Source organism: Giraffa tippelskirchi, chromosome 9, assembly GCF_054371585.1.
Source record: "Giraffa tippelskirchi isolate mGirTip1 chromosome 9, T2T-mGirTip1v1.2.pri, whole genome shotgun sequence".
NCBI lineage: Eukaryota > Metazoa > Chordata > Mammalia > Artiodactyla > Giraffidae > Giraffa > Giraffa tippelskirchi.
In genome coordinates this window covers 6343538-6484959 of record NC_137283.1, presented here as the reverse complement: position 1 = coordinate 6484959, position 141422 = coordinate 6343538, and the positions used below count along the sequence as shown (strand labels likewise).

Below are 141422 nucleotides of genomic sequence, written 5' to 3'. Positions count from 1 at the left end.
ACAACACAAGTACTATATGTGACTTCCAAGGCTAGGTTCCATCCTGATCTCCAGGCATCTTCTCTCAGGGAGCCCCGAGCCACCAAGTAAGAAATCTAACTGCCCTAAGACCACCATCTGAACAGGTCCTGTGTAGGCTCTCCAGCCGACAGTCCTAGCTGAGCCCAGCATTCCAGGCATCCTCACACTAAGGCACCATACTGGATACTCCAGGCAAGCCCAGCCACCAGCTAGCAGTACTGGGCAATCTCAGTCAACATCATGAGAATTGCTCAGTTTGAGCCCTGCCCATGTTCCTGACCCACAGCATCTACGTGATGCAATAAAAAGGCTGTTCTTAAGCCACAAAATCTGGGGTAGTTTGTTACACAACAGAATTGAAACAGGAGTCCAAGAAAATCTGTAATCCTTTCCATGAGAACATGATTGCCACACCAACCCCCTCCCAGGGTCTGTCATTGTTCCTAATTCACCTTTGGTTTAGTTTTCATCAGGCCTCCAACCACCAAACTCCTACCACCAACAGGAGAAGCTTGCATTGTGGATAGGAACTGCTGATATTTTTCACAATCAGAGTGGTTCCTAAAAAAACACAACACAATTGTAAAGTATTAAAAGAAAATCATTGTGTTGTTGCTGTTCAGCTGCTAAGTTCAGCTCTTTGTGACCCCATGGACTCCAGGACTCCAGGCTTCCCTGTCCTCCACTATCTCCCGGAGTTTGCTGAAGTTCTTGTCCATTGCGTCACTGAGGCTATCTAACCATCTCATCCTCTGCTACCCTCTTCTCTGTTTGCCTTTAATCTTTCCCAACATCAGGGTCTTTTCCAATGAGTCGGCAGTCGGCAAACGAAAATATAAGCAACATATTTTTTTAAAGTTGTAAAATATATATGAAATGAAAGTCATGTCTGACTTGTTGCAACCCCATGGACTATACAGTCCATGAAATTCTCCAGGCCAGAATACTGGAGTGGGTAGCCTTTCCCTTCTCCAGGGCATCTTCCCAACCCAGGGATCAAACCCAGGTCTCCCGCATTGCAGGCAGATTCTTTACCAGCTGAGCTACCAGGGAACCCTCAAAATACACATAAAACCGTTTAAACCATTTCTAAGTGGCATTAAGTATATTCACACTGTTGTGCAATCACTACCACCATATATCTCCAGAACTTTTTAATCTTGCAAACCTGAACCCCACATCCACTAAACAACAACTTCCCATTGCCTTCTCCCCTCGGCCCTGGAAACCACCATTCTACTTTGTCTATGAACTGGATTGCTTGAGGGACCTCATATAAGTGGAATTATGCAGTATTTGTCCTTTCATGTCTGGATTCTTTTACTTAGCATAATATCTTCAAGTTTCATCCATGTTATTGCAAATGGCAGAATTTCCTTCCTTTCTAAGTTCAGTAATATTCCATTGCATGTATACACAGAACTAGTCATTCAACCACTGATAGCCACTTGGGTTGCTTAGCCTTTTGGCTACTATAAATAATGTTGCTATGAATCCGGGTGTATGCATATCTGCTTTCAACTCCCTGACGTGGAATTGCAGGATTATATGGTAATTCTTGTTTAGTTTTCAGAGGAACCCCTGTTATTATTTTCCATAGCGATTACACCATGTTTTCATTCCCATCAGCAGAGCACAAGGGTTCCAATTTCTGCACATTCTCACCAGTTCTTCTTATTTTTCAGATATCCATGGGCTAATGAATGGGAAGTTGTAGCTCATTGGAATTTTGATTTGTATTTTTCTAACGACTAGTGACATTAAGCATCTATTTATGTGTTTTTCATATGCTTATCTTCTTTGGAGAAATGTCTGCTCAAGTCCTTTACCCACTTTTTAACTGTGTTGCTTGGTTTTTCATCATCAAGATGTAGGAGTTTTTAAAAAATTCTGTATGTTTACCCCTTATCATTATTATTATTATTTTAATCTTATTTATTGATTTTTGGCCACACTGCTAGCTTTCATTTTCACTAGCTTGTAGGATCTTAATTCACCCACCAGGGATTGAACCCTGGCCTTGGTAATGAAAGCGCGGAGTCCTTACCATCGGACTGCTGGGCAACTCCCTTGACCCCTTGTTATATAAATGATTTGTAAATATGTTCTCCCATTTCACAGACTGCCTGTAAGTAATATTAAAAGAGCTGGGATGAACATAACATTGTAAATCAACTATACTTCAATTAAAGGGAAAAAAAGAGGAACTTCCCTTTGTGGTCCAGCAGTTAGGACTCTGTGCTTTCGCTGCAGTGGACATGGGATCGATCTTTGGTTGGGGAACCACTATCCCAAAAGCCACATGACCCGGCCAAAAAACAGACCAAAAAAAGGGAAAGAGCATGAGCGAGCTGGGAAACAGCTGGGTACTTTCTAAGCATGATACCAATGCAGAAATAATAAAGGAAAAAGTCAGTGGACTTGTCAACATAAAAATATGTGTTAGCCATGATTTAAAAACACCACAAACAAACATATCAAAAGTCAAGTGACGCAGAAAACTATTTTTTGCAATATGCAGCAATGTTTTTTAAATACACAGCAAGTAAAATCTAAGAAGTCTAGTCAACAATAGCTAAACCCCAATAATATTAAACAGGGCAAAAGACACAATATACACTTACAAAAGAGAAATACACTATCCTTTCTACACATGAAAAGCCTTGTGGAAGCAAAGCTGACATTGTGCTTCCATGCAGTCACAGGCTTAAGGGAAAACACACCTTCAGGCCTGTCAGATTCAGCCCCTCAGATCAATGGACTCCTGAGCATTGCCTATAAGGTGCTGACTGCTTAATGTGAAGAACTCTACCCCTGACTTCTGCAGTGCTGCTGTCTGAAGTCTGGCCACAACCTCCTAGAAATGATAACCCTGTAAATTGCTGGGTTTTGGTCCTGAACATACCAACTATAAATTCAGTCACCTTGGTAATTTTGCAGTGCTTGGCTTTAATGACCTGTTGTTGTCTCGTACTTCTTGCAGGTAAACTTCTTTTCTTACTGCTGTTATCTGAGTCTTCAATTCACCAAGAATCAATGAGATGCACAGTAAAATATCAAGCTACCATTTTCAGCTATTAAATGGGCAAGATATTGTTCAATGCCAGTTGGGTGGGCAGTAAGCTGGGCCCACCTACGTGACTGCTAACTTCTAAAATATACACTTTAAATCCTGTAATTCTAGTACCTGCAATTCAACAATGGCTATCATTAGGTTGTACATCCTAAAATTAGAAAGAAACAAACGCTAAAGGATCATCAACTCACAAACAGTCAAATACATTTTCTAAGAATATATAATACTCCGGGGAAATGCTCTTGATTTAATGTCAAATGAAAAAAGTGGGATGAGGTGGGATGAATTGGGTGATTGAGACTAACATGTTAATATATACACTATTGATGCTATGTATCAAACAGAGAACTTACTGCACAGCACAGGGACGTCTACCCAGTGCGCCGTGGTGACCTACATGGGAAGGAAATACAGAAAGGAGGGGACATATGCACACGTGAGGCTGATTCACTTTGCTGTACAGCAGAAACTAACACGACGCTGTAAAGCTATAACTATACCGCAATAAAAATTAATTTAAAACAAAAGTGGAATCATACTGGATGATGGAAATCTGACACTAAAATATGATAAGAAAGCATTTAAATTACCACCCTTTTCTTTAAGGAAAAAAAGAATTCATTTGAATCTGCTGCCGTTTAACAACAGAGCACACTAGAACTTCAATTAAGTTCTTAAGTTCAATTAAGGTGGAACTGTATATAATGTTGTGTTTTAAGGTCAGTTAAGGTGGGTGGATGAGGGAAAGAATCAAGAGGGAGAGAAAAAGAGACCTGGCATGGGGTGTGTGTGGGGGTGGGTGGTGGGAGAGACAGACAGATCTAGAAACTTAGGCAGAACGATTAAATGAAATCAATTCATGGACACTGCTTCATATCCTCTCTCTCTGTCTCTCTGTCTCTCTCTCTCTCTCTCACACACACACACACACACACACACACACACACACACTCCAGGCTGTTGTTTCAGAAGGTTTTCTAGCAGAAGCCAACGAAGAAAACATCTGTCTGAACCACCAAGAACACAGGCTCTCCTGCAGGTAGGAGCAAGTGAAAGGATGTTCACATCAAATCCCTGTCAGAACCGCAGGGCCAGGACTTTGCAAAGGACCTCAGAGGTGGCTCAGAAGTTGTGGGGGGCTGTGCACATGCTCCCTCCTCTGGGAGGCAGGGACTCGGGCTCAGGTTACTGAATTATTTATCAGAGCCCTAATTTGCAACAAACCAGTTTAAACACATTAAAAGGGCTGGGTAGGGGAGTAAGCAAGCATCAGCTGAAAGAAAAGAACAAGCTGTTATTTACTAAGGAGCATACCTGTCATGTGATCAGAGAAGCAGTGTACCAGCAAATTAAGCAAACGTCTCTTGCAAAGATCAAAAACAGGAGTAATTGCCCACAGCCGGCCCCAGTGTGAGCCGCTGAGCAAGGGATCCTGGCTTCTGTTCATATAGAACTGGCTCCGCTGAAAGAGCTTTGAAATGCTGGGTCAGGGACTTCCCTGGTGGTCCAGTGGTTAAGACTCCAAGCTTCCACTGGAGGCGACATGAGTTCGATCCCTGGGCGGGGAACTAGATCCCACATGCCATATGATGCAGCCAAAAGGAAAAAAAAAAGAAAAGAAATCTGGGTCAGGCAAGGTCTGTCCTCTCTCAAAAGCAGACTCATAGTTTGAATTGCCCAGGTTTGGGAACTCCTGATTGCATGAAAACCCTCCAATGAGTCTGTTTTAAATAATAGGGAGCATCTCAGAGCTGTAATTAGCAAAGTGTCACCAACACAAGAGATTTAGCACTGGCTGCCTGGAAAACAAAGCAGGGCTCCTTGGCGCAGTATGAGAGAAGCAGGTCAAGTTAGCAGCTTAGCAACTCAGTCACCCCTGGAGAGAACCCAAGAAGCCATCCGACACCTATGAGTGCCCTGCTGGGTGTATATTTCAGGGACCTTGGGGCCTTTGATTCTTGCGTGGTCACTCCTTCCAATAAGTCAAAGCAGCCCAAGCTCTCAGGTGGCTGCAAATAATGTAACAGAAGTTTCAAAAGGACCTCCCTCAGGACTTGCCTGAAGGAACAGTGGTTAAGACTCTGAGCTCCCAACACAGGGGACCTGGGTTTGATCCCTGGTCAGGGAACTAAGATCCCATATGTCACAGTGAGGATTCCTCATGCCACAACTGAGAGCTGGCTCAGCCAAACAAATAAATAATTTCAAGGGGGAGGACCTTGCACAAGTGGTGGTACATATATAAGATGAAATGTATTTTATATTGAACTCAACCAAAAAAGGAACAAAATAATACCATTTGCAGCAACATGCATAAACGCAGAGATAATACCACTAAGTGAAGCAAGTCAGGAAGAGAAAGACAAGTTTCACGTGATATCACTTATGTTGTTGTTCAGTCACTAAGTCATGTCTGACTCTTTTGGGACCCCATGAACTGTAGCCTGCCAGGCTCCTCTGTCCATGGGATTTCCCAGACAAGACTGCTGGAGTGGATTGCCATTTCCTTCTCCAAGGAATCTTCCCCACCCAGGGATCGAACCCGCATCTTCTGCATTGACAGACGGATTCTTTACCACTGAGCCACTAGGGAAGCCCTCTTGATACACGGACATGTAGAATCTAAAATAGGACACAAATGAGCTCATCTGTGAAACAGACACAGACTCATGGACGTAGAGAACAGACTGGTGGTTGCCAAGGGGGAGGGGGTTGAGGGAGGGATGGAGAGGGGAGGTTGGTGTTAGCAGATGGAAGCTTTTCTGTATAGAAAAGATACACAGCAAGGCCCTACTGTATAGCACAGGGAACTATATTCAGTATCCTGTGATAAACCATAATGGGAAAGAAGATGTGTTGCTTTTTGTTTTCTGGCTGCCCCTTGAGGCATGCAGGATCTTAGTTCACCATCCTGGGATCAAGCCCATGCCCCCTGCACTGGAAGTGCAAAGGCTTAGCCACTGGTCCACCAGGGAATTCTCAGAAAAGGACATTTTCAAAAAGAACATATATATATGACTTCCCTGGTGGTCCAGTGCTTAAGACTCCTCACTTCCAATGCAGGGGACTCGGTCAGGGAACTTAGACCCCGTATGTCATGTGGTATAGCCAAAAAAAAAAAAAAAAGCAAGCACAGGAAAAAAAAAAAGAATGTGTATATGTGTGTGTGGGTGTGGGTGTGTGGTGGTGGTGGGGGCTTCCCTGATGGCTCAGACAGTAAAGAATCCTGCAATGCAGGAGACCTAGGTCTGATCCCTGGGTTGGGAAGATCCCCTGGAGGAGGGCATGGCAACCCACTCCAGTATTCTTGCCGGGAGAATCCCCATGGACAGAGGAGCCTGGGGGGCTACAGTCCATGGGGGTTGCAAAGAGTTGGACACGACTGAGCGATTGAGCACAGCACACACACACACACACACACACACACACACACACACACACACACACACACACACACACACACACACACACACACACACACACACACACACACACACACACATATATATTAATATAAAACTGAGTGACTTTTCCACGCAGAATTAACGCATTATAAATCAACTACTTCAATTAAAAAAAGTAAGAGGACCTCGCGCACGTGTCTGTGAGTTGGATAATGGCAGGATGCACAGGGCAGACTTATCTTCTTTCCCGCTTCCCTCCTGTTTCCTCTAACTCAGAAAAGTGGCCTCAGCACCAACACTGGGGTGCGGCTGTGACACTGTCTGAGACAGATGTAGGGCAGGATTGCAAGTGACAAGGAGATGTAGACTACACCCAGGAAAGGGGTGAAACCTTTTACCGACATGTAAAGTAGAGCTGTACCGCCTGCCTGGACCCGTGAGGCAGTTGGTCACTGTAGCCATGAGATCATAACAGTATGACAGGGCACATAAGCAGGGCACACAGGAAGCCTGGGCATGGAAGGAAATCAGAGAGAGAAGAAGGCAGGGAAATAGATGTGACAGCTTGCTGCTGCCAGAGCTTCCTTAGCAAAGATCAAGGTCGGGTTTATTTTTAAAAGAGACAAATCCTTGTTTCTACCCAAGATGTTTGTTCCTATTGTCTTTAATCTGTTGGCAGGAGCAGGAAAGAAATCAGTTTGGGGTAAATACTGCTTCAAGCGGTAGCCGTTCCTTGTAGAGCGAGTTTGGACACTGGATGCTGAAAACGGACCAAGGAAAACCAGCACATCCTTGGCAGCGCACCCAGCACAGGGGCTTCAGCTGTGTTTTCTCTTTTTTTGGCTGCACCGTGCTGCAGGCAGGATCTTCGCTGTTCAAAAGGGGATGGAAACTGCACCCCCTGCAGTGGAAGCGCAGATTCTTAACCCCTGGACTGTCAGCACAGTCCCGTCCGCTCTTTCCTTAGAAACACAGACCATCTTTGTCAGCAGAGCTTTGAAACCCACCAAGATGAGACCTCAGAGAGCAGAAGGTGAAACTGGCCATCTCACTCCAATTCCTTAGAAAATGGACAACACGCAAGTCCCTCCCTGAGAGCTGTCCAGGTGGTCTCGCTAAACAGAACTGCAAACCCTTACGATGTGTAGAACAGAGACTTCCCTGGTGGGTTAGTGGTTAAGAATCCGCCTGCCAATGCAGGAAACACGGGTTCCATCCCTGATCCCAGAAGATCCCACAAGCCGAGGAGCAACTAAGCCCGTGTGCCACAACTCCTGCAGCACGTGTGCTCCCAGAGCCCACGCTCTGCAACGAGAGAAGCCACTGCAATAAGAAGCTGCCCGCTGCCGCCAGCGTAGCCCCTGCTCACCGCAGCTAGAGAAAGCCGGCTTAGCCATAAACCTTAAAAAGAAAAAAGATAAGTAGAACAAGTGTTCCTCAGTGAAAGTGGTTTATAGAAAAAAGTTGAGATTGCTTTTAAAAGACATCGGGATCAGGGCTTCGCAGGCTGGCAGTCACCAGTCACCCCGAGAGTCTGGGACATGCTCGAGACCAGTGACTCTGAATCTCTCAAAATCAACGTTTGGAAAGCCTTCCAGGTGGTTTCAGTGTGGATGCAGGGTGAGAAACAGTGGTGTAGAGGGACTCTCCTCGTGGTCCAGCAGCTAAGACTGCACGCTTCTAATGCAGGGGACCTGGGCTCGATCCCTGGCCTGGGAACTAGATCCCACATGCTGCAAGGAAGATAGAAGATTCCAGGCAACAAGAGTAAGATCTGGCACAGCCAAATAAATAGATATTAGAAAGAAAGAGAGAAATAGCAGAGAACCATGATTTTCTAACTTCAGTGGGCATACACCTCACTGGGGATCTCCTGAGACTGGAGTTTCATTCTGGCAGGAATGAGAGCCTGCATGTCTAATGAGCTTCAGAGATGGGGACGCTGTGAATCCCGGGCTACACATAGGATGCCAAGGGTCTCTAGAGCTACCTCGTCAATTATGGGCATTGAACTAAGAATTCTCATCAATAAAGTACAATTCAAAGCCAGGGATAAACCTTTGCATCTTTTTGGGCAAAACCACTTTTCTTATCATGTGTGGGAGAAGACAGAGGTAAGCAATCAGATCAGATTGGGCAGAAATCAGAACAATTTTCCGTATCAGTTGCATTTTTCGGTAAACATGACTTCAACTGATGAATCAGTAAACAAAATGTGGTATATCCTTATACTGGAATGTTATTTGGCCATGAAAAGGAACGAAATCTTGATACATACTACATGGGTAAGCCTTGACAATATTATGCTGGGAATTCCCTGGCAGTCCAGTGGTTAGGACTCCACGTGTTCACTGCCCAGGGCACGCGTTCCATCCCTGGTCAGGAACTAGGATCCCACAAGCCACACAGTGGAGCAAAAAAAAAAAAATTGCTAGCAAAAGAAGTCAATCACAAAAGACCACATATTAAATATTCTATTTACATGAAATGCTCAGAATTGGCATATTTATAGGGACAGAAAACAGAATGACTGGTGGCTTAGGGCTGGAGGGATGGGGGGAAGGGAGAGCCAGCTGACAGGCATGGAGTTTCCCTATGAGGTCATGAAAATATTCTAAATATTTGCGAAATATTCTACAATGGACTCTACTAAAAAACCATGGATTTATACACTTTAAATGGGTGAGTTCTATGATATGTGAACTCTCTCTCAATAAAGCTGTCAAGAAATTACTGAAAGAAGATCTCTGCAGTGCATATAAGCAACCAAACATACAAAAAGTATATTATTATAGATGACATATATTATTTTCTTCACATACAATCTTCATGATATAGATATTCTATGTAGAATATAAATACAAAGATGATATGAAGACTTACAGGAGCAAGTCGATTTAAAAAAAAAAGCAAACAATAACAGGAAAACAGAGGAAGCGCACAACTTACAAAACAGGGAACCAGAAGGCTAATATACACATGGAAAGAGGTTCAACTTCTTTGGAAGTCAAGGAACTAAACACTAATATATCAAATAGATATCAATTCAGACCCATTAAGTTGGAAAAAGAACTGCAAAAATTAGTATGAAGACACTGTATGTGCATGCTAAGTCGCTTTAGTTATGTCTGACTCTCTGTGACCCTATGGACTATAGCCCATCAGGCTATATTCTTCCATTATTTTCCATATTAGTAAAAAACTTCAACAACTTATACGCCACCAATAAAGAAACAGATAACTTTACTGGGGTTTATTCATATAATGGAAAATTAGCACTTAAAAATAAATGAATTTGAGCTACCATATGTAATATAATATTTAAAATACGATTCACCACCGCAGTGAGAAGCCCATGCATCGCACTAGAGAGTAGCCCCCACTCACCGCAACTACAGAAAAGCCTGTGCAGCAACGAAGACCCAGCCCAGCCAAAAATAAATGAATAAATTAAATTATTTAAAAAATAAATATGTTGATGTATGGCAGAAACCAACACAATATTGTAATTATCCTTCAATTAAAAATAAATTAAGAAAAAAATTCAAAAGTTCCTTCAAAAAAAAAATATGATTCATGTTATCTCCTAGAAATAGCTGAAAGAGAGCAAAGGTACAGGGGAAAGTTAAGTTGGCAATTCGTACGTGGCTTGGACCTGGCACTCCATCACTACTGCTCTGTTACCTTGGCCAAGCCAGGCACAGGCCGAGCCCTGTCTGCAGGGGCTGGAAAATTAGCTCACGGCCAAGGAATCAGGGTCACAATGGAAAGAAAACGAAATGAAACATGGCGGACTACCCCGGCGTCCAGTGGTTAAGAAGGTGCACTTCCCATTTCGGGCAGGTGGACTCAATCCCTGCTCAGGGAACTAAGATCCCACATGCCGCAGAGCCCAAAAATCCAAAAAGAAAGAAACATGGATTCTGTCCAGGTCTTATCCCGGGCACCTCAGTTTTACTTTGGGGTTATCTGTCCCTGAATCCCTTTTCTCCGCACCTCACAGCCCACCCTCCCGGTACTGCAACCTCATAAGGGCTTCACCCAACACCATTCTCGTTTTCTTGTCTCCTGGACAACTTCCGGCAGGAGGCCCCAAGCAATTCAAACCAAGGATGGATTTGTCTTTTTCTCCAGGTTCTTTCCTTCTTGAAGTTCCCTAATGTGTTCAGGGAACTGTGAGAAGCAATTTATACATGTGATTTGATTTCTCAAGAAACTTGACACTATCTGCAGACAAAGAAAGGGACGCCTGGAGAGATTAAGTAACTTGGCCAGAGACCCGTAGAGCCAGAACTTAAATCTCTACCCAAACTCGTAAGTCTTGAAACGAGGTGTTGACTCCACTTAAGGGCCCAGAAGCTAATCTTTTTTAAGATTTTTTTTTTTTTGATGTGGTCCATTTTAAAAGTCTTTATTGAATCTGTTACAATATTACTTCTGTTTCGCTTTGGTTTTTTCGGCCAGCAGGCATGTGAGATCCTAGCTACCTGACCAGGGATGGAACTTGGCCCCCTGCATTGGAAGGAGATGTTTTGACCACTGGACCACAAGGGAAGCCCCAGGGGCTACCGTTTAGAACTTGGTGATTCCTCTTTAAGAAAAAGAATACAGGGGACTTCCCAGGTGGCGTAGTGGATAAGAATCTGCCTGCAATTCAGGGGACACGGGTTTGATCCCTGGTCCAGGACGATTCCACGTGCCACGGAGCATCTAAGCCCATGCGCCACAACTTGTGAGCCCTCAAGCCACAAGTACTGACGGCTGTGTGCCTAGAGCCTGTGCTCTGCAACAAGAGACGCCATCACAGTGAGAAGCCCTTGAACCACAACGAAGAGTAGTCCCGGCTCACCACAACTAGAGGGAGCCCCTGAGTAGCAATGAAGACCCAGTACAACCAAAAATAAATAAGTAAATAAATTAAAAAGAAAAAGAATACAGCGAATTCCCTGGTGGTCCAGTGGTTAGGGCTCTACACTTTTGCTGCCAAGGACCCAGGTTCAATCCCTGGTCGGGAAACTAAAATCCCACGAACCTTGCAGTGCGGCCAAAAAAAAAAAAAAGGAAAACAAATTTAAGAAAACCAACTTAGGTAGAAGGAACTTGTACAAGTAAGGGTCTTGAAGCTTAAATTTTATTCACTTCTTGATAAAACAGCTTCTAAGTGGAAATCACACAATCTCCAAAGATAATGAACCAGCAAACCAGGGGGAAGATTAGAATGCAAAGACTTTTTTTTTTTTTTCCCTTTGCTATGTACCACCCTCCTTGTTGAAACTTCTGTAAAGCACGGAAAGTCCATCCTCCAGAAGTATTTCCGCAAATATATTCCTAGAGTCTTTCCTGAGAACAAAAAGCAGGTATTTTTGCTTTTGCTGGAATGTCAATGTCAGAACGAGATGGAGAAGAAATCAGACATTTAATGAAGACAGGCTAAGTGGGAGCCCAATGTCAGGGAAGGGAAAGAAATCCAGAAGCAACAAAATCCAGTCAGGTGTTTAAGCAGATACAGGGCAGAGTCAAAAGTAAAACATAGCAACTTACGGTCTGTTTTGAGTTACAACATCGGAATGAAACCTAGATACGGGGCAATTGTGCAGCACAAACTCAGCTCAGCTCATAAGAAAAGCGTGACCGTCTCAACACTTGACCAAAGAGCCATTGGAACAAGAATGCTTTTTTTTTTTTTTTACAGGCTGCCAACTGCCTGGGGCAAACTCATTTCCAAAGAGTGACCTCTGGTGGACAGGAGGCTCATCGTTCACTGGAATCTGGAATTTCCTGACAGGCGCGGTAAACCTGCATTTTACACGAGTCAACTTGCATTTTACACGAGTCTTCTGGGGTTTTGCTTCAACAGTGAATTTGTGATGTTTTAAATTTTTTTTATTAATGTTTCTTGTTTCAATAATCCTCATAAACAGGTCACTCACAAGACATATTTTGTATGCTTATATAAACTTTCAGCACCACTGACTATTACAACTGCTAGTAAACAGTTCTTTTAACAAAATTGTAGTTTTCAATAACAAAACCGATAGGAGACACTTCTAAATTCTTTTTTTTTCCTTTTTTTGGCCACACCACGTGGCTTGTGGGATCTTAGTTCCCCCACCAGGGATTGAACCGGGATCCCAGCAGTGGAAGCGCCGAGTCCTAACCACTGGACGGCCAGGAATTCCCTAAATGGTTGATAAATACAACACTGTGCATTTCTCAGATTTATTGGCTCTATTTAATTCTCTATTATAAAAGAATCACAAACAGTGGTTATAAAAGTAATCAGAAAGGAAACTGAGGTCAGAACCGTAAATTGCCGCCTTTTGAAGGCTAACTTGGCAGGGTCTGTTAAAATACAAAACACAAATCTTCATGCCACTCATCCACTTCTAGGACATCATTCTCTAGATGTACTTACATAAGTGAACAGAGCTACACATGTGAGGATACTGACTGTGGCAATTATCATAATTAAAGAAAACAATCTAAGTATTCATCTACAGTAAATGATGGAATAGTCATATAATTAAACATATGCAGATATTTAAAGGCTATGGGAAATCCATATTTTTTTAATATTAAGACTTTAAAAGGAAACTTTAGAACAGTATTATGTTTTAAAATCCAATACATGCATGAACAAGGGCTTCCCAGGTGGCGCTAGTGGTAAAGAACCTGGCTGCCAAAGCAGGAGATGCAGGAGGCTCGGCTTTAATTCCTGAGTTGGAAAGCTTCCCAGGAGTAGGAAGTAGCAACCCAGTCTAGGTTTCTTGCCTGGAAGATTCCATGGACAGAGGAGCCTGGTGGGCTACAGTTCACGGGGTCACAAAGAGTCGGACATGACCAAGTGACTGAACATAGCAGACACATGCATGAACATAGTACATTTAAGCAAATTTGCAGAAATAATGGTTGAGTGATTCCACCTTTGATCTTTCCAATCACTGATTTTGCTTCACTATGAACAGCCGTTATTGAAAGAAGATGACATAACCTTAAAGTTAAGAACACAAACTCTGGGGACTTCTCTGCTGGTCCAGTGGGTTAAGACTCCACATTCTCAATGGAGGAGGCACAGGTTTGATCCCTGGTCCGGGAACTAAGATCACTTGCCCCTTGATGCAACAACAACAAAACACACACACAAACTCTGAAGGCAACCTGCTTGAGTTCAAATCCTGGTTTTATCAATTACAGTCTATTAGGTAAGTTCTTTAGCCTCTTTGTGCCTTAGCTTTCCCATCTGTATATGGGCTGATAAATGTTGAGGATTAAATTAATTCATATATACAAAGCTCAGGCTTCCCAGGCGGCGCTAGTGGTAAAAAAATAAATAAAATAAAATCCTTCTGCCAAAGCAGGAAACACAAGAGACCTGGGTTCAATCCCTGGGTTGGGAAGATCCCCTGGAGTGGGAAATGGCAACCGACTCCAGTATTCTTGCCTGGAACATTCCATGGACAGAAGAGCCTAGTGGCTATGATCCATGGGGTTGCAAAGAGTCAGACACGGCTGAGTGCGCGCACACACAGTGCTAATACAAAGTACCAGAGTAGTAGTAAAGCTAAAAGTACTTTACCACTAGTATTTTAACATACAGTTTTTAAAATTAGGTGTTCATATATTCAGGGAAATTGGGTGGTCCTGAGAATCTTCTGTACCGTCTTTGCAACTTCCTGTGAGTCTATGGTTAAAATTATTCCAAAATAAAAGTTTTTAAAAAGTTGCTTAAAAAAAGCAAATGATGTAAAAGATGGTTAAGACATAATGTTAGCTAGAAAAAAACCAAGATGCATAGTAATACCTATTTTGCGTAGAAAAACGGGAAGGGGAATAAGTATATATTTGCTTATGTAAAATGAAATTCTAGAAGAGCACATTAGGAATAAATAACAGTGGCTACTAGGGAAGTGGGCAAATGGACTTTAATTTGAAACGAAGTGAATGGACTTTAATTTGAAACGAAGTGATGGTTTCCCAAGGATTATTTTAAAATAAGAGCAGTAACAATAAAGAATCATAAATAACACTTCCATCAAAGCATAAAAGCATTTCCATTTGCAACAAGTTGAATACCACCAACTTGACAAATTATAAGTACAATGATGAAGTAGTCTTCCAATGGGCTCATTTGCACTCAACATGTTAAAATTCAAAGATTTTTTTTTTCCTTAGTTTTTTTCCTTGGTTTCAGGAGGTTTTATTATTATTAATTTTTACCGGAGTGTAGTTGCTTTACAATGTTGTGTTAGTTTCTGCTGTACAGCAAAGTGATCAGCTGAATGTTTGATCCCCTTTTTTAGATTTCCTTCCCATTTAGGTCATGAATAGAGCTCCCTGAACTTACAGTAGGTCCTCATTAGTTCTCTATTTCATACACAGCATCAATCACTCCTTACTTTTGAAGGGAGTTGAAGTCACTCTTTCAGCTTCAGCTACACAAGGCTTTTGGAGTTGACAGCTGGCATGTAGACTTAGCAAAAACCTAATGACACTTCTAATTGGAAGCTTCTGAATCAAGGAAAATAACTTAAGGAGACTCTAGCATAAGAAGCACATGTTAAAGATCTCCCTGGGTGGTCCAGTGGTTAGGACTTAGGCTTTCACTGCGGGGGGCCCAGGTTCAGTCCCTGGTCAGGGGAACTAAGATCTTGCAAGCCGCATGGCACGGCCAAAAGAGAAAAAAAAAAAAATTAGAAGTAACAGCACACGTTATCAATCCTGAGCCCTGACGGGATTATTTCTGGAGAAGGGACAATTACATACACAAAGCCTGGACTTAGCTAGCTAGTGGATTCCCGGATAGCTCAGCTGGTAAAGAATCCATCTGCAATGCAGGAGACCCTGGTTCGATTCTGGGTTGAAAGATCTGCTGGAGAAGGAATAGACTACCCACTCCAGTATTCTTGGGTTTCTCTTGTGGCTCAGCTGGTAATGAATCCGCCTGCAATGCGGGAGACCTGGGTTTGATCCCTGGGTTGGGAAGATCCCCTGGAGAAGGGAAAGGCTACCCACTCCAGTATTCTGGCCTGGAGAATTCCATGGACTATACAGTCCATGGGGTTGCAAAGAGTCGGACACGACTGAGCAACTTTCAACTTTGGACTTTCACTCTCCGGAGGAGAGGAACGTACAGACATATCTTCAGGTGTACCCACCCACATTCCAGCACAGCCTCTATATCCCAACAAGGGATGCCAAACTAGATAGTAGCATGCTGTAGGGACCAGTGAATAAATTCTCCAAAATCTCTTGATATTTCTGTAAGTTCCATCTCATCTTAACTCCGTAAATGTCTTTTTAGCAACTTAAGGAAAATTATGCTAGATGCTATGATAAATAACACTTACATCTCAGTGGCATAAAGAAGATTTTTTTAACTATCACAGTTCAACTTGACTGAAGGTTGGGGGAAACTTCTCCACCAAGTCATGTAGGAATCCAGGCTCTTATTTTAAAACTTTTATTTCTTTGGTCACACAGGATCTTAATTGTGGCAAGCAGGATCTTCCATCTTTGTTGTGCCTTGCAGGATCTAGCTCCCCACCAGGAATTGATGGTGGGGATCAATCTTTAGCCACTGGACCACCAGGGAAGTCCCAGAATCCAGGCTTTAAGAGTCAACGTATGACTTTCAGGTCATTCTGGAAACTGATATCCAATCAGCACACGGGAAACAAGTGGAGACTCAAACCGAATGTAACCCCAGCAAGAGGTTTTTATTTTTTTTTAGAAGTTGGGGTTATGTTTTATTTGGTGGGAATTTTAAGGACTTTAAGCCAGAGACACAGCATCTCAAGTGACTCTGAGAGAACTGCTCCAAAGAGGCGAGGGGAGGAGCCAGGTTATACAGAAGTTTTTCGACAAAGGGCAGGTAGTCTGAACATCAAAAGGTAGATAGGTTTAGTCACTCAGTCGTGTCTGACTCTTTGTGACTCCAAGGACTGTACCCACCAGGCTCCTCCGTCCATGGGATTTCCCAGGCAAGAATACTGGGAGTGGGTTGCCATTTCTTCCTCCAAAGAGGTATTTTTTTCTTCCCTATGTCACTGGCCAGAATTCAATCACCTCGCTGCAGGGGAGGCTGGGAAATACAGTTTAACTGTACATCTCAGAAAAAAATTTTTTAAATACTGAATATATATCATTGTCTCTGCACAAGCAGCTCCTAGTATCATATTCTCCTCCTTTAAAATTATCATTTCCTGTTTCTCACTGACCTTCACAGTACTCCTCGAGCTACATGGATATTATTCCCAATCAATGAGGAAAATGCACTTCAAAGAAGACTTGGCTGACCTGGCCAAATGGATACTAAGGCAATGAAGCAGAATCCAAAACCCAAGTCTTCCCACAGTGCTACACCTCATCCAAACCAAAGGAGACGCAACTTGTTCCAGTACTCAAATCCATCAGACCTTCAGTGAATTAGTAGCTTATGCTGATAGCTTTCTTATATAGTTTATTTCCAAAAAAAAGTTCATCATCGACTTATTTTAGAAGCAGTCGTAAAGTTATAAGGTCTATGTGATAAAATTTTAATGGAAAAAATTGTAATGGAAATATATTTGGGAGAATAACAAAACTGATTGTATACAATTAACTCTGGACAAATTTCAGACATTATTTTTTTTCAAAAATCGCCTCTCCCTCTTCTTTCTTCTGGAATTCCAATCAGATGTATATTGAATTTTATCCTATCCTCTACTTACCTCTTAAATTCTGGTATTTTCTTTGCTACTTTCTGTTAATATCTTCATATCTATTTCCTACTTTGTTAATTTCATCTGCTGCTCTTGTCCGGAGAAGGAAATGGCACCCCACTCCAGTACTCTTGCCTGGAAAATCCCATGGATGGAGGAGCCTGGTGGGCTGCAGTCCATGGGGTCGCGAAGAGTCAGACACGACTGAGTGACTTCACTTTCACTTTTCACTTTCATGCACTGGAGAAGGAAATGGCAACCCACTCCAGTGTTCTTGCCTGGAGACTCCCAGGGACGGAGGAGCCTGGTGGGCTGCCGTCTATGGGGTCACACAGAGTTGGACACGACTGAAGCGACTTAGCAGCAGCAGCAGCAGCAGCAGCAGCTCTTGTCAAATCTACTCGTTAATCTGTCCAATGACATAATTTATATTCATGTCTAGATGTTCAAATAGGTTTACAAGTCTCCTTCTTGATGGTTTAATCTTCCTTGTATGACCGTTTTTTTTTCTGACATTTGAGTCACTTCCTGCTCATTGTGTGAAGAGGCCCCGGGCTGGTGAATGTGAGGTCTCTGCTCATTTGTCTTCACACCTGTCACCGAGTGCTCCTCCAGGAGAGTGGTGGAGCCCTTGGAAATTTGGGGACTTAATCCAGGAACCATTGCCCAAGCCAGTGGATCTACACGTACACTTCTTCCTAAAAGTACCTTTCAGAGCCATCTCTCGTTTTGCTCAATTAAATATCTGGAACCTTGGGCATGTAATTCTTCTGTTTAAGAAAAATCTACCATCAGCAGTGATTCTGGAGCCCAAAAAAGTAAAGTCTGACACTGTTTCCACTGTTTCCCCATCTATTTCCCATGGAGTGATGGGACCAGATGCCATGATCTTAGTTTTCTGAACGTTGAGCTTTAAGCCAACTTTTTCACTCTCCTCCTTCACCTTCATCAAGAAGCTCTTTAGTTCTTCTTCACTCTCCGCCATAAGGGTGGTGTCATCCGCATATCTGAGGTTATTGATATTTCTCCCGGCAATCTTGATTCCAGCTTGTGTTTCTTCCAGCCCAGCGTTTCTCATGATGTACTCTGCATAGAAGTTAAATAAGCAGGGTGACAATATACAGCCTTGACGTACTCCTTTTCCTATTTGGAACCAGTCTGTTGTTCCATGTCCAGTTCTAACTGTTGCCTCCTGACCTGCATACAGGTTTCTCAAGAGACAGGTCAGATGGTCTGGTATTCCCATCTCTTTCAGAATTTTCCACAGTTTATTGTGATCCACACAGTCAAAGGCTTTGGCATAGTCAATAAAGCAGAAATAGATGTGAGATGGGAATACCAGACCATCTGACCTGTCTCTTGAGACACCTGTATGCAGGTCAGGAAGCAACAGTTAGAACTGGACATGGAACAACAGACTGGTTCCAAATAGGAAAAGGAGTCCGTCAAGGCTGTATATTGTCACCCTGCTTATTTAACTTATATGCAGAGTACATCATGAGAAACGCAGGGCTGGAAGAAACACAAGCTGGAATCAAGATTGCCGGGAGAAATATCAATAACCTCAGATATGCGGATGACACCACCCTTATGGCAGAGAGTGAAGAAGAACTAAAGAGCCTCTTGATGAAGGTGAAGGAGGAGAGTGAAAAAGTTGGCTTAAAGCTCAACGTTCAGAAAACTAAGATCATGGCATCTGGTCCCATCACTCCACGGGAAATAGATGGGGAAACAGTGGAAACAGTGTCAGACTTTACTTTTTTGGGCTCCAGAATCACTGCTGATGGTGACTGCAGCCATGAAATTAAAAGACACTTACTTCTTGGAAGGAAGGTTATGGCCAACCTAGATAGCATATTTAAAAGCAGAGACATTACTTTGCCAACAAAAGTCCGTCTAGTTACGGCTGTGGTTTTTCCAGTGGTCATGTATGGATGTGAGAGTTGGACGGTGAAGAAAGCTGAGCGCCGCAGAATTGATGCTTTTGAACTGTGGTGTTGGAGAAGACTCTTGAGAGTCCCTTGGACTGCGAGGAGATCCAATCAATCCATCCTAAAAGAGATCAATCCTGGGTGTTCATTGGAAGGTCTGATGTTGAAGCTGAAACTCCAATACTTTGGCCACCTCATGTGAAGTGTTGACTCATTGGAAAAGACCCTAATGCTGGGTAGGACTGGGGGCGGGAGGAGAAGGGGACGACAGAGGATGAGATGGTTGGATGGCATCACCGACTCGATGAACATGGGTTTGGGTAGACTCCGGGAGTTGGTGATGGACAGGGAGGCCTGGCGTGCTGCAATTCATGGGGTCGCAGAGAGTCAGACACGACTGAGGGACTGAACTGAACTGAACTGAACTGACCTGCACCCATAATGAACTATTTTGTGATTATAATTTTAAAAGTACATACTCAATGAAGAATGCTTATGACAAGCGCGTATTTATGGGAAGCCTTGCAGCCTGGATCCAGAGAGATTTCTGCAGATGTTGCTGATTTTGCTTCTGTCAGTTACTGGCATTACTGGCCCAAGTTCCGATTTTTACGTGAATATTTTGCTTGTGACTCCTGAAGTAAAAATTCAAACCCGAAGCCTGTTTGTGGTGCTGGCATGATTACAAGTTTTCAGCAGAGACCTTTTTCTCTACCTGGTGCCCAACTTTCTTGCTTGTGCCCATACATGTGCTTTCTTAGCCCATTTCTTTTCCTGAACCGTGTGGCCCTTGGAGGGCTGGAGCATCAGCTTTGTAGCCCCGACCCCTGGGGACACGGTGAGCACCCCCACGCCCCCTCTCGCAGTCACAGAGCCACCTCAGAGCCCGACTGCCCTGGCCATCAGTACCCCCTTTGTTTCAGGATTCTGGGCATTTCCCTTGAGAGAGTCAATTCCTAGGCAGGTTGATAAGAAGTCCGGGGGTCTCCAAGGAGAGAGGGGTCTGGAATTCCCAAGGAGGAGGAAAGGACAAACTTCTTTTCCCCTCTACATTCCTTAGGATTATATAACAATAATGTATCCTGCTTGAGGACAGTTTCTGGAAAAAACCTTCTGGCTAATGCTATTATCTTAAAATGTAAATTATGGGAGTGGGTCTAGTAAGGTCTTTACAACTTCCAGACATTCTTTTGATTCACTGTAACAAGTAATTAAAAAGTATATAACTCCATTGCTAACACTAGCTACGGGGCACTCTTTCTGCCCCTTCTGATGTCTATGTCAGAAGCTTTCTCTGTCTCTTTTATACTTTAATAAAACTCTATTACACAAAAGCTCTGAGCGATCAACCTCACTTCTGGCCCCGGAATGAATTCTCCTCCGGAGGCCAAGAATCCTGGCGTCTTCTGTGGTTCAGCAACAACCTTTCACCTTCACATTTAATCCACCAAATGGGTGGAAGGAGAAGGCCTCCATCCTATGCTTGTAATTCCGTAAAAATATCAGCATGCAATGGAAAGGAACACCCACCGACAAATGGAAGCAGATGTGTTTTTGAGGAACACATTGGAGATGAAGCCCTTCTTTTAAAATCTGCCTTTTTATTGTTGTCAGTGTAACACAATTCGGGGAGAGAAATAAAAGAGACTACCTAAACAAATAAAACTATTACATAAGCTGATTTAAAAAAATAGGATCAGTAGCACAGGTTTGGGGGGATTCAATTTTTATTAAATCAAGCTTTTAAATCATATCCACCTACAGTCTGTAAACAAACACAGTCCATGTGTAGGTAAAAGGCTCTTAGATCAGAGCTAGTGGAGGAAACCGACGATTCCTTGGTACAGTGAGACCTCACCACTCCCTGGGCTGATGCCATGGGGCCACATGATAGCTAAGACTTAAATAAAAAACCAGAAGTTTAGCTCAATTCCACCTGCTAGGATGGGTTTCAAGATGGATATTGTTCCACATTATAGTAGGCTGGATTAGCGCAAGGCAACAGTGTAGTTTTTACATTCACAGATTTGGCTGAAACAGTATAAATTAAGCTTCTTTTTTAGATGTCTCCCTCCCCAACTGCCGTAATTAGTATTAAGAAAGGTGAATTAAAATAAACAATGGACCACAGGTGGTTATAAAAATAGATAACTCGTAGAGTAATAAATATCTACAGTTAGCAAAGCATAAACTTATATAAAATTTATCTTTTTCTATATGTGCAGAATATCATAAGTATGTTCAAAAGGGACAGTCAGAAGACTTCAGAAGGGTGAGAAGGCATTTATAAAGAAAAAACACTCAAGTACAAAACCCAGAGTCAGAAGCTGAATGCAGATGAAGAATATACACAAGACAAAAATCCGAATCCTCACATCTGATGATGCTACTTGACAGACACCACAATTAGCTTACAGCCCTTTATGTATCTTAAAAAGTAACTTTGTTACTTACATATAAACTTTTAAAAAGATTAATTATGAGACAAGCAAAAATTGATTAACACTAAATTGATTATCCTTAAATTTGAGTGGCACTAAAATCAATGAAACGTTGTGTGCTTTCATATTCTTCTATGTATAGGAGTTTTTAAAATTCCCACAAATACAATCATTCCAGGTATAGAAGGGGAAAAAAAATCCCAAGCTGGAAAATTAAAAAGGTCAAAATCTCAAAGTGACTGAAAATCCATGAATATGTAAGAGACATTCATACGTTTCCCTAACACTCATCCACTACTATGTAAGGTAACCGCAGTGCTATCTTGAAACCAATCACATTTACAAAGATACAGTAATTTCCGTTCTAATTCTAGAATTAAAAGCACTTAGTCCACACAGTGTGCGTTTCAGCGAAGTTGACATCCACTTGGCTGTACCTGATAGTGTTGCCTTAAAGCTTCAGCAAAGATTGTGGCAGACCTGAACTTTATACAACGGTGCGGAATGAACAATACCACAGGTGGTCATTCATTCTCATTTCTTGCAGAGAGTGAAGTATACTCGCGCTGTCCTATGGTCGCCTCAGCCTGGAAATAGTGTTCCTTGGAAACTCTGGTAAGTTTCCTTGCCAAAAAAAATATCTTCACAATCTGTCTGGGACTTGCTGGGTTAAATAAACGTGATCCATCAACACACAGTCTATCCCTTCAGGAGGGGTGTACAGACATGGCTTTTCCCAAACTCACTGGATCTTGCCAGGGAACACCAGGACCACTGCTGGATCCTGGGACACTGGCTTCTTATGGAACATGGTTTGAGAAATGCTGATCTAAATAATAAATCTTCTATAGTAGTGGTTCTCAGCCAGTAGTGAGCATTGAAACACATGGAAGGCATGTCAAAGCAGAGATACAAGACCTCACTTCAGAGGCTGTGGTGGGGGAGGGACCTGGGAACCTATGTTTCTAAGAGACTCCAAGTGGAGTGAATGGAGTGAGGTCCACACCGAGTGACATCCTTCTAGACAAGGACCCATGCAAGCCTCAACTGCAGAGAGCTGCCCATGCCCTCAAGAAAGCCTGGGTACAGCATTTGCTACGACCAATCAGCTGGAGTTCAAACCAGGCCAGTGATGACTGAGCCTCTGGATCTGGCCCTTCTCATCAGATGACCAGGCATGGAGACTGTACTTTAAAAGAGGAGTAACAGCTGCCCCCTTTCAGGGGATCTGTGAGGCTTACAGGAAATGTGTGAACGCAAGTACAAACTGACAAAAGGCATCATACAATGGTCGCTAATCAGAAGAACACAGCAGGAGCATCCCTGGTGGGTTTTCTGCCTTCTGCCACTGCCGTGCCTTTACCAAAGTACATTCTGGTAGCTAACGAAGAGAAAAGAGGCTAAAAGTGCAGAAAACTGCAATGAGTGGGATATATAGATGAGTAGACTACCTAATTAAAATATGTAATTACTTAAAAAAAAAGAGATCAACCCACAATTGAAGTAGTTAATTATGCTGGCTCTGAGATAATATTTAAGGTACAGTATGTCGATCTTTGAACCCCCTCACTCATCTACTCTGTCATGTTAATGCTTGTTACATTTTAACCTTGAGAATGAGAAAAAAAAAAATCCTTTGGTGAAACTCAAAACTTTTAGCTGCTATAGTTCCAATCTCGTATGCTACCACTGTGGGAAAATTTCAAAAGTGATTTTTAAAAAGGGCCTTTAATTTTGGTTCATAAAAACATCCCCAGAATGAGAAAGGAACACACACTTCCATGGTCACATATGTGCGTCTAGATGTTGCCCAGTAACATCTTAGCCCATGACCTTCACCTCGCAATTCAAAAGTGAACCTGGTAAAAATTCATACACATCCATGATGGGATGACAGTCAAGCATCCATCTTTGTTGCCAAGTCCTGGTTTCCACCAATCTAAATGTCTGATACGAAAGGCAGGCCATTTCCTGATAGGTTGCATGATTCACTCTATATATGCTCTGGATGGCTCTGGAGACAAGACAACATCTCTCGAACGGGCCGGCCTTCATAGCAGATCTGGTACACTGCAGTGAACAACGGAAACCTGGTTGGGGAGGGAGATGGGAAAAGACAAGTTAAGCCATCTGGTCTACCTCATAGACCCAACCGGTCTTCCTGTCCTGCCTGACAGATTGCAGACCAGCATGCTACTATTGGAGAACAAAGCGCCCTCCTTCACATCCCTTCCTTATGTGGTCTGCAGGGAGCCTCTACACCGTGGCTATAAGAACCTGGTACAACCTAAACCACCCTCTGGTCACTCACAGACCGTCCCGGGGTACTCTTTACAGGGTGATCTGTGGTCACTGACATCAAGAGTTGCGGCTCAGGCTCTTGGCCAAATCTGGAATGGATTCAGGTTTATGTCACTATTTTAAAAGGTTGGAGAATAAATTTTAAATTGTAGGGAGGTACTGCTTTTGCTTCTCTGAAACAAATCATCCAAGGATGAAGATGGAGGCAGCCCACACAGCATCATAAATAATGGAGGCCTGGAACACTCCCACAGGAATCAACAAGGGGACTCACGATTAGCAAAAGGCTGATCTCATGTGGGAAGTGGAATTTATTCTGCTGTTTCTTCTAAGATGCGAACACAGGTATAAATGACAGTTTGAAATGGAAGAGGGAACAAAGGAGTGGGCTAATAATCCACTGTAAGAAAAGGTAACATTATCCCAAGGCACTGCTAGATCACTCAGTATTTATTTTTTTAATGAAGAAATCACTAAGGAAATAACTAAGAAATGTCAACAGGCTTTCAAACCCATACACACAGCCTAAAGTGAGCTTGAAAGAATCACAAGAATCTTAAAAACCATTTTGAAAGCTATCTAGTTAAGCATTCTACAGTGATAACATGATTTAAGAACAGGAAACAGTGCTGACTGGTTACATGTCCTTATGACAGTCTGTCATTGTGGGTTTTTTTTTTTTTTTTTTACTTTACAATATTGTAATAGTTTTTGCCATACATTAACATGAATCAGCCATGGGTTTACATGTGTTCCCCTTCCTGGACCCCCCACCCACCTCCCTCCCCATCCCATCCCTCTGGGTCATCCCATTGCCCCGGCCCTGAGCATTTGTCTCATGCATCGAACCTGGAATGGTGTTCTGTTTCACATATGATAATATACATGTTTCAATGCTATTCTCCCAGAACGTCCCACCCTCACCTTCTCCCTCAGAGTCCATAAGACTGTTCTATGCATCTGTGTCTCTTATTCTGTCTCGCATATAGGGTTATCGTTACCATCTTTCAAATTCCATATATATGCATTAGTATACTGTATTGGTATTTTTCTTTCTGGCTTACTTCACTCTGTATAATGGGCTCCAGTTTCATACATCTCAATAGAACCGATTCAAATGTATTTTTTTAATGGCTGAGTAATATTCCATTGTGTATATGTACCACAGCTTCCTTATCCATTCGTCTGCTGATGGACATCTAGGTTGCTTCCATGTCCTGGCTATTGTAAACAGTGCTGTGATGAACATTGGGGTACACGCATCTCTTTCAATTCTGGTTTCCTCGGTGTGTATGCCCAGCAGTGGGATTGCTGGGTCATATGGCAGTTCTATTCCCAGTTTTTTAAGGAATCTCCACACTGTTCTCCATAGTGGCTGTACTAGTTTGCATTCCCACCAACAGTGTAAGAGGGTTCCCTTTTCTCCACACCCTCTCCAGCATTTATTGCTTGTAGACTTTTGGATAGCAGCCATTCTGACTGGTGTGAAATGGTACCTCATTGTGGTTTTGATTTGCATTTCTCTAATAATGAGTGATGTTGAGCATCTTTTCATGTGTTTGTTAGCCATCTGTATGTCTTCTTTGGAGAAATGTCTGTTTAGTTCTTTGGCCCATTTTTTGATTGGGTCGTTTATTTTTCTGGAATTCAGCTGCAGGAGTTGCTTGTATATTTTTGAGATTAATTGTTTGTCTGTTGCTTCGTTTGCTATTATTTTCTCCCATTCTGAAGGCTGTCTTTTCACCTTGCTTATAGTTTCCTTTGTTGTGAAAAAGCTTTTAATTTTAATTAGGTCCCATTTGTTTATTTTTGCTTTTATTTCCAATATTCTGGGAGGTGGGTCATGGAGGATCCTGCTGTGATTTATGTCAGAGAGTGTTTTGCCTATGTTTTCCTCTAGGAGTTTTATAGTTTCTGGTCTTACGTTTAGATCTTTAATCCATTTTGAGTTTATTTTTGTGTATGGTGTTAGGAAGTGTTCTAGTTTCATTCTTTTACAAGTGGTTGACCAGTTTTCCCAGCACCACTTGTTAAAGAGATTGTCTTTTCCCCATTATATATTCTTGCCTCCTTTGTCGAAGATAAGGTGTCCATAGGTGCGTGGGTTTATCTCTGGGCTTTCTATTTTGTTCCATTGATCTATATTTCTATCTTTGTGCCAGTACCATACTGTCTTGATGACTGCGGCTTTGTAGCAGAGCCTGAAGTCAGGCAGGTTGATTCCTCCAGTTCCATTCTTCTTCCTCAAGATTGCTTTGGCTATTCGAGGTTTCTTATATTTCCATACAAATTGTGAGATGATTTGTTCTAGTTCTGTGAAAAATACCATTGGTAGCTTGATAGGGATTGCATTGAATCTATAGATTGCTTTGGGTAGTATACTCATTTTCACTATATTAATTCTTCCAATCCATGAACACGGTATATTTCTCCATCTGTTTGTGTCCTCTTTGATTTCTTTCATCAGTGTTTTATAGTTTTCTATATATAAGTCTTTTGTTTCTTTAGGTAGATATATTCCTAAGTATTTTATTCTTTTTGTTGCAAAAGTGAATGGTATTGTTTCCTTAATTTCTCTTTCTCTTTTCTCATTATTGGAGTATCATTGTGGGTTTTTTAAGGTGCAGAATGTTCTGGCATTTTTCAGAGTCAGCTAGACTTAATAAAATCTGATTTCACAGCCTATTAACTTTGGGCAAGTTTCACAACCCCTCTGTCCCTTTGCTCATCTGCAGAATGGGACTGGACACTCAGGATTGTTGTATTAAGTGACTTAACGTGTGAGGTGGAAAATATGACACTTGATATACGATGTGTGTAATAAACAGCAGCTTGTAAATGCAGCCACATCGCAGCCAAGGGTTCTAGACTATCCGAGAGGACAGGGCCCAAGCCTAGTTTTGCTCACCTCTGCATCAAAACGGCCTGGCCCAGTGCAGGCAAGAGGCAGGTGTTTAGTGAGTATTTGTCAAATGAATTCTTGTGAATGGGAGTTAATGCCAGATTTTTAACTCCTCCCTTTGTCCTTCCATGACTTAATTTTCCTGTTCCTATGATGAGAACAACTTGTATGTTCCTCAAGGAGAGTGGCAGGTGATGAGTGCCACCTAAAGCCATTCCCAACCCCCTTCTCTCCTTACTGAGGTTGGAAATACCCTATCTCAGCCTTTCTTTCACACCAGAATTGGCCGAGTAAGCAAGTTCTAGCCAGCAAGACAGCATACATCTGGGAGGGTTTCTGGGGAAGATCTTTCTCTCCTTGAGAGGCACTGGACAAAAATATCTGCTAGACTGCCCTGGCTCCATGCTGCTGAGTACAGTTGTGAGTATGTGATGCCTGGAGCTGCTGCAGCCACCTTGAGGCTTTAAGGAAAGGCCAACAGGATCACTAAGATTCTAACCCAGAGACACTGAGACAACACCAATAACATCCACCTCTGGACTCTGTTATGTGAGAAAAATAACCGTATTGTTTAAGGTGTTTTAATTGGATGTTGCTTGTGAAGCCAAAAATACTCCCAATTTTCACAACTAGCATTTTCAAAATGTGTTCTGCAGATGAGATGATGACAAGTGATGACAGGGGCGGGGGGGGGGTACATTTCTATTGACAAGTAACTTGTTTAACCCTCACAACCACACTGTAAGGTAGATAATATTATCCCTATTCTATATATGGGGAAACTGAGGCACAGTTTCTGACTTTTGTAGCTAACACTAAACCACTAGGCTATAATGCCCATTTAGATGCTATTTTCTATCATTTAAAATGTTACGGGTTTTCCTGGTGGTCCAGTGGTTAAGAATCTACCTTGCAATGTAAGGGACACCAGTTCAATCCCTGGTCTGGAAGGATCCCACATGCTGTGGAACAACTAAGCCTGTGCACCACAACTATGCAGCCAGCACTCTAGAGCCCTTGAGTGACAACTACTGAGCCAAGTGCTACAACTACTGATGCCCATGCAGCTAAAGCCTGTGCTCTGCAACAAGAGACACCACCACTATGACAAGCCTGAGTACTCCAACGGAGAGTAGCCCCTGTTTGCAACAACCAGAGAAAGCCTGCATGTAGCAGTGAAGCCCCACCGCAGCTCAAAAATAAAAATCAAATCTTTTTTTTTCTAAAAGGACTTATTTCAGGACCGCATGACATCCAAAAATAAAATAAAAGACTATAAAGCCAATTAGATCAGTTTGAGGAACTCTCTAAAAGAAGGTTAAAAGTGAAAGGAGGACATGGAAACCATTAACAGAATGAAGACAGCCTACCGGATGGGAGAACGTATTTGCAAATGATATGACTAGCTCATACAACTCAACATCAAGAAACAAACAACACGATTGAAATATGGGCATAAGAACAGAATGGATATTCTTCCAAAGAGGAAATTCAGATGGCCAACAGGCACAGGAAAAGATGTTCAACATCACTAATCATCAGAGAAATGCAAGTCAAAAGGGACATAACCTCACAGTTGTCAGAATGGCGATCATGAAAAAGAACACAGATAACAAATGTTGGCAAGAACGTGGAGAAAGGGGACCCTTAGTACACCGTTAGTGGGAATGTAAATTGGTGCAGCCACTGTGGAAAACAGTATGGAGGTTTCTCAAAACACTAAAAATAGAACTGCCTTATGACCCAGCAATCCCACTCCTGGGCATATATCTGAAAAAAAAAACACAAAAGCACTAATTTGAAAAGGTATGTGCACCCCAATATTCACAGCAGCATTATTTACAATTGCTAAAATATGGAAGCAACCTAAACGGTCATCAACAGATGAATAGATAAAGAAGATTTGGTACACATGAACAATGGAATACTACTCAGCCATAAAAAAAAGAACATTAATGTATATAACGAAAAAGATGCAGACTCACATATAGAGAAGAAATCAGTGGCTACCAGTGGGGAGAGCGAAGTAGGGAGGGGCAAAATAGAGGTAGAAGAATTGGGTATACAAACTGTTATGAATTCAATAAGCTACATGCATATATTTTACCACATGGGAAATATAGCCAATATTTTATAATAACTGTAAATGGAGTATAAACTTTAAAAGTTGTTAATCACTATATTGTATACTTGTAATAGACAATGTTGCACAGCAGCTATACTTTCAAAAAATAAACTAGTTTAAAAAATAAAAAGTGAAAGTCTTCCCTAGTGGTCCGGTGGTTAAGACTCCACACTCTCAATGCAGGGGGCCTGGGTTCAAACCCTGGTCAGGAAACTAGATCCCGCATGCTGCAACTAAAGGTCCCTAAAGCTCCCACATGCTGCAACTAAGATCTGGCATAGCTAAACAAAAAAATAAATTTTAAAATACAAAAAAGTTAAAGGAGGACAAAAGACAATGTTTCCCTAAAAAATGGACATAAACCTATCAATCAACTATCCCACTAATGGAGGCTGAGGGCTTAGATGTGTCAGGCCTCGACAAGGCAGAGATGTATGTGTGTTAGTGTTAGTCGCTCAGTTGTGTCTGACTCTTTGCGACCCCATGGACCGTCAGGCTCCTCTGTCCACGGAATTCTCCAGGCAAAAATACTGGGTTGGATTGCCATTTACTTCTCTAGGGGATCTTCCAGACCCAGGGGTCGAACCTGGGTCTTCCGCATTGCAGGCAGATTCTTTACCATCTGAAACATCCTTAAGGCACAGAGATGTACAGTATTATATATGAGGCTCCAGCCCTTTATAGCACTGTAGCCCCCTCAATTCACCCAATGCCCCAGCACCTCAGAATGACTATATTTAGAGATAGTGCACTTAAAGAGGAAGTTCAGGGAAAAGGGTTCATTAAGATGGGCCCTAAACCAATATGGCTGGTGTCCTGATAAGCAGACTAGGACAGACACCAGGAGACAGGGGGGTAAGACCGCCACCTTCAGGTCAAGGAGAGACGCTTGGGAGAGGTCAGTCCTGCAGACAGATATCTTTGACTTCGGCCTCCAGAACTGTGAGAAGACATTTCTGTGATGGGAGCCACTCTGTCTGTGGCATTTTGCCTCGGCAGCCCGAGCAGACAAACACCCGATACTCGCATGTGGTCATAAAGACAGGCGCAAGGACGCTGAAGAAAGCAAGTTTCGTCACAGCATTAAAGCCCAGACAGCTTTACCATTTACCAAGGGGAGACTGGCTAGTAAGCTGAGGTTCTCCCACTCTGTGGGATGTTCTGCAGACATTAAATGAGACCTCTAGGTGCAGATGTCGAACAATCTCCCAAATACACCCTGAAGTGAAGCAAAGGGACAGAGCAGCCTGTGGAGTTTCTGCCACACAAGTGAAGGCACCACGTGGAAAGTTCAATGAACCCCGAGAGAGCTGCTTCTGTCTGTGGTGGGGATCAGGGCCCACTTTTTCTTGTGCGCCTTTTTGTATGATTTCAACGTTTTTTTTTCTCCCAGAGGCATGCCCCCCCTCCCAGACTTGAAAAACCAAAGTAAACTTTTAAGTTTAGCAGCAACACGTTAGCAACAATAGTGTCTAAACCAGGGATGTGGCAAACTACGGCCAGAAACACAAGTCTTGCCTGTGACCTCTTTTTGCCCCACCTGCAAGCTAAGAATGATTTTTACATAATTTTTAAAGGGCAATGAAAGGAAACAAAGACTATATAGGCAGAGGCCTGTGTGTGGTCTACGAAGGTGAAATTTTTGTTATGTGATTCTCTGCACAAAAAGTTGGCTGACCGCGGCTCTAAACAGTCATTTCAAAGCACGGGAAGTGATTTAAGTTTACAGGATATGGAAAAGGTTCTCTGAGGACACACCCAGGCTGCCTCATGGGCCGTGATGGTTGAGATGCTCATGAAGGGGGTTGTCCAGGCAGGTCAAACTGCCAGGCAAAGGCACACAGGAGTCTGAGAAAGAGGTGCTTGGGGCCAGGGAGGTCCACTTCCACTAAACAGGGCTCACAGGACATGCTGTTGGAAGCCAAGCTGGACTGAGATGCCAACCTAAGGCCTGTGGACCTCATTCTCAAAGAATAGTAGGTCTCTGAGTTAGAGGTAACCACGGCAGTCATCTGGTCTACCAGTTTGAGTTTGCAGATAAAAGAGCACAGAACAGCTAAAAACATGACCTCCCCAAGACCACACAGCTGGCGAGCCACAAGGCCACTGGCCTCCCCCTCGGCGCTCTATCTACAGCAGGAAAGGGAGTAGGAAATGAAGGAAGACCAGGGTGATGATGGCTGGAACGGCAGAGAAAGAAATCCGGGTAAGAGGTGGTGCCAAGTGAGAATGGAAGGACTTCAGCTCCGCCTGAACCACTGAGCGACTCAACATTCAGCCTGGGAGAAGGGCAGGGACCCCAACCCAGCTGCGACCTCATTCGACCCAGGCACGACACAGTCCACTTCTAATCAGAAGGAAACGGGACATGACTAGGGAGAGGCAGGTTTCTCCTGCTTGGTTACATCTGCTTTTAAACAGGCGGGTACTGATCCCAGAACACCTGTTCCAGCCTGCATCCTCCTGCAGTTAGAGGGTGCACACGGACTCACACCGGCCAACATATCAATTCGGAATCCTATCAAAGGGCTGGACCCTAGCCTATCCGTGTGCTATCCTGGGATCCTAGGGTTTGATCTTGGTTTGCACCCAGATGGTACTTTTTTTTTCAAGCAGAGTGTGGATGGGTACACCTGAAAGGCAAGGAGATTCCAAGGTTCCTCATCATACCTTAACACAGGGCACCTCTGGTGCCAGAGTCCTAGGGGGACTCGTCCTTCTTTTTTTTCTGAATTGCTTGACATTTCATTAACAAGATTTATATTTTTATTAAAAGGACAAAGTAATCTTTTTAAAAATTTTTAATTCAAAATATATGACGCGTTTCTTTAAGTCATGTTAAGTCATACCGACTCTTTTGAGACTCCATGGACTGTAGCTCGCCAGGCTCCTCTGTCTATTCTTTCCTGGCAAGAATACTGGAACAGGTTGCCATTTCCTACTCCAGGGGATCTTCCCCACCCCGGGATCGAACCGGGTCTCCTGCTTGGCAGCCGGATTCTTTACCACTGAGCCACCCGGAAAGCCCATGTAACTCTCACCAAATACCCCACAGGGCAAGCCAGAATCTCAAACTCCTATTTTGTCTTGGGTTGGCCACAATGATAGCTTGGGATTTTCTGCTTATGGAAAAACCTGAGTGAACTTTTGGCCAACCTGATACAGTGCCTAATAGTGCTCATTTCCCCTCCCTCATTTCGGATTTCAGGTAAATGCATGTTTGCAGGGCGGGCAGGCATTTCCTGCCACAGACCCTCACGACACAAGAAGGACAGCAGTGCTCTGGTAGCTTTCTGTGCGTGCCTGGCAAACGCCTGAGCTTACTTGTCAAGCAGCCCCTTCTGTCTGAGGATGCGGTACACCTCGGCTGAAGTCTGAGGCCCTTGCAGCTTCTGTCCATTCAGCATCTCCTTCTCCAGTTCTTCGATGGTCTTAAAAACAATGGAGGAAAATAATCTCCTGTAACATCTAGAGCATCACTTTAAAAAAAAAAAATTTGGCGGTGCCGCATGGCATGTGGAATCTTAGTTCCTCAACCAGAGATCTACCCCATGCCCGCTGCAGTGGAAGCTCCAGCCTTAACCACTGGAATGTTGGCAAAGTCCCTAAGGCATCACTTATCTTAAAAGCAGGGTAGGAGGGAGGGAGCAGCAGGCCAAGGAAAGATAATAACACACAAGGTAGAGGTCTTAGGACTGAAGCGCTTGCGAGTGAAGGCAGACGGGCGTGGGCAGGACAAGCCCTGCACACACAGCCTCCGTGCCCTGGACAGAGGCTCTTCCCCAGCCTGGGACCCCCACCGCCCCCTCCAGGGGTTACCTTTCCAGTCCTGGCGAAGGCCTCCGCCACCTTGCGGTTCCGGCCCCCGTAGCAGGTGGTGATGAGGTCCGCCACGCCGCAGCTCTCCAGGAACGTGGCTGTGGACACCTGGCCTTTGCAGAAGATCCGGGCGAAGGCGATCATCTCCATGAGCCCCAGGCGGATGACAGCGGCTTTGGTGTTGTCACCACAGAGAAGGCCGTCGCAGAACCCGGCGCCTACGGCCACGATGTTCTGGGAGGAGATGAGAAGCCGGGAGATGCGGTCCTTCACACACATACTGCGGGAAAGCATGCGGGGGAGGCGGGGAGGAGCAGAGGGAGGGATGCTGGCCGGCTTCTCTGGCTCTGCAGGACCCAGGGTTCTACTCCTGTCCTCTGAGAGAGAAGGAAGAAGGACCAGCTCCCATCATGGGGCAAAAAGCCCAGAGCACTCTGGAACCTGGACTCAGACGGAAGCATCCGCCAGAGAAAGGGAACAGCGCAGAGGCATCTCCAGTTAAATACTGTTTGTACAGACTTTCTTTTTTTTAAATAAATCAAAGGCTTTATCCAACTGTAACACTGATAGAAAAGTAGTCAAGTCATAAGTGCAGGGCTTGATGAAGTTTCACAAATGACACACTCATGTATCCAGCACCCTGATCAAGGAACAGAAGGTAACCGGTGCCCCAGAAAGCCCCCTTCAGGGCCCCCACCCAGTCACCCCAGCACCAAAGGGCACTGCTCTCCTGACTTCTAATGGCACACGTTTACCTTCCCTGTCCTAACACTATGTGAGCAGAATCATATAGGATGTAATCCTTTGTGCCTATCTTCTCTGTCTCAATTCCACATCACACTTGTGAGATTCAGCCGTATTTTAACGCAAGACACATTTACTTCCATTGCTGCACTGGACTCCACTGTGCAAAAACAATGCAATTCAGCCCTTCGGGTGGCTGGCACTGGGGTAGTTTCCGGTTTGGAGCCACTGCAGATAGCTCTGCTATGACACTAGGTACGTGGCCTCTGGCGACCCCAGGCAGGCATTTCTGTTGTGAGCATCCTTGGGGTAGAAGTACTGGGTAATGATGGATGCATACGTGTAGATCAAGTTTCCACCTTTTGTTTCATTTGATAATTAGCATTTGTGAAGCGCTGGCTTATTATGTGGCTCTCTGCTGGACATCAGGCAGGTCGGACACAGACCTGGCTCTTCAGGAGCTAATCGCCTAGTTTGGGGATCAGCAAATTAGGGCCAAATGACTGCTTTTGTAAGTCACATTGTACTGGAAAGTCGGCATCCCTGTTCAGTAACGTATTGTCTGTGGCTGCCTTTGTGCTGTCAATGGATTTGAGTAGTTATGCAGAGACTCATAAGGTCTGCAAGATCCACATTTTCTATGAGGCTCTTCTGGAAAAAGTTAACCCCTCCCGACTTAACAGGAAAATAAAATGTGTGCACAAATCACCGTGATACTCAGCAGAAAGTGATATTCCATAAGAGGTAATGAAGGTCAGGTTTCAGTTCAAATCATGTGTACTGAGCATGGGCTGTGGGAAGCCCTGCTGGGCCCTGGAGGGGTGGAGGGGGCCCTGGGGGTGTGGGTTGGGGAAGCTGAAAAGACAGACACAGAGCTTGCTCTCAAGGAGTTGACAGTATCATTGGGAAAAGACATAGGGAAGCATATCAGGAGACAGAAGGACTGGAGTATGTGGAGAAGCTTCATTACAAAGCAGGGAAGCCTGCACAGAGGAGGTGGCATCTGAGCTGGGTCTCAGATCCTACGTAAAACCAGACAATCACATACGACAAGTAATGCCTGCGTGGGAGTGGGGGACACTCCTTTGGGACACCAGTCGAGCCCTCAGGCTTCTGGCCCTTTCTACATTACCCGTTTCCTCTCCAAAAACACTCAATGCAGGAAAAATGCAAGAACCATCTAACCACACAAGGATTTCTTTCCATAATGCCTGATGCCTGAATATGGATTTGTGCCTTAAGAGATCTTAAAATATGAATCCAGTTAGTAACCAATGGGAAACAAGCTAAAAGAAAAGAAGCCCAGTCCTCCTCCCTTCACCTGTTCGGGCCCAGCCCTGGGTGTTGCCCGGCTTCTGATCTCTGTGCAGTGTCCCATCTAAAAGGTCCGGAGGTCCCATCTCAGGTCGGCGGCTCTGAGAAGCAGATCCTAGTTTGCTATCAGCACCTCTCTGGTTCCTTCACTCTGCCTCTCACCTCTGCACACAATGCTGCCAGATGCCAAGCACGCCCAGCCAGGAGTCAGCCTCCCCACCCACGGCTGCACACGCAGAGGGTGCCTGGGGCTGAAAGTTGCCACCAGGGAGCTGCTGTGACCCTCAGACGGCTCCGCCTGTGTCGCCCTTCCCGCCACGGCAGCCCGATGGAGGAAGCCACGGGGAGACGCGAGCGGCACACGCGTGACTCCCAGAGGGCCTCCGGTTCTCAGTCTGCTTGGCTGCTGTGTGACCATGGGATAATCACTCCACCTCTCTGAGTCTTCTTGGCCTCGGCTGTTAAATTTGGGGCTTGGATAAGATCTCTCAAGGCCCTTCTGGTGGTGGCATTCCTCCAGGGAAGCTGGCTCAGCTGTGGCCCTGCCCTGGGACTGCAGGAAGGCCCTGGGGCAGCAGTGAAACCTAAGTACGTGCAGGGGACTGACCACAGAGGCCACGAGGCCAGCTGTTGGGACAGCCCACCAAATGGTTTTATGGAGGTTCCCCCATGGCAATGTGCCCAGGCCTAGGTTCCAAATGGTTAGACTGCTACAATGGCTCTCTGATGCCTCCTGGGCTGTGCCCTGGTGTCCCCCCTTTCCTCATGACACAACCCATTCTGGGGGTCACCTGACAAACCAGCCCCAGCCAACGTCTATGGACTGGAGGGGAGATAGCAGGGACTTCCTTTCAGCATGGGGTTCCTGTACTCAGAAGAAAGACTATTTACAAAGTGTCTACAGTGAGCCCACCAGGCCACTGCCCATGTGGTCTCATCTGAATTCTCAGTGGCAACCCCAGCAAGTATGTGTCTGTCCCCTTAGCTGGTTCAAATGGTAAAGGATCCACCTGCAGTGCAGGAGAGACGGGTTTGATCCGTAGGTTGGGACGATCCGCTGGAGAAGGGAATGGCAACCCACTCCAGTAGTCTTGCCTGGAGAATTCCACGGACAGAGGTGGGCTGCAGTCCATGGGGTCGCAAAGAGTCAGTCACAACTGAGTGACTAACACTACACTTTAGCTGGTTCGCAGGGTCAATGGCTTGCCAAGAGCATCCCTCTGGTGACTGACGTGGTCAGGACATGCCCTCAGGGCCTGGCTCCACAAGCCCACTGCTCCCCCTACTCCGCAGCGTCCACAGTGTGGCCATCGTGGCCTGGCCATTCCCTCCCACCTTGGGGTCCGAGAGACCTTCCTGAGACACCCCTGCAACCAGATATCAAAGAGAACTGCCCCCTGGGAATTCCCTGAGGGTCCAGTGATTAGGACTTGGTGCTGTCACTGCTGGGGCCTGGGTTCAATTCCTGGTTGGAGAACTAAGATCTTGCATGCTGTGTGGCAGGACTGAAAAAAAAAAAGTATTAAAAAAAAAAAAAAAAAAGAGGACTGCCTCCCAGGCCTGCAGAGAGACTTGGGAGGTAAAAAGGGGAGGCCCCGGAGGACAAAAGATTTACGGGAAAGAATAGTAAAAATAACAAAGCTTCCCTTACTGAACTGTTTCTAAGTGCTTCCGATATTATTAACTCATTTAATCTTCACAACATTCCTGCACGGCAGGTTCTGTTACTATGTATAGTGTGAGGTGAGGACCCTTGCGCACCTGGGCTAAGTAGCTCGCCCAAGGTCCTGCAGTCAGGACCAGTCAGGAGCTGGGTTTCAAACCCTGGCAGCCTGGCTCCGCCATCTCTCCTGGGAGAAGATCACACGAGGCTGCTCCAGCCAGTGAGAGGAACAGACAGAGGGGCTGGTACAGCAAGACCTGAACTTTCTAACAGGAAGAGCTGACCCCAATCAACAGAAAATACTGAGGCGAAGGGGTGAGCTCTTGGTCACTGGAGGCATCCAAGGAGGAGCTGTATGGACGAGCCCTTAGTTGCCAAGCAGGGCTTCTGACCTTCCGTGTCACTGTGCTCAGAGAAAAGGCAGAGGAGAATGGCCCCACCGTGGTCTGGGGGCACACAGGGAGGGACCACGTCCCAGTTTCCCCTGGACGTCTGACCTCCCCACCTCGGGGAGCAGCGGGCCACTGCAGAGCCAACCCCTCCCTCCTCCGGGGACCCAGGGCTGGTTTGATCACCTTAAGATGGATCTTGAAATCTTCCCTCTCTCCCCTACCACTTATCACTGTCAAAAGAAAAATAAACACACTGAGGCAATCAGATCGTGTGTGAATAGCACGCAAGCAGATGTCCTCTGAGAGCACTCAGCTGTGAAATTTATCGTTATCCGCTGTGCATTCAAATCTGCTTTAAACTATTCTGGAGCTAAAAATACAGTGATTTTCAGAAGACAGACATGCTGAAGCCCTTGCCCATTTCCCGGGTGGTGGCAACACTCAGAGATACCCTTCCCGACGCGTTGTCTTTGCAATCTTGCATCACAGCAGATATAAAACTGGAAGAGCAGCCCATGCTACCTGCAGGTTATGCAAACACTCCCACTACCTCGGAAGAAATGCCCCACTGGAACCCAAGTCAGAATTTTCTGAATCCATCTGACTCTTCCCAAGGCCACCTTCAAGTGCATCTAACCTAGAGGGAACCTGCAGAGTGGAGGCTAACTAACTGCAGGCAAGGTACTACCTATTGTTTGTAGGTCAAGCCCTGAGTAAGGTCAGCCATCTGAGATGTCAAGGAGGTCCAAGGTCAAGTCCACATTCAGCCCCACAGGTTGGGCAGCCTGACGAGATGTGCATGTTTGATATCTGCTCGTCCAACAGAGTGGCCACTAGACCTTGAAACTCACGAAAGATTCATGTGACTACTGAGTCTGAAATGGTGCTACTGTGACTCTGAAACAGAATTTTGAATTTTCTAAAAAAAGTTTTAAATAATTTGCATGTAAATGAAAACAGCCACATATGCTACTGGGTTCTAGCTGGAGCCCTGGCTAGAGACTAGGTGCCTGACTGTGACCACAGCACATTCATCACAGCCAAAGGCCTGGAGAAAACCCACACACCCTACAACCAGGGTGGTGAGCCTCAGCACAGACGGCCCTGCAGAGAACACGGTGCATCCGTGGCAGAGGTGATGGGTGTATCTCCCCAAATACTCTCCTCTTCTAGAGCCTGAGTCCCTGATGTTCATGCAAGTGTATTTTTCCCGGGGGGGGGGGTGGTGGAAAAATTCTCAACCTCCCTTACAGCAGGGAGTACCATTAAGTACTAACTGCCCATTAAGATGAAGCCAGGGACTTCCCTGGCAGTCAGCGGTTATTAAGACTCTGTCTTCCCTTGCAGGGGGTATGGGTTCAGTCCCTGGTCAGGGAGCTAAGATTCCACATGCCACAGGGTAGCCCAAAAAATTAGAAATAAAGCCAAATGTTACACTGCAACTCCCCAGAATGCCTTAAAAGACAGCTGCCACATGCCCTTTGTCTTTCTTTTTTTATCCTGTTGCCTGGAAGGCAGATGTGATGGTTGGAGCCCTGGTCACCATCTTAGAACATGAGGGCAAGGGTCATCTCTCATGAGCTGGAGGGAGCCTGGGTCCCTGAGAATTTTGTGGAGTGGAATTTTCATATGGAATTAGGATTTCTGCACAAGAAAGAAAGTTCTACCTTGTTTAGCCACTATTATTTTGGATCTCTGTTAATGAAACAATCTTGATAAACCATTTATTAAAAATAACAGATTGAGCTAAATACTTATGATTTTTATACTTTTCTGTATGAAGAACATCTTAAAATTTACATTAAAAAATACACCCCAAGGGAAAGAAGCCAGACAAAGAGGAGTACATACTGTACATGTGTATTATAAAAATTCTACAGTGAACAAAAGCAGATCAGTGGCTTCTGGTTTGGGAGGGAGGAGTAAACTGTAAAGACACTCATGGAGTTACCTGGGGTGATGGAAATGTTCTGTATTGTAGTGATGATGTTCAGGGTGTATATACCCAACTGTTTAAACCTATTGTATCATGTATTTAAATCAACACAGTTTAATGTACATGTTGCTGCTGCTGCTGCTGCTGCTGCCGCCAAGTCGCTTCAGTCATGTCCGACTCTGTGTGACCCCAGAGACGGAAGCCCACCAGGCTCTCCCATCCCTGGGATTCTCCAGGCAAGAACACTGGAGTGGGTTGCCATTTCCTTCTCCAATGCATGAAAGTGAAAAGTGAAAGTGAAGTCGCTCAGTCACGTCCGACTCTTCGAGACCCCATGGACTGAAGCCCACCGGGCTCCTCTGCCCATGGGATTTTCCAGGCAAGAGTACTGGAGAGGGGTGCCATTGCCTTCTCCTAATGTACATGGATTATGCTTAAATAAGTTCAGTTCAGTCTTTCAGTCGTGTCTGACTCTTTGCAACCCCATGGACTGCAGCTCGCCAGGCCTCCCTAAATAAAGGTGATATTTAAAAAAGAATACTCACTGATTAAGAGATTCATGTAGCTAAGAGAAGAAGGATATTCTGAAGGGTGTAAGATGCACTGGTACAAAATGATTTTGTATAATTCCCTTGAATGCTCCTTTTCTTTCAACATTGTAGGGAGCTGTTCTCTTTCCTTCTCTTCCCGCCACCACCTCGCCCTTTTTTTTCTTTTTTGGTAACTCAAATGCCCTCACATTTTTGAGCATGAAGGAAGTGTACTTTAAAAATTTTTTAGAATAGAGAAGATGACTAAAGGTTGTTAATGTAAAAAAAGTAAAATATCCAAAAAAGAATTGATTATATGTGCATAACCGACTCACTTTGCTGTTTAGCAGAAATAACACTGTAAACCAACTATAGTTCAAAAATTTTTTTTAAAAAGGTAAAACATAAACTACTTGAACCGTAAGATGCACTTTTTGTTTTAAAAAGGGGGACATGCACATACTTGTGCTTGCTAAAAAGACTGGAAGGGTAGACAAGAGGCATTAACAGTGACTATCTCAGGATGCAGAGATTATCAGTCATTCTCACTTTCTTCTCTACACCTCTTTGTAGTATGAAGCTATCTTTTATATCAGGGAGAAAACAAAACTATTACTTATGTAATCAAGGAAAAACAGGCCCATTTGCCCTTGGTGGGCAGGCTCTAGCAAGAGAGGACTTCATTTCATTCAACTGCCTGGACACAAACGAGAAAAGTCAGGTCATCCAGAGTAACCAAAGAACCCCGGAAGGATTCTTCAAACCCGCGTTCACGTTCTGACCGAGCTAGTATTTGCTACATTTGAGTCATTCGTTCTTTGGCGCTCTGTCTCCTTATTGGTCCGATGGGATGGTTAGCCTCAGTTACTGTCCAAGAACCTGCCTCTCAGTTTTTGAAGCTCCCAGCTCTGACGCAGGCTGGCAGGAATGATGGTAACCACTCCTGGTTGAAAGCAAAGCCAGGGGCAGGATGATAAACGGTTCTCAATCCCCATCTACCTCTGCCCCCAATGAACCACTCTGTCAGGGTAGCAGGAGGCTTCTTGCCAACAGAACGGAAAAGCCATGCCCAGGTCAGAAGCAGGGCCAGTAAGTGGTTCTATCCGCAGAAGCTTCTCCAGGGCCCTCAATCTAGACTCTTTCTTCTCTCCCACCCCTTCCTCTGCACCTTTGTTCTGGGTGGGTGTTCACAGCTTCTCCATCCACCACCAAAATTAGCCCAGTCACTTCATGACAGTTCTGGAGCACGTGGGCTGTGCTGAGCAGTGAGACCTCTCATTAGTTTAATGAAGGACTATTAAAAACGCATAAAAATCTCACCCAACAATAATAAAGAACACAGCCAAAGTCAGCATCTTCAGTGTATAACAGGCTGCGTGCAACGTGAAAGTTCCCTGCCAGCATTCAGAAAGATGAACGTGGTCTGCCTGGGGGCCCAAGTCTTTTGTTGGCTTCAATTTTTAAAACTCTCATTGAATGGAGACGTGACTACGCATACACACATGACATTAAGTGGTTTTAAATTATGATGAGAAGAAAAGATGTATAATTTGCAGAAAGCATGAGAAGGTGCCCTACGGACAGGTCTCCCTGCATTCTTTTGATCTTTGCAATTTTCACCTGACAAAGTAAGGCGAACGTCAGATTAATTTCCTTCCCTGGGTGCTCAAATTCCTGAAAAGTAGCTTCTGCTACAAAAGAAATGACTCAAAAGTGACTCAAAGGGGTTATTCATTCACAGGGAAGCTCTGTATTCTTCCTTTTTTTTTTTTTTTTTGAGATGGCAGCTAAGGCAGCTCTGCTTCCAGGGGAAGAATGTTCAGAAGTTACAGCCCTGTTGGCTATTGCCCATTGTCAGGATGGAGAGGAACCCCAACCATGACTTTCTTCTAAGATTTTTTTTAATGTGGATCATTTTTAAAGTTTTTATTGCATTTGTTACAATATTGCTCCTGTTGCTTATGTTTTCGGAGAAGGCAATGGCACCCCACTCCAGTACTCTTGCCTGGAAAATCCCAAGGATGGAGGAGCCTGGTAGGCTGCAGTCCATGGGGTCGCTAAGAGTCGGACACGACTGAGCGACTTCACTTTCACTTTTCACTTTCATGCATCGGAGAAGGAAATGGCAACCCACTCCAGGGTTCTTGCCTAGAGAATCCCAGGGATGGCGGAGCCTGGTGGGCTGCCGTCTAAGGGGTCGCACAGAGTCGGACACGACTGAGGTGACTTAGCAGCAGCAGCTTATGTTTTGGGTTTTTGGCTGCAAGGCATGCTGGACTCTTAGCTCTCCAACCAGGGAACGAACCTGTACTCCTTGCAGTAGAAGAAGTCTTAACCACTGGACCACTAGGAAAGGCCCCTGACCACAACTTTTAAAGGCAGAGGGTTACAAGTCAGGAGTCCAAGTCCAAACATGGAAATTTCCCTTGACGCTCTCAAGTCACTAGCCAACAGAAGCTGCCTCTTTAATCTGATCCTTTCCCTTTATAGGCAAAAATTTAGCTATTCTTAGACAAACCTGCCAGCAGCAGATTGTTTTTTCTTCTTTAAAAACAACAACCAACCATACTGTCAAACCAACAGATCATCCAGAGCGACCAAGTTCCTCTTCCTGCTCAAGATAACACATAGGAGAAATGTAGGAATTATAGAATACTTGGCTCTAAGACTCTACAATCAGAGTATGCCCCTGGCTTTCCAAATGTTCATGCCGTCCACTTCCCAAAGAACAAAGTAGCACACTGCTTCCAGATTTACAAACAGAAGCCAACCATGACTGCGAGAGGAAATCTAACCACCCAGGAAAGGCTGGGGCCAAGCAGGAAGTGATAAACAAGGCTGCCAATTCACTATTCTCCCCAGAAGTACGTGCGCAGAACACAGAGCTCATTCTTCGAACGGGATGCAGTGATGCTGGCAGTGGCCCTGCGTGAGGACTCCTCCCGTAAGCAGAACTGACAGGGCTGCTTTACCTTCAGAGCACCACACAGTTCAACTGTGTCTGCGTCATCCACCACTGTAATTCGAAAATTTGGAGTCTGTAGAAGTTCTTTGAAGAGAAGGCCATTCTCCATTATCTTGCTGCCTATTGAAAGGTTAGAAAAAAAAAGGAAATTAATAACGGCCTCTCGCTTTCACATCTAACACAGTTAAAAATGAGTTTTGGACTTCCCTAGTGGTCCTGTGTTAAGACTCCGTGCCCTCGATGCAGGGGGCACGGCTCCATTCCTGGTTGGGGAACTAAGATCCCCCCATGCCCTGGGGTGTGACCCAAAATTAAAAAAAAAATTTTAAGCCAATAAAAAAATCTTTTTAAAAAGACCTTTTTCTCATTACAAAAGTGACATACGTTCCTGATAGGAAATTTCATCAAGTCAGAGGACTAGAAATAAAAAATTAAAATATTCCACAATCCCACCACAGATAAAATCAACAATTTGGCATATATCTTTAACTCACCAAAATTGAAATATACATAGTTTTTCTCAATTGAGAACATAACATGGATTTCACAATCCGCTTTCCCCTATTTATGGCAGAAAAATTTTCAGTGATATCTTATATTTTCTACATTATTTTATTAATAAATGGCTGCCTTGTATTTTATTGCACACATGCATTATATTTTATCTAAGTGTCTATTGTTTGAGATCTAAAATTATTGAAACTTTTTGCTACCATAAACACTTACAGGCTCCCTCCACAGGGAAGTACCTCCCTTTCCACTAGTGCTAGGCCTAACCTCAGGATGTGCCTGGACTCAGCGGATGAGACGATTTCCCCACCCTTGGGCTCAGTCACGTGACTGGCTTTGGTGAAAGTACAAGTGTTAGCTGCTCAGTTGTGTCAATTCTTTGCGACCCATGGACTTAGCCCACCAGGCTCCTCTGTCCATGGAATCCTCCAGGCAAGAATACTGGTGTGAGTAGCCATCCCCTTCTGCAGGGGATCTTCCTGACCAGGGATCGAATCTGAGTCTTCTGCATTGTAGATGGATTCTTTACCACCTGAACCAGTTACATGATTGGCTTTGGCTAATGGGACCAGACCTGACACAGCAGAATCTGAAGCCCGTTGGTGCAATAGCAGGGCTGGTTCCCATGTCCGTCTGCCTTCCCTGTGGGAACACACCCCAGCTGGCCTGCTGGACCCCACAGGAGGATAAGACAGGAGCACAGCACTGCCTCCCAGTGGACCCACAGATGTGTCAGCTGTGCTTATTTTGGAAGCCACTAAGAATTCAGGATTATTTGTGACTTAGTATCACTATGGCAACAGAGAACTGATATAACATCAACAAACAAGTTCAGTGACTCAGTTGGTGGAGGATGGAAATGCATTCAAAGGCTCCTTATTTCTGCTCCCCACTGGGGCCATGCCTGGAATGACGTGGAGGACCAGTACTTTTCACATGATACTTTTCTATTTATATAGAGGCTTTCCATTCAAAACAAAACTAAAACTTAACAGGTAGAGCTTGATGTGAGATCTGCTCTGGTTGGTGCAGTGTGTGGTGGCACTCAGCTCCAGAAATCAGGACGATAAAATCCACCAGCTCAGTCCTGGCTCCCACATCATGCTTTCCACACAGAGCTGGCAGAAAGCTCCCCCGGGGACCACGGCACTTGGGATCTTCCAGCCTTGAGTTTCCTAAGCCTGTTTCCCAAGCTTGTCTGCACATTACAATCACTGGAAGATCTTTAAAAACACGAAAGGCCAGCCACACCCCAGCATCCATTAAATCACAAGCTCTGAGGTCAAGCAGACATCACTAATTTCTGACACTCTCCTGGTGACTTCAATGGGCAGACAAGCTTGAAAACCTCTGATGTAATTCCTAACCTCATGAGTAAAACACTATGGCACATTCAGCACTGTCATGAGGTTAAATAAGAATGAGGTGTGAAAAAAAAAAATAAAAAGAGAAAAAAGAATGAGGTGTGCAAACTGCCTATTAGTTACAACAAGCACACAAAGGTGTATATAATCACAATGGGATAGTGATATTTACATGCCTATGATTGATTTGCCCTATTGACACACAGGAGGCCCCAAAGAGGTTTACTGAGTTGCCCTCGGTCACACAGCTAGTAAGAGGCAGAGCCCAAGTTCTAAGCCAGATGCTCTGGCTCTAGGACCTATATGACCTCTCTCTATGCAATGTTCCACTCAGGGGCAGGAAAAGAGAAGCAACAAACAGACATTATAATTAGAGCCATCGTCTTCCACTGCAGAAAAAAAACAACAGGATGTTCAACAACATTACACTCAGAAGCAATATAACATCAAAATGATCCAGGGGAGGCCTTCCCCAGTGGTCCAGTGGTTAAAATTCCACCTTTCCAATGAGCAGGGTGTGGGTTTGATCCCTGGTCGGGGAAGTAAGATCCTGCATGCCAAAAAATAAAACAAACAAACAAACAAAAAACCAAAGTCCAGAGAAGAGTAGAGAGAGGGTGGAAAACAGATGGATAAGGCCAGCCAGCAGTTAATCATTACTAAAGATGGGTGGTGTGGGGTCCTAATACAAGTCTCTCTACTTTTGTTTGGTTTGAGGACATTTTCCATCATAAAATGCTTAAGATAGCTACACCGGACACTTAGAAACATTTTCTATTCTACAGGCATTGCTATGATGTCATTTAGCTGAATGCTCGTTCGTCCAAATATTAGAACTCTCTCTGTTTGAGCAAACTGTCCTCTTCCTTTTATAAACAGTCCTCCAGACCAGCAGCCCTGTTTCATCACCTGGGTTGGGTAAACCAGCCACAGATGCACACCATGATGTAGTTATTGTCTTTCTCTTCTGTCCCTCTCCATGGGCCACTGCCAGGTGCCTGCAACACGAAGGGGGCTCACGAGCATCACAGACAGGCCCCCACTCCCTCCACTAAGCTACTCTGAACGAGCCGTCAGCAGCTGTGAGTAACTGGACCCGGGGAAGTGAGAAGAGCTTTCTCCATCTGCCACTGATACAAGGCCTCTGTGTTGCAAATTATGCACGGTGTTCATTAGAGGTGAGCTTGCTTTAAAGGAATCTTACATTTCCTCAAATGCACCTTTTATTTCTTTTCTTCTTTTCCATTATGGCTTATTACAGGATATTGACTCTAGTTCCCTGTGCTCTATAGTAGGGCCTTGTTGTTCACCAATTTTATATAATAGTGCACATATGCTGATCCCAAACTCCTAATTTATCCCTTCCCCACCCCTCTTTTCCCTTTGGTAACCATTCTTTTCTATGTCCGTGAGTCTGTTTCCATTTTATAAATAAGTTTGCTTGTGTCATATTTTAGACTCTACATGTATCTCAAATGATATTTCTCTTTCTCTGTCCGACTTACTTCACTTAGTATGATCATCTCTCGGTCCAATCATGTTGCTGCAAATGGCATCAGATGTTTACCCTTTAAATTTTTAAATCTTCTATTAAGTCATGGACAAGAAAGCATTGATCGTATTATTATGACCAGTCTTAGGCAGTGATGAGGCAAGAAGGGACCCAGGACATGTGATCCAGAACAGGGAATGCCCATCAGCCATGTGGAAGGGCTTGTCAAACTCAGTGTGAACCAAAAGACAGGAAAACCCCCCTTCTTTTCCACACCAAATTTTGGAGACAATCAACCCATGTAATAAGACTCCTTTACATCGTACATCTCAGTCCATAATTCTCTACTGTTTGTGTACTAAGAAGCTCCTTCCACAAAGAAGGGGCTTATGTCTCCTTGACATTTAGCACCACAATGGATATAGAACAGACTTTGGACAGTATTTGCAGGATGAGCAGACATCTCAGACTCCGTGAAGTCATTCCCACAAAGGGGGGGCCCTCACCACCAGGCGGCACCATGGCTCACAGTGCTGGTTTGACCCATGCCCCCAGGGTGGCCTTCCCAGCAGCCCGGATCCAGCCCAGGGTCCTGAACTGCGCTAGTGGCCAGGCCTCTCCAGACTTCTCCTTTAGACTTGCAATGTCTCCTATGATACTGACATGTTTCAAGAGTGTGGGCCAGTTGTGGGACTTCCCTGGCAGTGAGGTGGTTAAGACTCTGGGCTTCCAATGCAGGGGGTGAGGGTTTGATCCTTGGTTGGGAAACTAAGATCTCATACGTCACAAGGTGCTGCCCCCCCAAAAAAAGTGTGGGCCAGTTGTTTTGTACCATGTCCTTTCCTTTGGCCTTGTCTAATTCTAATATTTCCTGTTGATTAAATTCAGGTTATGTAAGAAAATTTAGAAAATATCACTTGCCTGTTCTATCTCACTTTGAGTATTTAATCTAATTTAATGCAGATCACTCTTTCCAGTCCATGGGCCAATCCACAAAACACAGCAGAAGCAACACGTAAACAGAAGCCAGAGAAAGAGATGCGACTTCTGTGCGTTGTTTGTCTATCTTTACAAAGTAAAAAAGCCAGATGCACCCAAATGGGAGCTTTCCTATAACAAGGCTAGGAGGCAGGTAGAAACTCTAGCCAAAATCTATCAGTTTAAATTTGGAGATGAAGTCTGTCTCAAACCTACAGAATGACTGGGGTTAATTGGTCAATCCCAATCAGATAACTAGCAAATAGATTACTAGCAAATAGGAACACGCTGGAAAAAGTAGCTAATAATTATTTTTGAAAAATTAAAGTGATTACATAACAGTTTCACAGGCTACATTAAAATCGTAGATGAATAAAGATGAGCAAAACAACTAACTGAAAAGAATAAAACCTAAGTGCAGCCTAGCACACATATGCAATTTTATTTTTATGGAAGGATACTTAGGAACTACCAACAATGATTTCCTTTGAGAAGAGGGAGTAGGTCTTAATTCTAATTTCATACCTTCTTGTACTGTTTGAATTTTCTTGCATGCTTAGTTGCTTCAGTAGTGTCCAACTCTTTGTGACCCTGTAGACTGTAACTCACCAGGCGCCTCTGTCCATGGGATTCTCCAGGCAAGAATACTGGAGTGGGTTGCCATGCCCTCCTCCAGGGGATCTGCCTGACCCAGGGCTGGAATCCATGTCTCCTGAGTCTCCTGCATTGGTAGGCAGCTTACTCACCACTAGCGCCACCCGGGAAGCCCCTGAATTTTCTTAGCTCTGCTTATTGCTTTTATAAATATCAACCTGGGTAATGTTATTACAGGTCATTTTGTTTCCTTCCTTTTACTATTTGTGATACCTCTGCTCTCCAAAATTATTATTTCTCACACACACACACACACCCCCCTAAGTGCCCAGTATATGGGCTTATCAATGGAATGCTATGCAGCTATAAAGATGTATGCTGATTGAAGTAAATGAAGCAATTATCCAAAGAGTATATAACAACTACAAGCATGGTTCGTCACAAGTAGAAAAAAATAATGAAAATTAAATGAAACTTGAAATGGTTTTCCTAAATCAGAGAAAGACAAATATGACTTATATGTGGAATCTAAAAAAAGAATACAAACAAACTTATTTTACAAAACAGAAACAAAGTCACAGATATAGAAAACAAAGCAATGGTGTGTGTGTGGGGGGATAAATTAGGAGATTAAGCTGGGCCTAGACACACTATTACATATATAATAGGTAACTGATAAGAACCTATTATATAGCACAAGGGATCCTACTCAATACTCTGTAATGACCTATATGGGAAAAGAATCTAAAAAAGAGTGGATATAAATAAGTGATTTACTCTGATGAACAGCAGAAACTAACAAAACATTGTAATCAATTATACTCGAATAAAAATTTAAAATCAATGTGATGTGCTCAGTTGCCTCAGTTGTGTCCGACTGTTTGTGACCCTATGGACTGTAGCCTGCCAGGCCACTCTGTCCATGGAATTCTCCAGGCTAGAAGACTGGAATGGGTTGCTATGCCCTCCTCCAGGAGACCTTCCCAACCCAAGGATCGAACCCATGTCTCTTACACCTCCCACATTGGCAGGCGGGTTATTTACCACTAGTGCCACCTGGGAAACTTCTAAAATAATTAAGTTTTAAGAAACGGCTTTCTTTTGATTATCTCTATTTCCCATGGTAATCAGGTAATGTCTGTATAATTATAAATAAAAGATAAAAAAGAAAAAGAAAAGTTAAAAATGTCCTAACTTACATGCATGCATAAAACCCTTTTCCCATCCATCCCATCTTACTCAAGACAGCCTGATCTCTCCCAGAGCTTCCTTTCATGAAGCTGCCAAGGAGAAATGATTCCCATCACTGGTGCGTTTGATGAAAGTGGAAGTAAGTCCTGGAGTGGTAGATAAACTTACATACACTCTGCAAAGCATTCTATGAACCTATAACATGGTATGTGGGCACTTAGGAATTCTGAAGCCCTTTTTAAAAGAAATAGACGCGTTCACAACACTGATGTGAAAGAACAGAAAGGGCTTTCTGTTTCAGGAACCAGGAGACCCAAGTTCATGTCTGGATTCTATATTTGCTGTGTGATCTTGGGGCAGGTAGCTTACTCTCTGAACCTCGGCTTTTTCCTTTGGAAAGCAGGGATCACTCCCATCAATTTCTAGATCTCCATGGAATCCAGTGAGGCTTTAGATACTGGCATTTATGAGTAAAGACAAGCTAGGTTTCCCTTGGACTGCACGGAGATCAAACCAGTCAATCAACCCTGAATATTCATTGGAAGGACTGATGCTGAAGCTGAAACTCCAATCCTTTGGCCACCTGATGCAAAGAACTGACTCATTTGAAAAGACCCTGGTGCTGGGAAAGACTGAAGGCAAAAGGAGAAGGGGGAAGCAGAGGATGACATCGTTAGATAGCATCACTGACTCAATGGACATGAATTTGAGCAAACTCTAGGAAATATTGGAGGACAGAGGAGCCTGGTGTGCTGCAGTCTAAGGAGTCGCAAAGTCGGACATGACTTGCTTTCCCTGATCCCCTGACCCCCACACCCTTCATGCAAGGAGGCAGCTGTCTACAAGCCAAGAATAGAGCCCTCACCATAGAAAAGTGTCGGCTCAACCTTGATCTTAGACTTTCCAGCCTTCAGAACTGTAAGAAATAAATTTCGGTTGTTTAAATAAAAAAAAAAGAAAAGCTGGGTTTCTAAGCCCAAGGGAGCTCCACCATGGACATAAACATCTGCTTCTTGGTACAAGCAAGCACCCTTGCATTTTTGTGAATAACCTCGATGATGCACTACTGGATCGTGGCAGGCCACATGATCTCCTCGGCTTTACTTTCACTCCAGAGTTTGCAGAAACGCTTCATCCCCACAGAACAGCCTCCTAACATAAAATTTCCGCCCCACTGAATGTCCACGCCAGGAATGCTGAGGGGGCAGGGAAGAGTTCACTACAGAGAATTCCGGAGGTGGAACACGCGCCTGTTAAGACACACAATGTAACGTCTCTTTCCCCAGTGGCCCTCACCGATGGTGGTCTCGCAGAACTTGCCGGCGGCCACCTCGTTGGCAATGTTAGCTCCCATCAGCACGCTGATGTCAATGCCCATCTTCTCTCGGATGATGTCAGAAATGAGCTTCAGCCCCTCAGGACCCTCGTCTATGCCCTGCAAGGATGTCAGTGGGTTAGAGGAAAAGAAACCCCCAAGGACAAGAGGCTGGAGACCGCTGCTTTGTTAAGTCATCTAGATTCAGACCTCCAAGGGCACAGGCAACTGGAAAACCTCGTTTCTAAGAGTAAGCAGACATAGTGTGCATATACCATTTGAAGAGTAACAATCAAGTGAAAATGAACGTCACCATCCAGGTTAAGAAAAAGAACATGACGGACACCACTGAAGTCCCCTGGGTCTATTCCCAAGTCCGTCCTTCTCCTCGCTAGTGTTTCCTGGTCCCCGCCAGGGTGAACCCCCCCACCCTGTTCCCTTGTTTTTCTTGTTCATTTTGTCACATGAAACTATCCCCAAACAGTATGTTATAGGATTATGCCTGTTTTTGAAAGCCTATAAGTGAAACTGTACCTCTCACCTGTGATGTGCTGCTTTGTGCTACATTATTATTTGGGAGATTCACCCATGTGGCCACATGAATATTCTGGTTCACTCCTGTGTAGTGTCCCATCATTCATTTGTCCATCCTATCGATGAGTGACATTTGAAGTGTGCTTGCTTTCATAAACATTCACCTATAAACACAGTCTCTCAAGAGGGTTCTTAACCTTTTTTACAACACAGACCTGCCCCTGGCAGTCTGGTGAAGTTTATGGATTCATTCTCAGACTCCATATGCATAAAGCAAAATACAAGATTACCCAGCAAGGCAATTATTTTTAAATACAGTTATCAAATGTTAAGAAAATAACAAACCTATATTTGTGACAAAGTAATATATGTATTTTCTTATTGCAATTATAAAAAGGTGCCATAGCAGGTCTAATTACTATAATTCCCAAGTAGTTGGGAATAAATGATACCTTGAGATATCTGAAGCCATTGTAAAGTAACATGAACATATCTATAATTTGTATCGACCACAGGGTCAAGGTCCTGCTAACATATCGTCACTGAAACTCTAGCTTGTGGCCTACATTCGTAAGTGAAGGCGATGGTCCTTTCAGTCAGAGGTTAAAATAAATAAAAATGCTATTCCATCCCCACATTTAGGTCCACAAACCTCTTGAATTCTGTCTGTGGGCCTCTGGGGATGGTTTGTGGACTTTTGGTTAAAAACGCCCTCTCCAGGGAATAAATACAGGAGTGGGAATTTGAAGATGATTAACTTCCCAGCCAATGTAAACCACGTGAGATTTCCCAGGCAAGGGCGGAGCCCTGTGTGATAGACAGGAAGTTCTTTCCTTGCGAGAGCCCAGCACTGTGAAAACCCACTCCGCATAGGAAGCAGCCACTAGTAAACCAGTAAAGCGAGGCTCAGGAGGGGACGCGTGGTTTTGATTCCCTTCCAGGCATCCTTAAAAAACAAACCCAAACCGGCCATGCCCTCCCCTCAGCTCCTTTCCCCAGCAGATGAAAGAGGTACGGAAGTTCCCAGGAGCCCGCACCTGGCGAGGGGCCGCCTCACCTTGATGAGGGTGATGCCCAGAGCATCCTTCGGCACCCTCCCCGTGATCTCGTCGCAGATCCGGTGGATGAACTGGTGCGGGATGACAAACACCAGCAGGTCTGCGTCCTGCACGGCCTCGCCGAGGTTCGCGACAGCAACCTGCCAGGGCAAGGGTGACACGGTTACTTCCGGCCGGAAACACACCTGTCCAAGCCACGCATGCGCTGACCGGGCATCAGCGGCTGCCACTGTGCACAGGACCAGTCGGGTCAGGGCGGGGGTGCGCCGCCTTCCCCACTCTGCACCCCAAGCCGGCAGTGCCCTCCGCTCTCCCCCACCCCGGCTCCCCTTTCCTTAAAATGCGGTTGTGACCATCCTGCGCTGTGGTTCTCTGTTGCTCCCCAAGCCCCATCCACTTCTGCCCTTCTCTGTTCCCAGGAGGCTGCGCTCTGCGCGCTGTTCCCCGCGCGCCCTCGCCCTCTGCCTTCCAGGTGGCTTCAGCCCAAGGCCGGCACCGCCAGGAGCTCCAAGGTGGGAGGAGAGGCAGGTCAGGGTGTGGACCTGCTCCTGGGGCCAATCCTGCCTGCTTGCAGGGGTGCTGGCCTGGGCTCCGTTTAGAGCCCCACTTCCTGACCCGGTCTGCGTCAGCCCGCCTTCCCCACCTCCAAGCGCCGCTGGGGCGGCACTGGACTGTCCCCTTGCCCTTTCAGGGGTGGCCGTGGCTCCCTCCTGCTGCTAATCTCTGGCCACTTCCCCGAGCCCTTCTGGTTCCGTCAACTCTACCTACGCCTGTCAACAGTCCCACACTAAGCGTTTCTATGTGAGCACTTTTGAGAGCACTGTTGTGAAGAATAAATGACATAGAACAGCGTCTGTCACTTGACAGGCACTGAATACATGTCAGCTATTCTGATGATTTTCCTTCAGAGGAGTACGAAGATGGGTTTTAAAATTTCACATGGGCAGGACTTCCCTGGTGGTCCAGTGGTTAAGGCTCTGTGCTCCCAATGCAGGGGACGAGGGCATGGGTTCAATCTCTGGCAGGGAAAATCCCATAAGCGGTGTGGCAAAGCCCAGCCCACCCCCACCAGAAAAAAAATTTAACATGGGCAGAGAAACACAGGCAGAGGTGAGGACACCGATTGTGGACGTGGGGGCATATGATCTCTAGCAGAGACTGCCCCTTGTTGCCCAGTGTCCGTTCTCCCCTTCTTCCTCAGCAACCAAACCCCAGTTTGGGGTAAGGCTCATACCTGCCAGGAAAGAAAGCTACACTTCAAGCTCCCCTTGCAGCTAGGTGCCTTGTGTAATAAAGTTCTGACCAATGGTGTAAATGTGCTTGTTGTGGTTTCTGGGAAGTGTCCTTGAATTCCTCTTTTGGCCAGAAAAATGCTGAAGAGATGGCTGGAGTTTGGGCAGCCATCTTGGACTAAGGAGGAAACCAAACGCTGAGATAGTGGAACAGAGTCCCCGTCACCATGATGAATCGTTAATTATGATGAACATCTTTTACATAACAGAAAAAAAGTGCAAGTGTTTACTTTGCTTAGGTTACTGCTATCTTAGGTTTTCTGTCATGCATTTGAATCTAACTGTAACTGACAGAGTTGTGATTAAACATTCCTGGTTCCCCAAATGAAGGAAATTCGATGTGGGTTCTTCTCTGAAGTGCTATCTGCCACAGGAACATCATTCAGAATAGATAAGCCTCCTCGGAAACCTAGTGTGGGAGTTGTGATGGAGGTGCCAGCTCCTCAATAAAATTTCTTCTCCCCTTTCTCCGTAACTACAGAGATGCAAGCTGGTCAATGGTCACCTAGCACGCAGGACTGCATTTCCCAGCAGCCTTGCAGATACACAAGGTCAAGGACCAAGTTCCCATCAGTGGAATGAGAGATGGAGCAGTGCATACCACTTAAGACCCAGAGTCCTTCAAACAGGGGCTGCTTCCTCCACACTTTCCCTTCCCCACTTTTGTGCTAGTTGAAAACCCACTTGGGACCAAGAATAATGGTGTGAAGCAAGGCTGATGGACTGCTGTTATGTGAGAGGGAAATAAATCTTTGTTCTTTAAGTTACATTATTGTCTTTTTTTTTTTTTACAGTTTAGTCTAGTCTCTTAACTAATGCATGTGCAAGAGTTACTACCCCTCTCAAAGAATTCCCCGAGAAAATATACCTGGCATTATTTCACTCGCCCCTTCCTTTGGCTGGTATGGAAGACCTGTGATTTACCACCTAGCCTCCATTCTCTTTCTTTCTGGCAAAAATGCCTCTAAATTTCATTTCAAAAGCTATTGCTTTACCACTTTAACTATGCAGTTTGGGTGGAAATGCCCACCCCACCCCCACCCCCCATGAATGGTCTTTAAGTTATTCAGGTCAATGGACAGACAAATAAAACAATGGGAACCAATGTTTGCTGGGGTTTCTGAGGAACAGTTGCTTCTTTACTCTTCTGCACCAGCTATTGTGTCTTTCCTTGAACAGTATGGAATAATGTTGCAAGGTCTGGAACAGTTGCAGCCATTTTACAAATGTGAGGGGCAGAACCTAGACCTGCCAAGGAGCTCCAGTGTGAATGAAGCCAGAGTAGAGAAACAGGAAAAAAAAAAAAAAAAAAAGGGCCTTGTTGATATTACTTAATCCACTGTTTTAGGCTGCGCCTGAAACTGGCCCTACCTGATTTTTTAGTCATATGACCCAAAATGTCAGCTTAAGCTGACTTGAATGGCAACAAAGAGAGTCGTCCCCATAGAATGACTAAGCTCATAGCCCAAAGCTTAGCATTTCTCCCTCTTTATTCACATACCCAAGGCTGAGGGAAATCTGCCTTCCTCTTCAGAGGGGCTTCTCTGGTTTGGTAATCTAGGTTAGGTAGTAAGGATTTCCTTGGCATCTGGATATTTCGCCTCCTCCAAAAGAGCAGTTTCTTATTCTAAGCCATCAGCCTTGATGCCGAACCACAATTGCTGTCTGCCTCTTATTGACAAGGCTCATTAAGCTCTTACAAATCTGCCTGTGGTCCCAACCCGTCTCCACCCCCCAGCCTTCATTAGAACTCTCACCCCCCCCACTCCCCCTGGGGCTACTGGCCTCACTTAGGCAGGGACTTCTGTTCTTGACCCCCTTCTCACACGGAGCCTGGCAGCCTGAATTTTAATGAAAACCTTGCTTCTCTAGACCTATTGTTTCTCCACTTCCCCATCCACCTCCCTGTCCCCCGACCCTGCCGGAAAACACACACCCTTTCTCTCTTCAGGGCATTTCCTGACCTAGTAAGATGTAAAAGACACCAGAAGCAGAGAAAAGATGGAAAAGATGTACATTCGGGTCCCATGTCCACAACTGATCAGCTATGGGGCCTGCACAGATGACTCCTGTTCACTGAGCACCATCACCCTGGCTACAGAACGGGGTAACAATTACTCTTCTGGGGCTTCCCGGTGGCACAGTGGTTAAGAATCTGCTTCCAGTGCAGGGGACCTGGGTCTGATCCCCGGTCAGGGAACTGAGATCCCACAGGCTGTAGAGCAACTAAAGATCCTGCATGTCTAAACTAAGACCCAATACTGCCAAGTAAATATTTTTTAAAAAATCACCTTTCCTGGGGTGAGATGGGGAGGGATGGTTTATATGTATACCTATGGCTGATTCATGTTGATGTATGGTAGAAACTGTAAAGCAATTATCTTCAATTAAAAATAAAATTAATTATAAAAAAAGAAACCATCACAATATTGTAATTATCCTCCAATTAAAAATAAAATATTGTTAAAAATCACCTTTCCTACCAGCTACTTCACAGACCACTTTCAAATTAATATAGATACTAGCACTCTGCAGTGATACGAAATCAGTGAGAGAGATTACTCATCAGAAAAATCCACTGGCCTCCTATCAGTTCTTAACCTTTAAGGCATCAGCCCATCCTATGTCCCCTGTGACGAAACACTCCCATGGAGGCTGCCAGCTGGCCCAGCATTTCTTCCCATCTTTTCCGTTTCCTTTTTCAACAAATCAAAGAAGACAGTAGCTGGTTGGGTGTGTCAGGTCTCTGGGACAATATGTCTGGGGACTCCCTCAGCACACACTGATGTCCTTCCACTGTCCTCGTCTGAGTGCTAAGGGTTTAACCCACAGAAGCAACATGTGACCCAAGCTGCCCTTGTATGGTGCACACGGCCGTCATGCCTGCTACACAGGATCAAAATAAGCTCTCCCCAAAAGACACAATAAACTGAATACCCTCTTTCAGAATGACAGCTTTAGCTAAGCCTCTATCCTATCTTCTACTCTGAGCCAAATCAGGACACTGCTTTGGAAATGCTGACCTATTTCACGGGCCTGCTGCCAAAATCTTCCTGAGGGCGTCCGCCACTAAAGGTTCCCGAAATGCTTTGAGAAAGACTATTCAGAGCAAAAGGCCTTGCTTGTCATTGGCCAGCAGGACAGGAAATCCAATTAGAATGAAGGCATCTACTATACAGAGTGAAGTAAGCCAGAAAGAAAACACCAATACAGTATACTAATGCATATATATGGAATTTAGAAAGATGGTTAACAATGACCCTATATAAGAGACAGCAAAAGAGACACAGATGTAAAGAACAGACTTTTGGACTCTGTCGGAGAAGGCGAGGTTGGGATGATTTGAGAGAATAGTATTGAAACATGTATATTACCATATGTGAAACAGATCTCCAGTCCAGGTTCGATGCATGAGACAGCGTGCTCAGGGCTGTTGCATTGGGATGACCCGGAGGGATGGGATGGGGAGGGAGGAGGGAGGAGGGTTCAGGATGGGGAACACATGTACACCCATGGTGGATTCATGTCAATGTATGGCAAAAACCACTACAGTATTGTAAAGTAATTAGCCTCCAACTAAAATAAATAAATAAAATAGAATGAAGGCATCACGGCTGGTCCATCTGATGCCCAGTCTTCCAGGAATCCAGGGCTCTTGGTTCACGCTAATAAAAAAACTTAAAAACTAATAATAAATAAAATCATTTAAAACAGAGCCAATAAGGGCTTCCCTGGTGGTCTGGTGGTTAAGAATTTGCCTGCCAATGCAAGGGACATGAGTTTGATTCTGGGTCCGGGAAGATCCTACAGGCCACGGAGAAAGTAAGCCTGTGCCCCACAACTGCTGAGTCCACACTGCAGAGCCCGAGAGCCCCAGTTACTGAAGCCCACACGCCCAGAGCCTGGAGCCTGCGCTCTGCAACAGAAGCCCCCGCTCTCCGCAACCAGAGAAAGTCCGTGTGCAGCAACGAAGACCCAGCCCAACCAAGCATGACCTTTACAACAGAGCCAGTCGACTCTATGGGCCAAGCCCGAAGGTTCTTCTCTTTCCCCCTGGGTTAGCTATCACTGTGCAGCCTGTGGGCATCTTGACCCAGTTTCACCACCAGCTAAGTAACTGGGCACCCCAGGCAACTCGCCCATGTTGCTGAGGGGATGAGCATTTAGATTAAACACAACAGCATGAGTAACATACATAGCAAAGTAGAGCTGCCACACAGCAGAGGCTCACAAATACTGTGGTTTACTCCTGTTCTCTTAAGCTCCACTTAGGCCAAGATGAAGTTCACACCCTTGGCTCCAGAATGATGGCGCACCATCCTCGGCATCAGAAAAATGATCCTCAAGAACAGGCAACGTTATCTGAGGGTTCCTTTTTGTTGTTGTCGCTTGTTTCAAGATTTTTGACGTGGACCATTTTTCCAGTATTGTTTTTGTTACAATATTGTTTCTGTTTTATAGTTTGGATCTTTGGCTGAGTCACGTGGGATCTTACCTCCCCAACCAGGGGTCAAACCCGCACCCCCTGCCACGGAAGGTGGAGTCTTACCCACTGGACCACCAGGGAAGCCCCTCTGCAGACTCTTATATAAACATACCACTTTAGTAAGTGAGGCTGCCTCTGGAAGAAAAAAAATAAAAAGCTGCTTATTATGTAGATCAGCAGGGCCCAAGGTGTGGTTCCTGAACCATCAGCACCCCCATCACCGGGGAACTTGTTACAAATGCAAGTACCTGGACCTCCCCTGAGACCCAGTGAATCAGAAACTCTAGACGTGGATCCAGGGATCCCTGGTAAACTCTCCAAGTAGTTCTGAGGACCACTTAAGTTTGAGAAACACCAATGAAGATGAATGAAAATAAAAAAGCTAAACCCAGGGAGAAAAGAGTAGATGCTGATGCTCCTACTAAACTGATATTCTAATCTCCAGAAGCCTTAAAGCTAAAATTAACAGGCACAATCACAACCGTATTACCGAAAAGTCTATGGTCATTTTTTTCAAACATTACCTTGGCCGAACCTTCTATCCCATGGGACACCACCTAAACCACTGAAATGAAACTCCCTGGTCTGGTTGGTTCTCCCGCTCCACTGCACTGTCCCTGGCACTCAGTCGGACCACAGATTACACCTGGCACTATTCCAGGAGCTGAAGACATCAATGAATGCAGGCCTATGCAAGGAACAAATCCAGCAAGTTCGTAACAAAGAAAAATATCTCAGTTGGATTTCAAAGCTTAAAATGTTTATGCTTCAAAGGATACCATCAAGAAAGTGAAAACTCACAGGATGAGAATGCACTTCCACACTATATACTTGAAAATGGATTTGTATCTAATAAATACTCCTTGCAACTCAATAATAAAAAGACAACCCAATTTTTAAAAATGGGCTTAAAAAAAAAAACATTTCCCCAAGGAAGATATCAAAATGTCCAATAAGCACATGAAAAGATTACTAATACCGTAAGCCATCAGGCAAATGAAAATCAAAACCACAACAAGATACCATCTCAACCTAACCCTAAGCCAGAAACTTAGTTAGCTAAGGGGCTTCCCTGGTGGTCTAGTAACTGAGACTCTGCACTCTCAATGCAGGCAGCTCAGAGTTCAATCCTTAGTCAGGGAACTAGATTCCACATGCTATAACTAAGAATCCACAAGCCACAACTAAAGATCCCACATGCTTCAACTGAGACTCTGCAGAGCCAAATAAATAAAGTATTAAAAAAACAGTAGATGATAACAAGAGTTGGTGAGGATGTGGAGAAATTGGAACCCTCATACAACGCACTGTGCAACCACTTTGAAAAAGTCTGGCAAGAGTTCCTCAAAAAGTTAAACAGTTTCTGTATGACCCAGCAACTGTACTCCTAGGTATTATGCTTAAAAGAAGCAAAAACATGTTCACACAAAACACTTTACACAAATGTTCCCAGCAATACTATTCGTAATAGCCAAAAAATGGAAACAACCTAAACGTCCACCAACCAGTGAGTAAATAGGCAAAATATGGTACACCCATAAGACGGAACATTGGTCAGCCATAAAAAGGAGTGAAGTACTGATTCAGGACACAACATGGATAACCTTGAAAACATTATGCTAAGTGAAAGAAGCCAGGCAGAGGAGGTGAGGCATTGTATGGTGAAATTTACATGAAAAGTCCAGAACTGGCAAATGGCGAGACAGAAAGATTAGTGGTTGTTTAGGGCTGCAGATGGGAGGAAGTAGGAGGTGACTGCTAAAGGATGTGAGGTTTCTCTTTCAGGTGATGAAAATTAATTGCAGCAACGGTTGCCCAATTCTGTGAATATACATAGAAAGCACTGAATTGGAACATTTGTGTAAAGCGTTTTGTATGAACATGTTTTCCCTTCTCCTGAGTATAAACCTAGAGGACAGTTGCTGGGTCATATGAAAGCTTTAACTTCTTAAATTGTACCCTTTAAAGGGCAAACTGTATGCCTGAGAATTATATCTCAGTAAAGCTGTTTTTGAAAAAGAACCGGCGAGGTTTAGAAGTCAAAAGAGGAGAGCCGTGACAACTACAGTTCACAGAAGATGCGGCAATGATCAGTCCTGGTGTCACACTGACGTTGGTTAAAGCTGAACCAAGGCAGCAGGGTTCTCTACCTGGGTGAGCTCTAAACACAGGCCCTGGAAAGATGGCTCTAACAGAGGACCAACACTGTTTATCCTGCAGTGACAGGAAGTAAGAAACCTTCCTCCATGCAAGTCTAAGGGGAAATCACAAACCCAGTCTGTCCCAGCTTTCAGTGAGAAGTTGATGACCTGGTGAGGTCATTGATACAGAAGGTTCCCCTGTGGAGGGGTCACGTGATGAGTATGTGATGACCTGGAAAAGGCTCAGGCCGGCAGCAGTCTGGGGGCCCCAGCAAGGAAGACCCCTGGTCTCAATGAGCGCAAGTGACAGACGTCATAAATCACACTCCCATGCGGATGATATGCAGCAAGTCTCTCCTGCTTGAATCCACAAGACAGAAGTGAGTAACGCTGGCTTTTAGCTCTGGATGGACATTCACTGAGTCAATTAATCTTATGTCTGACTTTTTATATGAAATAATGGTAACAACCATTGGTCTTGTCTAACCCTACTTTATGTTTTAAATGGCGGAATGAGGTATTTGAAAAACTCTGGAAAAAAAAAAAAATTTTAAAAACCCGATAGAAACAAAGCCGTAGTTTTGTAACAGATTCTCACACTCAGCAATTTATGTGGATCATCTCATTCACTCCTTACAACAGCCCATCCTACCAGGAGGAGCAGGGCTGCCTAGACTCATTCAGAGTCGGCCCTCAACTTCATCTGCTCAACTTTTAAAATCACTTATTATGAGACATTTTGTGTGTGTGCGTGCGTGTTCTGTCGTGTCCAACTCTTCGGGACCCTACAGACTGTGTAGCCCACCAGGCTCCTCTGTCCATGGGATTCCCCAGGCAAGAATACTGGAGTGGGCTGCCATGCCCTCCTCCAGGGAATCTTCCCCACCCAGGGACCGAACCCGAGTCTCCCACGTCTCCTGCATTGGCAGGTGGATTCTTTACCACTGTGGCCCCTGGGAATCCCACATTATAAGACATCTCATACATACAAATGCTAGAATCTAGAAAGCCCAAACAAGAGACAAAGAAGCAAATGCCAGTGTACCTTTAGCCAGCTTAAGAAATAAAACTTTTCAACACCCTCTGTGTTCTGCACCAAGGGCCAGCAAGGGTATGGAAGGATGTGAGTTCTCAGACCCTGCTGGGGGCGTGGAGATGGACACAGGAAGGAAGGGGGCAGGGCACAACCTTGTAAAGAAGGACAAAGCTGTTAAGGATACAACACAAACTGCTTAGAACTGACTAACACCGACTAGGTCCAAGATGACAGAAGATTCCACTTCTGGTAGACCTTAGTCTCATTATGCACTCACTATAATACATTGCTATGCTATGCTATGCTAAGTCGCTTCAGTCGTGTCCGACTCTGTGCGACCCCATAGACGGCAGCTCACCAGGCTCCGCCGTCCCTAGGATTCTCCAGGCAAGAATACTGGAGTGGGTTGCCATTTCTTTCTCCAGTGCATGAAAGGGAAAAGTGAAAGGGAAGTCGCTCAGTCGTGTCCGACTCTTAGCGACCCCACGGACTGTAGCCTACCAGGCTCCTCCGTCCATGGGATTTTCCAGGTAAGAGTACTGGAGTGGGGTGCCATTGCCTTAGTACATGCTAATTAACATGCCCACAGACGCCTGACAGTCCTGATGACAGTCCTGATGTGCTCAGGTGCTCGGGCGTGTCTGACTCGTAGTGACCCCGCGGACTGTAGCATGCTGCCAGACTTCTCTGTCCATAGGATGCTCCAGGCAAGAATATTGGAGTGGGTTTCCATTTCCCCCTCCAGGGAATCTTCCTGACACAAGGATGGAACCTGCATCTCCTGTGACTCCTGCACTAGCAGGAAGATTTTTTCCCAATGCACCACCTGACAGTCCTGAGGCTGCCCATAAAAGGCCCCAAAGTGAGCAGTGCCCCAATTCCTGGAAATTCCTGCCCCTTCTCTCCCAAACTGCTAGAATAATCCTTGTACTCATTAGCCTATAAAATTACCCAGCCCATAAAAACTAATCACCCCCATACTTCAGGGCCATTTGCCTTCTAAGAAGGCCCAGATGGCCCACACTCAGTGTGTGGGCTGGGTTTCTCTCTAAATACATCCCCTTCTTACCTATATCCCTTTGTCTCTCACTGAATTCTTTCTGCACTGAGACATAAAGAACCTGAACTTCAGTAAGTCCTGAGACCAGGTATATGATCTTAATTAAAGGACAGAGGGTTCAATCCCAATCTGGGTTCATGTCCTAATCTGAGTTGTGTGGTTTCACACCCATGCTGGAAACCAGTGGTGTGACCTGGAAGATTACAGGCTGCATTCCCTGTGACCTTGTGATATGCACCTCAGACGTGAATAAGGCCATTCCCGGGAGCACTGTCTGCAACAGCTAAGCAAACGACCAGAGACCATACAAACATCCAGTCCATGGACCAGATACACTCACTGTCATGAGGCTACAACCTTCTAGGAGCAGAGTTCCTCCCTCGTCCACACCTGGGCACATGGGCTAGGCTTTGGGAGGGTGTGTTTTTGACTCCCTCTCAGCCTTCTGCTCCCCTGTTCTCCATGCAGACAGTGAACAACTAGCAGATTCATCTCCCACTGTGTTTGCTGAGCACCTCGCTAGGAATCATGGGACAACGAAACCCCAGCAGGTCTGGTGCACACACCTGGGGCAGGTGGGGTGCAGGGGGTGCAGAGGATGCAGAAGGAGCTGGCTCAGAGCACAGTGGAAGAACTCGCTAAGGGAGCATGTGGTCTACAGAAGGGAAGGAGCGGTGGGTCCCGACACGGATGAGAAGGGACGCTCAGAGGACCAGTCTGCCCCAAGCAAGATTAGACACGACCTCGGAGGCTTTCCAGGGCCGCGGGAACAGTGGCCCGTTTACTCTCGCCATCAGATAGTTGGGCAACTTCACTGCTCAGCTCGGAGGCCTGGGGAACCGTCCTCTCTCCACCCACAGCACCAGGAGTAACCCCAGGGAAGCGCTCTATGCAGTGACACAGAGAAATCATCAAGTCATCATTGTCTAGAAGCCATGACTCAGCAGGCGCAGGCCTGCCAGCTGACAGCTCTGTGACCTGGGGTAAGTTCATTAACTTCTCTGAGCTGCAGTTTCTTCCCCTGTAAAATCAGAAGCATCATCATAATAAGAAAACGAATAGCACCATCCTAAGAGGGTCACTGAGAACATTCAATGAGACTGTAAGGAGATAGCGCAGGAAGTCCCCACCAAAGGAAAACCAGGCATGGCTTTCTTGACAGAAGAGAAGCCATCTCTGGCCTAAGCCATTCTGGGACCTAAGCCTGGCTTGACTAAGGAAACACAAACTTATCAAACAAGAGAAGTAACAACAGCAAAGATACCAAATCAGTTAGAATAGCCTAAAGCTCCGTCTTAAGTGTTTTGAAGGATTTAAACCCACCCTGGGCACTCCACCTCCAGATCAACTAGAACCTAAGGAATGATGAAGTTGACCTTTTCTGACCTTCATTTCATTCCACTGAAGCTTGGACTCACTCTGTCTAACACCCAAGCCTCTATGTGAATATGCATGTTCTCTTAGATTATAACGCCCACAGTTTTGCTGTTGGGGAGGCTCTGCTTTGGGAAAGACCCCTGAGGTTCTCCTTACTTGATGCAAAGAATAAATCCTTCCTTCTCCCTTGACACTTATCAAGAGGTGATCTCAGTTTTCAGGTAACGATATGATAAATGTGAACTACTTCCCACAGCGCTTGATGCCAAGGACCTCTGTACCCAAAGCCAATCGGCAATCCTCAGTGAGAAGGTCTGTATCTCCAAACTTGCTGGCATTCACCAGCCTACAAATCTGTCTCCCCTGCCAGAAGTCAGATAGCCCTGTGGGCTGGTTTTCATTTTCTTTCTTTCTTTTTTGGGTCTGCAGCTTATGGCATCCAGGATCCTAGTTCCCAGACCAGGGATCGAACCCACGCCCCCTGCACTGGAAGTGCAGAGTCCTAACCACTGGATCACCAAGGAAGTCCCTGGGCTGGTTTTCTAACAGACTCTTCCAAAAAGCCACCCAGGGGTGAATCTGGAACAGAAGTTCATGAATTCTAGGCTCCCTGGGGGTCCAGTGGTGAAGAATTCGCCTTGCAACACAGGGGACACTGGTTTGATCCCTGGCCCGGGAAGATACCACACGCTGTATGGCAGCTAAGCCTGTGTGCCCCAGCTACTGAAACCTGAGCACCGAGAGCCTGTGCTCTGCAACAAGAAAAGCTACTGCAACAAGAAGCCCACGCACCGCAATGAAGACTGGGAGCAGCCAGAAATAAATAAATAAATATTTAAAAAAAAAGCTCACGAACCCCACTCACACCAGTAGCCGGGTCAGCATTTTCATTCTCATCTCATTTCTTCCTTCTTCCACAAGTCACTGGAATGAGGCCAGGCAATAACCTAGATTTTCCTGCTCAAGCCTAATAAGCTGGAATTTTAAACTATCATTCTTCCAATTTTCTATTTCCTCCAATCCCCTTCAGTGATTTAGGTCTTAACCTTGATTTTAATTAAAGACCAGTCCATTAGCTGGCCTAGGGATGGACCAAAGTCCACCAACTTAGAAAGGGTATGTGAAATAAAACCCATGTTTTATGGCAAGACAAGAACAATTTAAACAAAAAAATATATATTTTTTTCTCTGCCCTTCGGTCTGCTCTCTCCCCTCTACTGGGAACTTCCCATGTGGCTCAGTGGTAAACAATCTGCCTGCCAAGTAGGAGACATGGGTTTGATCCCTGGGTTGGAAAGATCCCCTGGGGAAGGAAATAGCAACCCACTCCAGCACCCTTGCCTGGGAAATCCCATGGACAGAGGAGCCTGGCGAGCTACAGTCATGGGCCTGCAAAGAGTCAGATTCAACTGAGCAACTAAACAACTCCCATCTATTGGGCATTGAGTATCTGCATTATACAGGGACCATACCTTCCCCGTAGGTGGAAATACCTGCTCAACCATAGAAGAACGCTCTCCCAGCATCAAGGAAGCAATTCCTTAAAGACAACATTCCTTCTAGATCTTGTAGGGGATCGCAATGACCCGCCACTGAAACCAAAGAGGATCCTGTGGGGCTTCTAGGCACGGGAATCTTTTGTCCCTTTTTTCTTGTAGGGAAGACTCCAGCCTCCATGACCTTCCCTGAGTTCCAAAGAGCAGATTAGTACTCATCAAGGGAGGAGCAGCCAGGAAAACACCTGAGGCAAGATGAAAGGGACTAAAGAAGCTCAGCAAGATTAGGAGATGACCACCTGAGAACAGCAGAGACATCACTTTGCCGACAAAGGTCCATCTAATCAAAGCTATGGTTTTTCCAGTGGTCGTGTATGGATGTGAGAGTTGGACTATAAAGAAAGCTGAGCACCAAAGAATTGATGCTTTTGAACTGTGGTGTTGCAGAAGACTCTTGAGAGTCCCTTGGACTGCAAGGAGATCCAGCCAGTCCATCCTAAAGGAAATCAGTTGTGAATATTCATTGGAAGGACTAATGTTGAAACTCCAGTACTTTGGCCACCCGATTTGAACAACCGACTCACTGAAAAAGACTCTGATGCTGAGAAAGATTGAAGGCAGGAAAAGGGGATGACAGAGGATGAGATGGTTGGATGGCATCACTGACTTGATGGACATGACTTTGAGCAAGCTCCAGGAGTTGGTGATGGACAGGGAAGCCTGCAGTCCATGGGCTCGCAGAGTTGGACATGACTGAGCGACTGTACTGACTTGAGACCCGGCACACACCCTCATCTTGTCAGCAATCCCACTGTGGAAGTATTGTTATAAAACTCCTCAGCAAGTTCACCCGGATTGGGAATCATGGTTTTCCAGGACAGGAACCCACTGTGTTCCCCTTTGCCTGACAAAGCAATAAAGCTATTCTTTTCTACTTCACCCAAAACTCTGTCTCTGAGATTTGATTCAACACCGCTATACAGAGAAGCCAAGTTTTCGGCATCACTGCTTTGTACCTACAGGTTTGGACTGGCACAACTGTCAATATCACATCATTCAATATACAGCTCCCTCAAAAAACTTATATAACTCTGCCTTGACTTCTAACAGAAGAGTTCTTGGTGCTAAGATGCTGTTCCTGGGTTATAAGCCTTCATTTAGCTCAAATAAAATTTCCATTTCTTCCTTTTTGTTGTTGATCAGTCGCTCAGTTGTGTCCGACTGTTTGTGACCACATGGACTGCAGCATGTCAGGCTTCCTTGTCCTTTACTATCTCCTGGAGTTTGCTCAAACTCAGTGTCCATCGAGTCGGTGATGCCATCCAACCATCTCATCCTCTGTCATCCCCTTCTCCTCCTGCCTTCAATCTCTCCCAGCTTCAGGGTCTTTTCCAATGAGTCAGCTCTTCCCATCAGGTGGCCAAAGTACTGGAGCTTCAGCTTCAGCATCAGTCCTTCCAATGAATATTCAGGGTTGATTTCCTTCAGGATGGACTGGTTGGATCTCCTCGCAGTCCAAGGGACTCTCAAGAGTCTTCTCCAACACCACAATTCGGAAGCATCAATTCTTCAGCATCTAGTCTTCTTTATGGTCCAACTCTCACATCCATAATGACCACTGGAAAAACCACAGCTTTGACTATATGGACCTTTGTTGGCAAAGTGATGTCTCTGCTTTTTAAAATTCTGTCTAAGTTTGTCATAGTTTTTCCTCCAAGGAGCAAGTGTCAGGTACCAACACAAAAAGCAAAATTCGTAGTTCCAGCTTTGATGTGATCAGCACCCTGAATGCCAAGAAGGTAGACTGTGATGGGCTGCAATGTGTCCGCCCCCGCCCCAGATTCATATGTGGAAGTCCGAACTCTAGTCCCCCCGAATGTGACTGTATTTGGAGGCAGGGTCTTTATAAAGGGAATTACGTTAAAATGAGGTCACTGGGTGAGCCCAAACCCAATGTGATTGGTGTCTATACAGAGGTGATTAGGAAGAAGGACCACGTGGAGACACAGGAAGCAGAGGCCAGGAGAGGCCTCAGAAGAAGCCAACCCTGCCAACACCTTGCTCACGGGCTTTTTAGCAGAGCAGATTTTGCCACCTAAAAATATGCCTTTGGCATGCTAGGGGAAACCAACTGAGTGAAACGCCACACCCTGGCCAGGCACCGGAGTAACCATTTGCGTGAGTTATTTCACGACAGGAGGTCCTGGGAAGGAACAGGGACTAACAAGCCACCACCAACTGGAAGAGTTCGGGAAAGGTCCAAAAGGAGACACCACATGTCCAACCACCTCCCCGAATCCTTCTCGCTGGCATCTATCTTGGCTGAGTAATGCGTGTGCCACCAGGAAGGACTCTTGAGTCAGACTGACTGGCCAAAGACATCCCAGAAACTAATCCCATCACCATAAAACCGGAGACTGCAGAGCGCACTGCAAGCCACGTGGCAGAGTTCTCCTGGGTTCCTTCTTCCTTCTGTTCTCTGCCCAGGCATCCCTTCTTGATAAAGTCTCTTGCTTCGCCAGTTTGTGTGTCTCCTGGGACAATTCATTTCTGAGTGTTAGACAAGAGCCCCCTTTCAGGCCCTGGAAGTTGTCCCCCTTCCTGCAGCGGGTGTATTAATTATTATTACTTATAGTTATTTTATTTATGTATTTATTGGCTGCAGCCCGCAGCTTGTGTGATCTTAAGTTTCCCAACCAAGGACCCTGCATTGGAAGTGTGGAGTTTTACCACTGGACCACCAAGGAAGTTCAGCATATTAATTATTTTAAGATGCTGGGAAAGATCTAGGGCAGGAGGAGAAGGGGGTGACAGAGGACGAGATGGTTGGATGGCATCACTGACTCAATGAAAACCAAATAGGAGTTGCCCTTATGTAAAAATATTTACATTTATAAGGGAAATCTCCATTTGTAAAGGGGGGGCGGTCTCCCTGCAAGGGAAGAAGAGGAGGGCCAGATCTCTACAGACTCTCAAAACTGGGAAGGTAATGATTAAATCTGCATAAGAATCTCACCTTTGTTTCCTGTGCCTTCCTGCTCACCTCCCATAACTGACTCTCCTCACCCTCAATAGCCTCCTTTTTCTTGCTTTTTGGCCATGCCCTGAGGCATGTGGGATGATCTTAGTTCCCTGATGAGGGATCAAACCCATGTCCCCTGAACTGGAACCTCAGAGTCTTAACCACTGGACCACTGAGCAAGTTCCCCACATACCCTTTTTTTCTTTAGCTGAGGATTATCTAAGGTAAGGGCTTCTATCTTTTTGGTTACAAAGTTTTCCTGGGTCTCTCCCATGCATTTTTTTTTTTTTTTAATTGCTCAGAGGTATCCAACTCTTTGCGACCCTGTGGAGTGGAGCCCACCAGGCTCCTCTGTCCAAGGAATTCTCCAGGCAAGAATGCAGGAGTGGACTGCCATTCCCTTCTCCAGGGGATCTTCCTGACCGAGGGATCAAACCCATTTCCCCTGCACTGGAGGTAGATTCTTTACTACATGTTATTCTGATTTGTGTCAACTTAATTGCTTAGGCCAGACAGTAGAACCTAGAAAAGGAGAGAAAAAATTACTTCCTGCAGACAACTTGAAGTCTCTTGAATTATGAGAAAACTCATTCCTGTTGTTTAAGACACCCAGTCTATTTTACTTTGTCATGGCAGCCCTAGCAAGGCCCAAAGCAAGGCCCACATTCACAATAAAGAAAGTGAAGTCACTCAGTTGTGTCCGACTCTTTGAAACCCCATGGACTGCAGCTCGCCAGGCTCCTCCATCCATGGGATTTTCCAGGCAAGAATACTGGAGTGCCATTTTCTTCTCCAGAGGATCTTCCTGACCCAGGGATCGAACCCGGTCTCCCGCATTATAGGCAGACGCTTTATCATCTGAGCCACCAGGGAGGAAAACCAAAACAGATCAAGCAATGAACTTGGTGGTAGAAAGGAACAGGAGACTGGGGAAGCAATTTTCCCACCCTCCCAAGTTCTAGGTGCTAACTCAGTCAAGCCTAACTTTCAGAATGAACCAAATGAATTGGGTTGGCCAAAAGGTTCATTCTGGTTTTTCCATAAGATGTAGTGGAAAAATCAGAGTGAATTTTGTCAACCCCAATACTTTTCACCCCCAAATCTTACCACATTTTCTGGCAGCTTGTGTCCGGGGAGATATTTCACATTTTCATGGTCGTTATTTATGATATCTGTCAGTTTTCTCCCATTAACTGTTTCTTCAAAGACCCACATCTTGACCGTGGAGGCAAACTTCTGAAGTTTCTTGACATTATTACCAATTATTTTTGCAACAGCTGAACCCCTGCAAAAGAAATGGTGGAAAAGAAAACGATTAAAAAATAGTAAAAATACTTTTAAAAAGAAAGAAAATGATAAATTCCCTTGAGCAGAAGAGAAAAAGCACCAGATTATAATTCAGAAGACTTGAGTTCTTATTCAAGCACTGAGCTTAGAACTCAAGATATGATATTGCCTCAGCTGAAACTTAGTTGTTTTCACTTGGAAATACCACCCTGTGGTCAGGAAAGCCTCAGAATTTGGTACAAGGTCAAAAAGTACCTCCCCTTGAGACCAGAAGGCATCAACCTTTCTTGGAAGAGACTATCACAGGTGGAAGAGAAATCCACCTGAAAGATGGCATAAAAATAACACTTCAGGGCTTCCCTGGTGCCTCAGTGATTAAGAATCCGCCTGGCAATGCAGGGAACACAGGTTCAATCCCTGCTCCAGGAAGATCCCACATGCAGTGAGGCAGCTAGGCCTGTGTAATTCACAGGCTCTAGAGCAGCTACTGAAGCCCATGTGTCTTACAGCCTGGGCTTTGCAAAAAAGAAGCCTCGGCAAGTAGAAGCCTGACCACCGCACCTAGAGTGTAGCCCCCTGCTCACCTCAACTAGGGAAAGCAACGGAGACCCAGTGCAGCCAAAAACAAAATAAATCTTGAAAACAAAAAAGCAAAAAAAAAAACATTTCAAGGGTTCCCAAAGTCTCCAAACCCATTAGGCTATATTTCAAATCCATCAAGAGAAGATTACTAAGCAGTCACTGTAGAATAAGCTGTGTTCTGGTGAACTCCACCAGGGCCCAGGTGGAGTCAAAAAGGAAAGACAAGACCCAAGTGGATTCAAGAAAAAGAACAGAGAAAGGGCTCCGGGTCTGGTCTCCCCAGCGACGCCCAGTGACCTCTAAAAGCTCCCTTTTTCCTGCACCTCTATTCACCAAACATATCCTGGTGATGAATCAGTCATCCACAGGCTTTCCCCTGAGGGAAGAGAAGATGCCAGTTAATGCTAGTTAATGCCAGTCCTCTGCACAAGAGTCGTGGGTGTGCAGAGATGTTGCTGGTCAGCTCGGGCACCTGTGCCCATTTCAGGGATGTGCTGGGTGCAGCAATTTGGGCCAGGGGTGGTAGGTACCTAATCCTGGCTAAGCCAATCAGTTTCTTTTTCAGAACTTTGAACGGAAAAACAGTTTGCTTCTTAGACAACCTTCCTGGTGTGAGGAGCAAAGGAAAGAAAGGCCCGGAGCAGCTGGAGAATTCACATGTCAAGGCATTCATTCTTTTTTTCTAACGATTATTCTTAAGACAATTTGGAAAATGAGTAAGGGGTAATGACAGAAAGGCGGCAGGACCAAACTGATACAGAAGAGATGGAGGGGTTTATCCTTGCGTTTATCTCTGGCTGCACAATAGATCATGTGCAACTGTGGCTCTCCCTGTGACATCCTTATTCTATGCCAGCAGGACAGTTTATTAGCTAAATATCCGTTAATCCAATTCTCCTCTGGCACTTTACAGAAGAAACGGCCAGGAATCTCCCCACCATCACTATCACCTTTATGCTAATGTTTATCCTGACAATTCACACAAGGTCAAAGAGACCAAGTGTGATTCTGATGAACTCAGCAAACCTAGAGGGGTGGGGATCTCTAAGACACTAGGAATCCAAGTCTACTAATCCACTGAGAAAATAAACTAGAACCACAAGCCCTCTCCTCATGGTCCAGTCTTACTGGAATACACCTGTTTCTCCCTTTACAGTCGCCTCCTGGAGAAGTCAAGCATTTGCAACCAGGGACAAACCTACTGTAGTATCTGCTGAAAAGTTAGTTAAGAAAACTTAAATAACAATTGGAACTATTAAGAACTAAGCCCACCAGACAGACCTTGTCCTATGGTGCTCAAAGGGGCTTAGGACAGAAAAAAAATGAGAACTCCAGGTATATTGTTCACTCCTGTAAGCTCATCAGGGCTTCATTCTACCTGCTCCTTAGTTTCATCAACACCTTCACTCAGTCTTTCATTCATGCATTGATCTCGGTTGCAAAAAATGTCCTGAACACCTACTGTGTATAATGCATTTGCCTAGAAGTTGGCAATACAAAGCAGTGCTCTCAAAAGCTTCCCAACCACTTTGGAACTTCACTGGGATCCAGTGGCTAAGATGCCACACTCCCAATACAGGGAGCCCAGGTTCAATCCCTGGTCGGGGAACTAGATCCCCACATACCACAACTAAGACTTGGTACGGCCAAATTAAATAAATGAATATTTAAAGAAAAAAAAAGCTTCCCACATGAGGCAGGAGGTAGAGGGCCTCCCAAAGTAAAGCAATTGGAAATTCATTCCCTTTGGACCAAAACTCCAAGATGAGAGTAGCAGGACAATCAAAGGAGGACGTTGGACCCTGCCCAGACCACATATTTTTCATTCTCGAAGTCAGGAGACCTCCCCAACCACACGTGTGCAGAGAGGCTCCTTGAAGGCTACAGGGAGTGATGCCAAGGGATGTTCCTTACCCAAACGCCTTTTTGGTACAATCCATCTAGGATTAGAGATGTGTGCACACACATGCAAAGATCCTGAGATATACCAAATACGGACTGTGAACGCAAACCAGAATGACTGGCCAAAGGAAAACCACTAAGAAATGCCCCATAAAAGTAATTCAAACTGCCAGGAGTGTAACTCAGGGACTCTCCCTCTGAGTCTGCCCGTGTGTCTATCCATACACACTATACTCTTTTCCTCTTAATAAACACTTGCTTCTCTACTTTCCGTCTTTGTGGAAGTTCTTTTCTGCAGAGCTGAAGGGCCAGGGCTCATGTCATTGATCACTGGTCTAGTGGCTAGGATCTGGTTGACCTCGATCCAGACTCAATCTCCAGCTGGGAACCCAAGCCCTGCTCCAAGCCCTTGCGGGCGTAGGCCACCCAAGATCACAGCCACTTACGAGAGAACAAGGTAAAAGGAATTCACAGTGCTGTGTGTGATAAGAGGTGAAGGGGGATGAGGGACACGTGATTAGAAGGGTCAACTGCGACTTTCAACACAAAGGACTCAGATGCAACCCAGTTCATCAACGAGAAGTCTCAGGCGGGAAGGTGGTCCAAGGAGAAGACATGGGAACAGTCCCTACGTCTGCAGAGAAGTCAAGGGGCTTCATACCCCAGGGATGGGAAGAACAGACAAAGCAGAGCTTCCAGCCAACACTGGGCCAACCGCAGGCACGTGAGGAGTGGGGCCAAGCCAAGAACGAACCAGCTGATTCAGAGATGCACAAGCAAGAACACACTCGTGTTATTTTCAGCACTGCATTCAGGGAGAGGGGGCTATTTTGCAGCAGGAGCAAAGGGATGCATCAGATACGCAGCTAGAGGTAACTCCAGGTGATTCTGGGCCAACCTGTTGGCTCTGACACTCATGGACGGGGTGGGGGAGGGACAGGAAGAGATGCGGGTGGGGAAGAAGCAAGAAATTCAATTCGCTTAAGAATCTAGGGAGATGAACAAAAACACTGATACATAAGGCCTAGTCTTGTTCTGTCTAAATAACAAACATTTTTAGGTTGGGGGGGACGGGGTAAGCAGAGATCAGAAATGAAAACACTTTGTTTTATTTTCATCTCTTTCAGTACAATCTCCATTGAACCAAGTATTTTCTTTGCTGTCCACCATTTCTGTGTTGTTTATAAAACCTCAAACGTACATAATTCGCCTCAGCATAATAAAGGAGATATATTCTGTATGATAAGAATATATATTTACCACCAAAACTGGGGGTAGGGGTCTGGAGGAAACTCTTGGAGGTGATGGATGTTTATTATCTTGATTGTGGTGACCATTTCACAGGTATATGCGTATCTCCAAACCCATCAAATATTAATTATGTCTCACTCGGTTTTCTGTGTCTCAAGTATACCTGAATAAAGCTGGGGCTTTTTAAGTATAATCCATACCCAAAAACTCTTCTGTGGCTCTGAAATGGTACTAAATATGTTTGGGGGTGGGGAGATGAATTGGGAAATTGGGATTGATGTATATACGTTACTATATATAAAACAGATAACTAACGAGTACCTATTGTTAGCACAGGGAAGTCTACTCAGTGTTCTGTGGTGACTTAAATAGGAAGAAAATCCAAAAAAGAGGGGATATATGTACATGTGTAGCTGATTCAGGATGATGTAAAGCACAAACTAACACAACGCTGTAAAGCAACTATACGTGCATGCTAAGTTGCTTCAGTCGTGTCTGACTCCTTGCAGCCCCATGGACCATAGCCCGCCAGGCTCCTCTGTCCATGGGATTCTCCAGGCAGGAATACTGGAGTGGGTGGCCATGCCCTCCTCCAGGGGATCTTCCTGACCCAGGGATCGAACAAGAGTCTCTGAAGGCTCCTGCATTGGCAGGTGGGTTCTTTACCACCAGCGCCACCTGGGAAGCCCTAAACTGTAATAAAAACTCATTTAAATTTTTTTAAAAATTAAAAAAAGAAATGTGTTTGTCACATTTGTGTAAGGAACAGGATCAAATAGCAAAGGGAGTGTTTTACAGGAATCTGTGTGTTTTGAAAGGAACTGGAACCCACGTATAAGTGACAACTTTGTCCTAAAAATGTGTCTGGCCTACAGAGGACCAGTCCAAAAACATCACAGACCCATTAGAACTGAGCTTAAAATTAAAAAAGAAAAATACTGCCTACAGCCCAGTCCACGGAGGCGGGTGGTGTGTGGCTTGGCCGCAGCTGGAGTTGGGGTCCCACAGCCACGATGGTGGAGTCTGCATGTCGCAGGTCTGTCTTGTCACTGCCCAAGCCCGGTGAGGCATGGATCATTAACACAGCTGGGTCAAGGTCACAAGCAGCCATCACTCCACGTGTCCACTCGTCTGTCTGCTAAACGCCAGGTCTGTGATGGAGTGTGGTGCTTCCCAGAGTAAGGAACGGGGGCTGGCGGTAGCCCCGTCAGCTGAGTGCCGCCCAAACACACGGAGCACCAAGTGACACGTGTGTCCTTTTCGGCTCTCCTGGCCTCCCCGAGGGAGCTGCAGCATGTCTCACGTGAGCGCTACCATGTTTTCCACCCCCTCAGCCTCTGCGAATTTCCCTCCGCAAAGTAGGAGGCTGCCTAGATGATAGTTTTGTTTCCATTCTACAGGGGACTGTTATCATCTACTTGCGGTATTTGGGGAAGTGTTACAAAATTTTCTTTTTCAGTGAACTTTTAAAGAGAGTGCAAGTGAATAAGCAGGGCAAAAGTGACTGGGGCGGTTTAAAGGAGGTTTAAATTCCATCTCAACCTCCACATGGCAGATTAAGACATGATCACGGAGGCTCAGTCACTCTGACCTTGGGTCCCTGGACCAGGTAGTGGCAGCGGAATCATGAATTATCTTAAGTCTTGGGTCTCAAGATACAGACTAACTTGCAACCTCAGCAATGTTATGCTAACGAAATTGAAAAGGGACTTGGGTGGGGGTACTTCCCTGGCAGTCCAGTGGTTAAGGCTTTGCCTTCCAATGCTGGGGATGACAGGGGTTTGACCCCCGGTCGGGGAGCTAAGATCGTACATGTCTCATGGCCCCAAACACAGAACATAAACAACAGAAGCAATAGTGTAACAAATTCAATAAAGATTGCATCTTTTCAGCAGCCACATTATCCCTATTTTACCTATAAGGAAGTCGAGGCTCGGAGAGAGGAAGTTACCCGGTTGTGCTGTCCATCTGGAGCCAGCAGTTCTAAACCAGATCTGTTTCCAAAGCCCACACTTTCTACTGATTCCAATTTGCTGACGGGCAGAGTAGAATCGCTTGTTGAGAATACCCGTGCCATGCAGACACCATGCCGGGCACACAGAACACAAAGGGGATAAAGCCAGTAAGTCCAAGGCTGGGGTGGAGTGGGGTGGGGGGTGGGGTTCCAGGTAGATGGAAGGGCCCCTGGAGCAAGCATGCAGGAATCGGAGGGGCATGGAAGCTGTCCTGCGCTTTTACCCAGAGCCCACACCTGTTGCAGGGTAGGGGGAGGTTAATGGGGGGAAAGGAGGTGGTAAAGGGGGCGAGGGCAGGGGAGGTTGAGGAAGGAGCAGAGGGAAGCGGAAGAGGAGAGAGAGGCAGGTAGGGATGTGCTGACTACCAGGGTCAGGCACTGCTGTTTGTTTGCTTTTTGTTTTTTGATTGACACATAATTGACAAATAACACTGTATAAACTCAAAGCATGCAACATGTTGGTCTGATACATTTATATACTGCAATCTGATTACCACCAGGGTACTGTTTTCAATACCTCACCCTCGTTATCTGTTTCAAGCCTCAGCAACCCCCTGCGGCAGGGACTATCATGATCCCCATTTTTCAGGTGAAGACACTGAACCCCAAGGATCAAACAGGCAGGTGGTCAGCGGAGGAGGAGAGATCCGCAACCCAGCCATGTCTTCACTGGGCTTCCCTGGTGGCTCAGCTGGTAAAGAATCCGCCTGCGATACAGGAGACCTGGGTTCGATCCCTGGGTTGGAAAGACCCCCTGGAGAAGGCTACCCACTTCAGTATCCTGGCCAGGAGATTCCACAGACTATATATATACCCCATGGGGTCGCAAAGAGTCGGCCACGAGTGAGCAACTTTCACTTCACATGTCTTCACCACTCTGCTCTCTCTCCCTGGGTCCCAGATGGACAGACACTCACCTGCTGGAGGTCCTAACCTCCACTAGGCAACACCCTCAACCCCTTGGCACTGGCTCCTCTCTTCCTCTTCAAAAGAAGTGATATTTTCATCAGCCGAGGGACAAGATGCCTATCCAGGCAGGCTGACAATTCCCAGAACTGCACGGTGCAGGAGCTTTCTGGTCCAGAAAGGATCCCACAAGACCATCTCTCTTTAACCAAGGAGGAAACTCACCAGGGAGAACAAACAAGGGTTCAGCTAGACTCTTCCCATCCCATGCCCAGAGCTGATCCAGCCTACGCATCCAAGGGAAGAGAATGGTCAATTATGGTTTGTGAGTCATGTCCAACTTCTAACGACCCCATGGACTGTAGCCCGCCAGGCTCCTCTTTCCATGGGATTCTCCAGGCGAGAATACTGGAGTGGGTTGCCATTTCCTTTCCCACAATTTTGGTTTCAATAACATCTACTTTCTTATTCCTAAAAGCTATTCGTGAAGGATGAAAAAAACAATTATAAATAACTCACCACCAGAGAGAACCACTGTTAACATTTTGTGTAATTCTTTGCAGCTAAGGGCTTTTAGAGTACAATCAAATGCCAGAGTATTTAGATGCAAATGTGAAAAGTAAAGTATTTTAAAAATAGATTCAATTTGGTGAATGCTTATTTGATCTCTGGATAGGGAAGCTTCCTAAGTTTAAAATCAAAGCTAGCAACCACAGAGGAAAAAAGATCAATGTGAATAACTTCACACAGAAAAAGGAGAGGGAGAAGCAGATGAAAAAAAAAGCTTGTCTATCAAAATCTAAACTGCAGGGGAAAAGCCTAAGATAGAATGCTACATTTAACAGAAAACAGGATGCAAAAGTGTACCTAACATATGATCATATGCAATTAACAAAATACATACTACCTCACACCTGTCAGGGTGGCTACTATATTAAAACAAAACGAAAAAACAAGTGTTAGTCAGAATGTGCAGAAATTGGAACCCTTGTGCTCTGCTGGTGGGAATGTAAAATGGTACAACTGCTATGAAAAACAATACAGTGGTTCCTCAAAAACCTAAAAATAGAATTACCATCTGATCCAGCAATTCCCCTTCTGGGCAATCACCCAAAAGACTTGAAAGCAGAATCTTGAAGAGGTGTTTGTACACCAATGTTCATGGCAGAATTATACATGAGAGCCAAAAGATAGAGGCAACCCAAGTGTCCACTGATGGACAAAGAGAAGGTGGTATATATAAACAATTAAGCCTTAAAAAGGAAAGAAATTTTGGCACATGCTACAAGTAAAACATGAGGACATTATACTAAATGAAATAAGCCAGTTACAAATAAAAAAAAAAAATCACTGTATAATTCCACGTATGTAGGGAATTCATATGAACTCTTTCTGGAAGCTGAAATCCAGTCACCACATGGAGGAGCCCAAGCTTGCCTGCTGCAGAGAAACACGTGGCTTATCATCCCCATCAGCCTGGCCAAAGCCCACCCCCTGTGAAAGGGAGTGTGGAGGACCAAGAGCCCCAGCCCCCTCCCCACCACTGCTTTACCAGTGAGCCCAGGAGAGACCAGCACAGACCCACCCAGCTTAGCCCAAAGAGCCCCAGAATCAGAAGCCAATCAGTGATGGCTGTTTGAAGTCAGGGAGTCTCAGGGGGAGATAGCTGGGCAGCAGCAGATAATTGATGAAGTCCTGGCACCCAACTGTGGAAGGAACTGGGCCCCAAAGTACAGAAGGATGGCAAAGCGCCACTAGGAGAACCCCAGAGGAGCTGGAGGAACTTCAGGCTTAGTTCCTGATGTCATCAAGCCCTAGCAGTCAGGGATGAGGGGAAGAAGACAGACCTGGAGGTGAGGTGCCCGACCCAACTTCCCACCGGCAACCTCCGAGAAACCTGGAGACACTACGCAGAGATCTGGGGGATACATGACTCTCTACCCAGTGGGACATGTCTTCAAAATGAGTGGGCTCGCCTGGCCCCTGCTCTGAGACTAACGAGGGGAAGCTGGAGGTGACGGATTTTCCTCTCAAATACAAGACTTTTCTAATGATTAATATTCTAGATTAATTTTAAGATCAGGTACCTTATTAATGGGGCTTCCCTGGTGGCTCAGTGGTAAAGAATCTGCCTGGGATGCAGGAGACGCAGGAGATGCGGGTTGGATCCCTGGGTGGGGAAGATCCCCTGGAGGAGGGCACGGCAACCCACTCCAGTATTCTCGCCTGGAGAATCCCATGGACAGAGGAGCCTGGTGGCTACAGTCCATGGCATTGCAGTGTTAGACATGACTGACGCGAATGAGCACGCGCACACCTTATAAACAGTAACCTGTAATCATGTCATAACTGCACGAGAACGGATGCCTGCTGTGGAGGGAAACTGAACAGGATCTTTTTTTTTCAAGACTTTTGCCACCAAGGAAGTCCCTCCAAGACGATTTTTAAGACCTCGGTTCAATTTGATTTTTCTTAAATGGGAGTTAAGACTCCACATTTCCATGGCAGGGCACGTGGGTTCGATCCCTCGTCTGGGAACCAAGATCCCACATTCTGCTCGGTCATGGTCAAAAAATTAAATAAAAATAATAAGAATTTCTAGAAACACACACACTGAGGTTAGAGGGATCTGAGTTTCAATTCTACTGTATTAACCACTGACCTTGAAAAGTTTTCCAATGTCAATTTCATCGTCTAAAATAGGGATAATAATAGTACGGCAGAGGCTTATTATTAGATATACATGAAATAGCACATATCCCAGACACAGAAAATGCCCGTAAGTGGTAACTGCTAGAACGATTATTCCCTTTAAAGACGGGGAGGAAATGAAGAACGGCAGAAGAGCTGAAAGAGGGCTCAGACAGGAAAACCGGACTCACCCCCGGGATAGCTGTGACGTTTTTACTGCATAGAAACAGAACTAGGTGTATTGTTCTCAGCCTGGCTCCTCGGGGAAATGGTCTCCTTCCAGGTCGCCCCTACCCATCACTACCACTTCCAGAGCAGAGGTGTGTCAGTTCCGCTGCCAGTGGACAGGGAAAGGGTCACTTCTGTCCTCAGAGGAGCTCACACACCGATGCTCAAGTCGGTTCAAGCTCTCCACGTCAGGATACAGCAAGAATCCTCCTGACACTGAGCAGCAGACGAACAAAGGATGACACCAGGGGGATGAAGAGCCGTCCAGGCTGTATCCAGACGCTTCCAGCAGGACAGAAAGAGTCACCCACATGTCCAGCTTTGGCCATCAGTGCAAAGTTGGCCGAAGCTCTCCCTGACCTGCAGTCCCAGGAGTCAGTCAAGCTGTAAGGTGATGGTGTCAACAAGGGCAAAAGATAACTTCTGGAAACACCTCCTGCTCTCTGATCTTTTCCCCTCCTCTGCCTCTGTTCCTTGGCATTTTGTGATTAGCATTGGCTCTCAGGTAGAAGTATGCTTCTCACTGAAAATGATAAGAATTTACAGAGACATGATCATTGGAGTTAGAAGGATCTGCGTTCCCACTCCACCTTATTAAACACTGACCTTGAAAAGGTCCATTGTGTGACTTAATAATGGTGCTGGTCAAAGATGACCCAACCAACCAAAAAAACATTTTTTCATCAGCTGACATTTACTGAGTGCTAGTGGCTCTGCATTCTCCTGAAAAAGTGCAAGTCGCTCAGTTCTGTCCGACTGTTTGGGACCCCACGGACTCTACGTCCATGGAATTCTCCAGCCAGAATACTGGAGTGGGTAGCCTTTCCCTTCTCCGGGGGATCTTCCCAACCCAGGGATCGAATCTAGGTCTCTCCTGGATCACCTCATTTCATCCTAACCATGATCCTAAACAGCAGGTACCAATGTTGGAGCCTGACCCTTGGAGAGAAGCAGTCTGCTCAAGGACCTAGACTGACAGGGTAAGAAACCAGGAGGGGATCAGAGTGGAATCCTATTACTGCTGCCTCCTGCCCCACCCGGCCTCCCATGGAGGTTTGGGGTGTTCTGGACTTAGCTCCCTGGCACGGAGGTGGGGCTGCAAATACACCTGAAACCCAGTGGGGCCCTGTGGGGCTCCCAGGCACAGAGGCCCTTCTGTGCACCGTTTCTGGCAGGCAAGACTCCAGCCATTAGGACCTTCCCTGAGTTCCCAAGGGCGTTGGCTAATCAACCAAGAAACCACCTACGGCAGGATTAAAGGGAGTAGAGCAGCTCATCAAGATTAGAAGACCACCTGAGATCCAGCATACTCCCCGATCTTGTCAGCCACCCCATCTTTGACCCACTGTTATAAAAACCCTCATCAAGTTCTCTGGAAGAGAGACACACAGCGTTTCCAGGCAGCGGCCTGGTGTGTCCCCCCTTTGCCTGGCCAGGCAATAAGGCTGTCCTTTTCTGCTTCACCCACAGCTCTGGTCTCCAGGGTTTGGTTCCGCATCGGTGCACAGAGAGGCTGAGCCCTCACTAACACAACCCTGAGGTTTTAGTTCTTAAACTGCATCTTAGCACTGTATCTGGGTGGCCGTCCCAAGGAGAGATCTCCTGGAGATCTTTTTGCTGAAGGAACTTTGTTTCATCTTTGCAGGAACTTGGAACGCTTTTGTTTTTTCCTTTCAGTTGCTTTTATGAGTCATCGGGACCAGGCCCATGAAACGGCGGTACCGGTTAGGAAGCACCTCCCTGCAACCCCGCAGCGGGCAGCCCAGCAGGGCTCAGTGAGGTGCCCCAGCCTCCACTCTCACCGGCTGTAAGCACGGGAGGGCGGGGACAGGGCCTGTCATTCTTCAGGTATTTGCATAGTTATAGACGATCACTTACATTGCAGGCTGATCTTAATTCGAGCCATCTTATAGCTACAGATGTAACACCTTTATTTACCTAAGCATTCTGAGCAACTTCAAATTCCCAAGTGTAAACACTGCTTTAGGCAACTTCCTATTCTTGAGAATCTGGAAGGGTCTGTCTTTTGGTAATCTGTTTTGAAATTAGCGGAAGATTGGGTTCAGTGTTTGTGGAAAAGATTGTGGCTCAGTGTTTAAGACTCTGTTCTTCTAGTGCAGGGGGGTATGGGTTTGATCCCTGGACTGGGAACTGGAACTAAGATCCCACATGCCTTGTGGTAAGGCCAAAAAAAAAGTTAGCAGAAGGCTAAAGTCCCTGAAGGGAAAAAAATCTGCCCTGCTCTCAGGGAATGTGATTAGCAAGTCCAGATTCCTCGGTACTAACTCTGGTTCGGATGGTAAAGAGTCTGCCAGCAATGCAGGCGATCTGGGTTCAGTCCCTGGGTTGGGAAGACCCCCTGGAGAAGGAAATGGCAACCCACTCCAGTACTCTTGCTTGGAGAATTCTATGGACAGAGGAGCCTGGAGGGCTACAGTCCATGGAGTCACAAAGAGTCGGACATGACTGAGCGACCAATACACACACACAATTCCGATGCAAGTAGTCTTTGGACATGTTTTAACAAACACTATTAAAAACACTGGATTCCACTTTGCTGACAAAGGTCTGTATAGTCAAAGCTATGGTTTTCCCAATAGCCATGTATGGATTTGAGAGCTGGACCAAAAAGAAAGCTGAGCGCCAAAGAACTGATGTTTTCAAATTGCGGTGCTGAAGAAGCCTCTTGAAAGTCCCTGGACAGCAAGGAGGTCAAACCAGTCAATTCTAAAGGAAATCAACCCTGAATATTCATTGGAAAGGCTGATACTGAAGCTGAAGCTCCAACCCTTTGGCTACCTGATGTGAAGAGCCAACTCTTTGGAAAAGACTGTGATGCTGGGAAAGACTGAAGGCAGTAGAAGGGGATGACAGAGGATGAGATGGTTGGATGGCATCACTGACTCGGTGGACATGAGCTTGAACACATCCTGGGAGATAGTAAAGGACAGGGAAGCCTGGCATGCTGCAGTCCATGGGGTTGCAAAGAGTCAGACTTAGCGACCGAACAACATTAAAAACACTATTTAAAACATTTAATCTTGGGACTTCCCTGGCAGTCCAGGGGTTAAGATTCCATGCTTCCACTGCAGGGGCATGGGTTTCATCACTGGTCGCTGGTCGGGGAAATAAGATCCCTCAAGCCACAGGAGGAAAATAAACCTAGAACATCTAATCTTGTGGCAGATATTTCATTCCACTTTGTATTTCTTTTGAACGTAACCTTCCAAGTCCTTATCTATCTGTGACCTGAAGGCAGAGAAGGTGTCCATTGCACTCCTACCCCTGGAAAGACCACAGGCGAATATCTATGACCAGAGCTAAATGCTCAGTGGGCCCCTGGACAGCCTCTCTGTCATGCTGCGTTCCTAAGTTCCTGAATCTCTCTGCTGAGGTCGTGAACCTCTCTCTAGGACTGGCGTGGCTCTGTACCCGGGACAGTGCCTGGGAAGCCAATGACTGTTCCCATCTGATCCCATCATTAATGGAGCCCAGCAGCCAGGCCAAATCATCGGCACATTTCTCAACTGCTCTGCTCCAGTATCACTAGCCGAGTTCTACTCCATTTCCTTGATCCGGAACAAGCCAAGAAAAACAGTCAAGTACACCAGAGTGAAGCTGCGGGAAGGCAGCCAAAGTCAGAGATGGGGGCAGGAGGGTCATTTCACGACTCCAGCTCCAGACCCAAATCCCGCGTGGCCCAGCCATTCCATTTCTCCTGCACCTTGCAAAGGAGGAAAAGGTGCTGTCATCTGTGGTTCTGGGGCCTCTTTCAGAAGAGGAAACTAGTGTTTAAAAACACACGATGAATGGGCGTGTTTCCAGGCTCACAGTCCTGGAAGCTGACATTTCACTCAAGTGCCTGGGGAAAAGAACTGGTAAAGTCCAGGAGCAAGTCCAAACGAAGCTCTGCAGTGATAGGCACTGACTCAATTAAATGTAGGACAGAACATTTTGTTGTTGGTTGAAAACAGTTTACAGAAAAGTGCAAAATATCCTAGTATTTGCAGGGATGTGAGATAAAATACTACTTGTAAACATTCTCTTGCATCTGATGGAATTCTTCTGGAAACAACAGAATAAACTGATGACACTGGTTTTCCTCCAGGAGGTACCTTGGGAGACAACTGTGAGTTGTCTTGGAACTTGGAAGATAATTTTTTTTTTTGGTGGGTTTTGGAACACCTTTCAAACAATGTGAAATTTGCCAAATCATATATAATTACATTTCTTCATTAAAAAATGAGTTTCGGGTGACTTCCCCAGTGGTCCAGTGGTTAAGTCTCCATGCTGCCAATACACGGCCGGGGCGGGGGCAGGTAGCAGCGGCAGGAGACTGGGAGGGCTGGATCCCTGATTGTGGAACTAGAATCCCACATGCAGCTCAGTATGGCCAGATTTTTTTTTTTTTTAGTTAGTTTGTGTTTATTCATTTAGTATTTACCAAGTACATGCCTAATTCTTGCTGTTCTCAAGAGCTGGAAGGGGAGGAGTGGAAACAGATAATCAAATAAGTCATCACCTGTGACAGATGTCAGCAACAGGGCAGAGGGAGCCGCTCCTAGCCTTGCTGGGATGGAAAAGTGGCGAACCAGAAAAGCTTTCCTCCAAAAAGTACTTTCTGGGCCAAGTCTTAAAGAGGAAGACCGGGTAACTAGTACCAATTTCTATAGGGCTGCTAGAAGCGTGAACTGTGATGAGGGTGCGGCCACAGGACTTAAAGGACATCACTCTTTTAACTATTCTTATACCAGTCCCTCGAATGTGGGAAAAATAGCGGGCAGCCATGGAAAAAGACTGAAAATACCAGATGCTATACCATATTCTGCCTCCTCGCCCCCAGCCCACTTTCCTCTACAGTCACCCAAACACCAAATAATCCAACTGGGTTAAGTCTGAGAAAGGAAACTCAAAGAGCTGACGTTTAAAGTGCTTACGAGAGCGACCAGCACAGCGGAGACGCAAAGCTTCGCAAACACCCCTCCCCCCGCCCCCTAGGTAAGAATTTCCAAAGCCCTTGAGCTACTGGGCGAGCCCGGGCTGTAGGGAACTTGGATTTTCTTCCCGATATGTTACCAAGATACCAGACTGGGCAGAAGCCTGGAGCCGGACCTGCACTTGGAAAGGCAGAGCCGGCTCCGCCCTCGACCTGCAGGGCAGGCACCCTTCAGCCCCCTCTGCCTCGGTTTCCTGGACACGGAAACCCCAGAAGAACGCTCGAGCCTCCTACAACTCCTCTACCCAGGCGTTCTGCCCGGGAGAATGGAGAACGTCCTGAGGATGTTGCGCAAACCCCCCGGGCGCGGCGAGCAGGTGGCCCCCGTGCGTCCGCTGCCTGGCGCCGCGAGCGCAGACAGGTGCCCGCGGGCACGCCGTCCCCTCTCTCCGCGCCGCCTCCAGGAGCACGCGGGCTCTGGGCCTCCCCAGCCAGTGCCTCGGCGCGGCCTCCCCGGGCGCGCGGTGCCCAGCCGGGCCGCGACGCTGCCCGCCCCGCCTCCCCACGCGCGGTGCCGGCTGTCCTCGCCGCGGCGGCGACGCGCGCCCTCGCTCGCCCCGGAGAGGGGCTTCCTGGAGGCGGAGTCCGCGCCGCCCGCCCGCTGCCGCTCACCAGTTCCCCGAGCCCACGATGCACACTTTCAGGGGCGCCGCTGCCATGGTTCAGGCCGAACGCTGCAGACCGGCGCGCGCCTACCAGGTCGGCTGCCCGCCTCCGCCCGCTCGGCATGAACCCGCTGCGGCGCACGGCGGCCCCGCCCCGCCGCCTCTCGGCCAATGGCCGCGACCACCCCCGCCCGGGCGCCCGGAGCCACAGCTGACAGCCCGGAGGGCCCGCCCCGCCGCCCCGAGAGCCACTGCGCACGCCCGGCCCCGCCAGGCCCCGCCCAGCCCAGCGCGAGACCTGTCGGGACTTGTAGTCCGCCTGCCCTGCCCGCCTCTCCCGCCGCGCCACAAACCTCTCCGGCTGGTTGCGCCGGGACTCGCGCTGCGGGCGCAGGGGACGCACCGCCTTCCGCCGCGGAGCAGGCTTGCTCTGGTGCCGCCCCGCTCCACCTGTCTCGGGAGGCGCTGCCGGGCTGCAATTTGAAGCCAAGAGAGGATTCTGGACTCCAAGAGGCCACTGAAGTTTCCGCAGACTCTGCCTCACCTGTGGAAACAGGAAACCGCCTGGCACCGCCGAACTTCGCGGTGGCCGTGTATCTTCTGAGGCCTTTAAGAATTGACCGGAGGGTACCTGCGCTCCAGGGTGGGAACTTTCTAGAGTCGGGGCAGCGGGGAGAAACCCGGGCACGGGGGCGTCGCCCTCACCCACTGGCTTGGCAGGACTTGGCTCCTCAGCGGTCTTCGCCCCTGGGCACCGGAAGGGTTTGAGGTTCTGTGACCTCGCTTCCCTCCTTCCTGAGAAACTGAACGTTGTGTATCCATTCTGAGCATCACTTTCCACCAGGCGCCGCGCAGGACCCTGAGGAGGAAACGAAGTGGTGTGAACCAGAGCTTCTCAACGCCACTACAGCTCTGAGTCTCTGAAACTTTCCAACACCCCCACGCAAAGGCATCACCTCAGACCGATTGCATCAGAATCTCCCAGAATGGGGTACAGACATCCGAATTTTTTAATGTTCGGGGGGGTGACTACTAAAGGACTCAACATTGAGAATCGGAGAACTAAAATATCAGAGACTGGCGGAGGAAACAAATACTCTAGTACCTAGAAAAATATTAGGCCTGTTAGTTTGATGTCCAAAGGATTAACTGTTATTTTTGTTACGTCTACATTATATGAAAATTTTACTTCTATTATTATGGTACTGACTCAAGAAACTCCCTAAAGCGAGTGGGTGAGACAAAGCATGCTTTCCACCCCTCACTGGTAGTTTGCTCTCAATTGTTTGCCAGGAAAGACACCAAAGCAGGAATAACCCAAAAGGTGGACTATCTAAACTTTATTCATTTTTATCCCCTTGCATTTATGTTATCAAATGGGTTTGCCTAACTCAATGATGAACTCGTACTTGAGGAGGCAGTATACATTGCCAAGATTTATGCCAAGTGATCAGTTCATGTTTAACCTTTGCCTAAAAGATTTATACCTCCTGTGGACAGTGGGTTTCCCCGACGTTGCAGCTGCGCCTGCGTGAAAATGAGTGGTCTGGCTGTTCTGTGAACTCCTCATGCACAGCGTCATCATAGAGGGTTTATCGGCCACCCGAGGCACACAACACATTGTGCCATGATGGACATAGTGAGTAGCCATTTATTTTATAGACCAGTTGCAAAGATCAAAACCAAAACCACAGAGGTGAAACCCATGGGTAGAATGTTGAGAGAATAAAGCAAACTGCAAAAGATTGCACAGGGTAGAATTCTAGTTCTGTCAGTTCAGAAACAAGCAAAATTACAGTGTATCACTGTAGATATATACATACCTAGCATAACTGTAAAGGAAAAGAAACAAACACAAAACGCAGGGTTGTGGTTCTAGTGGAGAGGAGGGTTGGTTATTCTTTGTATTATTGTGTATATGTTAGAAACACTTTTATATATCGACTTAACGAAGAGCATGGGGAAGGGGAGAAGCTCTAGCGCTGAGATCTCTGGTTCTCTGCCAGTCCGTCTCCTGGTCTGCTAAGATGGCAGTGCTGCCGGTTGGCCTTCTGTGGGTCGCCTTCCCCAGCAGGGTTGAACAACCCAGAGGACAACATGTTAGCCAGTCTCATTGGACAAGCCGACTCTTGAGGGACCTGGAGAAGTCCCAGGGTGTTTATGATTCAGTGCATGGTGCGTGGAGACAACTTGACTGGGTTATGCGTGTACCTTGATGAAAACTCATCAGGCAGCTAGGAGAAGCCAGGAAGCCCTTTAGAAACAGCCCAGCTATCTCCTTCACCAGGCCGCTGAGTTCCTGAAGCACCCTTCTGATTTTCTACCTTACAGGAGACAATGGCAACAGTATTGCCAAACTCGCGTCTGTAATTGGAGACTCCATTCCTCTCTTACGCCCTCACCTCCAGCCTTCCACCCTGTCTCTGACACCCTCCTTGGGCCTTTGGACGCCTGCCTGCTGCTGGGTCCCAAAGCCAATGGTGCATGTCAGGCAGCAACACTCCACTTCCAGGGCTCAACAACCCCCTGGTTATTTCTTGTTGCTTAACAGAGCATCCCAAGGTTAGGTCTCCAGGCCACCACATTCATTTATTTAGCTCTAGAATCAGAGGGGACAGCTCTTTCCACATGGGGTACATGATGAAAGAGAGTCGGAGGCTTCACTTCCAAGATGATTCATTGGCTGCTAAGGCCAGGTGCAGCCAAATAATTTTTTTTTTTTTTTTTTTTTTAAGAAAAAAGGTGCAGTCAGCAAGGGATGGGCTGGAAGGGGACCCAAAGGAGCTCTTCCAGGCAGAGGAACTAGCACTGGCTAAGATTCAGAGATTACAAACAGACGACATGTTCAGGAACTAAAAGGAGCTCAGTAAGGATGGAAGGGAAAACAAATAACGGGAAGAGTGTGAAGGGCAGGGGAAATGAAGAGAAATGAAAGCTGGGAGGTAGAAGAGGTGTCTGGTCATGATCGGCCTTGTAAACCATATCAGAGAATTAGAACTGAAATCCTAAGGGCAGAAGAAGCCATTGTAGACTTTCAGGTAGGAGCTTGACATCGTCAGGGCCAGGAGGCAGAGGCCAGGTGGGAGCCTGTTTGTTTGTTTCTAATTAATTTTTATTGGAGTAGAGTTGATTTACATTGCTGTGTTAGTTTCAGGTGTACAGCAAAGTGATTCAGTTGTACATATGCATATTTTCATTCTTTTTTAGATTCCATTCCCATATAGATCATTACAGAGTATTGAGTAGAGTTCTTTGTGCTGTACAGTAGGTTCTTATTAGTTATTTTTTATTTTAATTTTTTTTTTTCTGCCACATCACACAGCATGTGGCAATCTTAGTTCCCCAACTAGGGATTGAACCTGGGCCCTAGGCAGTAGAAGCACAGAATCTTGTAAAGTACAAATTGGCACTTGCCATCTACCTCTACAAGGATTAAATCACTTGCTGCTGCAGCTGCTGACTTTCAACACCCACTGAAAGATTTTCAGGGTGGAAAGCAGAAATGAGGCACTCTGTGCTCTGGGAAAAACTGGCGGAACAGGGCTTCAGATAGTTAAATATTTTCAGGAGCCAATTTTATGAGCCCGATTCTTGTATCTCCTCATTATCTAGAAAAGCACTAAAATCCTTCCTGATGACAACTACTCCTCGTGATTAGTAGAAAACTGCAAAAAATACATGCTTGACTGCATGTCCCCTCTTCACCAAAATCACGTATGTACTGACCTTGCACCCTACCTCTTTGAAGCAGTTTCTCAGAGCTGTCTCCCAGGCTATAGTATACTTCATGTGTGTGTGCTAAGTTGCTTCAGTCGTGTCCAACTCTTTGCGACCCTGTGGACTGTACCCCACAGGTTCCTCTGTTCGTGGGATTCTCCAGGCAAGAAGACTGGAGTGGGTTGCCAGGCCCTCCTCCAGGGGATCTTCCCACCCCAGGGATTGGACCTGCATCTCTGGTGTCTCCTGCATTGACAGGTGGATTCTTTACCACTGGTGCCATCTGGGAAGCTCCCATAGCGTTCCTCATTTTGCCCCAAATAAAACTTAACTCTCAACTTTCATGTGCATTTTTCAAGTTGGCAGTCCTAACCTCTGGATTTCCAGGGAAGACCCTAGTTATCTATCTTTTATATAGTAGTGCGTATATATGTATATATGTCAGTCCCAATCTTCCAATTATCTTTCCCCCATATATTTATATTTCGTGTCCCTTGGTAACCATAAGTTTGTTTTCTACATCTGTGATGCAGTGTTTATTCTACATGGGAAATGATACATAGGATGGAGGTCAGTGTGGTGGTGACAGCAATGGGAAGATGTGGGTGAAACTGAGACGTGCCTAGGAAGTAGAAAAATAAGACTTACTGCTTGTTTGGGGCAGAGAAATGAAAGAGTCTAGGATGTCTCCAGCTTTCAGGCTTGGGCAATTGAATGAGCATCATTTGCTAAAACAGGAAGAGGAATCAATATGAAGAGAGGGGTGATGAGCTCAGATCTGGAGAAGTTAAGTCTGAGGAGTCCATTTGGTTTCCACGTATAGATTTCAGGAAAGCAGTTAGGGAGACATGTTTGTAGATCATCGGCATCAACTCAAGGGCTCAGTGCTTAGAACACTGCCAGTCATGGAGTGGACACTCTGTAAGTGTTGAGTGAAAGGGATTGAGATCACTCACACAGATGGGTCAGGTAACAAAGGAAGACAAAGCAGGACAGGACTCGGAAATGGAGTCAACCTTTAAGAGCCTGGGAGAATGAGGAAGGAACAGAAGGAATACAGAGTGTGGTGTTGTGATCGTCAGGGAAGACCACATTTCCAGAAGGAGGGATGATCACAGGGGAATTTGAGGGTGGTCAGATGAGACCAGAGTACACCTTTCAGGCTAGCAGAAGGCTGCTGGCAAAGTATGGTTGTGCAGGTAGCACACTGCACAAGGCCAGTGGACACCATGCCTATTGTGTACATTGTAGATATGTGTGTTTGAGAGTACCTTTTTCTCACAGATGGAAGCAAGTGCCCTGAGGGAGGGATGTTTTTTCCAGTCCATACTGGAAAGGTCTGGTGCAGGTAGCCACCTCCCTGGTTGTTGGTGGGCCTGGTCAGAAGATTTCAGTTTTGGTTCTGGGCAGAGCTTGAAGTAGATGGAGGCTTAAATGGAAAACAAAGAAATGGCACTTGAGAGAGTGTAGAAACTGCTTTCCAAAAGTTTGGCCATCAGCAGAAGATGAGGGCTGGGCCCGTGTGGGGGGGACAACAAAACCCAAGGGGAAAGGGAAGATTTGAAGGGTTTTTCCCCCCTTTAAATCATGTGGAAAAGGCTAAAACATGTTGGACTATTCCTCGGAAGGAACCAGTAAAGAGGGAGAGGGAGAAAACACAGAAGGAGAATGAAAGGGAGAGGAGGAGAGAGAGAGAGAGGCTAGCCTTAAATTAGATGAGATGGAGATGTACTCTCAGGAGAGACGCCTGAGAGAATCAAAGGAGCCAGTCCTCCAGGGAGCGGAAGTAGCCAGTGCAAAGGCCCTGGGGCAGAAAACAAATAGCCGCTGTGTTTAAGGAACAGAAAGAGCTATCGGATAGTGAACAAAATGTGAGAGGGGAGAATTGCGGTCAAAGAGGCAGAATTTAGGCAGACTAAATTGTACGGCCTGGTGGTCTATGGTTTAAAAGAAAAAAAAAAAAAAAAAGGATTTCCCAGTAGCCAAATCTAGGTCAACACAATCATTAAAGTAAATAATGATAAACAATGAGGATTTACTCTATAGCACTGGGAACTATATTCAATATCTTATAACATCCTAAAAAGGGAAAAGAATCTGGAGAATATACATACATATGTGTAACTGGGCTTTCCAGGTGGCTCTAGTGGTAAAGAACCTGCCTGCCAGTGCAGGAGACGCAAGAGATGAGGGTTCAATCCCTGGGTCAGGAAGATCCCTTGGAGAAGGAAATGGCAACCCACTCCCGTATTCTTGCCTGGAGAATCCCATGGACAGAGGAGCCTGACAGGCTACAGTCCATTGAGTCGCAAAGAGTTGAACATGGTTGAGCACACACACAGACACGGGTAACTGAATCAGTTTGCTGTATAACTGAAACTAACAAAATGTTGTAAATCAGTGTACTTCAACTAAAAAAAAAAAAGTAAATAAATAATGAATAGCTAAAAAATAAAGTAAATAATGATAATAACAGGCTTTGAATGAACTGAAAAGTCATGGGTCTATGGTGATTTAGAGAAATAAGTAAACAAACCAACAGAAGAGACAGTCTTGCTTACAATAGCGTGCCAACAAATAAACATAAAGTTCCGTAGTCAACAGTGGTTGCCAGAATAGTGGTGGAAGTTTGATGAGGGACAAGATACTTGGCCTCTAAATCTCCATGTAAATTTCTTACAAGAGATAAAAGAGTAACTTCACAGGAGAGAAAACTGGCTGTCACCAACTTAACCTTTGGGGCACCACATTACCCGAGATGGGACACGCATGCCTTCTTTAGCTGGCGCGAGAAGGCGTTTAGTTAATACAGGCTTGTCAGAAAAATATTTTGAAATAGTTCCTAGGTCTTGGGATTTGGGATTTTATAGAACAAACACATTTTTCGTGTCTGGAAGTCTGATGTCGAATTACCAATTTTTTTTCCAAGTAAGGACAGAAACCATTTGCCGTGTGTGCTCAGCCGCTCAGTCTTGTCCGACTCTTTTGCAGCCCCATGGACTGTAGCCTGCCAGGCTCCTCTGTCCATGAGATTCTCCAGGCAAGAATACTGGAGTGGGTTGCCATTTCCTTCTCCAGGGGATCGTCCCAACCCAGGGAGCCAACCCTCACCTCCTGCATTGCAGGCAGATTCTTTACCGTTGAGTCATGGGGAAGCCCTGGAAAGGCTGTATAGTGAAATTCCCTCTCCCTCCCTTTTCTTTTTCTTTTTTTTTGATGTTGACTATTTTTTCAGTCTTTATTGAATTTGTTAAACAGTATTCCTTCTGTTTTATAGTTTTGGTTTTTTGGTTATGAGGCATGTAGGATCTTAGCTGTCTGACCAGGGATGGAACCCTCACCCCTTGCATTGGAAGCCAGAGTCTTAACCACTGGTCCACCAGGGAAGTCCCTCTCCCTCGTTTTTCCAGCCCCCATTTCCCTCTCTTAATGAAACCTGGTTACCAGGTTCTTGCATGGACACATTATTCTGTTATTTGTGTCCCCATTTAACATTATTTCATATCGCAACCCTCAGTCATTCTCAACAAAATGAATTCACATAAGGAAAACTTAAAATGAAGAGTGAAAAAAATAAAGGCGACTCTTTAGAAAACTCTTCCTCTCACAAAATCATTCTTTCTCTCATTTCTCTGTGGCACTGAACATATTTTCGCAGGCTGGTACTGGCTAAGTTCACCCCTCTAATCCTAGGGAAGACAGGACCTTGGGCCGCACTCGAGAAACATTTTATCTGCTCTGCTCCCCAGCACACGCGTCACCTCTCTGCTTCCTCATTACACGCCGTGCAGCCCCCCGGTGGCAACATTTATTCTTGGTACGACAAGCTTCAGATGAAATTGCCCATCTTCAGTATTGCTCCTGACAGTCTAATGAGAAAGCACAGATTTTTGGCTAAAGAGAACAGTGCCTCATTCTGGAAACTTGGATGGGCTTTTATCCCACTTCCTGGGGGAAGAGAAACCAGAGGAGATAGAAGGCAGAGCTCACTTGAAAGAACCAACTAGAGCTCCAGACACTGAACAATAGCCACTGCCAACTGTCATCTGTTCATATTAAAGTTTATTGAATTATCAAACAAGGTTTGTAAGTCAGGTTGTATCCACCAACTGTACTTCAGCACTAGCCCCTTAGATTGGGGATCTGTTGATTCTTCTAAAGATCACATTACTGGAAAAAAAAAAAAAAATCACACTACTAAAACCTACCTTTATTTAGAAACCATCTCTGAGCCAAGCACTGGGTATTATTATTGATTACTTCCGGGTTGCAGCCACCTCGGATGGCTTGGAGAACTTGGGAGTTTTAAAGATGAAATGATCAGATTCAGCCTTGTACCCAGCCTGAGAGAGGCAGAGAGATTTATTCAGTTTCTACTTGATTAAAAATCAAGTGTTAACCTCATCTTGGCTCTAGATGAGTCTTGTTCATTTGCTTATTCAACGCTGGACTCCTACCTTGTGCCAGGAACTGAGGATACAATGTTGAAAAAAAGAGACAAAGTTTACAGTCTGGAATGGAGGTCAAATAAAAACAAGTATCTTTCATAGAGGAGCTTCCCTGATGGCTCCGGTGGGTGAAGAATCTACCTGCAATGCAGGAAACCTGGGTGTGATCTTGAGGTCAGGAAGTTCCCCTGGAGGAGGAAATGGCAAAACACTCCAATATTAGCAACACACTTCAGTATTCTTGCCTGCAAAATCCAATGGACAGAGGAGCCTGGCGGGCCTGGCAGGTTACAGTCTACGGGATCTCAAGTCGGACACTACTTAGCGACTAAACCATCACCACCATCTTCCACAGAGTCCAGCCTGATGTTGCTGCGATAGGAAATGGGTCAATCTGGGGACAGATGGGAGCAGCACCCAGGGAGCCCAGAGGGCCAGGTAAGCCTTTCTGGTAGGAGGATGTCTGAACTGAAGGATGTGTAGGAATTAAATGGGAGGAGTGTTTGTGGCAGAGAGAACAACCTGTCTGAAGGCTTGGAGGCAAAAGAGAAGTAGTCCTTGGTTCCTTTGACATCTGAAAGTTGAGCAAGTTGGAGGATTGATCAAGAGGTAAGGACGGATGAGGCAGACAGGTGGATGGGGACCAGACAACAGAGGGTTCTCTTGTAGGGGCTTGGTTTTATTTTGAAGGCAGAGGGTGGACATTGGAGCATTTAGGCTGCTAAGTGATGTGCTCATATTTATCTTTTAGATGATCACTCTGGCTGCATTTGAAGGGATGGGAGAGGGGAGAAGTTAAGGATGACTTGCAGATTTTTGACTTGGGCCCAGTTGGGTGACTGGAGGACAGGAGTGTTGGACCTAATCATCGCCTTGATTTTTTTGGCTCACATGTTTTTCTTCTGCTGTTCCTTAAGGTTTTATCATTTGCTCTGTTGGATCAAGTGTATTCCTATCACTAATTTTCCCTAAATGATCAAATGTGTTGGCTCTTTTATTGGTTCCATTTTTTCCTGGAGATTTCTTTCCTGCTGTCATCGGTCTCTTACACCATCCTGACCTACTTGTTCTCCAAGCCTGTTTCTTGGATCCCATGTCTTTCTTCTTGGATTACTCCTTAGTTAAGTACAGCACATCCACCAAGAACTTCTTGAACATTCTGTTTCTAGGTCTTTAATGGCTTTGTTCTGACCTCACCTTGATACTGGACTAATATGACATCCTAGGGTAAAGATCGTTTTCTCTCAAATTATGGAGACATTATTCATTGGCCACTAGCATCCAGTGATGTGTGAAGTAATACAGTCCGGTGCTGATTCTTTTTGCCCTCCAGAATCCATTCTTCCTTTTTCCTTTTATAAAAAGGAGATCACATTCCCTAGCCTTTCTTGCAGGGCTCTCTGGACAGGTGACTAAGCTCTGGCCAGTAGTTCCAGGTTGTAACCTGGAAGGAATCAGCGTCCAAAGTCCTTGCACTTTGCCCTTTTCCCTGAGGAAGGATGCAGACGTGATGGAGGGACCTAGGCTCACGCCCTTAACTCAGAAGTAGCAGCTGGGCTGTGAGGATTCCTGACATGCCCTTCCAGCTCTGGGCTCCTCCTCTGAGCTACAGCAGGAGCTGGAAATAAATTTCTATTTTGATTACCATGCTCCATTTTCTGTATCTCTGTTTTAAAGCCACCTAGTCTATTCCCTACTACACTGTTCCTTTCTATATGACCTGTTTTTCTTTCTTTGAAAGTTTTAGGATCCTCTTTTTATCCTCAGGGTCCTGAAATTTCATGATGATAGTTCTGTCCTGGGTCTGTCTAAATTCAGTGATGAACTTCCATTGGAATTATTATGTTTTTCAATGCTGCGAAGATTTATTGTCTCATTTCTTCAAGAACCAGGTCTTATCCATTTTCTCTGGAGCTTCTGTCTGAAACTTGTATCATTTAGCACTTGTCTTCTTCTCCAAAGTCTTTTCTTTCCTCATTTCTGTTTGCCTGATCCCATTCTACCCCCCACCCCCCAATTTTCTGGGTCCTATATTTCAACTCTTTCAGTGCTTCTTCTTTTTTAAAAGGCTTTGTTAGTGGTTTCAGTTTCCAAGAGTTCTTTCTCATTATTATTTTTTTTTATCTCTTTGAACTCATTAAGTATAGGTTTCCCCCCTTCATTCTCTTTTGTGTTTGCATTATCCTGTGAGTGTTATCTGTTAGGGCAGAGGCTTTTTCAGATGTTGGGTCTTGTGAGCTGTTCAGAGTTAAGAGTGAGGCGCTGCCAGGCGCACTGGGCAGGCTGGTCAACGGAGAGGGGCTGGGTGGGTAGTGGCAGGTCTTCTACGTGAGGCACTCCCAAATGTCATTATCCTAACCACGGTTCTCCAGAGCAGGTTAATTTCTCAAAGGGAGAGTTCTGTGGTTTACTGGCAGGGTGAAGGCCAAATGCCTCACTGTCAAAGGTGAAACGAGAAGAGATCACCTGTATACTCCAAACTCACTTTCGTATATAAAGATATTGTTGATTTTTTTTTTATTTTTATTTTTATTTTGGCTGCGTTGGCTCTTTGTTGCAGCACGCAGGCTCCAGAATTCTTGGGCTCAGTAGTTGTGGCGGGCACGGAACCTTAGTTCCCTGACCAGGGTTGTAATACACGTCCCCTGCATTGGAGGGTGGATTCTCAAACCACTGGACTACGGGGGAAGTTCCTGCTTTTTTTTTTTTTTTTTTATGATTTTTTTTTAAAAATTGGGGGTGGGCTGGGCAGGGCGCAGTTTTTTTGTTTTTATTTTGGGGCTGTGTTGGGTCTTTCCCGCTGTGTGTCTGTGTGTGGACTTCTCTTGTTGTGGCACAGGCTCTAGAGGGTGCGGGCTTAGTACTGAGGTGTGTGGCCTCTCTAGTTGCCGCATGTGGGATCTTTGTTCCCTGACCAGGGATCAAACCCACGTCCCCTGCACTTGACCAGTGGACCACCAAGGAAGTCCCAAAGATATTACTGGTTCACTTTAACGAGCTGGGGATGATAACACAGGCGTATTATAGCACATGTGTTTATTCACTTAACAGATATTTGTAATGACTCCCTCCTCAGTGTGTATTTGTGGAACTGGGAAGGCAAAACTGAGAGAAACCCTGTCTCTGCTTTGGTTGGTAGCAGCTGTGATCAAAGAATATGTTCAGACAGTGACTGCTGTTATGGGGGCGGTGTATTTCGGCATATTTTTCACCTGTATTTTGTGGGGAAGCGGGGAGAGTGGGTGGAGGAGGGACTGTATTCCTTTCTGCTCATTTTATAGATATGGACTTTCCCTTCCTGCTTGTCCTCTCTCCTGCCTCCTCCCCCACAAAAACCCAGGTCTACAGATAATGTTAGTCGCTCAACCGTGTCCCTGCCAGGAAACCGCAGAACTCTCCGTTTGAGAAATTAACCTGCTCTGGAAAACAGTCTTTAGGATAATGACATTTGGGAGTGCCTCGTGTAAAGGAGAGCCGTGCCGTCCAGTCCGAGTTCCCCTCTTGATGAATGTCGAGCCGAACGACACAACTGAGCCAAAGACGGAGAGAAGGAAGGATTTACTATTTGCAGCAAAAGTAAGGAGAACACTGGGGATCTTCCCCAAAGCAGTCTTCGGAAAAGCAAAATGGGGAAGTTTCAAGCTATGAGAACATACATGCTAATGAAGGGGCTTGAGCAGAGGAGTCGGCATAGAATGGGGGCAAAGGTTGACACAGTCCAAGTTTCAGTTGATTGAAGACACAGTGTCTGTCAGAAAAGGTCATCATCATCATCCCTTTGGTCCCAATTGACCAGTGGTTGAGTCCCCAGTGGAAGCTTAAATTCTGCAAAACAGTGCAAGAAATTTCTTCAGGCAAATCTTTACCATGAAATAGAACTGGGAGTTTACAACTAATTTGTTATCTTTGCTACTGTTCCCTTCCTTTCTTTGACCATACTGAGAGACAAGTGGGATTAGTTCCCCAAGCAGGGATCAAACCTGCGCCCCTTGCAGTGGAAGCATGGAGTCTTAACCCCTGAACCACCAAGGAAGTCCCTCCTGTTACTTTTCTCACCTGATGACAGTTGTTTGTTCTTTTGTTCCCTTAAGATAAATACTGTTGAGACCCATTTAAGGGCAAAGATTGTGACCAGGCTTAGATAACAAAACTGTTGTTGTTTAGTGGCTAAGTTGTTTCTGACTCTTTTGCAACCCCATGGACTATAGCTCACCAGGCTCCTCTTTCCGTGGGTTTTCCCAGGCAAGGGTACTGAAGTGGGTGCCATTTCCTTCTCCAGAGGATCTTCCTGACCTAGGGATCTAATCCAACAAGTCTCCTGCATTGGCAGGCAGATTCTTTACCACTGAGCCACCAGGGAAGCCCACTAGATCACAAATAGCTTAGGCCAAAAATGGCTTCTCTTCTGTCAAGAAAGACATGCTTGATTCTCTTTCTCAGGGGACCCCTCACCTTATCTGGTTACAAGAGCAGAAATTGAAATGGCTAGATGGGACTTCCCTGGTGGTCCACTGGTTAAGACCATGACTCCACTGCAGAAGGCACAGTTTCAATCCCTGGTCAGGGAACTAAGATCTCCCATGTTATGCTGCACCACCCTTCCCACCCCCCACCCCCCAAAAGAAAGAAAGAAAGGGCTGGATACAGACCAAGAAGGGAAAAGGGAGCAAGTCAAAACCAGGCAGCCTTCAGAGCTGAGGTCTCCCTGTTGGGCACAGGGAGGATTGTAAACTCTTCTTTGTAAACGGTCACTTTCCTTCCAAGTGTCCCATCAGTGAATCCGAGAAGCTTAAATTCAAACAGATTCAGGACAGAATTCAATAGACAGGATTGTTTGAAGATAGTTGAAACTCAGCAAAGTGTTTTTGTGGTTTTGTGTTTTTAAAAAGAGACTAAGCAGTTCCATTACAGAGGGTGGAGTGAGCTTACAGAACCTTGGAGGCCTTCCAGGTGGGACGCTCCTGGGGTAGCATTAAGGGGTCTGAAATGAAGAAGGAAGGCTTTGACAGTGTGGGAGGGATGTAGAGAGCATGAGTGTGTCTGTTTGGAAGGGGAACTTCTGCTGCTTTAGCTAAGATCTTAGGGATCTCCCCCTTTCCGACATCTGCAAACCATCCCGGGCGGTCTTGGCTCCCCTCCATGCAGTACTGAGCAAGTTGAAAAGTTAATCACATCTAGCTGAATTGAAAGGAACTCCACCCAGTCCTTTGGGACGAGTTTATCCTTTTAGAAACCCTCTTGCACTGTCCAATGTCTCTTTATTTTGCCTTCTGTGACTTGAGTTTGTTCTCAGCTTTCCCTTTTTGATATCTTTTCTCCCTACTTGCCCCAGGTTTTTTAATTCCCCCATGCTCCCAAGATCCACCTGTGTGGACATTTCCTGAGCTGTATCAGTTCAGTTCAATTCAGTCTCTCAGTCATGTCCGACTCTTTGCAACCCCATGAATTGCAGCATGCCAGGCCTCCCTGTCCATCACCAACTCCCAGAGTTTACCCAAACCCATGTCCATCGAGTCAGTGATGCCATCCAACCATCTCATCCTCCATCGTCCCCTTCTCCTCCTGCCTCCAATCCTTCCCAGCATTAGGGTCTTTTCCAATGAGTCAACTCTTTGCATGAGGTGGCTACCTTCCTTTATTCCAATAGGATCCAGACCCTTTACCTCTCTTGCTGGTGAAACTTCAGGAAATTGTATAAAATATGGAACAGATTAATGATGACTATCCTAATATATAAGAGCTCTTATAACTTACTAGAGAGAAAACTGAATATCCTAGTAGAAAAAATGAGCAGAAGGCACTCAGAATGTGTAGCAGCAGAAACACAGATGACCAGTAAAGATATAAAAACATTCAGGATAAGAGGTAATAGTCAGATGATGAAGACAACAGGTAACCTTTTTAACATTTATCTATCTCTTCTAAATTGTCTATAACAGATATGCATTACCTCTATGTGAAAGAACAACAGTAAAACATTTTCAAAGCAACTGGGATTCAAGTCCTGCTTTGTTTATCTTGGCTGAGAAGTTTTGTAAAGGATAGAACAGGTTTTATGTATTCCCCATTCAAAAAACATTTACTGGGATTCACTGGTGGCTCAGCTGGTAAAGAACCCACCTACAATGCAGGAGACCTGGGTTCAATGCCTGGGTTGGGAATATTCATAGGAGAAATGAATGGCTACCCACTCCAGTGTTCTGGCCTGGAGAATTCCATGGACTGTATAGTTCATGGGGTTGCAGAGAGTCAGACACGACTGAGTGACTCTCACTTTCACGTTCTTGATGGTCCTGTGGTTAGCACTCGGCGCTTTCACTGCTGAGGGTGTGGGCTCAATACCTGGTCAGAGATCTAAGGTCTCACTTGCCATGTGACCCAAAAATAAATGTTTTAAAAATTTATAGAATCTGCCTGCAATGCAGGAGACCCAGGTTCAGTCCCTGGGTTGGGAAGATCCCCTGGAGAAGGGAATGGTTACCCACTCCAGTATTCTTGCCTGGAGAATCCTATGGACAGAGGAGTCTGGCGAGCTAGAGTCCATGAGGGTTGCAAAGAGTCAGACATGACTGAGTGAGTAAACACTTTCACTTTTTACCTTTGAAGAAAGTGCTGTGTCGCTCAGTCGTGTCCGACTCCTTGAGACCCCATGGACTGTAGCCCACCAGGCTCCTCGTCCACGGGGATTCTCCAGGCCAGAAAACTGGAGTGGGTGGGTTGCCATGCCCTCCTCCAGGGGCTCTTCCTGACCCAGGGATTGAACCCAGGTCTCCAGCATTGCAGATGGATTATTTTACCACCTGAGCCACCAGGGAAGCCCATGAATACTGGAGTGGGTAGCCTATCCCTTCTCCAGAGGATCTTCCCAACCCAGGAATTGAACCAGGGTCTCCTGCATTGCAGGCATATTCTTTACCGGCTAAGTTACCAGGGAAGCCCCCTTCTCTGCCTCCTATACAGCTATTCCCATTACCGGACAAACAAAAGGGAGGGAACAATTATATTATCTCTTTTTCTGGTTTTGTCAGATACAGAATCTCTATTCCCAAACAGGAATGGTAGGAATTTCTGATCCTGCTTGGGAGAGGAGATGAGAGAGGCCTCTGATATTTTAGATCCTGCTTTGAGGGGCAGCTGCCTTCAGAGGGAGCTGATAAGGACTCATTGCTGATGGTTTCCTTGTCAGTTGATTCTTGGAAGAGAAGCCAGTCTTGGGGTGAATATGGTTTGTGGGAGACACGGGGAGAGAACCAGGCAGAGACAGAATAGGCCCCGGGGGAAGGGGGGGATCTTAGCACAGGGGTCTCAGAGCAGAGCCTTGATGACTCTTCATAGGAGAAAAAAATTTGCTAGCGGGGACCATCCTTGGTGGACCAGACACCTTAAGGCTGCTTTTGTACTCCTGACATTCTGTGACTCTATTTATCAATGCAACTGTGCCTAAAGACCAACTGAAAAGACGAAGCTGAGTTTATCGTGCCCACTTGTTAAAAAAAATGCACAATATGAGAGTCCCAAGTTAAGTTTTATTGGGCACAAACTGAGGACTGTAGCCCGGGAGACAGCACCGCAGATAGGTCTGAGAGACTGCTCCAAAGAGGTAGTGGGGCGGTGGGGGGAAGATCAGTATACATGTGATTTTGGTGAAGGGGGAGTACATGCAGTCAAGCATATATTTTTTACAGAAGGTTTCTGCTAGTCACAAGTAGTCGTCACCATGAAGGATTTTAGTGCTTTTCTAGATATGAGGAGATACAAGAATTTGGTTCATAACATTGGCCCCTGAAAGTATCTAACTACCCTAAGACCTGTTTTCCCCAGAGCACAGAATGCCTCGTTTCTTTCGGGGAGGATGGGTGGGTTGAAAATCGGCAGCTGTGGCAGCACATGATTTAGTCCTTGTAGAGGTAGTTGCCAAGTGCCAGTCTGTAGTTGACAGTCACTTGCTGCACGCTCCCTGAATGGTGCATTGGCAGTGGCTCCAAGGGGCAGGCAAGATGGAAAGAGACTAGAATGGGGAGTTCAGTTTATGCCCTCGAGCAGGCCTGGATAAGGGTCAGGAGGCAACTATCCAGGACTGGCGAGGAATTTGAGGGATTTGAAGAATCTTAAGGGGCAAAGTATCTGTTGATGGCTTTCACTGAAGGGCATGAATCTTTCATGAAGTTCTTGTTCTGGACAATCTAGCCTTTTGTCTGGGCGGTCTTCAGGAATGGCAAAGTCATGCTGATGAGGGCGGTGGAATTCTAAAGTGAAATCCACGCAGCCTCTCAAGGAAATGTGAGGCTCAGGTGGTTTCAGTGCTCAGGGCCCTGGCTGGGTGTTGGGGAAAATGGTTTGTGTTCTCCCTTAATTCCCAGATGGCGCTAGTGGTAAAGAACCCACCTGCCAGCGTAGGAGACATAGAGATGCGGGTTCCATCCCTGGGTCGGGAAGATCCCCTGGAGGAGGGCATGGCAACCCACTCCAGTATTCTTCCCTGGAGAATCCCATGGACAGAGCAACCTGACGGACTATAGTTCATGGGGTCGCAAAGAATCAGACGTGACTGAAGTGACAGTACACACACACACACAATGTTTAATCTAACAGAAGAGTGCTCCTTTTTGTACACTTTTACTCACCTAGCTTTCCCAGGCTGGCTCCTTTACTGAGAAGAGGCCTCAGTAACTATCAATCAGCTCACCTGCATTTAGATTTCTTCTTCCAGGTGAGGCCTCATACAAATCAGCCCCATGTTGTTCTGTGTCCCAGACTCTTTATGTTCAGTTCACGTGTCTTCTTTTAGCATTCACCATGAGGCAGGCTCTTTGTTAAGCATTTCACATTCATCCTTCATGTATTTATTCATTCAACGGTTTTTCAGCTAGCGCCTATTTGGAGTCAAGCGGAGAATTAGGTGCCAAATATGCAATTGTGACCAGCTTCTGTTTATCCTCTAGGAATCTCATCTCCAAAGCAGTTCTAAGGGAAATTGTGTTTATGTCCTTTATGGAGGAGGGTATAGGGGTGCAGAGTGCTCACATGATTTGTCCGTGTCTTCCGGGTAGCACATGTTGAGTGTGCAGCAACCCTGGTTAATCTGACGACCCTGCCCTTGACCTGCCCGTGTTGGTCTGTTTACCTGGGGCCTGGTCACTGTGATGTTAAGGCCCAAAGATCTCAAGCTGTGGAGCTGTTAGGGAAACCTCACTGACTGGAACTGGCCAGGCACCACAGTAAACACTTTCGTGAGTTATTTTATGACAGGAGGTCCTGGGAAGGAATGCAGAACTAACAAGCTATCACCAACCAGAAGAGTTCAGGAAAGGTCAAAAGGAGATGCCACATGTCCTTCCACTTCCAAGAATTCTTCTTGCTGGCATCCATCTTGGCTGGGTGTCACCAGGAAGGACCCAGAGTCAGAATGATCGGCCAAAGACAACCCGGAAACTAATCCCATCACCGTAAAACCTGAGACTGAGCCACGTGGCAGAGCAGTTCTCCTGGGTTCCCTTACCCTACAGCTCTCTGCCAGGGTGCCCTTTCCCAATAAAGTCTCTTACTTTGTCAGCATGTGTGTCTCTTTGCATAATTCATTTCTGAGTGTTAGACAAGAGTCCCCTCTCGGGCCCTGGAAGGGGTCCCCCTTCCTGCAACAGAGCTGGGACCCTAAACTTCTCCTTGGGTCCTTGTCTTCTGCTGCTGCTGCTGCTAAGTCGCGTCAGTCGTGTCCGACTCTGTGCGACCCCATAGACGGCAGCCCACCAGGCTCCCTCGTCCCTGGGATTCTCCAGGCAAGAGTACTGGAGTGGGTTGCCATTTCCTTCTCCAGGGCATGAAAGTGAAAAGTGAAAGTGGAGTCGCTCAGTCGTGTCCGACTCAGTGACCCCATGGACTGCAGCCCGCCAGGCTCCTCCGTCCATGGGATTTTCCAGGCAAGAGTACTGGAGTGGGGTGCCATTGCCTTCTCCAGTCCTTGTCTTCAGGTGGCTCTAAACCCTTTGCTGCCTCGGCAGCCTCCAGCGCAGTACAAGATTAAATGGGGAAGTAACTGGTCACTCTGGTGCTAAAAATGGTCAGCAGCCTCCTCGTGAGAGATATTTCAGATCAATATCACGCCTCACTTCCTTCCTCCTCCAGAGGGAATGCAATGCTTGGCTCTTCTACCCTTGAAACCTACCCAAGTTGACTCAGCAACCAAGAAACAGAATTGAACTAGAAATGGGGACTTCCCTGGCAGTCCTTTCACTGCTGAGGGTCTGGCTCCCTCGCTGGTTGGGAAACTAAGATTCCCACAAGCCACATGATGTGGCCAAAAAAAAAAAAAAAAGAGAAAGAAACCTAGAAATGATTTAGGGCTACAATCCAAGTTTTATGACATCCCACTGCATGGTTTTTTGAAAGACTGCTATTGTGTCCATTAAGACTAGGGAATGCATAAATATTTTTAGTACATAAACTGCTGTGAATCGAGGTTATCCAAGATCTGTGACTAACTTTAGGATCTGTGTTCTGGCAGTATACTCAAGGTAAGATATACTGGAAAAAGACAGACTTTATTTGAAATGCCGAAGAATCGATGTTTTTGAACTGTGGTGTTGGAGAAGACTCTTGAGAATCCCTGCAAGATCACACCAGTCATTCCTAAAGGAAATCAACCCTGAATATTCACTGGAAGGACTGATACCAAAGTTGAAGCTCCAATACTTTGATGCAAAGAGCCGACTCATTGGAAAAGACCCTGACACTGGGAAAGATTGAGGGCAGGAGGAGAAGGGGAAGACAGAGGATGAGATGGTTGGATGGCATCACTGACTCAATTAACATGAGTTCGAGCAAACTCCAGGAGATGGTGAAGGGCAGGGAAGCCTGGCTTGGTGCCATCTATGGGGTTGCAAAGAGTCAGACGTGATTAAGTATGCAATATGAAGCTCATAATAGCAAGTCTTGGGACCTCCCTGGTGGTCCAGTGGTTAAGACTTCCATTGCAGGAGACATGGGTTCAATCCCTGGTCGGGAAACTAAGATCCCACATGCTATGTGGCAAAAAACAAAAAAGTAAGTCATAGCAAGTCTTTTGCTGTGTCAACTGAAAACAAAAACAAAAACAAAAAACGCACAACCTAAAAGTTGAGAATTATGTTTTATTTGGTGGATAAACCTGAGGACTTAAGCTGAGGATACAGTTTCTCGAAGCTCTGAAGGACTGCTCTGAAGGGCTAAGGGAGGATCCAGGATATAGCAGGGGTTTTTTTGAAACAGAAAGCAGGTAGTCAGAACATCAAAAGACTGCTGTTAACTACAGAAAACCAGACATCTCAAGTTAATAAATTTAGCACTTTTCTCTGTATGGAAAGATGCAAAAATCTGGGGTAACTGAAATCACCCCTTTGATATGCACCTTTGCTGTCAGGACCAGAATCCTGTTTTGGTCCATCCTGAATCCCCTCAGGGCCCACAGCTGGTGGTGACTTCAGTGGCAGCCATTCGGCTCCACCCTGAGTTCCCTCAGGGCCCCAGGGGTGGGGGCATGGGGAAGGATGGAGGTGGCTGTCCTAGATGGTGGCTGCTGCATCTTCTGTTTACTGATGCTGCAGGTGACATTTTTCATTCACAACTGGGAGTTAAGTGCAGGTCCTGCAGGCAGCCCCCACCCCAGCCTTTCTCTCCTGTTTCCAGTTCTGCATCCTGGGACAAGTTTCCCTATCTGCACTCAAGAATTTTTGTCTGGGCCAACCTGCAAGAACTTTCTAGATCCTTAAAGACAATGTATATCCTACAAACATCAGCTATTGTGATTGAAAACAACTGAAGTCCTACAGGACAATTAGAACCAGATTAAAACATAGATTAGGTTAGAGAGCCTAGTAAGAAAGGAAGTACTTAGCCTTGAGCACTGTTACATGCCTAGCAGAGATCCTTAAGGTTGTTGTTGTCGTTCAGTCACTCAGTCGTGTCCGACTCTGCGATTCCATGGACACCAGCACATCAGGCTTCCCTGTCCTTCACCATCTCCCGGAGTTTGCTCAAATTCATGTTCATTGAATCGGTGATGTCATCCAACCATCTCCTCCTCTGTTGTCCCCTTCTCCTCCTGCCTTCAGTCTTTCCCAGCATCGGGATCTTTTCCAATGAGTCTGCTCTTCGCATCAAGTGGCCAAAGTATTGTAGCTGCAACTTCAGTATCAGTCCTTCCAATGAATATTCAGGGTGGATTTCCTTTAGGATTGACTGGTTTGCTCTCCTTGCAGTCCAAGGGACTCTCCAGAGTCTTCTCCAACACCACAGTTCAAAAGCATCAATTTTTTGGCACTCAGCCTTCTTTATGGTCCAGCTCTCACATCTGTACATGACTACTGGAAAAATCATAGCTGACTATACAGATCTTTATAGGTAAAGTAATTAATGTCTCTGCTTTTTTAATATACTGTTTAGGTTTATCATAGCTTTTCTTCCAAGGAGCAAGCGTCTTTTAATTTTATGGGTGTAGTCATGGTCCACAGTGATTTTTGAGCCCAAGAAAATAAAGTCTGTGACTGTTTCCATTGTTTCCCCATCTATTTGCCATGAAGTGATGGGCCTGGATGCCATGATCTTAGTTTTTTGAATGTTGAGTTGTAAGCCAGCTTTTTCATTCTTTCACCTTCATCAAGAAGCTCTTAAGTTCCTGTTCACTTTCTGCCATAAGGGTGGTATCATCTGCATATCTGAGGTTATTGATATTTCTCCCAGCAATCTTGATTCCAGCTTGTGCTTCATCCAGCCCGGCATTTCGCACGATGTACTCTGCATATAAGTTAAATAAGTAGGGTGACAATATACAGTCTTGATGTACTCCTTTCCCAATTTGGAACCAGTCCTTAAGGTGAAAAGCGTTTAATTTGTCTAAGTTCTTCTTTTGTTTTGTCTTTTGAGGAGAGTGTTGTCATTGAACATCGGCATTTACAAAAGTTCTGAACTATTAGTCAGTGTTGTCTTTGTGAAACCATTCATTTTGCACGCAGGGAACCTGTGGCCAAGGGAGACTGGGTGGTCTGATGAAGGCTACACAGCAGGTTTGGGTCAAGCTGGTCAAAAATTGATGCCCCCGGCACAGCCAGTGATCCTTGTGTAGCTCCTTTGTCTGCATTGTCTCCCTCCTCATTTTTTTTTTTAATATTTTGTTATAATTAATTAATTAGTTTGCTGCATCCAGGTCTTGGTTTCTTCATATAAGGTCTTGTGTTGAGGCACACAGACCCTCTAGTTGTGGCGTGAGGGCTCAGTATTGCAATACTGAGGCATAGTTGTTCCCTGACATGTGGGATCTTAGTTTCCTGACCAGGAATCAAACCCGAGCACCCTGTACTATAAGGCGGATTCTTAACACTGGGTCACCTGGGAAGTCCCCCGCTCCTTGTTTCTGATTCGGGGTGTCAGGAACACCCCAGATTTCTGCCCTGGTTTCCCTTGGTGATGCATTTCCTCCAGGGTCACTCCTGCTCACACCCCCTGTTCCTTCCCAAGCTCTGTTCTCTGGTGCCCAGCCAGACTGAATCTCACTATTAACTCTCCAGTCTCAAACTAGCCGTCTCCTTTCTCCCTAAGTAGGCTTAGTTGCTCTCCAGCTGTACAAGTCCAGCAACTTGGACAACACCTGCCCCCTCTATTGGCCTGGGATGAGACCTGAGACCTGGTTGAAGGGAGAATGCATTCCTGAAAGGGTTTTAGGCTGTAAGGACCTCAGATTTTCCCCCCCAAATGACTTTGCCTCAGAGAGTGATAGCTAAGTAACTTTAATTGTTCTGCGGTTATTTAAAAAGCATTTCTTCAGTACTCATTTATGATTTCACTTACCTAACAAATAGTTATAGACTCCTACTCTGTGCCGGGCCTGGGGCTGAGTCCTGGAAATAGAATGGTTCAAGGGCAGACACCATCGTTGTACCCACAGTATTATAGTTAGTCCGGAAAACAGATATTAAACACATACTCGGGACTTCCCTGGTTATTCAGTGGTTAGGACTCAGCACTCACTACTACGTGTGCGTGCGTGCTCAGTCGTGTCCAACTCTCTGCGACCCCATGGACTGTAGCCCGCCAGGCTCCTCTGTCCATGGGATTCTCCAGGCGAGAATACTGGAGTAAGTTGCCATGCCCTCCTCCAGGGGATCTTCCTGACCCAGGAATCGAACCAGTGTCTCTAACGTCTCCTGCACTGGAGGCGGGTTCTTGACCACTAACACTGCCTCACATGCCTTCTCCCATGACGATGGCTTCTAGAACCTTAGATTAATCTTACCTGTTTTTAAAAGTTATGTAAATGGGATCATACTGCATATCATCTTTTGTGTTGCCTTATCTTTTTAAATGACTGTTTTATTCCATGTATCATGGAGTGGATGTGTGTATCCGTGTATATGGATGTATCATAATTTATTCAACCAGTCCCTTTCAAATGGTACTTAGGTTGTATCTAATCATTTACCATCATGAACAATGCTGCAATAAATTCTTCATCAATAACCTCAACGTAGTACCAGTATATCAGGGATGTGTTTTAGCTGTGACCACAAGCGCCACCTGGGAAGCCCACAAGTATCGTAAGAACTAACTAAATGCTGCCTAGACAGTAAGGACGTTGTTTATCATACTTAGAAGTCTGGAAACAAGCAGTGCCAGCACAGATGAAGGTCAAGGCTAGTTTTGTCCCCTTTCTGCTCTGCCATCCACAGGGTTTAGCTTTATCCCCTGGGCTAGGTCCCCTCTGGATCCCAAGATAGCTGCCTTTTGTATTCCTTGTCCTGTGAACATTCTGTTCATATGTTTTGTTAACTTGTCTATTAGGTTGTTGTTTTTTTCCCTTAAATTTTAGCTCTTAAAGCTGTTTCATTATTGACTCCTTTCTCTTGCCAGCATTCATGGGCTACTCCAAGTTGTCTCCTTGTCATTTCGGTTACGTTTGTTCCACTTGAGACTCAATGGCTGTTTTGACCAGATCACTGCTCTTTTTTAATGCATTTCACCTACTTTTTAGTGTCCTTAATTCACTCTTAGTGTCAGTTTCACCTTATTTCAGAATGTCTTTCTTTCCTGTCTTCCTTTAATGTGTCTGAATTGTCCTGATACATTTTTTAAGATGTCAAACAGATTGTCTGCTTGACCAGATAGATATGCTGCCTGATGCTGAGAGTGTAATATTATTTTTTTTAAATATTTTTTTATTTGGCTGCACCGGGTCTTAATTGCAGCACAAGGGATCTTTTTTAGTTGCAGCATTCTATTAATAACTCTTAGTTGTGGTTCAGGATCTAGTTCCTGACTAGGGATCAAATCTGGGGCCTCTGTGCTGCTGGAAGCTCAGAGTCCCAGCCATTGGATCACCAGGGAAGTCCCAAGAGTATAATATTGTAATCAAATAGCCCAATGAGTTCATTTGATGCATGCTTACTGACTTAGAACCTGTTAGAACACATAGAAGTAGTCAGAATTAAAAAAAAAAAAAAAAAACATACTTTCCCATAGTCAAAACACATTTTTAGTATTTTTTCTTCTCAATTTGTTAGTTATCTATTATTATGTCAGTGCTTTTGTCTGGACATCTCATTATGAAAACTGTCAAAAATACAGAAAAGTTGAAAGGATTTTTACAGAGACCATCAATATAACACCCATATATAACACCAGGTTAGATTCTATAACTGACAACATTTTGTTAAAGGTGCTTTAGCACATACTTATCCAGTTAATCATCATCAATTTATTTGATTTTTAATGCATTTCAAAGTTGTAAATATTGGGACAATTCCATGCATATCATTAATTAGAGTTCAAGGTTTGTTTACAGATTTTTTTGAAGTAAAATTTACGTGCAGTGAAATGCACAGATCTTGAGAGTACTATTAGGTAACTTTCAAATGTCAGTGGTTTCCTGATAACACCGTGGATTATCAATCGTTTGAATGATTCCTATCATCATACCCACACAAGTGAAAGTGAAAGTTGCTCAGTTGTATCTGACTCTTTGCGACCGCATGGACTCTACAGTCCATGGTATTCTCCAGGCCGGAATACTGGAGTGGCTAGGCTTTCCCTTCTCCAGGGGATCTTCCCAACCCAGGGATTGAACCCAGGTCTCCCGCATTGCAGGCGGATTCTTTACCAGCTGAGCCACAAGGGAAGCCCAAACCTGAAATAATCGCATTTATTCTTAGACTTTATCTGCTCACTCCTAGTTGATCCTCTTACAAGTCCTGTCTGAGATTTTGTTTCACGCCTCTGAGTCAGCCCCGTGGGGAAGGGACAGAGGAGGATGCTGAGTCAGCCCCTCTCCCCCAGTTTCACTTCAGGGAAGATGGTGTGGGAAAGCTGAGAGGCTGATGGGGTTTTCCATTTGCAGAGCCAATACTGCCTTTAAAAACGCTTGTTAGGACTTCCCTGGTGGTTCAGATGCTAAGACTCTGTGCTCCCAGTGCAGGGGGCCAGGGTTTGATCCCCAGTCAGGGAACTCGATCCCACATACAGCAATTAAGACCCAGCTCAGCAAAAAAAAAAAGCTTGTCACCTCTGAATGCAAGCTAAATGCTGTCAGTTTTCGACATCTGCCCCACCCCGCCTCCCCTAGGTGGAAAGCCAAGCTGGCAGCCCTTCCCTTGTTGACCTTGCCTCCATTGCCCAAGGACTCTGCTGTGTACACAGAGCTTCACCTTCTGCACCCTCCCTCAGGCTCTTTCACAGCCGTCTCTGCCGGTTGTTTGCAGATGGATCTATTAGCATTAAATCAGTTAACAGTTTACTCTTATTGCAATCACCACAACAGCTCTTACTGAAATTTACTTTTATGATAGATATGAATGGAATCTGGCTCCTAAGTGACTCACAAGTGTTTCCCTGCCTCCTGGAAAAAGCCCAGCTGAGGCTGTGTGCAGGGGGAGTTGGAATGTTCACTGGCAGGAACCACGCTCTGAAATGCCTTTAGGAAACCTCTCAGGGCTTCACCTAGACTTTCTTACTCACGTGAGCTCCAGGCTCCTACCCTGTGTTATCTCAAAAGGCAAAGCTTCTTTTATTTTGTAAACCTGTAACTATGACCAAAAAAAAAAAAAACAACAGGTTAAGGAAAATTAAACACTGTAGGTTATCTCAGACTGCAAATTAATTAATTATTTTTTAAATTGGAGGTTAATTGCTTTACAATGTTGTGGTGGTCTCATACAACAACGTGAATCAGTCATAATTATATATATATATCCCATCTCTCGTGAGCCTCTCTCCCCTCCCCTACCCCCTCTAGGGCATCACAGAGCAACTGAGCTGAGCTCCCTCCTGCTATACAGCAGCTTCCCACTAGCTATCTATTTTACACATGGTAGCGTTTACATATGGGCTTCCCTGGTAGTTCAGCTGGTAAACAATCTGCCTGCCATGCAGGAGACCCCGGTTCAATTCCTGGGTTGTTAAGATCCCCTGAAGAAGGGATGGACTACCCACTCCAGTATGCTTGGACTTCCCTGGTGGATCCGTCAGTAAAGAATCCTCCTGCAGGGCAAGAGACCTGGGTTGGGAAGATCCCCTGGAGGAGGGCGTGGCAACCCACTCCACTGTGCTTGCCTGGAGAATCCCATGGACAGAGGAACCTGGCGGGCTATAGTCCATGAGGTTGCTAAATGACTGAGTGATGAACAACATCAATGACTGATGTTGTTGAACATGACTGAGTCGGATGAACATGACTGAGTGATGAACAACAACAATGTTCCAGTTACTACCACTGCATAATCAGCTGCCCTAAAACTCAGTAGCCAAAAACGATCATTTTGTTTAAGCTCACGGACACTCTGTATCAGGAATTCAGCAACAGTGCAATGGAGACACCATATCTGGATTCCCCAGCTAGAAACGCTTCGAGGCTGCAGGTGACCCCACTGCTGGGGCTGGCAGTATCTGGAAGCGTCTTCACTGCCATGTCTGGTGGTTGGTATTGGCTACTGGATGTGACCTTTGTGGGGGTTGTCAGCAGGATACCTGACCTAGGCTTCTAGGTGCTGGGGTCTTCCTCACAGCATGGCGGCCGGACTCAGGATGTGAAACTGATAGGTGTGTCTCCAGGGCTCCAAAGAACTCTGGTGCCGTGATCCTTTATGTCTCAACGCAGAAAGGAGTTCAGTGAGAGGCCAAGTGACAGATCAGAACTGATTTACTAGAATAGGATGCTTGTGCCCTCAAGTTTTATGATCAGAGAGAGAGGGGGAGGGTAAGAGGATCTTTTTTGTCTTTCTTGAGTAGACCTCACGTTTCCATCATCAGTTCCTCCCCCAGGTTGGGGGCTGAGGATGTGGACGGGGGCCCTGGTGTGGAAACCCTTTACTGCCTTTGTGGCAGGCACCATCTCTGAAGCTATGTATCGCAGAAAAACAGAGCTTCATTTTTCTGTGAGTCAGTCTGCTTTTTCTTTTGAGAAATTCCATCAGGGCGTGGAGACTTAATCTTAGTTCTGAAAGATCTCTGCCACTCTGGATCACTGCAGCTCAGCCCCCCTCCTCCCTTCTCTGGGGCATATGCAGTGGGGAGGGTGAACTTCGGTCCCACCTGGCATCTGCCCAGATGTGAATGCCCCACTTGGTCCAGGAATGTGACTCACCATGTTGTCCCTTCCTGCTGCTCTTCTGCTTTTTGATATTTATTTATTGTTTTTGCCTGCAACTAGCCTTACTTGCTGCGTGTGGCTTTTCTCTAGTTGTGGCAACCAGGGGCTACTCTCTAGTTGCAGGGGCTTTTCATTGGGGTGGCTTCTTTTGTTGCAGAGCACGGGCTCTAGAACACACAGACTGAGATGCCCCTCAGCATCTGGAATCCTCTAGGACCAGGGCTCAATTCTTCTGTATTGGCATGTGGATTTTTAACCACTGGACCTCCAGAGAAGCCCTGCTGGGCTTCTTGAGATCGATTCTAGTTCACCTAGAACCACCTGTTCACTGGACATGGGGGTGGGGGCAGTAGAAAGGGGATTTGGCTGCTCCCCTGCGCCACCCTGGGGCTGCAGGGAGCTCTGGAGGTGCTTTGCCATCTTCTCTGTCTCCCGACTGCCAGCCAGTTGCGCAGAGACACAGAGGTGACAATCAGGCTCCTTCCCCTCTGTTGTTGTTGTTCAGTCGCTCAGTTGTGTCTGACTCTTTGCCACCCCGTGAACTGCAGCACACCAGGCTTCCCTGTCCTTCACAGCCTCCCCGAGTTTGCTCAGACTCATGTCATTGAGTGGGTGATGCCATCCTACTGTCTCATCCTCTGCCACTCCTTCTCCTCCTGCCCTCAGTCTTTCCCAGAGTCAGGGTCTTTTCCAATGAGTTGGCTCTTCGCATCAGGTGACCAAAATATTGGAGCTTCAGCTTCAGCATCAGTCCTTCCAATGAATATTCAGGACTGATTTCCTTTAGGTTTGACTGGTTTGGTCTCCTTGCAGTCCAAGGGACTCTCAAGAGTCTTCTCCAACACCTCAGTTCCAAAGCATCAATTCTTCAGTGCTCACCCTTCTTTATGGCCAGCTCTCACATCCATACATGACCACTGGAAAAACCATAGCTTTGACTGGATGGATCTTCGTTGGCAAAGTGATGTCTCTGCTTTTTAATATGCTGTCTAGGTTGGTCATAGCTTTTCTTCCAAGGAGCAAGTGTCTTTTAATTTCATGGCTGCAGTCACCATCCACAGTGATTTTTGAGCCCAAGAAAATAAAATCTGTCACTGTTTCCATTGTTTCCCCATCTATTTGCCATGAGGTGATGGGACCAGATGCCATGATCTTCATTTTTGAATGTTGAGTTTTAAGCCAGCTATAGAAGCCAGACTTCCCCTCTAGACCCTCCAAATCTATCTGGCATCTCTCCCTCACTCCCCTGGCCTCTCAAAAATCCAAGTTCCCTCCCCCGCCAGTTTCAAGTAGAAGCTGCATTGAATTGCTATTTCAAATAAAATTGAGAGATATCATTCTTTGAGCAAATAATTTTACGACTTCCCCTTATCTTTTTTCCACCCCAAGCAAGGATTCCTTAAATTCTAACCCAATGTTAAACCCCTGAGGTTGGGAATTTGACCACATTCTTCCAAAACCTTTCGTATTCATGCCCAAAGGACCTCACTTTTCCAAACTCACATGTAAAGACAGGACTCGGGTCCTGGAGTCATCCATCCCTGAGGCAGAGCAGACGGAAGGACAGCTTCTCCGGAAAGAGAAGGTCCAGGGAGTGGGAGTGAAGAGAGAGGCCCCACCCAGAGCCCCCTTCAAGGAAGGACTGGCCACCCAGCTCTGCAAAGTACATTTGTCTGGCAGCTTCCAGCTTCTACAGGATCTGCCTCAGCTTTTTTTTTTTTTTAATTGTGGTAAAATACACATAATGTAAAATTTACCATCAGTATATTTAGTACATTCACAATATTATGCGGCCATCATGCCTAACTGGGCCTAGAACATCTCTGCTTTCATTTGAACACCCGTTTGAGTTATTTTGGGTATGTTAACTTAGGAATGGCGCTTCAGGGTCATATGGTGGTTTTATGTTTAACTTATTGAGGAGCCACCAAACTGTCTTCCACACTGGCTACACCGTCTTACATTTCCATCAGCAATGTTTAAGGCTTCCAGTTTTTCCACATCCTCACCAGCGCTTGTTATCTGTTGTTTTGATCATAGCCATCTTAGTGGGTGGGCAGTGGTATCTCATTGCGTGTGTTCTTAAAAAAAAAAGCATTTATTAGGCTGAGTCACGGCACACGGGGCCTTTTGTTGTGGCACATGGATTCTCTCGTGGTGGTCAGGCTCAGAAGTTAACGTGTGAGGATTTAGTGACTCCATCGCATGTGGGATCCTAGTTCTGCTACCAGGGATCTAACCTACGTACCTTGCATTGCCAGGTGGATTCTTAACCACTGGACCCTAGGGAAGTCCCTCATTGTGGTTTTGCTTTCTTTGCATTTCCCTAATGATTAATAACAGTGAAGACCTTTTCATTTGTCCCTTAGCCATTTGTATATCTTTGGAAACATGTCTATTCAAATTCTTTGCCCTTTTTTTTTTTTAGGTTTTTTGGGGGGAATGTTGGTGAGAGGGGCCACACCTGGTGGCTAGTGGGATCTTAGTTCTTCCACCAGGAATTGAACCCTGGGCTCTGGCAGTGAAAGTGCTGAGTCCTAACCACTGGACCACCAGGAAATTCCTGTTTATTTTCTTTAAATTGAAGCATAGTTGATTCACAGTGTTGTGTTAGTTTCAAGTGTATGGCAAAGTGATTAAGTTTTGTATATGTATATATATATATCCTTTTTCAGATTTTTTTCCTTTATGCTGCTGCTGCTGCTGCTGCTGCTGCTGCTGCTGCTGCTGCTGCTGCTGCTAAGTCGCGTCAGTCGTGTCCGACTCTGTGCGACCCCATAGACGGCAGCCCACCAGGCTCCCCCGTCCCTGGGATTCTCCAGGCAAGAGTACTGGAGTGGGTTGCCATTTCCTTCTCCAGGGCATGAAAGTGAAAAGTGAAAGTGAAGTCGCTCAGTCGTGTCCGACTCAGTGACCCCATGGACTGCAGCCCGCCAGGCTCCTCCGTTCATGGGATTTTCCAGGCAAGAGTACTGGAGTGGGGTGCCATTGCCTTCTCCTTTTCCTTTATAGGTTGTTACAAAATAGTGAATGTAATTCATTGCCTGTCCTATAGGCTAGGTCCTTGCTGCTTATTGTTTCTTCTTAAAGCAATCTGGGTAGTTTTTCCAGGAGGACCTGCACACCACAGTTTGAGAAATTTCCCCAACCAGGGACTGAACCCAGTCCCCCTTCAGTGGAAGCTTGGAGTCTTAACCACTGGACCACCTGTAAAGTCCTGGGTAATTTATATTTTCTGCAAGTTCACCAATTTCACTCAAGTTTTCAAACTCATTACGTATAAACATGCTCACATATAATTGAATTTTATAATCAAAATTGTGTCGTATAGGAAATTTAGAAAAGAAAAGAGAAAATAAAAACCACTTATAATTAATTTAAAGAGAGACTATCACTCTTAACATTAGGGGCATTTCCTCTGTTTTCTTTTAAGTTAAAAACAAATCCTACATCTTCATTTTATACCTCTGTTAAAATACAACACAACAGGACCAAAATGGAGTCAGTTGTGCTACACCTCATAAGTACCAAACAGTCTTAATTACAATTTCATCCTCTCCCAGAAATGAAGTCGACATTTTTTTGTTTTTTTTAGCTGCACTGTGTGGCTTGTGGGATCTTTGTTCCCTGACCAGGGATTGAACCCCAGGCCCTCCACAGTGCAAGGGCAGAGTCCTGACCATTGGACCAGGGAACTCCAGGAATCTTAAATCAGTTAATCTGAAATGACCTGATCTACACTGTCAGGCGATCTGCCTGATAGACCACTGTAGTCCACTAAAGGAAAGTGACTTTACAATTCCCAACCCACTTTTTTGCCTAGTACCGCTTCCTTATTCCTGCTCCCCTCTGGCTACAGAAATCTTTCATTTTATTGCTCTGCCATAATAAAGAATGGAATCTTGCTATTTGAAACAACATGGATGGACCTAGAGGGCATTGTGCAAAGTGAAATAACTCAGATTAAGACAAATACTGTATGATTTTGCTTACTGGTAGAATCTAAAAATCAAAGCAAATGAACAAAGATAATAAAACAGAAGAATATTCATAGATACAGAAAACAAACTGGTGATCGCCAAGGGAAAGGTGGAGGGATGCATGAAGTAAGTGAGGGACATTAAGAAGTACAAGCTTCCAGTTATAAAATAAGCAAGTCACAGGTATGTAATGCATAGAATGGGGAATATTGTCAATAATATTGTAATAATATTGCAAATGTATGGGTAACAGATGGTAGCTGGACTTATCTTGGTGATCATTTTATAGGGTATAAAAATATTGAATGACTGTGTTGTATGTCTGAAACTAACATTGTAATTCAATCGTTCTTCATTTTAAAAAAAAGTCTTCCATTCTGTGTAGCACCTCAGAGCTCCTTTCCATCTGCTAGATTAGATGCTGCCTGGTTTGAATCCATTTTTGCTCAAGCTCAAAAATTTCAATAAGCCTCAGTTTATTTTTATACAACTCCTTTGGAATTTCTATTCTCTTTTCTTTTTCTTAAATAAATTTTTAATGAAAGCTCTTTTTATTAATCATTTAATAGCTCCTAAAATTTTTATATTAATCTTATTGTTTTCTAGTTAGTTAATAATTGTTTTATTTTAATTTACCTTTGTAGTTTACTTGGAGTAGACAAGGCTTTTTGTCCATTTATTTTATTCTTCTGGTGTAGGATGTAGTTTTGTTTTGTTTTTAACAGCTTTTTGTGTGTGTGTGTGAGTGTGCTTAGTTGCTAAGTTGTGGTTGACTCTTTGTGACTCCATGGACTGTAGCCTGCCAGGCTCCTCTGACCATGAGATTTCCCAGGCAAGAATACTGAAGTGGATTGTCATTTTTTCTTCCAGGGGATCTTTACAACCCATATCTCCTGCATTGGCAGGTGAATTCTTTACCACTGCACCACCTGGGAATCTTGAACAGCTTTATTGAATTATAAATTTAAGTATCATAAAATTCATCCATGGTTAGGTGGACAATTCAGTGATTTTTAGTAAATGTACTGAGTTGTGCAACCATCACCACAATCCATTTTAACATATTTCTATCATGCCATTTCATACCTCACGGCTGTTTTTTGTTTCTAATATGTATTTGTTTATTTATTTGGCTGCATGGAGTCTGATTTGTGGCACATGGGATCTTCACTGCATCATGTGGGATCTTTTCATTGGGGTGCATGGGCTCTCATTGTGGCACAAGGACTCCAGGCTACCCAGGCTTAGTAGTTGTGGCATGCAGGCTATGGCATATGGGATCTTTCTCCGACCAGGGATCAAATTGTGTTTCCTGCATTGGTGGGTGGATTCTCAACCACTGAACCACCAGAGAAGTCCCAGTAACTCGTGGCTGTTTGCAGTCAGCCCTCCTTCCCACCTCCAGCCCCAGGCACCCCTTCATCTGCTTTCTGTGTCTGTAGCTTTGCTCTTTCTGGACACTTCATGTAATGGAATCATATCATATCCAGTCTTTCCTGCCTGGCTTCTTTCACTAACCATAATGTTTTTGAGCCCTGCCCATGGATCAGTAGTGGCTTCCCAGCTGGCACTTGAGGTAAAGAACCTGCCCGCTAATACAGGAGACGTAAGAGATGTGGGTTCGACCCCTGGGCCTGGAAGATCCTCTGGAGAAGGAAATGGCTACCCACTCCAGTATTCTTGCCTAGAAAACTGCATGGACAGAGGAGCCTGGCAGTCTACAGTCTATGGGGTTGCAAAGAGTCAGACATGACTGAAGGGACTTAGCACATTACATGTATCAGTACTTCTGATTTTTTAGGTTTATTCACCTCCTCTTTTCTGGTGGTTTTCCCCTAGATTCAGGCAGAAATCAGCACTTTGCCAAGGTCTCCAGAGGACCTTTTGCAAATCTCTGGGACTTTCTCTCAGCACAACTCCCTGACTTCTGGTTCATTACTCCAGATTTTTTTTTGAATAATTTTATTTATTCATTTATTTAAGACCATGCTGGGTCTTCGTTGCTGTGTGGGCTTTTCTCTAGTTGCAGCAAGCAGGGACTATTCTCTAGTTTCGTGAGCAGGCTTCTCACTGCAGTGGCTTCTCTTGTTGTGGAGCACGGCTTCTAGGGCCCGAAGGCTTCAGTAGTTGAGCTACATGGGCTCAGTAGCTGCAGTTCCCCGGCTCTCCCTCCACAGTAGTTGTGGTGCACGGGCTTATTTGCTTTGCTGCTCCCCTCCATGTGGGATCTTCCTGGGCCAGGGATCGAACGTTGTCTCCTGCATTGGCAGGTGGATTCCTAACCACTGAGCCACCAGGGAAGCCCCAGATCCTTCAGCTATTTTATAGACATTTTTGCTCTTAAATTTTGGCAACAGTGTTGTTGTTGTTTTTTTGTTTTCCACAGAGTCCTCAGAACAATGCTCTTTTTCCTTTAAAAGCTGCAAAATCTCTTCTAGGATGTATAGATTCTCCCCTCTGTGAAGGAGGCAGGTGAGCAGGCAGGTGAGTGGACTGTCCTTATCCCCTTCAATGAGGCAGGTGTCAGATTTCTGATGGAGAACCGAACTGCACTGTCTTCCCAAACAGTTTCTGGGGGCCTATGTGGCTTTCTTCTGACAGAAGGAAAACTGTTTTCTGGCTGCAGAACCAGTCCAGGAAGCTGCCCGCAGTGCAGGGAGAAGGCTGTCTGCCTCCTGCTTGCTGGGCCCAGCCCTCCTAGTGAGGCAGGAGGCACAGTCACTGTCAGTTGGGGTGCGTGGGGAGCCCTTTCTTCCAGCACTTACTGTTGGGGGTGCTGCTGAGAGGATGCTCACTGCCCAAGATGCAGTAGGTGTGGTAGCTGTTGTCACTGAATGGGGCAGGTCCGGGCAGTGAGGCCCAACTTCGGCTTAGACTAGCTTAGATCAAACTAGCTTGCCAAAACTAGTCAGACTTCCACTTAACTCTTTGGTCAGGATGGGGATGCAGTCGCTTACTTTTTGGCTCTCCACGGTGCCGAGAGCCGAGCGGATACTGCTGCCAGTATGTTTTACAGTCAAAGGCTGCATTTAGCGGAAAGGTCTCTTAGACTTTGCTGTGTGACCTCTGTGTTTTCCTTGTCTCTCTGTGTCATTCTGAGGAGCAGCATCTTAGCAAGTTGGGAAGCTGGTGGTTTACCCTCTGTTAGCCTTGAGGCTATCTAAGGATTTTGTATTTGATTGTATGCGTGCACTCACTCAGTCGTGTCCAACTCTTTTCGACCCCATGAGACCCCATGGACTGCAACCCTCCAGCTTTCTTTATCCATGGAATTTTCCAGGCAAGAATACTGGAATGGGTGGCCATTTCTTCCTACTAGGGATCTTCCTGACCCAAGAATTGAACCCGTGTCTCCTCCGTCCCCTGCATTGGCAGGCAGATTCTTTACCACTGAGCCACCTGCCCATTTGATTGTGTGGAAATTAATTTGAAAATCCTTGACAGTTTCAGAATGGAAGCGGAGAGTTGAGTGGGTCCCAGGTCAGATTCATGACAGGGATGCAGACTAGTCATGGAGTTCCTGCTATTATCTACATAAGACAAAACAGGGGCCTGGCCAGGACAGGGCAATTGATATGGAAAGGAGGGAAAAATTTCTTATTTTTTCCTTAAATTTTTTTTATTATGGTAAAATATACGTAACATAATGAGGTACGTGGAGTAGTCAGATATGTAGAGACAAGAAGTAGAATGATGATTAGTTAGCAGAGGTGTGGGGTGGGAGGATGAGAAGGTAGTGTCTAATGGACACAGAGATTTAGTTTTACAAGATGAGGAACCTCCTTGGAATCCAGTGGCTAAGACTCCAAGCTTCCAGTGCAGGGAGCCCCGGGTCCATCCCTGGTCAGAAAACTAGATCCCACACACTGCAACTAAAAGTTGACATGCCACAACGAAGACTGAAGATCCTGAAACTAATTATCCCAGCACAGCCAAATAAATTAATAAATTAAAAAAATCTTTGCAACCTCAGGGACTGTAGCCCACCAGGCTCCTCTGTCCTTGGAATTCTTCAGGCAAAAATACTGGGGTGGGTAACCATTCCCTTCTCCAGGGGAACCCAGGGATTGAACCCAGGTCTCCTGCATTATGGGCAGATTCTTTACCATCTGAGCCACCTGGGAAGCCTAATAAATAAAATAAATATTAAATGAAAAAGTTACAAGATGAGTTCTGGAGACGGATGGTGGCCAGGGTTACACAGCACTGTGAATGTACTTGATGCCACTCAACTGCACACTTAGAAATGCTCAAGGGGGTAAATTTTATAACATAGGCTTTTAACCTCTGTTTTCTGTCTCTATGGATTTGCCTCTTTTTTTTTTTTTTTCTTGTTAAATCTGTGAACATAGCTTTAGTTCTTTTCCTACTAGAAAGTTGAGGGACAGAATGAATGGATATGCTCTTAAGGGCTCTTCGAAGCATTCTTTTTCTCGATATTTTTATTCATTAAAAAAGAACGTCAGTATCTGTTCCTTTTGTATAGATGACATATCTGTTGTGAGTTTTTGTTGTAATGTATTTTTTCCTTTTCTTAAATTTATCTATAATTAATTTACATGGGCTTCCCAGTTGGCACAGTGGTAAAGAATCTGCCTGCCAATGCAGGAGATGCAAGAGATGCAGGTTTAATCCCTGGGTCAGGAAGATTCCCTGGAAGAGGGCATGACAACCCACACCAGTGTTCTTGCCTAGAGAATCCCATGGACAGAGGAGCCTGGAGGGCTATGGTCCATGGGGTCACAAAGAATCGGACACAACTGAGCCACTCAACACATACACATACAAAAACTTGATTTACGATACTGTGTTAGTTTCAGGTATTCAGCTGAAAGTGATTCGTATACACACACACACACATATAAAATCTTTTTGAGATTCTTTACCATTATAAATTATTACAAGATACTGAATGGAGTTCCCTGTGCTGTATACTAGGTTCTTGTTGTGAATCTAGTTTGTGTATAGTGGTTTGTATCTGTTAGTCCCATATTCCTAATTTATCTCTCCCCTTCTCACCCCTTTGGTAACCATACATTTGTTTTCTATGTCTGTGGGTCTATTTCTGTTTTGTTTATAGACTTATTTATATTATTTTTTATATCCCACTTATAAGCGATATCATAAAATACTTGTTTTTAACTTACTTCACTTAGTATGATGCTAAACATATTTTTTCTATAAAATAGCCTCTATGGTATATCCTGCCTCCTCATTTTCCCATCTCAAGGGTCTCTCTGGGTGGGGGGCGTGACTGTGTACTTGATGAAGCTGAGTGTAGACACTGCTTTTCTGTAAAACAACCTCAGTGATAGGAGAGGACCTGTTGATCACGTATTAAAATACTTCACAGGACTTCCCTGACAGTCCAGTGGCCAAGACTCTGTGCTCCAATACAGGGGCCCCAGGTTCCATCCCTGGTCAGGGAATTAGATCCCACGTGCCGCAACTAAGACCTGGTACAGCCAAATAAATAAATATTAAAAAAAAAAAAAAAACTTCACATTTACCAGCATTATCACTCTGTAAATTTATATATATATGTCGACTTCTTTTTCTTAGACTGTGGAATAGTTGTATGCACTATACTTATTTTGATGTGTTTTATGGATTTTTGTAGTTTGAAACTGACTTACCATGCATTGATGAACACTGATTCTCATAACAACTGTCTGACGTAGTATGAATAGATGTGAGCTCAAGGACACTGAAGCCATGGACTGAGCCTGGAATTGTCGCCTCTTGGCAAGCAGTGTCTTGACCAAGGTTGACTGAATGCATTCAGCATTGTAGGTATTGCCCTGAAGACCAATACAAGTCTCCCGCTGTGTGGACTGGGAGCAGTACAGGCATTTGTTTTCCCTGAAATAACTACAATAAGCTCCATCCTTTAAAAAAAAAAAAACACAAATTTTTATTTGGCTGTGCCAGGTCTTAGTTGCGGCACTCAGGATCTTCCATCTCCATTGAGGCATGTGGGATCTTTAGTTGAGGCGTGTAGGATCTAGTTCCCTGACCAAGGATTGAACTTGGGACCCCTTGATTGAGAGTGCAGAGTCTTAGCCTCTGGACCACCAGGGAAGTCCCAAGCTTCATTTTCTTTACTGAGGGGAACCTTGGTGTTGAGTTTTCATCAGTTTCAGAGCTTGTGATTGACTGGACTCTTAACGATTGATTTGTTTTCTTTGAGGAAGCCTCGGAGCTTTTGGAGAGGAGGACATGTGTGTTCGATAGGAAGCCTTATTTCTCACCTTGCTGCTCCTCTTTCTTGGCTCTAGAGACAGAGTAAGAAAGTCTGATAATCACAAGGGCTCTTTTTGCCTTCCCATCTTGAGGGCAGCCCATCTTCTCACTCTGGGCTAAATGCCCTGTAACCCCCATCATAAAGGCTATGAATAGCTTTACTGGAATCTTGTCTGTTTTTTGTTTTTGTTTTTTTGCCGTCTGTGGAAGTTGATGTCACTTGTAGCTGACAAAGAAATGTGAATCTGAAGATTCTTAGGTATTTTCCTACACAGCATTCTTTGGCTGCAATTCAGACCTTGTCTCCCTTTAACCAGCAGGGAGGTATTCCTTTGCCTCATTCACTGCATCTACAGATATTCCTTGAGTGCCTTTTAGATGTCAGGTATTTTATAATCGGGCTTCCCTGGGTGCTCAGTGGTAAAGAATCCACCTGTGAAGCAGGAGACATGGGTTGAATCCCTGTGTTGGGAAGATTCCCTGGAGAAGTAAATGGCAACCCACTCCAGTATTCTTGCCTGGGAAATCCTATGGACAGAAGAACCTGGCGGGCCACAGACCGTGGGATCAAAAAGAGTTGGATATGACTTAGCGACCGAGCACATTTTATCATTAAATTTCTAACCTGAGGACTGGTGTCCATGGTTTGCCAGATTTTAAATTCTACTGGATAACTAGGTTTCAAGTTAATTAATTCTAGGTGCTAAAAAATAAGACTTCCTATTAAGATGAAAATTAATCATATAAAATTAATACAGATAATTGAAAGCCTTCCTAGATCTGAAACAGCTCTTAAGATCCTCAAATTTTGACAGATTGGGCCAAAATTATTCTACCGAAACAAACAAACAAAAACCCAGCCAACCCCTATGAGCTTTAATACACATTGCAAATCGTTTTATGGTATTGGAAATTACAGAAGTGTTCATACAACTTGTAAAATCTAAGTGCATTTTTTAGGAAATACATCAAATTGTGGTTTGACAAGCCCTAAAATATTACTACTGATCACAGGCATTAATAATTCAGAAGACTGCTTTTTTTACATTATCACTAGAAGTATATAGGATATTCTTGAGTAAAGACATGAATTTTTATTCAGTGAAACTCCACAAACAGTAAATCTTATTTTTTGCAATTCTGTGCTAATGGTGATTTCATCTGGGAATGTGCCAGAGGTTAACTTTTCCTATTGCTTTTCCTGGGCTTCCCTGATAGCTCAGTTGGTAAAGAATCCGCCTGCAATGCAGGAGACCCCAGTTCAATTCCTGGGTCGGGAAGGAATAGGCTATCTTCTCCAGTATTCTTGGGCTTCCTTGTGGCTCAGCTTGTAAAAAACCTGCCTGCAATGTGGGAGACCTGGGTTCGATCCCTGGGTTGAAAAGATTCCCTGGAGAAGGGAAAGGCTACCCATTCCAGTATTCTGTCTTGGAGAATTCCATGGATTGCTTCTCCTATCCTGTTATCAGGAATCTGAAACATAGTTCCATTGGGTTGAAGGTTAGCATGCAATTCTATGCTGCACTGGATTCTGAAATATGCTAAGATTTCCAGCTCATTTTTCTATTGTATTCCTATTTCCTATTTTTCATTGTTTGCTTTTACATATATGCTTTTCCTATATCAGTTTTTTCCCTCTTGAGTTCATCTCCAAATAGTCATTTAAAAGTCATTTAAATATCATTAAATCAGCTATACTTCAATTAAAAAAATAAATTTAAAATAATTAAATTAATAAACAATTTGTAAAAGCTACTAACATTAGAATTTTATGGATTGTTTCATTGTATTCAAAGCTTTTCTGATTAAATAATGGAAGACAATCTAAAAAAACTTTTGTTTTTTTCAAGACGTTAGCTTCTGGCCCAAATCACATCTTTTAAAAAAGTTATGTTCATTATATGAAAAATTAAAAGTGCTAAATACCAATGGCCTTGGCTTCATCTGTGAGCTTATGGTATATTCAGACAAGACAAACCCTGCTGCTCTCCCTGAAATTCTATCATTGTGAAGTGTTTTGTTATTTGTTTGGTAGGTGAAGTTCACTTTAGTTCTCCTCGATTATTGTCAGTCTTTCCCTTGTTAAAATATTTCATATTATCTTATCATCCCCTTGAGATAAAGAAGTACTTTTGGGCAAAATGTGATTCCAGCCAGAGCACATTTTATGTAACTTAAGGGTTAGTAAAATTTTATTACTTGCTTCCTCAAGAAAATCTAGATACTATCAATTTAGCCTCTAACCTTCTTTGACATAATCCTCACCCTCACTTTATGACAATCTCTTCTGTTTTATGTAATGGTTTAATAGAATCATGTTTGGAACTGGCTGGAAAGCAATTGCAAGAAATGGTTTACAGGCTACTTTTAATGGGCAGTGTTAGAGGATTTATGGCTCTCAGCTCTAACATTATTATTGTTATTAAAAATTATTTGTTGATTGCTGGTGGTTGTGCTTGGAGTCACACGAGACATAAAGAAGCTGTAATCATTGCCCTACGCTCCATTATCCGGCAAATAAAAGCAATGAGTCTCTATATGGTCTCTCTGACTCTATCTGAGCTATATCCCCCTGTAGGGAATGGATATTGCTTAGTGTGAGATGATGCCTTTTCACCTTATTTTCACTGACTTTCTTCCCACAAGTATTAGATTCCATGGCAGTCCAGTTGAACTCCCTAAGAGAAAGCACTAGAGTGTCAAGGTGTACCTGTGACCTCTGCCTGCAGGTCACGCTGCTTCCTGATGCCAAGACGAGCCTTAGGCTGCCCTTGCCCATGTCAGCGAGCAAGTGTTGGAGATAACCATAGAGGTCAGAGTCGTTCAAAACTGACTGGAAGAGACATTTCCCCACAGGGATGAGATAAAGGGATTTCTTCCCTCACATTGGCAAGGACACTTGACAAACTCTGCTTGTATCCAGGTTGATAAGAGTTGTCTCTCTTATTTTTTTTATTTTTTAAATTTTTTGGCCATGCACGTGGGATGTGGGATCTTAGTTCCTGGACCAGGACTGCACCCTCTCCCCTTGCTCTGCAAGAGTGGAGTCTTGACCACTGCACCACCGGGGAGGTCCCCATTGTCTCTCTTAGCCTTGCTTGCGCTTGCTGTGCCTTTTGTTCTCTTCAGGCCTGTTTACTGGACAGACAAGGGCAGGTGCCATGGGGGGATGTTCTTTGCCCCAAAGGCCCTGCCCCTTTTGATTCCAGCAGAAAACAGAGTGTCTAAAGCACAGTTTTCCAGCTCACTAAGGAAGAAAGGAAGGAGGAAAGGAGAAAGGGACGGAAGCGTAGAAAGAAGGAAGGAACAGAGGAAGGCAGGCAGGCGGTTAGAATTAAGCCATCACTCAAAAGATTTATTATTTATTTATTTATATTGACGCATAGTTGATTTACAATGCTGTGTTAATTTCTACTGTACAGCAAATGATTCAGTTATACATATATACATATGCATTTTTAAATATTATTTTCCATTATGATTTATCATAGGACATTGAGTATAGTTCCCTGTGGTATACAGTAGGACCTTGTTGGTTATCCATTCTGTGTATAGGTGCTTACATCTGCTAACCCTAAATTCCCACTCCATCCCTCCCCCAACCCTCTCCCCCTTGGCAACCACTAGTCTGTTCTCTATGTCCATGATTCTATTTCTATTTCATAGATAGGTTCATTATTTTGTGTTATATTTTAGATTCCATATATAAGTGAAAGCATGTGGTATTTGTCTTTCTCTTTCTGACTTACTTCACTTAGTATGATAATCTCTAATTGCATCCATGTTTCTGTCAGTGACTATTTCATTTTTTATGGCTGAGTAATATTCCATTATCTGTATTTACCACATCTTCTTTATCCATTCATCTGTCCATGGGCATTGAAGTTGCTTCCATGTCTTGGCTAATGTAGGTAGTCATGCCATGAACATAGGGGTGTATGTACCTTTTTGAATTACAGTTTCATCAGGGTATATTGCAGGAACACATAGCAACTTTATTTTTACTTTTCTAAGGAACTCCATATTGTTCTCCACAGCAGCTGCACCAACTTACATTTCCACTAAACGGTGTAGGAGAGTTCCCTTGAAAAGATTTTTGTAAGGGACTGTGCTAGGCTCTCTGATAGTGAGGCAGGGTTGGGGGGAAAACACAGGTAAAATATAGAAGGAACCTTTCCCAACCAGAGTATAGATAATTAGAAAGGATAAAACATGTGTCCCATACCCACAGCACAAGGTTAAAAGTGGGAAGTGGCACAGAGGGTCTAATGGAGCGCTGGGGAACCCAGGGGACAGAGCAGACTTCTAGCTGGTGTCCACACTATCAACAGGGACACAGCAGACTAAAGATGCATCATTGCTGTTGTTTAGTCACCAAGTTGTGTGCAAATCTATGCCACCCTAGGGACTGTAGCCTGCCAGACTCTTCTGTCTATGGGATTCTCCAGGCAAGAATACTGGAGTGGGGTGCCATCTCCTTCTCCAGGAGATCTTCCCAACCAAGGATTGAACCTGAGTCTCCTGCATTGGCAGGCAGATTCTTTACCACTGAGCTATCAGGGAAGCCCACAAATGCACCCTACTTTCCACAATCTCTCTTTCCTCCTACTTTCCATCAATTGTTTCTTACAAAAAAGAGCATCTTCCTTAGCAGTGGAAAAGGAAAGGCAACAGTATGAAGAGAATACCAAACATTTAACAATAAAAAAAGGAGAGAAAGAATCTTGGAGCTGTGAATGTTTGTTTCCAACCACCTTAAAGAGGATTAAAATATAAAAAACACATCTTTGTAACAGTCCTTCTTTTTCAAGAGAAAGGAAGAAATACATTTTATATTGCAGTGCAGTGTGCATATTATGTGTGTGAACGTGCATGTCTGTGTCCAAAACACAAGTTTTACAAACCAGTACTTGCAGGGCAAATATTATCTATCTCTTCTGTAGCCGGTCGCTGGGATGTAGAGGGTAAGAGAAGACAGCCCCCTGGTCTTTGGTTTTAGCACTTGGATTGGATGCTGCTGTCATTTACTGAGATGGAGAAAATGGAGGAGGGAAATTTTCAGACATTTAGAGAGAAGAAAATGAATGAGATGAAGATTTCTGATTCGGTCACGTTACGTTTGTGTTGCTTAGGACAGTGGCACTCGGACATTTTGGCCGTGACCCACAGTTAGACAGACATTTGAAGTCAAGACCAAGCTGACCCCCCACATCTACCTGTGTGAGCACGTGTGTGTATGAGAGGGCGTCTGTATTTCCCCCTTCCTGAGCAGGACCACGTGAGCTCTAGGCTGAGAAGTGGGTTGAAAGATGCTAGCTAAAGAGATGACTGGGTGAAGCGGTGGGGCCGTCATGAACAGGGAGGAAGATTCTCAAGTGTTTTCCCTCATCCCAGGCTGAGCCTGCATCCACATTCAAGACCCACTTCCAGAACCCAGTGACTAGGTATTTTCTGACGGCCAAGGTAGCTGAAGGATGGAAGATGGCTCTCCATTCTTCCCCTTGCTACACCTGGAGCAGAACAGGAAGGACGAAACTCTAGGTCTTGTCTTGCTGTGTTATTGTTGTTGTTCAGGGGCTCAGTCATGTCCGACTCTTTGTGACCCCATGGACTGTAGCATGCCAGGCTTCCCTGTCCTTCACTATCTCCCACAGCTTGCTCAAAATCATGTCTATTGAGTCTGTGATGCCATCCAACCATCTCTGTTGTCCCCTTCTCCTCCTGCCTTCTATCTTTCCCAGCATCAGGTGGCCAAAGTATTGGAGCTTCAGCTTCAGCATCAGTCCTTCCAATGAATATTCAGGGTTGATTTCCTTTTGGATGGACTGGTTTGATCTCCTTGCAGTCCAAGGGACTCTCAAGAGTCTTCTCCAGCACCACAGTTTGAAAGTATCAATTCTTCAGCGCTCGGCCTTCTTAATGGTTCAGCTCTTACATCCATACATGACTACTGGAGTCTTGCTGTGAGAAAAAGCTAAATTGTGACGCCTGAAGGAGCATTTCCATTTTTTGCAGGATTCTTCACAACATCCCCTTGGTTAAAATCTGAACACATTCCAAAAAGAGTTAAAAAATGTGGGCAGGGGGAGGGGAGAATTCCCTGGAGGTCCAGTGGTTCATGTTTTCACTGCCTTGGGCCCAGGTTTGATCCCTGATGGTGCAGCCAAAAAAAAGAAAAAACAAAAAACAAAATCTGAACACATTCAATTTTCTATTAGTTTTTTGAGCTAAACATATTGAAAAATATAGAGAAAAATTTAGCAAATATTCCCATTTAGAACACCAAGTTTTTTGTTTGTTGGTTGGTTGTTCTTTTGACCTTGAAGCCCAGCTTGCAGTATCTTACTTCACTAATCCAGGCTCTCATCAGTGAGAGCTGAGTCCCAACCACTGGACCGCCGGGGAGGTTCCCCAGCATCAGGAATTAATAACTTACCTGTTTGTCTGATACGCATATCGTCTTCTTATTAACAAATATGAAGCATTATAGGCGAAGCTGGAGTCCCACCCCCATCCCTCTCCTCTCTTTGCCCTGACTTCAGTCAGCCCTGATGAGTTTTATCTGTATTTTCCAATCCATATTTTCTAATTTTCATACATAATAGCCAATGTAGGGTATTAGTTCACATGTTGTTTTATTGATAAAGGACCGCTCCGCAAGCCATGGCTGTTCTCACTCAAGTGTGTGTCCAGAGCTCGTCCTCTCTGGGCGTGACAGTAGCCTGTCTGGGGTCTGAGGCAGATCTTTGGATGCGGTCGCAATGTCTCTGGCCCAGTAGTGAGGGTGTCACCGAGGAAGTGAGGGGGACCTCTGGGGAATTTCAGTACTGCCTGCTTCCTCCGCTTAGCGCGCTCGGCTAAAAATAGCAGAAGCGGAGCACCACCTGCAAAGTGCAGCTGTGAGGGCTCCTGTTTGGAAATGAGAGAAGTTAGCAGCATCGTGGGTCATTTTCCAAGAACAACCTTTTGTTCAAGACGCCGAAGGTACTGATGCAGTGTTTTCGTTAATGACCAGTGCTGCATGTGGTAGGAAGCCCCCTGGGGTAATAGTCATTAAGGGACCTTTCAGACACACAGACTCCCTTCAGCTGTCCCTTTAGGCATTCCTGTAATCATTGTTCACTTAAAAGAAATGCAAAGCGTCAGAGTTGTGAGTTAAGCTTTATGGGGGCAAAATGAAGACTGCAGCCCGGGAGACAGCACCTCAGGTAGCTCTGAGAGGCTGCTCCAAAGAGGTGGGGGATGAGAAGAAAGTCAATATATAGATGATTTGGTGAAGGGAGAGTTCATGCAGCAAGCATTTATCTTTGCAAAAGTCTTCTGCTAGTCAGGAGGAGCTGATGTCATCATGCGGGGATGAAGTGTTGTTCTAGATATGAGGAGACACAGGAACTGGGCTGATAAAATCAGCTCCTGAAAATATCTCACTCTCTGAAGACCTGTTCTCTCAGTTTTTCCCGGAGCACAGAGCGCCTCATTCCTTCTCTCCAACCTGACCTCCCATCAAGGGGGTTGAAAATCAGCAACTGCAGCATTACCTGATTTAATCTTTGCAGAGGTAGATAGTGAGTGCCCGTGACAAGTACCAATTTGTAGTTGACAACATCAATCTGGGTTCTACGTTGAAGTTATATTAAGCAGAATAGAAACCCCTTACGGACTTCACTTTGGTCCAGTGGCTACGACCCCAGGCTGTCAGTGCGGGGGGCATGGGTTCTATTCCCGGTCGGGGAACCACATCTTGCATGCCGCAACAAAGACTTGGTGCATCCAAGTAAATAAATAAAAATAAATATTAAAAAAGAAAAGGAATTCCTTAAAGAAATTAAAGTTCTTACAGAATCTTAATGAGGATCAACTCCTTGAGCTTAAAAGCCATGGAGCCAGGAACAATGCCCTGCCCCCAGCATTTCTTCCAACACAAAGCTTGTTTCTGTGACTCTCAGCTTGTTTGTGATTATGTTTCCTTATGATATAAGCATTTTTATAAAATAAAAGTATGTGCATGTGCGTGTGTATAGGAATAATTGTACATGGTACAAAATTCAAAAGGTATGAAAGGATAAACAGGAAAAAGAAGTCTCCTTCCACTACCCCAGTGGCCAGTTCTTTTTCACAGAGGCAGCCTTATTTTCAATTCCTTGTGTGTTCCTCCAGAGAAATGCTATGCCTATGTATATGTGTTTACAGATTAATTTTTCCTTGTGGTAATGATAACACACCATATACCATAGAGTCTGTAACATGCATTTACCACCTAGCACTAAATTTTGGAGATTGTAAATACAGAGCTGCATCATTCTTTTCAGCAACTGTATCAGTCAGGCTAGGGTAGGTTAGTCTATAGTAATAAAGAGCCCCCACAGGTAAAGGCAGCATTACCCTCATACCAAAGCCAGACAAAATATCACAAGAAAAGGAAATTACATCAAATTCCTCATGAGCCCAGGCACAAAAATTCTTCATAAAACTCTATCAGATCTGGGACTTCCCTGGTGGTCCAGTGGTTAAGACTTCGAGCTCCCAAGGCAGGGGACCCGGGTTCGATTCCTGGTCAGGGAACTAGATCCCGCATGCTGAAACTAAAAGTTCCTGCACGCTGCAATGAAGATCCCATATGCTGCAACTAAGATCCAGCACAGCCAAATAAATAAATTAAAATAAATATTAAAAAAAAAAAAAAATGATGCTTACAAATAAAATTATATAAAAAAAAAAAAAAAAAACTCTATCAGATCAAATTGATCAAAGTAGAAAAAGGATTATGCACCCTGACCAAGTGTATCTTGGGTCCTAGGAATAAAAGGTTGAATTAACATCCAAACACTATTTAATTTAATGCATTATATTTATAAAGTCAAAGACTACGCAATCATATCCAACATTCATTCTTGATAAAGCTTCAACAAACCAGATAGAAAAGTAGTTCTTGATCTGATAAAGGGCATCTGTGAACAACCTACAGCTAGCATCAGTCTTCTATGATCCAGTGGATGTTGCCAATTTAATTTCTGGTTCCTCTGCCTTTTCTAAATCTAGCTTGAACTTCTGGAAGTTCTTGGTTCATGTACTATTCAAGCCTAGCTCGGAGAATTTTGAGCATTACTTTGCTCGCATGTGAAATGAGTGCAATTGTGCTTTAGTTTGAACATTCTAGTGGTGTAAGTCTAGATTTTGTTGTTGTTCAGTCACTCAGTTGTGTCCGACTCTTTGCAACCCCATGGACTACAGCACACCAGGTTTCCCTGTCCTTTACCCTCTCCCAGAGCTTGCTGACTCATGCCCATTGAGTCGTCCAACCGTCTCATCCTCTGTCTTCCCCTTCTCCTACCTTCAATCTTTCCCAGCATCAGGATCTTTTCTAATGATTCAGCTCATCGTATCAGGTGGCCCAAGTATTGGAGCTTCAGCATCAGTCCCTCCAATGAATATTCAGGATTGGTTTCCTTTGGGGTTGACTGGTTGGCTCTCCTTGCAGTCCAAGGGACTCTCAAGAGTCTTCTCCAACACCACAGTTCAAAAGTATCAATTCTGCGGTGCTCAGCCTTCTTTATGGTCCAACTCTCTCATCCATACATGACTACTGGAAAAACCACAGCTTTGACTCTACGGAAATGCTTCCCTCCCGAAATCGTGGAGAAGGCCAGACTATACAGTATCTTTTATTTATTTACTTGGCTGCGTTGGGTTTTGGTTGCAGCGCGTATGATCTTCGTTGGTCACGTGGGATCTTTCACTGTGGCACTCGACCTCAGTAGCTGCACCCTGCCGGTTTAGTACTGGTGCAGGCTTAGTTGCTCCTCGGCATATGGGATCTTAGTTCCTGGACCAGGGATGGGACCTGAGTACCCTGCGTTGGCAGGTGGACTCTTAACCATTAGACCATTAGGGAAGCCCCCATATAGAACTCTTATTACTTCTATTCAGACCTGTACTGGAGGTCCTAGCCAGGATGATAAGGACAGTAAAAAAAAACAAAAAAAAACAACAACTTAACTTAGAATCAAAAAGAGCAAAACAGGAATTTCCCTCACAGTCTAGTGATTAGGACTCCATGCTTTCACTGCTGAGGTCCCAGGGGTGGGAACTAAGATCCCTCAAGCCATAAGGTGTGGCAAAAAAAAAAATTAGGAATAAATTTATCAAAAGTAGTGCCAGATATATACACTGAGAACAACAAAATATTGCTGACGGAAATGGAAGAAGATATAAATAAATACACATCAAAGTTTATGGGTTGGAAGACTCGTTATTGTTGAGATGGCATTTCCCCAAAACTGACTTAATTAATACAATTCTTATCAAAATCCCAACAGACTGTTTTTTTGTAGAAATTGATAAGCTAATCAGAAAATTTACATGGAAATACAAATAACCTTGCAGAGCCAAACAGTTTTGAAAAGGAAAATCAAAATTGGAGGATTTATGTTGTTCAATCTCAAAACTTTTTAAAGCTTCGGTATGCAAAAGGTATTATTATGCCAGTTAGGGTACAAGTACCCTGAGATGTGCTACAGAATTGGTGAATCTTGAAAACATTATTCACCAGATGGTCAACACCGAAATCAGATTGATTATATTCTTTGCAGCCAAAGATGGAGAAGCTCTATACAGTCAGCAAAAACAAGACCGGGAGCAGACTGTGGCTCGGATCATGAACTGCTTATTGCCAAATTCAGACTTAAATTGAAGAAAGTAGGGAAAACCACTAGACCATTCAGGTATGACCTAGATCAAATCCCTTATGAGTATACAGTGGAAGTGACAAATAGGTTTAAGGGACTAGACCTGATAGACAGAGTGCCTGATGAACTATGGACAGAGGTTCGTGACATTGTACAGGAGACAGGGATCAAGACAATCCCCATGGAAAAGAAATGCAAAAAAGCAAAATGGCTGTCTGAGGAGGCCTTACAGATAGCTGGGAAGAGAAGAGAAGCGAAAAGCAAAGGAGAAAAGGAAAGATATTCTCATCTGAATGCAGAGTTCCAAAGAATAGCAAGGAGAGATAAGAAAGCCTTCCTCAGCGATCAGTGCAAACAAATAGAGGAAAACAACAGATTGGGAAAGACTAGAGACCTCTTCAAGAAAATTAGAGATACCAAAGGAACATTTCATGCAAAGATAGGCTCGATAAAGGACAGAAATGGTATGGACCTAACAGAAGCAGAAGAGATTAAGAAGAGGTGGCAAGAATACACAGAAGAACTGTACAAAAAAGATCTTCACGACCCAGATAATCACGATGGTGTGATCACTCACCTAGAGCCAGACATCCTGGAATGTGAAGTTAAGTGGGCCTTAGAAAGCATCACTACGAACAAAGCTAGTGGAGGTGATGGAATTCCAGTTGAGCTACTTCAAATCCTCAAAGGTGATGCTGTGAAAGTGCTGCACTCAATATGCCAGCAAATTTGGAAAACTCAGCAGTGGCCACAGGTCTGGAAAAGGTCAGTTTTCGTTCCAATCTCAAAGAAAAGCAATGCCAAAGAATGCTCAAACTACCGCACAATTGCACTCATCTCACACGCTAGTAAAGTAATGCTCAAAATTCTCCAAGCCAGGCTTCAGCAATACGTGAACCGTGAACTTCCAGATGTTCAAGCTGGTTTTAGAAAAGGCAGAGGAACCAGAGATCAAATTGCCAATATCCGCTGGATCATCGAAAAAGCAAGCGAGTTCCAGAAAAACATCTATTTCTGCTTTATTGACTATGCCAAAGCCTTTGACTGTGTGGATCACAATAAACTGTGGAAAATTCTGAAAGAGATGGGAATACCAGACCATCTGACCTGTCTCTTGAGAAACCTGTATGCAGGTCAAGAAGAACTGGACATGGAACAACAGACTGGTTCCAAATAGGAAAAGGAGTACGTCAAGGCTGTATATTGTCACCCTGCTTATTTAACTTCTATGCAGAGTACATCATGAGAAACGCTGGGCTGGAAGAAACACAAGCTGGAATCAAGATTGCCGGGAGAAATATCAATAACCTCAGATATGCGGATGACGCCACCCTTATGGCGGAGAGTGAAGAAGAACTAAAGAGCCTCTTGATGAAGGTGAAGGAGGAGAGTGAAAAAGTTGGCTTAAAGCTCAACGTTCAGAAAACCAAGATCATGGCATCTGGTCCCATCACTCCATGGGAAATAGATGGGGAAACAGTGGAAACAGTGTCAGACTTTACTTTTTTGGGCTCCAAAATCACTGCTGATGGTGACTGCAGCCATGAAATTAAAAGACGCTTGCTCCTTGGAAGGAAGGTTATGGCCAACCTAGATAGCATATTTAAAAGCAGAGACATTACTTTGCCAACAAAAGTCCGTCTAGTCAAGGCTATGGTTTTTCCAGTGGTCATGTATGGATGTGAGAGTTGGACGGTGAAGAAAGCTGAGCGCCGCAGAATTGATGCTTTTGAACTGTGGTGTTGGAGAAGACTCTTGAGAGTCCCTTGGACTGCAAGGAGATCCAATCAATCCATCCTAAAAGAGATCAATCCTGGATGTTCATTGGAAGGTCTGATGTTGAAGCTGAAACTCCAATACTTTGGCCACCTCATGCAGAGTTGACTCATTGGAAAAGACCCTGATGCTGGGAAGGATTGGGGGCAGGAGGAGAAGGGGACGACAGAGGATGAGATGGTTGGATGGCATCACCAACTCGATGAACATGGGTTTGGGTAGACTCCGGGAGTTGGTGATGGACAGGGAGGCCTGGCGTGCTGCAATTCATGGAGTTGCAGAGAGTCGGACACGACTGAGCGACTGAACTGAACTGAACTGAACTGAAAACATTATGCTAGGTGAAAAAAGCCAAATGCAAGAAACTATATATAGCATGATTCCATTTATATAAAGTGTTCAGAAAAGACAAACTCGGGACATATGTATACCTATGGCTGATTCATGTTGATGTATGTCAGAGACCAACATGATATTGTAAAGCAATTATCTTTTGATTAAAAATAAATTAAAAAAAAAAGTGGATCAGTGGCTGCCTAGGGGTAGATATGGGTAGCGGGATTGTCTGCAAAAGGGCTCTAGGGAATTGGCTGAAGGGGTGTTCTAAAAATCAATTGTTAAGATTGCACTTCCAATGCAGGAAGTATGGTTTGGGGAACTAAGGTTCTACATGCCACTCATAAGTAAATAAATAAAGTGAGCAAGAAACACTCTTTAAAAAAAAATAAAATTTGAATGTGATGATAGTTCAACTTTGTAAGTCTACTAGAAATCATTGGGTGAATGAATTTGCAATGGGTGAATTGTGTGGTATATAAATTGTACATCAATAAACCTGTAAAAAAAAGAACAAAAGATAAAATTCAGAAGCTGCAAAAAACTATGAAAATTGCTTATCAGAGCCAACTGTATCCCGTAAGTGGACAGACATCCAGATTTCTGATGTTTCGGGTGATAGGCTCATTAAGTCTGCTTCCACTGAGCACTGTGAGTGGAAATTGAGAGAAATCTCTCCATCACTCTGGGGTCCAGGTTTGATCAACTATCTAGAACCCACTGTAAAAGCAGAGGCCCTTGCTACCATAGCCAGAGATCTGCAAGTGTGGTTTCTATTTTCTAGTTAAGCAGAAATAAAGGATAAGAAAGGAAACTAACTTGAAGAATCAGACTACAATTCAAGCTATTGATCATGGAGTCAGTGGAGATAACATGATGAAAGATGGCAAAGAAGTTCATATTTAACAACTTGTATAACTGCTTTTAAAAAATATGTTGAATCTTTTTTATTTTAAAATTTTACTGTCTTTTGATTTTATTATTATCTGTATTTATATATTTATCTGGCTGCTCCAGCTTTTTGTTCCAGCACATGGAGTCTCCCATCTTTGAATCTTTTATCTTCATTGCGGCATGTGGGATCTGTATTTTATTTTTACTGGAATGTAATTGCTACAATGTTGTGGTAGTTTCTTCTGTACCACATCATGAATTAACCATATGTATGCATGTATCCCCTCCCTCTTCAGCCTCCTTCACACCCTCCTATCCCACCCATCTAGGTTATCACAGAGCACCAAGCTGAGCTCCCTGTGCTATCGTTGTGGCATGTGGGATCTAGTTCCCTGACCAGAAATCGAACCCCAGGCCCCCTGCATTGAGAGCGCAGAGTCTTAGCCACTGGGCCACCAGAGAAGTCCCTGAATAATTTTGTATAACTCACTTCTGTTCAGTTATTAACATATGGGGCTGATCCCCATTAAGTGGCCTGCAGATGTTCAATGTACGAAAACATCAAGGTAAGAAAACGCTTTCTATTCCTATCATATAATAGCTTGCGTGATCCTTGTCATCAGCATTTCTTTGCAAGTGTTTTCCTTTCTTACAACTTTTCCTCCTACCACACTTACCTGCTTATTTTGAATTTTTACCTCTTCTTAAAGACGCAGCTCAAATACCACTCCACAGCTCATTTCTTCCTGAGCTATGATTATTTATGTAAACAGATGATCAACTGTGCTTGTGCACAAGGCAGGGTGCGTTACTGGTCCTGCCTCTGGGGCACCTCTAAGTGCTTGTTGCATTGAATGGAATGTACCACCCCCTAGTGGCCAAATAGAAAAACAACCTCAACTTTTCAGTAGGATGGCCCCTTTCTTTCAACTCCTGTGGATTTTGGAGGGCTCAAAATGTGTGGAATTCAATTCAAGAGTTTTGAGGGCAATGTGCTAAAATTGGAATGTGGTGATGTTTGCGTGGCCCCCTCAAATCAAGAGCGGCTTGGACTCTTTCTTGGTGGAAATGACCTTTTTTCCATTTCTACCCCCCCCCCCCCACTCCTTCTACCACTTTCCCCTTTTCTCCCTTGTGGACCATCCCCCCACCCTTGCCACCAGTTTTGATGTCCTGCACCCTTCACTTCTTGTTATCAACATTTCACTACTCAGTTATTTGAAATTGTGATTTCCTTTTTATTTCTGCTTGTTTATTATATTCAGTTGTTCCCAATGTGAACACACAGGAAGCATTATTTTCTTTTTGTTTTGTTTAAAGGACTTCCCAGGTGGCGCTAGTGGTAAAGAACTCGCCTGCTAATGCAGGAGACATAAGAGATGTTGGTTTGATCCCTGGGTCGGGACTGTCCCCTGGAGGAGGGCATGGCAGCCCACTCCAGTATTCTTGCCTGAAGAATCCCATGGACAGAGGAGCCTGGTGGGCTATGGCCCATAGGGTCGCAAACTGAAGTGAGTTAGCACACAGAGGACACAATGGGGACTTCCCTGGTGGTACAGTGGATAAGAATCCGCCTGCTAGTGCAGCACACACGAGTTTGATCCCTGGTCCTGGAGGATAATTGCTTTACAATATTGTGTTGGTTTCTGCCGTATATCAACGTGGATGGGCCACAGGTATGCATATGCCCCTCCCTCTTGAGCTCCCTCTCTCCACCTCCCTCCCCATCCCACCCCGTCCAGGTTGTCCCAGAGCACCAGATTTGAGCTCCCTGCGTCATACAGAAAATTTCCATGGACTGACTTTACATGTGGTAATATATATATATATATATGTTTCAATGCTACTCTCTCAACTTGTCCCACTGTCTCCTCTGTTTGTAGACTTTTCGATGATAGCTGTTCTGACTGGTGTGAGAATAGTCACAATGAGAACTACCTCATTGTAGTTCTGATTTGCATTTCTCTAATAATTAGCCATGTTGAGCATCTCTTCATATGCCTGTGGTCCATCTGTATGTTATCTATGGAGAAATGTCTGTTCAGGTCTTCTGCCCATTTTTTTGATTGGGTTTTTTTTCTTTAATATTGAGCCTCAATCTGATCTTTGTTCCCACTGCCCATCTACTGGTGCCCAAACCCATGTACAAAGCTGATTTCCGAAGTGCCGGGATCAAACTACTGTATCATAATGTTTTAACTACTCTTTTAAGAGTCTGTAATCACTTATTTCTGTAAGTTTAGAGATACAGTTAATGTCATTGCTCAGAATTCACCTGGCATAATAGAATGTTAAAGACAAGAGCATTAGAGGTGGTCAGATGATCTAAAATCTTTATTAACAGGGACTTCTCTAGTGGTCCAGTCACTGACACTTCATGCTCCCAATATCTGGGGCCTGGGTCAGTTCCCTGGTTGGGGAACCAGATCCCACATGCCATAACTAAGACTTGGTACAGCCAATAAATACCCCCCTCTTTTTTTTTTTTTTTTTAAAAGGAAGGAGATATAGGACTTCCCTGGTGACACAGTGAATAAGAATCCACTTGTCAATGCAGGGGACATGGGTTCAGTCCCTGGTCTGGGAAGATTCCACGTGCCATGGAGCAGCTAAGCCCACGAGCCACAACTGTTGAAGCCTATGAGCCTAGAGCCCCTGCTTTACAACAAGAGAAGCCACAGCAATGAGAAAACCTGTGCACAGCCGTGAAGAGTAACCGTCATTTGCCGCAACTAGACAAAGCCCGCCAGCAGCAAGGGAGACCCAGCGCAATCACAGACAGATAAATGAAGAAATACATTAAAAAATTAAAGAGGAGAGATATTAATAAAAAAGATCTTTATTAACGAAGGAGAAAATTAGTCTCCAAGGTGAAATGACTTACCTGATGTCACACAGCTTGTTTGTAACACAGCCAAGATTAAAACCCAGGTCTCTTAAATTCCAGTTTTGTGCACTTTGCAGAGCTCTGTGCAGTCTAAACCCAGTGTGCAAGCAGTAACGCATGGCTCAAAGAGCCGGGACCTTGGAACCAAACAGAAGTTATTTGAAACTCAGCCTTGCCACTTGCTAAATCATATTAGATAAATTATATAAGCATGTCTCCTCCTCTGTAAAACTGATAGACTCTTGTACTGACGTTATAAAGTTGTTGTTGTGAAACTTAAAAATATAAAACACTTAGCATAGGGAAAATATGTAGTTCTATAACAAAATAATTATACTTTGAGACCAGTAGACTGTAGTAGCTAAGACAGTGATCTTAGCTTAGGGTCAAACAGCTTAGAGTCAAAGAGCTGGTTTACCCTAAGAGTCAAACACCTGCTGTTTCACCTTGTAGGACCTTTGGAAAGCTATTTAACCTCTCTGGGTGCTAGTTTCCTCATCTGTAAAATGGGAATAATATTTCTCTTTTTGATAATCTAGAAGCTTGAATGAAATAGTGCATGAAAAATTCAATGTGTTCGGCACACAAGTCAGCGCTCAGTAAATAAATTCTATCATCAGCATCCCTTCTGGCTTCCCATGGCAGCTCAAACTTCCTAAAGAACAAACCACTGAACTGAAAAATTTAGTATAGGAAATATTTTATTAGAAAACAGTATTTTCTTTCCAAAGTGATGAAGTTTGCAAGGAGAGCTGCAGTAATGACTTTTCATTGTCAAACGAGTGTTAATCACCACGTGTGAGCCATGGGGCTGCCGGGTGATCTCTGCTTTAACTCCCTCAATAACCCCACGAGGTAGGGCTCAGGATACTCAGATGCAGACAGATGAAGTAACTGACCAAAGGTCATCCTGTGTGCATGCTCAATTACTCAGTTGTGTTCAACTCTTTGCAACCCCATGAACTGTAGCCCACCAGGCTCCTCCGTCCATGGGATTCTCCGGGCAACAATACTGGAGTGGGTTGCCATGCCCTCTTCCAGGGCATCTTCCTGACCCAGGGACATCTCCTGCATTGGCAGGTGGATTCTTGGCCACTGAGTCACCAGGGAAGCTACAGGGTCATCCTAAGACCTTCTAAGTTTCATTCCAGTCCAGGTTGCTTCAAACTCTGTACCATTCCACTGCACTATTTTAATTCTGCTTCCCCAGCTGAACTGTTGGGAGAATGAAAACCTGAAACAGAAAAATTATGCTACATTTTGACAACCTTTTTCAACCACTAAAAACAGTAACAGATAGCATCTGTACATGCCTTTTATAATGTCAGGAAAAGCCCTTTTCATGTTTAGTCATCCCACAAAATCTCTTAAATATTCCTAAATGTAGCTCGTACCACAATTGGCTTTTATTTTTTTTTGGCCGCACTCCAAGGCATCTGGGATCTTAGCTCCCCAGCCAGAGATTAAACCTGCGGCCCCTACAGTAGAAGCACAGAGTCTTAACCACTGGACCACCAGGGATGCCCCTCCACAATTGGCTTTAAGAGCCTGTGTTAGTTTGCTAGGGTTGCCATAACGCCATAACTAAATGCCACCACCTTGATGACTTAAACAGCAGAAATCTATTCCTCACTTTTCTGGAGGCTGGTAGTCCAAGATCCAGGTGCTGGCAAGTTTGCATCCTCCTAGGGCCTCTCTCCTTGGCCTGCAGATGGTCCAACTTCTGTGCACACGCATCCCTGGTGTCTCTTTAAGAACATTTAACTTGAGACCTAGTCTTTTAACCAATTTTTAAGTTCAAATCACTGTATTGTGAACTAGGTTGTACCCAGAACTCTGGAACCTACTCACCTTGCGTTAACAGACATTTATACCCGTGGTGTTGGAGAAGATTCTTGAGCGTCCCTTGGACTGCAAGAGCAAACCAGTCAATCCTAAAGGAAATCAGTCCTGAATATTCATTGGAGGGACTGATGCTGAAGCTGAAACTCCAATACTTGAGCCACCTGATTCAAAGAACTGATTCATTGGAAAAGACCCTGATGCTGGGAAAGGTTGAGGGCAGGAGGAGAAGGGGAAGACAGAGGATGAGATGGTTAGATGGCATCACCAACTCGATGGACATGATTTTGAACAAGCTCCAAGAGCTGTTGATGGACAGGGAAGCCTGGCGTGCTGTAGTCCATGGGGTCACAAAGAGTCGGACACGGGTGAACAACTGAACTGAGCTGATACCTGTGGAACCACATCTCCCCATTTCCTCCTCCTTTGGCCCCAGCAACCACCATTCTACTCTCTGCTTGTATGAGTTTGACCGCTTTAGGTTCCTCATATAAGTGGGGTCACCCAGTATTTGTCCTTCTGTTATTGGCTCATCTCACAAAATATCCTGTAGGCTCCCCTGTATTATTGCGTATGGCAGGGTCTTCTCTTTTTTTATGTATAGAATGTTTATTGAAGTATTATTTGTAATGACAAAAATGAACATCATAAAACATCTCATTATAAGTTTTTGCTTAGACCAACGATGCTGTCAACTTGTGATGGAATATTGTTAAATCATGTAATACAGCTTTATAGTATACATAATATACATCAAAATGCTAAATTAAATCTTTACACAATGTGGGATGATATTCACCTGTGTATGTGTGTGTAGCAGGTAAATGTAGGAGAAAGGGAAAGATTAGCAAAATGAGCATATAATTGTATAGAATTAGTTAAGTTTGGGTTGTAGGATCATGTTTTTTAAAGGCTGAATAATGCTCCATTCTCATTCTCCGCATACAGCATATTTTGTTTACTCATTCATGTGTCTGTAGACATTTAGGTTGTTTCCATATCTTGGCTATTGTAAATAATAATGCAATGAATGTGGGAATGCAGGTATCTTTTCATGTCCTGGCCAACGCTTGTTCTTTTTGGTCTTAATAATGGTCATCCTAAAAGGTGTGAGGTGAGATCTTACTATGTTTTTTACAAATAATTTTATTTATTTATTTATTTATTTACTGCCGTGCCCGGTCTTTGCTGGTGTTTGGGCTTTCCTGTAGTTGCGGAAAGTGAGGGTTATTCCTCATTGCAGTGTGAGGGCCTTTCATCGGGCTGATTGCTCTTGTTGCAGAGCGTGGCTGTAGGGCTCTCGAGCTCCATAGTTGTAGTTCCCAGGCTCTAGAGTGTAGTTCCCAGGCTTAATAGTAGTGGCTTAGTTGCTCCAAGGCATGTAGTATCTTCCCGGTCTAGGGATCGAACTTGTGTCTCCACCAGGAAGTCCCTCTGGACCACCAGGGACTGGACTACAAGGGAAGTCCCTCTATTTTTCCTCTTGGTGTCAAATAAAAAATAAAATCATTGCCAAAAGTTATGTCAAGGAGCTCTCTCTCTGTTTTCCTTTAGGAGTTTTATAGTTCCTGATCTTACATTTAAGACTTTAATCCATTTGGAGTTGATTTTTGTGCATAGTGTAATATAAGTGAAAGTAGTTCAGTCATGTCCAACTCTTGCGACCCCATGGACTGTACCCTGCCAGGTGCCTCTGTCCATGGAATTCCCCAGGCAAGAATACTGGAGTGAGTAGCTGTTCCCTTCTCCAGTGGATCTTCCCAACCCAGGGATCAAACCCAGGTCTCCAGCATTACAGGCAGGTTCTTTACCGTCTGAGCCACCAGGGAAGTGCAATTTCATTCTTTTGCCTGTGGATTCCGTTTTCTCAATGCCATCTGTTGGAGAGACTGTCCTTTTCCCATTGTGTATTTGGCACCCTTGTTCAAGATCAGTATGTTACCGACCTGGGTTCTTGGACTCTTTATTCAATAGGAATTGGTAAGAGACCAGAAGGGGAATTTAGGCAAGGCTTTACGGGACTCAGGCTGTAGCAGGAGGGAGCAAAAACAAGTAAGTGGTGCCCTTGCTTGCTCCCCAAGGGTGGGGTGATCTGGTTCCTTAAATGGGGTGAGGGTGGGAGCAGATTGGTAGATCAAGCGGGAAGGGTGGCTGAGGAGGTCTGCCCACCCCCTTGGTGGTACTGTGTCAGGAACGTGCACAAGACCCTGCTTTTCCTTCTGGCTCTTCAGAGGTGGCAGCTGGGTTTTTGGACTTCTTGTATCTTGTTGTTCATCATTTACCCTAAAGGTGCATGCACACAGTTATTTTTAGTCCCTTATACTTTCTCTGTATT

At 44.9% G+C, this 141422-nt stretch overlaps 2 protein-coding genes across 2 annotated transcripts; one reads left to right on the top strand and one right to left on the bottom strand.

The window, feature by feature from the left end:
- Positions 1-20716: 20716 nt before the first annotated feature.
- GPD1L (glycerol-3-phosphate dehydrogenase 1 like) lies at positions 20717-83828 on the bottom strand. The gene is made up of 8 exons (XM_081527040.1): positions 83680-83828; positions 68318-68495; positions 51300-51440; positions 49690-49828; positions 42272-42384; positions 32721-32954; positions 32226-32332; positions 20717-23663 (listed from the first exon to the last, which is right to left on the bottom strand). The coding sequence occupies exons 1-8, from the start codon at positions 83724-83726 to the stop codon at positions 23567-23569; spliced, it is 1056 nt and encodes a 351-aa protein (XP_081383166.1). The 5' UTR covers positions 83727-83828; the 3' UTR covers positions 20717-23566.
- Positions 83829-83843: 15 nt separating this feature from the next.
- Positions 83844-87727, top strand: LOC145521016 (uncharacterized). Its single transcript, XM_081528634.1, has 2 exons — positions 83844-85311; positions 87285-87727. The coding sequence occupies exon 1, from the start codon at positions 83844-83846 to the stop codon at positions 84438-84440; it is 597 nt and encodes a 198-aa protein (XP_081384760.1). The 3' UTR covers positions 84441-85311; positions 87285-87727.
- The last annotated feature ends 53695 nt before the right edge of the window (positions 87728-141422 follow it).

Bases quoted from the DNA above. Each gene is read 5' to 3' on its own strand.
- GPD1L (XM_081527040.1), bottom strand. From the start codon at position 83,726: ATGGCAGCGGCGCCCCTGAAAGTGTGCATCGTGGGCTCGGGGAACTG. The intron at 49,829-51,299 runs GTGAGGCGGCCC...ACATCCTTGCAG, and splicing joins TGGGCATCACCCTCATCAAG to GGCATAGACGAGGGTCCTGA. The intron at 32,955-42,271 runs GTAAAGCAGCCC...ATCTCCTCCCAG, and splicing joins AACTGTGTGGTGCTCTGAAG to AACATCGTGGCCGTAGGCGC.
- LOC145521016 (XM_081528634.1), top strand. From the start codon at position 83,844: ATGGCCGCGACCACCCCCGCCCGGGCGCCCGGAGCCACAGCTGACAGC.